Below are 142,732 nucleotides of genomic sequence, written 5' to 3' on the forward strand. Positions count from 1 at the left end.
CCAGCATTTGGGAGGCAGAGGCAGGGGGATTTCTAAGTTTGAGGCCAGCCTGGTCTACAAAGTGAGTTCCAGGACAGCCAGGGCTACACAGAGAAACCCTGTCTGGAAAAACCAAAAAAAAAAAAAAAACAAAAAAAACAAAAAAGATTCAGGGTTTCCCAGTACATCTTGGAGAGAAGGGCTGAGGAGGCCTCAGAGCAGGAGAAAGCTGCCCCTTAGTGAGACAGGGGAAATGCAAGATGGAGAAAGATCCAGGTGGTGGGTTCTGAGACAATTCTGGTGTTAAGAGTGGTTCAAGGGCTGAAGAGATGGATCAGAAGTTAAGAGCACTGACTGTTCTTCCAAAGGTCCTGAGTTCAAATCCCAGCAATAGCTCACAACCACCTGTAATGAGATCTGACTCCCTCTTCTGAAGACAGCTACAGTGTACTTATGTATAATAAATAAATAAATCTTTTTTTTTTTTTTAAAGAGTGGTTCAAAGTCTTTTAAGAACGGAGACAGATGCTGGGCTTAGTGGCACACACCTTTAATACCAGTGCTTGTGAAGTAGAGGCAGGTGGATCTCTGTGAGTTCGAGCCTACTCTATGTAGTGAGATCCAGGACAGCCAGGGCTACATTATGAAACCAGCAACAAAAGAACAGAGATGGCTCATGGGCTAGGGATGATTTGAGGCATTTACTGTGTTGGGCTGAAAGGAGGCTCATCAATGCAGAGCCAGAGGAGAGACTAGCCCTGGGCCCACAGTTTGCCCTGTAGGGTGCTTTTTTTTTTTTTTTTGGTTTTTTCGAGACAGGGTTTCTCTGTATAGCCCTGGCTGTCCTGGACCTCACTTTGTAGACCAGGCTGGCCTCGAACTCAGAAATCCGCCTGCCTCTGCCTCCCAAGTGCTGGGATTAAAGGCGTGCGCCACCACGCCCGGCTTGTAGGGTGCTTTTATAACACTAAAGGCCAAGCCCCTGTAATATTACAGCCCTGATTAGTCAGGACTGGTGTGATTTTGCCTATTTTTCCCTCTTCTCACCAATGTCCAGTGCCGAGGGACCGGGTCTCAAAAAGACAATTATGACAGTAGAATCCTTGATCCTAAGATAGTATTGTTTAGAGCTGGTGTGTTTGCCTAGCATACAAAGCAATGTATAAAGGGAAGTGGAACATGCCTGTAATTTCAGTACTCAGGTGGAGGGAGAAGGATCAGAAAATAAAGGTTGTCTTTGGCTACATAGGAAGTTGCAGGCCACTCTGAACTACATGAGACAATCTCAGAAAGAAAAAAAAAGAAGGAAGGAAGGGAGGGAGGGAGGCAGTACAGTGGAAGAGTGCTTTCCTAACACTTGGGTTAGGAAACCTTGGGTTCAAAGTTCAGCACCACCCATGCCTCCAACCACTCGAAAGAAGGAAAGAAAGAAAGAAAGAAAGAAAGAAAGAAAGAAAGAAAGAAAGAAAGAAAGAGAGAGAGAGAGAGAGGGAGAGAGAGAGAGAGAGAGAGAGAGAGAGAGAGAGAGAGAGAGAGAGAGAGAGAGAGAGAAAGAGAGAAAGAGAAGAGAAGAGAAGAGAAGAGAAGAGAAGAGAAGAGAAGAGAAGAGAAGAGAAGAGAAGAGAGGAAAGGCTGGGGATAGTTCAGTGGATAAGAGCACTTGCTGTGCATGAGGACCTGAGTTCAAATCCTCAGCACTCACGTAAAAAGCCAAGTGCACCTGTAACCGCAGTGTGCCACAGACAGCAAGAGAGAGAGAGGGCAACACCCCTGGGACTTGCTGGCTCCCAGCTTAGCCCCAGGTCCAGTAAGAGACCCTCTCTTGTAGGAATAGGCAGAGAATGAAAAAACAGGACCCAGCAATCTCTGCTCATGTATATTAGTGCACCCACACACAAAATTTATTTGCTCAGAAATGGGAAAGTCCATTTAAATAAAAAAGATTTACCTGTGTTTTGTCATTTTCAATGGCCTCTGGTTTATCCCACCTTCTCAGGACTTGCATCAAATCCTTCCCGATCTCCTTTGGAGCCATGCCTGCTCTGCATTTAAGTTCTACAGGGCTGCTACACTACAGTGGATCCCAGACTTGCTTCTGGTCTGTCTCTAGAACACTTTGAGTATTCAAGGTCTTCTGTGGCCTGTACTATAGGCCTCACCATCTAACTATATAACCACAGACTCATACCTCTCTGCCCAGGCCACACCAGTCTCCTTCTTGCCTTACAATTCCTGTCTCCCTGCCTTCCTTTCCTTTTACCCTGTGCAGCTCTTGCTTCAAGCCTGACTTCAACGTGAAGTTGCACCTGCTGCTTCATGCAGCATGAACTTGTCACTTCTCACATAGACCAGCGTCACTACCTTGGATTGCCCCTTTCTTCTTCAAGTGGATCAGCCTCCTAACTCCAGTCACAGGTAAACCATCCCCCAACAGACTGCCTATCTTGGCTGAAATGGGCTAAACATGGGTAATTTAGTGAATGATATGCAAAGTCCAGCATACTGAGAGGCACTGCCTTTGGTTAGTCCTGAGAGTAGAGCTTACTGTCTCAGAGAACGGGGCCTCTCACAGTGTAGCTAAAGACACCTGTATAGTGAGACCCATTGGAATACGGTTCAGGAACCGATAGGCAGGCACTGTGGGTGTTGGTGCCCACTGGCTATGTATGGCTTCTCTCCAGCACTGCTCTCCAGCCTTCTGTAGCCACCGTGGCAAACCCCAGGGAAGATCAAGTGTGTGTTTCCCACTGTTTTCATGGTGGACAGCCACATAGTTTCATTCTCACGAATGTCTTCTCTTTCCCATTACATTTCAAGCTTGACAAGGATTGGGTCTTATACATGGTCACCAACTGTTGAATAATGATCTAAGGCCTATCTATCTTTAATCTTTTCCTCTAAACACTTTTTCTATACAATGACACAAATCACCAAAAGTTAAGGGACCAGGTTTGGCATGGTGGCACATACCTTTAATTCCAGCACTCAAAGAGACAGAAGCAGGCAGATCTCTCTGAGTTTGAAGCCAGCCTGATCTACACAGCGAGTTTCAGGCCAGTCAGGGCCGCATAGTAAGACATTGACTGAAAAAGTGGGTGGGGTGGGGGGACCATGAGGACTCAGGCCCCGAGCTTGACATTCTCTGAGCTGATCAGTGTCACATAGCAGTTCTCAGAGGATAGACATAACCATCACCATCATGAGGCAGAGCTGCTGTGGTAGCCTTTGGGAGACCTTGGTCCACAGCCACAATAAAATAACAATACAGCCAATAGCTGGGTCTGTGGTAACGGCACTGAGGCTGCTCATATTACCTGTGGAAGGAGGGCGAAGGGTCACAGCTGACCTCACAGGAGAATTCAGTCAGCTCTCCCGCCTGCCCCAGTTGTATATAATTTTAGACATGCCAGTGTGTATAAGAGGTAGAAGCTGACTGGGGGCAGAGCACACCCGTGGTGTCTTGCCTGTGTTGCCTGCCCCTGCTTCTGTAATTAACCTTAGCAAGCTCACTCACCAAGCCGCACTGGGTGGATCCATCTTTGGTTTGTTGGAGAGAACAGACTCTACCTTTATGGCTCCCCAGCACCCCTTGTCTCTCTGTACTTTAGAGCAGTGTGGCCTTGCTCTGTACCCAGGAGTGTGTGGTGGCAGTGCAGAGAAATGCTGCATCCTAAGAAGTCACACCAGCTCTCTGGGACAAATAGCACAGCTCTGGAAGGGCCTAGAAGCAGCTCTGAGCACTGGAGGCTTTACTCTTCCTTCCTGGGTCTTTTTTTTTTTTTTTTAAATTATTATTTCCACTATTTGAGACTTTACATTTAAACAGGCGCACACATACACCCCAAGACAGACACACAGACATCTCTCTCTCTCTCTCTCTCTCTCTCTCTCTCTCTCTCTCTCTCTCTCTCTCTCTCTCACACACACACACACACACCTGGGGCTGGAGAGATGCGTTCTTACAGAAGACCTAGATTTGGTTCCTAGCACCTACATTGGGAAGGGGCCCATTCATTCAGACTGTAGTGGTGGATAGTACAACCCACCAGATGGGGCTCCAGAGAACAGGAGTCTTGGCTGTCAATAGCTCCATCACTATACCTCTTTGGGAATCAGCTTCTTGCAGGGTAAAAGAAAGGAATTAAACTCAAGCTGTGTGTTAAATGTTTTAAACTTATAACTCAGTAGCTATTCCCCACCCCCACTTATAGCAGCTAAAAGTATTTGGATCTTACTTTCCATGATTTAGATGATGAATTATTTTCTTTGTATGCTTTTGTAAAGTAGTATATTGTTGCCTCCCAAATAATCCCTGAACTGGAGGATCCCCTTCTGCCCCATCAGAACTCCACTGAAGCCTCCCTTACATTTATCTCATGATAATCCATTTTCCTAAGGTTAGTCTCTTTCAAAATGCTGAGTGAAGGAGCAAAGAAAGAAATCCCAGTTCGGTGGGTCACAGTTCATTGAGGTCTGCTGTAGGATGTCACGCTAGCGGACCCTCCAGCTTTGGGAACATGCAATCTGCAATCTGGATACCTTTTATTTAATTTCAAGAATTCCCTTTGCACGGCAAAAAAGGGTCTGAGGAAAGCAGAGCAGCGCAGATGAGCAGGACAGAAGCAGAGCGCTCACAAACGTGGTGCCATGAAATGCTGGCCACCCACCACGCTCCCTAGCTGGGAGAGAAACAGGATCCACAAGAGGAGTGGGAAAGCCATTTTTGACACAAACAAGGGTCCTGGGGCATGCCACCCCACCCCAGTGCCTGGCCATGCAAGATGCTGAAATGGAGACTGGCCCGCCAGGCTGCGGTGCTGGGAGCCATGGAGTGATGCACCAAAATGAAAGGGAGTCCTTTGGGCGCTTCCCAAGGCGCCTGCAGGGTCAGAGCATAGTAGGTCTGTGTCCATGTCCGTGAGCACAATCAGTTAACAGATAGCACCAACTGGGATGCCCAGGGCAGGAGAGAGCTCAGGCTCTAGCACCCACTTGCCCAGCCCTCCTGGGCAGAGTCTCATTCATTCCTTGGTGGCTACTCTGGCAGCCAGTCTTTCCTCACCCTGTGCCCTGGGAAACTGGAGTAAACCATCAGGGTGAGGTCTGACCCAGGGCACCAGTTGCCTCTGGAGGGCCTGGCCTTAGTTGTGCAGTGAGAAGCTGCTGCTGCACCTGACTGAATGATCAGAATTGAGAAATACAGGTTGGGGACCAGGATGCTAGGGCCCAGGCTCAAGTCACAGAAGAGCCTTCCCACGACCACGCCTAGACATTTTACAGCCCATCAAGTCCCTATTCCCAGTTACCCCAGGAGTTGGCCCCTGTTGCTTCTGAGAGGATTTGGGGGTCCAGGGAGGGAAGTGGGAGAGGAGAGAGACCAGAAAGGCCAGGTGAGATCGGTCTAAGACCGGCAGAGGTAGGCAGTGTGTGCGGTGGGGACACTGCACTGGGCTGGAGCCCTGGTGTGGCTTGGCCACACTGTTCTCATGTGGTCTTACTAAACAACTATCTCACCCGTGTCTCACTCTCCTCAGTTACCACATTAGGAAAACCCTACCCCACCTAACTCGAAGGGATAAGCTAAGGGTGTAAATAGATAACGGATAGAAAACACTTTTTAAAAAAGTATAAAGCGCTATTAGAGCGCGAGGCAGTGTTGTTATGAGGATGTTACCCTTAGCGCTTCCCTCAGCTTCCACACCGCAGATTTGCTCTCCTTTTCAGGATGTGTCCTCACCTTAGGATGGATCATATTTCCTTGTCTCAGAAGGGGTTGGAGACTCCCTGGTCGCTTTCCCTGATCAGAATCTGTAACCCAGGTGGCCAGTGGTGTGTCCGAGGTGTGTCCCAACGATTCCTGCTGCCTTGCTGTCCTGGGACCTTCCCTGGCCACTGGGTCCACCCTATGAGATGATCTGGACTGTCCACTAGAGTTGGACAGTACTGGGGTACCCAGGTCCACCCCTTGGAATACCCTGTCTGGAGTGCAATTCCTGTGCCGATTTCCAGCAGGAGGTGAGGAGAGGGCGGGGAGGTGCGCTGAGAACAGTGGGGCAGGAGGGTTGGTCCTCAAGAACCCTAACCCGCCCCAACTCCAGTCCATTCCTCCCCGCCCCCCAGCCCAACCCTAGTCTCTTTCTGGTGGCACCTGGAGTGGCCGCGGGGCCCCCAGGCCCGGGCCATTGTGCACGCGCAGGTGGTCCTTGAGTGACTCCTTGTAGCGGAAGCTCTTGCCACACTCGCCACATGTGTAGGGCCGCTCGCCTGTGTGGATCCGCTGGTGCTTTAGCAGGTTCTGCTTTCGGATGAAGCTCTTGCCGCAGAGCGCGCACTGGAAGGGCCGCTCGCCCGTGTGCAGCCGCTGGTGGTTCTGCAGGTGCTCCTTGCGGCTGTAGGTCTTCTCACACTCGGAGCATTTGTAGGGCCTCTCACCGCGGTGCGTCATCTGGTGGCGGATGAGGCCAGAGTGGCAGTTGAAGCTTTTCTCGCACTCCGCGCACTCGTAGGGTCGTTCCTTGGTGTGGCTGCGGTGATGAATGATGAGGCTCTTTCGCACGCCGAAGGTCTTGCCGCATTCCAGGCAAGAGTAGGGCTTGCTGCGCGCGCCGTGAGCAAGGAGGCTCCGCCGCAGGCCTCCCGGGCAGCAGCTACCGCAGCCACTGCCCGCACCGGCACCGGTATTATTGCCACTACCCGCACTAGTGCCGCCGCCGCCGCCGCTGCCACCACCACCGCCACCGCCTGCACTGCCTTCTCCGGTGGGCTGAGCCTCGCCTCCGGTACTACGCTCGCCTGGAAGCGCAGGGAAGCCATCCTCCAGCAGGCTACGGCTCCCGGGTCCGCCAGGGTTCTCCGGTACAGCCAAGGCGGGCAGGCTCTGCTGGTGAGGTTGGGTTTGGGGCTGCACAGATGGGGGTGGGTTCTTTACAAGCAGCAGGCTGTCACCTAGGGGCGGGGAGGAAGACAGAAGTGACACGCTGATAGCGCTCATCTTCAGGATGACCCCAGTGTCCCGGAGCGGGGCTAGATCATCCTGGCCTCATTTTCTTTAATATTAAGATGAGCCTAACCGCTCACCAATGCCCTGTGATTTGGGATCAGGGATAGGCAAGCCCTCCGGGTTGCTTCTGCTACCCAAAGTCACCTTCAGAGGTAGAGTGCTCAGGGGTCAAGAGCCCTAGCTCTTTCTGGGTTGGATTTCCAGCAACCACAATGCGACTCACAATAGACTAACTCCAGTTCTAGGGCATCTGATGTTCTCTTCTTCACCAGGCATGCACAAGGAGCACAGACATACATGCAGATAAAACACCAATATGTATATACATTTTAAACATTTTGTAAAGATAGACTGAACTGGGGTGTGGTGTTCACCATCACCATTATTCCCAGCACTCAGGAGGCAGAAGCAGGCAGAGCTCTGTGAGTTCGAGGCCATACTGAGACCTTGTCTCAAAAATAATTAAATAAATAAAAATAAATGTAAAAAAGTAAATGTCAGATTGCCCTGAAGTAATAAAACTTAGGTGTAGTCTGAGGGATAATGTTAATTTATCTTTGGAGACTCTATGGGAGGGAGAGAATTTGCACGTGGTGAAAACCCATTTAGAGGTTTACCAGAATGGAACACAGGGAGCTCGGGTCCAAACCTCAGAGGGATGTGCAGTTAGGGCATCAGGCCAAAGAAAGCAGGCTGGGTAACTGGGATGTTGCCCAAAGGGTCCTGGCCTCTAACAAAACCATGATGTCATTTCACAACATGCTCTCCAGGGAACTGCTTCTTCTCAGGCTATAGTGCCTTTCCCTTGCATCCCAGCATCTCTAGGCCATAAATCCCTAGGCCATAAATCTGAGTATCAGAGGGGAGTGTACAGTGCGCATGGAGGGATATATATGTGTGTGCAGTGGGCTGAGTCCAGGCTCTTTGTGTCAGAACAATGACCTCAATTCCCTTCTTCTTCTGCCTCTTCCTTGATTACTGTACCACTTTCTGGTTCTCCCTCCCCGAAGAGAAGCCTAACCCCTACTCAGAGGCAACCTGTGGAGGATGGTCAATAAGGTGAATTTTTATCCACCCCTTTCTCTCCTCAGTACTCCCATTTGGAAGCAGGGACAAATGGGGGCTACTTCTTTTTTATTTGTTTGTTTTTTGTTTTTTTTTTTTCCAAGACAGGATTTCTCTGTGTAGCCCTGGCTATCCTCTGTAGACCAGGCTGGCCTCGAACTCAGAAATTTGCCTGCCTCTGCCTCCCAAGTACTGGGATTAAAGGTGTGCGCCACCTCGCCTGGCTTGGGGGCTACTTTTTTTTTTTTTTAAAGATTTATTTATTTATTATATGTAAGTACACTGTAGCTGTCTTCAGACACCCCAGAAGAGGGCGCCAGATCTCGATACGGATGGTTGTGAGCCACCATGTGATTGCTGGGGTTTGAACTCTGGACCTTCTGAAGAGCAGTCCGGTGCTCTTACCCACTGAGCCATCTCACCAGCCCTTGGGGGCTACTTCTTATAGATAGAATCTCTTATAAGCATCACATGTCAATAATAATAATAATAAAAAAAGCCTAAGCCAAGAAATAGGAGGTGGGACACTGGCAGGAAGAGAGAGGATTCTGGGAAATAGTGAAAGAATAAAAAGGAAGAGATTCAAGCATGATGCTGAGAGAGACACTGAGGAAGATGTGAAGGAAGAAGCAGGTTGGGACTGAAGGAGAGGTAACTAAACATATGGAAGACATAGAATAGTTTGAATGGGTAAATAAGTTAGGAGCTAGTCAGGGTATGAGCCAAAGATTATGACCTAGACCATTTATTAATAAATAATTACTCTCAGAGTTGTCATTTTGGAAGCAGGGGCCAGGCAAAAAGAGAAACCGATTTTTTTCAGCTTCTCGGGTCACAACTGTCATGTTCTACCCCATCCTTGAGGCTCTGAAGCCAATTTTTAAATACTACCTTATACAGACCAGGCCCGCTCTCTCTTCTGGCCTAGTCAACTCTCACTACTATTTCTATAGGAGCAGCCAAAGAGCGAACACCAAATTCATTCACCTTGATTCCAGATGCTCGAATGCACCATCCTGGTTCCAAAGCACTTGTGGCCCGCGTACCAACTAGAATGTGGATGTTGGCTGCTGCTACACCAAGGCCTGTGACTTCACTCCTGTCCACATGCTCAACAGTTCCTGTGGCTGCTTCCCAGGGAACCCACCTCCTCTGAACAATCCTCCTCTGATAATTCTTGAATCTCAGCACAACCAGCAGTCCACTTTCTCCACTTCCCATCATGCTCTGCTTCCCTGCCGCTGTTTTCTTTGCCTGGCCCAATTCAGCACTCAAGGTCTAGCAGGATGATTATTCCACGGCAAACACCCTGGTGCTCCACAGTTCAGGTGCCTATTTCCTGGCTTAGGCTTTTTTTTATTGACATGTGATGCTTATAAGAGGTTCTCTCTATAAGAAGTAGCCCCCATTTGTCCCTGCTCCCAAATGGGAGTACCGAGGAGAGAAGGATGGATAAAAATTCGCCTTCTTCACCATCTTCCACAGGCTGCCTCTGAGTAGGTGTTAGGCTCCTCTTGGGGGAGGGAGAACCAGTAAGTGGTACAGTAACCAAGGAAGAGGCACAAGAAGAAGGGAATTGAGGTCATTGTTCTAACACAGAATCCCAATCCTTGCATGTTGCCTTTGAGAACTACACTTCTGGCCTAGGTGGCCTTCCTCACAGACTGGGCCCTGGCTCTTGTCTTTAGTGACTTCTGGTTTCACTCTGCAATTATCATATTGTTCCTTCTCTTCCTTGTCTTCTGTGTCTTCTCATGCTTGGGCATGAGAGGTTTTGCCTTCTGGCTACTGCTGTTAACTGATTCAGATACAAGCAAGTGATTGGCATCTGGTGATTTGGTGTGAGTAGTTTGCTGGAAGATTTCTGGAAGGTTTCTTAGCGCTGAGAGCAAAGTTTCTCCACCTTTCTAATGCTGTGACCCTTTAATATAGTACCTCCTCTGTGACCCCCAACCATAAAATTATTTGCATTGCTATGTCATAACTGTAATTTTACCACTGTATGACTTTTTGTTTTTGTTTTTTCGAGACAGGGTCTCTCTGTGTAGCCCTGGCTGTCCTGGAACTCACTTTGTAGACTAGGCTGGCCTCGAACTCAGAAATCCACCTGCCTCTGCCTCCCGATAGCTGGGATTAAAGGTGTGCGCCACCATGCCCGGCCACTGTATGACTTTTAAATATCTGTGATTTCCAATGTGTAGTATGTTGAAGTCTGATCTGTTGCTATGTACTGTAATGCTAGTTACTGGCCCTGGTTGCCCTGGGATGAGAGAATCCTTACATACACCAAGTGATGCTATGTGACTTTGCTCTTTAATATAAAAGTATTGGTTGAATAAAGGGGTCTACAACTTACAGCTGGGCAGAAGAGATGTAGTTTTGGTTCCTGGACTTGGGGTCTGAGGCAGGACCACAAGGGGAGGGAAGAGAGAAAGTGGAGAGAGGAGAAAATGCCATGGGGTAGGTGAGTCATGAAAACATGCCCATGAGGTCTGGCCAACTGGAGTTAAGAGCTGCCCAGATGGAACGTGGCAAGTTATAACTCAGGGTTATTGATGGGGAAGTAGATTTTAATAGCTTAAAGGGTGGATTTCTGCCCAGGCTAGTGCATTGCACTAAAGACTTTCTATAAATATGAAGGTTTTGTGTCTTATCTGGGAACAGAATGATCAAAGGTGGGGTAGAAACTCATGATTGAGATTAAATAATAACAACAGTAGTGAACATTCTAGAATTTTTGTTTTTTAAAAACACATAGAAATATTATAAGAATATGGTTTTGTTCCAATCCCAGATGTGGGATGACTGTCATTTGCCTGATGCTCTAGCAGAGGCCTGCTTGCACCAGCTGCAGATAGTTCCTACAATTGTGTAACATTTGAAATTCTGGGAACTTTTCAGAGGGTATATAAATGCTAGGACCCCAAGGTGAACGGTTGGTGGTTGTTCAGAGAGGTGGTTGCAGTTTCTTAGTCTTGCTCAAAGAAGAAACAGAAGGAAAGAATTTAAATTCAGAGATCTCTCTCTCCCCCTCTATCCTTCTTTCTCTCCTATTGATGGGGTAAAATGGGGGGTAGGGGTGGGAAAAGGAACTTGCAAAATAGTTAAGGCAAACGACATGTAATGGATCGAAAGTTAAGGATAAAAATAGGAAATTTGAGCCAGGCTGTAGTAGCGCACGCCTTTAATCCCAGCACTTGGGAAGCAGAGGCAGGCAGATTTCTGAGTTGGAGGCCAGCTTGGTCTACAAAGTGAGTTCCAGGACAGCCAGGGCTACACAGAGAAACCCTGTCTCAGACAACAAACAAACAAAAAAGGAAATTTGGTTTGAAATGTCATGGAGGAAATGGCATGGGATGAAGGAATGGGTTTTTATTTTTCAAGAGGCCAGCAAAAAGTTTACTGGGACCCCCTCACCTCTGGCTATGCTCCCAGAGGGGATTTTCTGTTTTTACTTTTTCTTCTTTTTTTTTTTTTTTTTTCCCCAAGACAGGGTTTCTCTGTATAGCTCTAGAACTCACACCGTAGACCAGGCTGGGCCTCAAACTCAGAAATCCACCTGCCTCTGCCTCCCGAGTGCTGGGATTAAAGACTGATATTGGTTCTAATATGTACCATGTTAATATAGTAGGTCAAGCTATAGCTAGAGATCTCTGATATCAAAATGCCCAGTGCTTCAATTGCAGGAAATATGATCATTTGCAAAGAGACTGTAACCCAACCAAAATCCTCAGATATCAAACAGCCAGTGCATTAACTACGAGAAATACAGTACTTTGTACAGGAAAAGTGAACAAGTCATTTCTAGAGACAATGGTTTTCCGAAATTTCAAATAGAAAGAATGCCCAGGCTTTCTGGGGAGTGTATATGATACAACACAGGCCACCACTGGATTCAGGAATGCAGATCCAAAACAAGATATGCAAGGTAATTCCTTATCATCGGGAAATGGCCTTGGGAACCTGGCATGAGGCCACTCAGTAAAAAGCATGAGCTTTTTGCCTCTTGTCAGTCAGGAAATAGCAAGCAGGAAGAAAACTTCAACTGAGTATTGGTGGTCATGCTCAAAGAAGAAACAAAAGGAAAGAAATTAGATTCTGTTCTCTCTCTCTCTCTCTCTCTCTCTCTCTCTCTCTCTCTCTCTCTCTCTCCTTTCCTTCCTAGCTAGTGATAGAGAATGAAAAAGATAGAGGGATAAAAGATGGGAAAAAGAAAAACCCACAAAGTAGCATAGACCAGCTACACTGTGCTCCATGAAACTTTGCCCAGAACACCCTAAAATACAAAATTAAAGTAAATTTAAAATGACAAGTCTAGAAATGGTTGGGGGCTATAGAAGTGGCTGCTATTATCATTTCTTTCAATGCCAGTAGTCAATCTTCTGGGTTTTCTGTACATTATCCTGGTTTGCCAACAGGCTACGAAGCAGACTGCACTAAATTCCACTCCAAACAAGGACTCACAGCTCTCCCACTGAAGGAAAACACGCCAGGTTCTAACAGAGGCACACACTACTTACTGGGCCCAGAGTCCAGTCCAAGCTCCCCTTCCATTGAGTCACGTGGGCCCCATGGGTACGGCTGCTCTTCCTGCTTGATCCAGGACAAAATGTCATGTGCTGAGATGAGAGACTCTGTTGTTAGGGGGAAAAGGCAATCTTAAGACTTCATTCACTTTCACTTAGCATCCACTATACATCGAACTCCAGAGAGACTACGGGGCCAGGCCATGCTAAAGGAAGCTCAGCTTTGAAGCCTGGAGGGCCACAGCTGGCTGGTTTGACCTGTAGTGCAGAGGCAGGGCCAGAGCCACTGACAAGCCCACAGCAAGAGCTTAGGACTCTATGAGGAGACTCTGCTTCCCATCTGCCTGGTCCCCTCAACCAACCACAGGCAATTTCTCATCCTCTCTCCTTGATATGGAGGGTAGGATGAGACCGTGGTGTCAGGATTTCTAGAAGGAATGCCACTGGACCGCTCACGTTTACAAACTCACACATAAATGCATCTCCAGCCCAGCTGGGTGCGTTTCCCTACACCTTAGAACCTCCCCAGACTTTTCATGGGAGATATCGCACAAATGCAGGTCCAGAAGGGGGATAAGGGATGGCCCTGTGACGACGAGCACTGACTGCTCTTGCAGAGGACCCAAGTTCAGTTTCCAGCACCCACACCAACAGCTCATAACCTCTGTACTCTAGCTCTAGGAAATCTGGCCTCTGTTGGCACACACATATACATTATTAAAAATAAAATAAGCCTTTTACAAAGAAAGTAAAGAAATTCCAGAAAATATAAGTTACTTGCTCTTTGACACACAAATACACATTGCATTTTGCAGCCTTTTGGTTTAAATTCTTCAACAAGCAGAATTAAGGTGATTTTTTTTTTATCCATTCCATTGACACATTAAATGCTAAGTTTAAAAATTCACTCTGAGGGACTGGAGAGGTAGCTCAGAGGTTAAAAGCACTGACTGCTCTTGCAGAGGTCCTGAGTTCAATCCCCAGCAACCACACGGTGGCTCACAACCATCTGTAATGGGATCTGATGCCCTCTTCTGCTGTGTCTGAAGACAGCGACAGTGTACTCATATACATAAAATAAATGAAATATTAAAAAAAAAATCACTGACATCTTTCTCACCTGAATTAGGATCTGTGGGAATATCTCTCTCTGCCAAATCCTGCTGGTCCCATACACACTGCTGTTCTTCCTGCTTAATCCGGGACAAAAGGTCCTGGGCAGAGATGGGGGAGTCTACTCATGGGAACAAAGAGAGCAAACATGTTAGAGAAGGAGGAATCCCACCAGTCCGTGTTATTTAGTGAATCTGATTTCAAGCAATCATTTGTTTTCCCTAAGAGTCAAGGATAACAATAAATTATTCCAATTAGCTAACGGCTCCAGCTATTCTGGCCATAATGAATGTGGCTGAAGGCTGGAGTATGTCACAGTGAACAGGATACAAAATACTTCTAGAGATTTAACCAACAGGATGAGGTCTCTGCTCCACAGAAGATGGCATGCTCATGAGGGAATTTCCCAGGAAAACAGCCCTTTCAGGGAAGCCTTTTATCAGTATCTGAATGGAACTTATCAAAGAGAAAACAGCTTTCTTTTCAAAGGCTACTAAACCTGTAACCGCACACTTGGGAGGTGGAGGCAGGAGGATTAGAAGTTCAGTGTCATCCCTGACTACATAGAAAATTTGAGGCTAGTCTTGGGTCCATTAGACTCTATATCAAACAATTTTTTTCTTTTCTTTTTATTTGTTTGTTTGTTTTTTTTTTTAAGATTTATTTATTTATTATATGTAAGTTCACTGTAGCTATCTTCAGACACTCCAGAAGAGGGCACCAGATCTCGGTTACGGATGGTTGTGAGCCACCATGTGGTTGCTGGGATTTGAACTCTGGACCTTCGGAAGAGCAGTCGGGTGCTCTTACCCACTGAGCCATCTCACCAGCCCTTCTTTTCTTTTTATTTTTTCTTTCTTTTATTTTAGTTCCCCCCCCTTTTTGTCATTTTCTTCTTTTCTTTTTAATCAAATCCAACTATCTATTACATTATCTATTGCCTTCTTATCTCTTGAAGGTTTCTAGAGATAGCAGTATTTGATATATTTAAGGAACCCATTTGGGACTGGAGAGATGGCTCAGCGGTTAAATGCCACTGCTCTTCTGAAGGTCCTGAGTTCAAATCCCAGAAACCACATGGTGGTTCACAACCATCCGTAATGAGATCTGATGCCCTCTTCTGGTGTGTCTGAAGACAGCTACAGTGTACTTACATATAACAATAAATAAATCTTAAAAAAAAAAAGAACCCATTTGACACCAGTGAAGGCCCGGCTCCTACCCTTTGGCTATTATCACTTGCCTGTGTATCTCAGACTTTCCTGGGGGAGGGACAAGGTAGGAGCTCTTACTAGTAATGGTAGCTAGTTTTAGTGTCAACTTGGGAACAATACCCAGGAATTTCATCAAACATAATTCTGGATTATTATGAAGGGATTTTTTATAAGTAAGATTAACATTTAAGTCAGTAGTTTAAATCAAACAGATGACCCACTCTGATGTGGATGGGTCTCCTCTAACCAGGTAAGGGTTGAATTGAAAAAGATGGCCAACCCCAGGGAAGAAGAGCTTGTCAGAAGATCATCTTGTGGATGGAGCTGCAGCACAGTCCTTTCCAGGTCCCTTCCCACTAGCCTACCTCCGAGTAAATTTTGGATCTGTCAGCCACTATAATGACGTCAGCCAGTTCGTTAAGTAAATCCCTGTACATAACCATGTTCATGATCACATGATGCACACACAAGCCAATGGTTCAATCTCTCTGGAGAGCTGGGCCTTGAGTACACCCCTGCCATAGCAGATCCTCATCTAAACAACCCAGCTGAGAGACCATCTAGGAGCAGCTCCCAGGAGTGATCATGTAAGCCGGGGAGCCTGGCTTGGAAGTGGCAGCTCATAAGTGCTTGTGCAGTGGATCTTTGTGGTCTGGGATCAGGTCTTACTGGCTTTTATATCCTAGTACCCATAGAGTCCAATAAAGTGCTTAAACTAACCAAGCTGCTTCTTATAAAGGACAGAGGGGCAATCCAAAATTTACTGGACAAAGGAGAGCGGAAAAAACCAGAAAGCTAAGCTGAATGTAGCTATAAACCCTCAATGCTAAACACCCCGTTTGTGCCTCCGTGGAAACCTGTCTCAGTCCAGGTCTGCATCCATCGCTCTTCCTTTGCTGGCATAGCCCTCTAACCTGACAACCTCCAGATACTACAGCCCATATCTCACCTCACTAATCCTTGGTCAAGTAGTTATCTGACTCACTCACCAGTGATGGATTCTGTGGGGATGGCTCTTTCTTCCAGGCCCCTCTGGCCCCGAACACACAGGGCTTCTTCTCGCTTTACCTGGGAGGAGATGTCCTGTGCAGGCACCAGAGTCTCTGTTCCTGGGGAGAGAGAACCACACTTCCTAGAATTTTTTTTTTTTTTTAGTATGGTGGTCACCAGGATGTTTTGAGGTCAGAACCATGTCTGTCAGCACTTCCAGGGAACAATACAAAAATCTTGGGTTCCTACTGGAGCCATGTGGGACCCTGTGGAGCAGGAAGTACCAGTAGCAGAGAAGTGACCAATATTAAGAAAAAGGGATAACAAAAAGGATATGATGGTTCATGCCTGCAATCCCAGCAGTCAAGAGGCTGAGGCAGGAGGATCATCACGCATTGGAAGTCAGTTTGACCTGGATAGTGAGTTCTAAGTTAGGTTGGGCTCAGAGTGAGACCTCACCTTGAAAAAGAAAGACGAGGCCAACAGCAATATGAAGTCTGGGACGCCAAAGGGAAGCTTTGGAAGCAGCAGTCACTCACCCTTGTTTTTTACCTCCTCTGTCAGACACAAACATACTGCTCTATGAAGCAATCAGGCTGGGCAAAGACTCAACCAAATCTTGATGTGTGAAGAAAATAGTATCCTTAAGCATAAAAGCCAGCAACACATATTTTTTTTTTCACAGAATTCTGCTTTGTGACCAACAGGACATTTTCTTCTGGAGCTTTTTGGGACAATGAAGTAGCTCTTGGTGGAAGCCTGCTCAGGCAACAGGAGACTGGGTAAGGACCCAAAGAGGGTGATTCTGGTTTCAATTCCACCACCAGCTCTCTCCACCTGCAACCTTGCCTCTCTGGGTTTCATCTAAAGCAGGTAGAGTGGTCCTGGTTCTGTTTTGTGACCCGTGATGGTTTGACAACTCAGGCAAACTCTTGTGGACACAGGGCCCAAAATGTAAAAAGCTGCCACACAATATGGGAATCTGTAACCACAGCTGCCAAAGAACACCCACAGTGCTTGATGAGGAGTGGGAGAGGCCACTGAAATGAAACATTCTTCTGGGGAAGTGCACGGGGCAGAGGCAGGTCTACCTGGCTGGAGCTGCCTGTAAGGGATGTGGGGAGTGCTGCTCATGAGTATGGGAGATTCTCATGATACACATGTTCTAGTGATAATGTCTGTGTGACTTTGTGGACCACGAAGTTAGCAATTTAAAGAGGGGATTTTATGACCAATTAGCTAGAGTAAAACCAAAGAAGGAGGAAGAACAGTGCTGAAAGTTTCCATGAAAATATAATCCATTCAAGCACTGGAGAGATGGCTCAGTGGGTAAGAGCACTGTCTGCTCTTCCAGAGGTCCTGCGTTCAATTCCCAGCAACCACATGGTGGCTCACAACCATCTGTAATGGGGTCTGATGCCCTCTTTGGGTGTAGACAGCAACAGTATACTCATATACATAAAATAAATAAATATGGGTGAGATTTGATAAGTCAGACAAGCAGAGGACACCAGTACAACATCACACCACATGTTGCCCAACACTGTTTACGAAGCAGAGGCACCAGGGTAGACACTAGTGTCTTCCATCCTAGTGACAGCTGCCAAATGTGATATTCTTAGGACCAACGGTTCCTTTATGAGTGAGGAGTGAGTAGGGAAGTATATGTGTGCCAAAGCTAGAACAGGGTATGAGGTGCAGCATGAGATGCAGATCACACGCAGGCAGTGAGCAAATGGCCAGGCAGAACCACGGCTGCTGCAGTCTTCCTTTCCACCTCCTCTGTTAGTCTCCCTGAGACTGGGTGTGGGGCCACTAGCTGTTCACGTACCCCATCAAGTCTGGGAGGTGTCCTGGCCTAAGCCCTTCCTTACTTCTTTATTTTTTGAGATAGGGTCTCACTATGTCACCCTGGCTGGCCTGGAATTCTCTACATAGACCAGGGCGGCCTCATATTCATGGAAATCCATTTGTCCGTATGCCTCTCGAGTGCTGGGATTAAAGGTGTGCACCCCAGCCTGCCTCTTCCCTAGCTTACCTGTAAATTCAGAGCTACCAAAGGCCAAGGCCTATGATATGGTTTTAGGCCCTAAAGGCATGCCCTGTAAGTGACCACACAACAGCTGTGGTATAAGTGCTTCCTGGGTCATTAAGACCTATTTTCTCCAGACCTACATAGTAGCAACTCCTTGTGTGTGTGCAGGGTGCCCAGCTCTCCTCTCCTGCCCCTCCCTGAACCATCCTTAGCGCAACAGCCATTACCTGTGTCTGCAGTCACTGGGATTTCTCTCTCTTCAGGGTGATGCTGCTCCCACACACAAGGCTCTTCCCTGGATTCTGCCTGGACTGGAGGGTCTGGCTTGGACACTGGGCCATCTGTGTCTGTGAATGAGATGGAGAGAAGGAGGGGAAAAGGGTTGTATGAGGTTGCAAGTGAATTCAGATCAAGGTGATAGAGCAGGACTCTCAGTTACCAATGTCCCACAGCATGGCAGCCATTATGTGCGGAAGGAATCTTGAAAGCCAACAGAAACCCAGGCCTCTTTCTGAGAGTCAAGAGCACAGAGTCCATGGTTGACCCTGAACTGTTAGGATACAACCCACAGAGGTATAAACTTGATATTTTACAGTATTTTAGAATAATGGTAGTGCCGCATAGACTACCGCAGTGACTGCTCAGCTGACACGCTTTAATATTCATCCTATCCTAAGTTCCCCATTACTTTCCATCAGACTCCTTTGCATCTTGAAGCTCTCAGCAGAGAACCCTCGCCAGTGGAGGGGAGTACCCTTACCCAGGGACATCAGGGTTTTGTAGTTCTCCTTCACCAGATTGCTGTAGAGCTCCTTCTGCCATTCGTCCAAGTTCTTCCATTCGTCCTCAGAGAAGTAGACAGCAATGTCGACGAAGGTCACGGGGACCTGGACCAACAAGGGTTTTAGTCAGCAGCCTGCTGCTGTTCCTCACCCCGCTCTCCAAAGAGCCAGCCTAGCTCAGAGCTCAGCCTCTGTTCTCAGCATCCTGATCTGTACATCCTAGGTCTCATCCCTTCATTTCTATGGACTTCAGGGATCCCGACAGCTGGCCTAAGCAAGCTCCCTAAGTATCCAACAGCAGTGGTGTCAGTATCGCCTGTTGACTTTTTGTTGTCTTCTTTTCTTCTGTAAACATTGTTTATTTGTTGTGTGTTGTATGTACGTGTGTAGAGACACCCATGCAATGGCACACACATGGAGGTCAGAGGACAAGTAGCAGAGCTCGTTCTCAATTTCTACTAGGATCCAGGTCATCAATGGTGAGGGCCCTCTCTTCCCTTTTCTGTCCTTTGCTGTTTTGAACTAGACACTGAGGGCAAAGCCATAGTCAGTGTGTTTCTTTGGGGGCTCAGGGTAGCAGGGATATGAGTGACACCAAGTATGGGAATCAGAGAGCCAAATACAGTAAAACTGTGTGTGACAAACCTGTATTTCAGGTCAGATCACCTGTGCGTACACAGTTATGTTTTTTTCAAGATTTAATCATTTTTATTTTATGTATATGAATGCTTTGTCTGCATTATGTCTGTGTACCATTGGGCTTTCAGTGCTGACAAAGGCCAGAAGAAGGGTTAGGACCCTCTAGAAATGGAGTTGCAGTGGATGGGAGCCTCAATTTGGATATTGGGAATCAAACCAGGGCCCCGGAGAAGAGCATCCAGTGCTCTTAACCACTGAGTCATTTCTCCAGCCCCCAAAGTTAAATTTTGTCACTAGAATATCTTCAATCCACACTGAACACATGGAGCACGTGTCTCAGCTCCAGAAGCCTGTCCTGTCTTTATGAGGAAGTCCTGCTGCAGTTGTGGCTACCCACAGTCACTGCTAGTCAAGGTATTCTGAGCTGCAGTAGAGAGCTGCTGTTTCATTCTGACCAGAGCTTTGTCCATACTCATTTCAGCCCTCACCAGCACCACCTCATGTTGGACCAAGCTGTTTCACTTCCATTAACTAGTCCCTGAACTTCCCTCTCTGACCACGCACGCTTCCTTCCTAGCCCTCTCATATCCCTATTGAATCAGTGGCTCACTCTTGCTCTGAAATCCAGTGTCTCAAATCTCACCCAGGTCCTACTCTACTTGGCATATTCGGGGCTAACGTGGGCCCAAGTGGTACGTTTATGTGAATGATAAAGAGCCAGACTGCCAGTCCACAAGCCAGGTGAATAGAATATCAAGGGTACCCTGTGCAGGTGTGAGATGCAAGCTGTGTGCAGAGCCTACTGACTGACTGTTCCCAGTCCATCATTAGAATTAAAACTAGAATTCCTACCAGGCTTGGACAAATCCTCAATCTAAGAAAACATGCAATCCCTTTCCTTCCTTCCTTCCTTCCTTCCTTCCTTCCTCTTTCTTTCTTTCTTTCTTTCTTTCTTTCTTTCTTTCTTTCTTTCTTTCTTTCTTTCTTTTTTTTTCGAGACAGGGTTTCTCTGTGTAGCCCTGGCTGTCCTGGAACTCACTCTGTAGACCAGGCTGGCCTCGAACTCAGAAATCCGCCTGCCTCTGCCTCCCGAGTGCTGGGATTAAAGGCGTGCGCCACCACGCCCGGCTCTTTCTTTCTTTCTTTCTGTTGTTTTTCGAGCAATCCCCTTTCTTCATTTTATGTCCCTGTTGCTAGATGAAACCACAATTCTCCAATCAATATCTGCCACAAATTCATACCAGCTGTCCCATGGCTGCTTTGGAAGCCTTTTGTTGACTTCTTTTTGACACATTGCCGTGCTCTGCAGGAAGCTCATTGCAAACTTCACTTCCCAGACCCTGTCTGGCCTCCCTCCATCTTCTCCTGCTCCTCTCTGACTTCAGGTGGGTATAATGGAGTTTTGTCCTTCTCTTCTTGCTAAGCCAAACCTCCACCTCCCATCTGCAAACTTGATCCGAATGATGTTGACTCTTTCACATCTTCAGTTTCTCCCTCTCCCTGGCTGTTTCTCCCGAGGGTCATTTCAATGGCCCTCACTCACTTTATTCACTCAGACTGGAAAGATTGCTTAATGGGTTAGGGCCACCAAGCATGACGACTTGAATTAAAGTCCCAGAAGCCACATGGTGGAAGAAGAGGACTGATTCTTGCCCTCCACTTGTGCTATGACACACTGGTGCAAGCGCACTGGCACACACACACAAATATAAAATGTAAAGTAAAACCCTTCACTCAATTCTATCTCAGTTCACTTGGGACATCCAAAGAAAAGCCTGTTTTTCCTTTTTCAAAATCTATATACATTTTAGCTTCCTAAAATCTAACATCTAGCTGGCTGTTTATGGTGCACACCTTTAACCTCAGCACTTGAGAGGCAGGGACAGGAGGATCTCTGAGTTTGAGGACAGCCTGGTCTACAGAACTCAAGCCAAACCATATCCTGGAAAAATAATCAATGATTTGCTGCTAAAATCTCCCTGGTAGGCAGAATACCTTTCTAGAATTTTCTTGTTTAATTCCTGTGACTATATTGCCTGCTAAACAGTTGGCTCACATGGGAACTGCTGAACTGACCACTAATTCCCTTTGCTGTTTCTTTGCCTTAAGGTTGGCAATTTCATTGTTTTTATTGCAGCTGTTACCTCTTTGGGGATGACTTAAACTTTCCTTGCTTCCTTCAAAGTTCCATAGCCTTCTTAGCCATTTCTTTAAATCAGCTATAAGTAGCTAAAACTAAGTATATCCAAGGTGTGTTCACCATCTTCTGAAGTATGGTAGCTTCTTCATCTTATTCTACCATTTCTTTAGAGAGTCAACTCTTTCTCCTTCTCCTCCTCCTCTTACTTCTCCTCATCCTCTTCTTTTTAGTTTTCAGAGACAGGATTTCTCTATGCAGCTTTGGCTGTCCTGGAACTTGCTCTGTAGACCAAGCTGGCCTCACTTGAACTCAGACATTCACTTGCCTCTGCCTCCCAAGTGCTGGGATTAAAGGTGTGCACAACCACCACCTGTCTCAGAGTAATTTCTATACAGTTGGAAACAGAATCACTTTTTAGAAGTATCATGGTGACAGAATACAGAAATCTAAGACATGGTCTGAGATAAACAGGAGCCTGAATGAAGACTAGCTGCAGACTACCCATGAATGAGTTAGGAATTCATTAGTAGACACAATAGGCCTAAAGGATCAGAGAGAATATCCTTCCTAGACCTAATAGAAAAAGAGAATGTGAGATGGCTCAGTGGGTAAGAGCACCCGACTGCTCTTCCGAAAGTCCAGAGTTCAAATCCCAGCAACCACATGGTGGCTCACAACCATCCATAATGAGATCTGACTCCCTCTTCTGGAGTGTCTGAAGACAGCTACAGTGTACTTACATATAATAAATAAATCTTTAAAACAAGCAAACAAACTTCTTAAAAAAAAAAAAGAAAGAAAGAAAAGAAAAAGAGAATGCAGCCAGGAGTGGTGGTTCATGCCTTTAATCCCAGCACTCGGGAGGCAGAGGCAGGCAATGAGTTCGAGGCCAGCCTGGTCTACAAAGTGAGTTCTAGGACAGCCAGAGAAACCCTGACTCAAAAAGACAAAAAAAGAAAGAAAGAAAAAGAAAAAGAGAATGCATCTTGAACACCCAAGCTCATGCAATGAGCCTCATACTCATGCTATGGTGAACCTCATTCAAGAACATTCTCTTGGCACTTAGAGTTGTGGTTCTAGAACACACACATGAGTTCCTTTTGTGCATACATGTGTTCATGTTTGTGTGAGCAGGTTCACATATGTGTATGGGTATGTGTGTACTTGTGTACACACCTCTTTCGAGACAGACTCAATGGCTTGGAGCTCCTTAATTAGGCTAGACTGGCTGGCTGACCACGGAGCTCAAAGGAATCCTTTTGTTTCTACATCCCTAGAATGTGATTACAAGCACACAATGACACACCCGGCTATTTTACATAGGTTCTGGGAATTGAACTCAGGTTCTTACGCTTGCACAGCAAGCATATTACAGACTGAGCTATCTCCTTAGCCTGTAAATACTTTTACAGTCCCTTCAAGTAGAAGAGCCTAATTCTCCACCTCTTGAATGCAGGCAGAATTTGATAACTTACATCTAGCAAATGAAATGATATTGTATGGCACAGAATATACAAGACCCATCCCATCCTATCTCTTTGAATCCCTCAATCTAGGAAACATAGAGGTGGCTTCCATGTTATAAGTAGGTTCAAGCAGTCTTGGGGACGTCCAAAAGTCTTGGGGAGGGAGCTGTAGTCAATGTTCAAATGACAGCATCACCAATCAAAAGCCACACTGGAACCTCTCAGGATTGACTGAACAGAACCACCCAAACTGTTTCTAATTCCTCACTCACAGAAACTATCAGATGATAAATTTACTAGGCTTCCATTTTGAGGTCATTTACTGCCCAGCAACAAATAACTAACAATGACTACATAGTGTTTTCCCATAAACAAAATCAATGACTTTTCAAAACTCCACAAAGCAATTACAATGTCATCTACATATTATAAATGACAACACTGAAGCTCAAAGGGACTAGCTAAAAATTTGCTAAACTACTTATACTTCTTTAAGAAGACACCGATGAGCCTCAGAGACAACAAAAAATATATTTGCCCAATAATAGGAAAGCCAGAAGGTGGCACAGTCAAGATACAAACCCACATCCTGGGGGCTGGAGAGGTGGCTCAGCACTTAAGAGGACAGACTGCTTTTTCAGAGGACCTGGGTTCAATTCTCAGTACCCACAGGGCAGCTCACAACTATAGTTTCAAGATCTAACAGTCTTAGACATACATGAAGGCAAAAGCACATAAAAATAAATAAATAAATAAATAAAATTAAAAAAAAAATAATAAAGTCTTTAAAAAACAAACCCAAGCCGGGCGGTGGTGGCGCACGCCTTTAATCCCAGCACTTGGGAGGCAGAGGCAGATGGATTTCTGAGTTCGAGGCCAGCCTGGTCTACAAAGTGAGATCCAGGACAGCCAGGGCTACACAGAGAAACCCTGTCTCGAAAAAACCAAAAACAACAACAACAACAACAACAAACCCAACTCTCCTGACCCCATGTCTTATAACAATTCCATTATCATGCAGTGGCGACCTGAGACTCCTACCACTTTATTCAACATACAGACCAAGTGGCAGAGCTAGGTAAGGATATTACACTCAGTCAAGGCACAGGGTACACACGAGAGCAAAGGGAAGCAGGAGAATCAAGGGAAATGCCGATCATGCTGCCAGAGCAACATATCCCATATCACAGCTGAGGCAGGATCCACTTTGGGGCTATTACAACCTAATGCCTTACAGCCTAGATACACAGAAGTCTTGTGGCTCTTCTGGTACTGTCAATAGACTGAATGTCCCAGAGGACACAGAGACACACTAAAACATGGTCCCTTCCTAGAAGTTCAGAGCTCTCCAGTCAGAGATTAAGTAAGCGTGTTTCACATGCCAACTCTAAGTCCATTGCTGTTAGAAACACAAGGCACAGCCATGAACCAATTTACATTTTGATTAGGAAAAGCCAACCAAAAGAAAACAAAAAGTAAATATGCAAGACTCAGGAGGAACTTGGTACTGTTCCTTGTTTGTTCATTTGGATAGGGTATTGCTGTGTAGCCCAGCCTGGCTTTGAACTCAATACATTACCCATGTTGGCTGCAAACACAAAATCTTCCTGCTTTGCAAGTGTTGATATTACAGGAGTGTGGTACCACACAAAGCTTGGGGCTCGATTGTTTAGTATAAGGTGACCATGGGAGGGCACACTGATGAAGTAACAGCTAAGCAAACCCCTTATGGAAATGGGGGCTTGACAAGAGAAGCAGGCAGATAACCAGAGAAGGAACTTCCTGGGGGAGTGTCCCTGTGATGGGAGCATCTGGTGATGCAGGAGGCTAGACAGCTGGCAGGTACCGGGCAAAAGGGAATGTGATAAAGCATGAGGTCAAGAAGGTGGCACACTTGGACATTTATTTGGAACAAGATGGGAAGCCAGGAGCTGGTGCGATGGTTCAGTGTGTATAGTCACCTACCACCAACACTGACAAGACTGAGTTCCATCCCTGGGACCCACATGGCAGAAGGTCAGAGTCAATTCCCACGGGTTGTCCTCTGACCTCCACCAATATGCTGTGACACATATCCCTCCTCCCTCTAAATAAAATCTAATTTTAAAAGTTTTACAAAAGAAAAAATGAATTAAAAAAAAGTTTAACAAAAGAGAAGCCATTTGGGAGATTTAGACGGTTTAGTATGACGCTTTTTTTTTTTTCTTTTTTTTTAAGACAGGGTCACATATATCTCTCTGGGGTCACCTTGAATTTGCCATGTAGCCTAGGGTAATCTTCAAATTCAGATTCTCCACCTCCCCTTCCAAGTGCGGTGATTAAAGGCATGTGCTACCACGCCAACTTTTATGAGGAGCTAGGGATCAGTTCCTACATGTCAGGCGGGCACTCTACCAACTGAGCCACATCCCGAGGCCATAAATGAGGTGTTTGAATCGGGTCACTGTGACTATTATTTTAGGAATATACTGTAGAGTGGGGCCTACCCAAGGATGAAGAACAGGAGACCAGTTAAGAGACTGAAACAATAATCAGGTAAGATGAGAATGGCTGGAAGCCAGTGATGGAACTGGTCAGACTGTGGAGGTGCACCAGAGGTAGGATGTGAGAGGCAGTGGCTGGGTAGGATCCCAGGACTTGAGTCTGAGTGACTGAAAGAATGGAGCTGTCATCAGAAGAACAAGCTTCAGAGAAATGACCCAGGGTAGTGACAATTTTGGAATTTTGGTTTCTTTAAAAAACACAAAAATTATTTATATAAGAATATGTGCCGGGCGTGGTGGCGCACGCCTTTAATCCCAGCACTCGGGAGGCAGAGGCAGGCGGATTTCTGAGTTCGAGGCCAGCCTGGTCTACAAAGTGAGTGCCAGGACAGCCAGGGCTATACAGAGAAACCCTGTCTCGAAAAAACAAAAAAAAAACAAACAAACAAAAAAAAAAAAGAATATGTTCTCATTTTAATCCTGGGTGTGGGGAGATGGGGCAGCTGACTGTGATTTGCCTCATGCTCTGGCAGAGGCATGGTTTTGCCAGCTGTAGATAGTTTCTGTGATTGTGTTTGGAATTCTGGGGACTTTTAATAGGGTATATGGATGCTAGGTCCCCGAGAAGTGGTAGGTTGTTGGTTGTGGATTAATTGTTGTTGTTTGCAGTTTGTGAAGTAGTCATGCCCAAGAAGATATTAGATATCCTGATGGCAATGATCAGACTTGCCCCAAGGAACTTGATGCCCTGAATCAGCAGGAAGTAGTCTAACAATAACTTCATCACCCCCTTCCTATCCCTTGACTTTATTCGGAGATCTCTTTCCTTTCTTCTCTATGCTTCTTTCTCTCTTATCTAGTTGGGGGACGGGGGATTGAAAGAGTGGAAGAAATGGGGTAAAAGAAAGAAGAGCCCACCAAGTGGCAAAAGACAAGCTACAAGCCAGTGTTCAGGCTAGTCAAGTAAAATTCAGGATGGTGAGTTAGCAGGAAGAATTGTGAATCTGACATCCAAGAAGAAAACTGGGTGGGACACAGGCTAGGGTGCATTTGGGAGCGACAGACTGCAGCTACAGCCATGGGTCTGGATGGAGTCAGGAGTGAAAGGTGCAGATGAGCACAGATGCTGAGGCTGAGCCAGGACCACTCTGCAAAGACTCAGAGAATCAAAAGAGGAAGCCAAGCCAGCAGAGCAGACCAAGGACCAGCGAGCAGCCAATAAGAGAGGGAAAGAATCAAGAGAGGCAGCATCTAGAAACCACGTGAAAGGTGCTCCAAGGAAGGAGTGGCCACCTGCTACTGCTGATGGAATTAAAAGGATGAAGGTCACACAGTGTGGACACAATGAGGACCTTAACAGGACCAACAGTACAGAAAAATGGGGAGACAAAGTCCGATGGAGTTGGCTCCAGTGAGAGTTATCCAGTTACCACTGTACTGGAATACTAAGAACAGATGAACCTGTTCAATGAGAACAGAGGATCAGGACAGCCCAGTTCCTCCACATCAAGTACACGGAAGAGTAAGAAATGAAGGAAGAGCCTACAGGTTTCAAAAAGTTCCAGGCTGGCAAGTCAGCTTAGCAGGTAAAAATGTATGCCTCACAAGCTTGGTGACTTAAGTTTAACCCTAGAATCTACAGTACAAAGAGAGACCCAAGTCCTGAAAACTGTTATCCAACCGTGTATGACTTTTAAAATTTTTGATTCAAACAAACAATCAAAAAATGGAGAAAAGGAATCAATTGAAAATCTGAACATCGGCTGGGCGGTGGTGGTGCAAGCCTTTAATCCCAGCACTCGGGAGGCAGAGGCAGGCAGATTTCTGAGTTCGAGGCCAACCTGGTCTACAAAGTGAGTTCCAGGACAGCCAGGGCTACACAGAGAAACCCTGTCTCAAAAAAAAAAAAAAAAATCTGAACATCATGGTGGAGGAGACAGAGGCAGGGCAATGTGGTACTTGTTATACTTTAAAACTAGTCCTTACATTTTTACAGTGAAAATTGAAATATTGAAGAGAAAGATGATGATGATAATGATACACTGAAATATTTACAGACGATGGGGATGATGATGATGATGATGAGGTCTGAACTGGTAGCTGTGGCTGACCAGAACTCACTATGTAGACCAGACTGATCTCAAGCTCAGAGATTTGCCTGCCTCTGCCCCACAATGGCTGAGATAAATTGCATGAACCACCACAGCCAGTATGAATAAAATTACTGATGTCTAGGATTCAAAATAAAGACAAGAATTGGGAAATGGGTAGAAAAAACAGATCAGGCAAGCATTTTTTGTTGAAGCTCATGACAGGCACTCAGGACCATATTATAATATTTTACTTCAAGGCAGTTTTCCTGTTAGGATGGTGAGAATGAGAATGAGGTGGAGGGAGATGTGAGGTCCAGTACAGTGTTCACACTGATGGTGAGCATGATCTAGGGCGGAGGAGACAGCTGAGGAAGAGGAAGGGCACAATCAGGGAGGCAGACTCTGTGTGTGCCCAAGACAGCAGACCAAGGAACACACTTCTATACTTCGATTTATGGAAGCATCTCTTTTGCTTGCTACCTTTATTTGTGCACATAAGCATATAAGAGGACAACTTGCAGGAGTCAGTTCTGGATGCTGGGAATCGAATACAGGTCTTCTACAAGAGAGACTACGGCTCCTAGCCAGTAAGCCATTTCTCCAGCCTGGTTTTTGTTGTATTGAAACAAAGTCTCATTCTATAGACTTTGGCTGGCCTTGAACTCACTGTGTAGCTCAAACTGCCCTTGAACACTAGGGCCTCAGCTCCTTCAGTGCTTAGATTCCAGGTGTGAGACTCCATACCCAGCCCCCAAAGCCTCCATTCTCTCAGAGAAATAGACATAGGGCCATCAACTCAACAATGTAGCATTGATACACTAGGAAAAGGGTGGAAACAGGACTAGATCAAAAGTCTAAATCCTGGAAGGGCCCAACTGAGGTCAGTGATCAGAACTTGAAAATGATTCTAGGCTGCTTGGTTTGGATTTTTTTCTCCAGATACAGTTCAGACAAGCACATGCATTGTCAAGTGAATAAAACCAAGCATTAAGAACCACAGTGCCGGGCGTGGTGGCGCACGCCCGTAATCCCAGCACTCGGGAGGCAGAGGCAGGCGGATTTCTGAGTTGGGGGCCAGCCTGGTCTACAGAGTGAGTTCCAGGACAGCCAGGGCTACACAGAGAAACCCTGTCTTGAAAAACAAAAAAAAAAAAAAAAAAAAAAAAGAACCACAGTTGTGTAGACAGACAGACAGACCTGGAGGGTAGCAAGATCAAAGACTCCAAGAGAAGCACATAGGGTCTTTGTGGGGCCAGCTCTGCTGGGATACAACAGGCAGGACCAAGTTAAGGGCCTAAGACAGGCTTTACAAAGCCACTGAGACAACAAGGAACTAGTGAAGTCTGCAGTGCTCAACGAGATGAAATCAAGGATTTGTTCATCTGTGTCAGTCCTCACCTAGCTCTGCCCCTGTCTCACCACATACCTTGGGGGCCTCCCCCTTGCTGCCAGGGGGCAGCCGCAGGACCCAGAAGTTCCTGTTGCGAAGCAGGTTCTCCAGGTTCTCCAGGCGACGCTGCAGCAGGCCATACTCCTGTAGCAGGGTCCCCAGCACGGCCCACTTGCTCTCCATGTGGTTACCAAACTCCACAGCTGTTTTCTCGCAGTCAGCCAGCTTCTTCTCCGCTGTGCCTGTGCGTCCCTCCAAGTTCAGCAGCTGGCTAGCCTGGGCATCCACCTTCCTCTCTACAGCCTGAATGGCAGCCACCACGGTCCAGAGCGAGATCTCTGCTGTGGGCAACTGGGGCTCACGCATCATGCGGTCAGGAAAGACAGGGGCCCTATCTGGAAAGGGCGGGAACTGAAAAGGCATTGGTCTCCTGGCATCCATGTCCCATTCTTGAGCCTGTGTGCAAGGGAAGAAAGTGACAGCTCAAGATGAGAACATGTGTGTGAGAGAAGGTGGCCTGAAAATGGAATAAGCAGTCAAGTACTACGCAGTGTCTCTTCTTCTACCAAGCCTCTGCCTCTAGCTAGGCTCATTAATGACCTCAGTGGTAGCTGGAACAGTCACCCCCTCTCCCCACATCCAACTAACCACTCTTCCATTCCCTTCTTAGGAGAGCCAGGCTGGTCACTAGTTCACCTGCCTCAGCCTCTGGAAAGTCTAGGTCATGCCCCCCTGCCTAACATAGATAGGCCAGACCCTCTCTCTGAAGAGAACAGCTGCTTGCCTCACAGACGACACTGAATGGCAAACTTCCCATTTGGCTCTCACTCTTTGTTTCAAGGTAGGAATTTCCGTGTAAGTTGACTGGAGTTAATCTTCTGAGCAATCTCTCTTGCAGGTTGGGGCAAGAATGATTATCTCTGCTTTAAAGATGATGAAATTGAGGAACAAAGAAGCAGCTGGCCATTCTCTAGCACCGCCCTGCCCTGCCAACTGGCAGGGCTCTAAGTGCCACAGATAACACAAACACTTTGCAAACATGCAATCACTGCCATGTCTACTAGGCCTACCAGAGCACCTAGGCTGGATGGTACACCCGGCACTGTTAAATTCCACACACTGCTACTTTTTCATAACTGTGCAAACTGGAAATAGGTTTACTAGACAGACAATAGCACTTTTTAGACAGGAAGAGGGACATTCTTTACCCCTGTGAGGGCTACAACAAAAACCTCGTGGCTCCCTTCCCTGCTTCCTGACGAGGGGGTTCCCCATGGCCCAGAGCCTGCCTCTTTCTCTTCCACTAGATATACGCTGGGTACTGAGCTCTACAACGGGAGAAAGAAAAGTGGAGGTTGGTCAGGGTGTGCGGGATGACAACACAGACCAGAAGAAATGTCCCTTTCTCTTGGTTCTCACTGCTTCTGGTGAAGGGGCCCTCCAGTTGGGAAAAGTGGAATCCTATTGCTTCGAAGTGAGTCGGACTGACTGGCTTTTGACAATCATATGAACTATTTTCCTCAAACTCTGAGAAGCTGTGATAGCCAGAAGACTATCCCACAGCACCTGAGAATTCCTCTCTGACATGGGAGTGAGAGCAACAGGGTCCTAGGAATGCCAGCCCCTGCTGGGTCCTGGTGGCTGAATGGCTGTCAGTGCCATCCATTGGGCTTATGGAGGCTTCACTGGGGCCTTGTCCAGAGAAGGGGATAAGACTGACAATGGAAGTGTAGGAAGTCTGAGGCTAGTTGCATTTCCGCAGGTTTGAAGACCTACAGTTAGTTGGTCATTTTGCTCAAAAACAACTAAAGGTCTTCATACTGACTTGTCAAGTCTTAAGTCCTGACTGAGAATCAAATGGGAACACAGGGGTGGCTTCTTCAGAGTCCAGTCCCCAGGTAACTCAGTCTCCCTTCTGAGACAATGATGTTAAGCCACGTTAACCCTTCTTGTGCTGTATACCCAAGGCCGTGCCAGCTAAGTCCTAGGCACCCTGAGATCTCCTACGGAGCCTAAAGAAACAACTGGAGCCTTCTCTCTCACCCCCAGGACCCCAAGACAACGCTCGGGGATGCGGTTTGGGCGTAGTCAGTTGTCTTAGGCTGCTCTGGCGATTCCAATATGCAGGCAAGTTTGCCAACCCAAGATGACAAAGTCCCCTCCCAGTCCCTTCCCTGGCTCATCCGTTCTACAGAGGAAAAGTGGGCTGCTCTTTATAGTCGGAAAAAGACAGCAATAAAACAGCTTTAAACCCTTTTATTAAACTGGCTACAGTGTAAACATGGTTAAACTGTTCCTTCTGTGGGCCGGGAATAGGCCTGCCGCAAACCCAGGCGGGTCGGACGCCAAGAGGAACCCGAGTCCCTGCTCAGTGAAGCGGCCACTACCGCGCTAGGTCCCCGGCAACACAGCCCCGGCTTCCGCATCCTGCGGGCCCCGGGTCCCGGCCGCACCGGCCCGGACAGCGGCACCGTGGCAGCGCGGCAGGGCCTGGCGCTCGGGGCCTGCACCAGGCCCGCTCCGCCGTTCGCCCGGGGCCCCGGCAGCCGCGAGGCTCCCCGAGGCCCGGCCCCGCCCCGCCCCCACGGCAGCGGCGCGGCCATGGCGCCCGCGGGCGCTGCACCCACCTGCATGGGCGGCATTCCCTCGGCCATTTCCGCGCGTAGCGCCGGCTCCTGGTGGCAGACCTCCTCCGGGGGCAGAGCCTGGGCCCAGCTCCAGCTCCCGCTGTCCAGCCCCAAACCCTGGATGCCCAGCTGCTGAGGCTGCGGCCGTGTTGACACAAACTGCATCCTGGGAGTGCTGTTCCCCGCTCGGGCCGGCCAGGGAGAAGAAGAACGTTTTCCAGGCGCCTTCCCCCTTGCCGGGGCCGGACAGCTCCATCTACAGCCCGTAGGAGCAAACAGTCCCCTTCGGTGGCGCTCCCCGCCCTTCGCAGCCGGCGCGCCAGCCAATGGCCTCGGAGCTCCTGCCCGCCTGCAGGGCTGGCCGGGGGCCACTCCAGGCTGGGGGCCACCGCCTCCCCCAAAGAAATCTGACGGCGACCGCCGGCCTCTAGGTCTGGCTGGGGTGGTCGATCTTCACGTCCCAAGCTATGCTGGGGCCTGGACAGTGGGGCTTGCTTTCTGTTACTTCTAGGAATTCATTGGACATCCCAGGAGAAAATGGTGCCTCACCCTTGTAAAAATTTTACCCAGATATTTTCTGAACACCTACTATGTGTCAGCTTTTGCTTAGGCATAAGGTGTTTTTTTTTTTTTTTTTTTTTTTGCGGTTTGCATACTCTTCTTCGGTTTAAATTGCAACATTGCCACTGGCTGTGATTTTTTTTTTTTTTTAACATTTACTGTCTCTGAACCTCCTATGTTGTATATAAACAGGGTGGGGTGTTATGTTTGTCTTATTTTAATGTTGAAAAATTAGGAACTAATGCCTAGCACATAGTAGGCTCCCAGATACTACTAACCCTTTTGCTAGATGTGGTGTGCACACTTTTTATTCCTAGCACTTGAGAGGTAGAGGTAGGTGGAGTTTAGGGCCAGCCTGGTCTCCATAGTTAGTTCCAGGCCAGTCTTAAAAAAAAAAAAAAAAAAAAGGGTAGTTATCTGTAGCATATTATCCACTTTGTCTTCCTAAATGACCAGTCCTTATCTTGTCTGGACTGAGCTCTCTAAGGCTTATCACCTTGTGGAAAGTCAGAAAGTCAGACCTGGTGAAAGCCATGAGATCTACTACACTTAAAATTGAGAACAATATGAAGCTACGGGGAAGGGTGGGGTGCCAGAGGGGCTATCTTCAGAAGGACAGTTATCGAGTGCTTTGTTAGGTGTGCTTCCAGGATATATAAATGAGTATTTCATAGACTCATATTATCCTCTATGAAGGTTATGCTCCAGAAGTCAGTGATTTTTTTCCCCTGTTTCCTGGTTACAGGTTGTGCATGCATGTGAGTGCATATATCTCATGTCCACTATTAGTAGAGGAACCGAATAAGCCCAGCCTGGGAAGCTCCAGGCAAATGCTTTTCTACTGGCAACCCACATCTGAGAAGACATTTTCTGACCTATGGGATATCAACTCTATATTCTCTTTTCTAGAGATGAGAAACAGAGGACTAAGTTAGTCCCAAGTGTTTAAGCTATGTCCTCAGGATAAAATGAATACTATGTCCCTTCTTAAGTATGTAGTGAGTCATATCAATGTTCCTTTTTACACAGAAAGACATCAACACAGTGTGTCTAATCCAGTTTCCTCGCAGGTGGACTTTCACACAGTCATTCACACCGTTACTGTGTAGCAGAGACTCGGCTTAGGTTGGGGGTCTAGTTCACAGTATTATATGAACAAAAAAAAAACTCAACTTAAATGGGGCAATGGTGGCACATGCCTTTAATCCCAGCACTTGGGAGGCAGAGTCACGGGGATTTCTGAGTTCAAGGCCAGCCTGGTCTACAAAGTAAGTTCCAGGACAGTCAGGGTATACAGAGAAACCCTGTCTTGAAAAAAAAAAACAAAAACAAAAGCAAAAACAACAACAACAATAACAAACATTTCAACTTAAGCAGGCTCAAATGCACATTTTCACCATATTAGCATTATTTTATAACCACTAAGCCTACTAACTACAGGGCACAGAAACCTATACAAGCAGAAGGGTATGGGGTGGCTAAGGTATACTTCTGGAAGAAAAAAAAGGGTATAATATGGGTGCTGCTGGTGCTACATTGGTTATGGTCCCTATATCAGGTGCTCCAATGACCAAGGGACTGAGGAGGCTGAGATACTCCAATCACTGGCTATGAGCTCCCTGAGGAGCAAAATGGACAACTAGTTAAACTATCATAGCTAATGTACACTCTTTACAAGAGATAGATTCAGGCCTGGCCCTTGACCTGTCGGGTGGCATTGACTGTTTTCCATTGTCTCTCCTAAAAATTCTACAGCTTGTGCTCTGGACAGTGTATTTGAAATGATGGATGCAGGAGAGGACAAGAGAGGGGTCTCATACATTTCAGAACATTTATCTACCTTTTCTCAAATCTCTCTAAACCTCCCATATTATATATAAATAGGGGTATGTTAGTCTACTTTAGTATTGAAAACTTATAAATTAATGTCTGGCATATAGTAGGCACTCAGGAAAGGCAGTTACTCTCACCCCTTTGCCAATGTGGGGGTGCATGCCTTTGTTCCCAGCACTCTGCATACAGAGACAGGTGGAGATTTATTTGATAAAATAAATGTCTAGGCTTACTCTTAGCTAAGTAAAGAGGATAACATGTCTATCTTGATATTGCCCCGCCTAACTTAACCAGTAGGCTCTTCACACGTGATCTTACATGCCTATAATCTCAGCACTCTGGAAGCTGAGGCAGGAAGATCAAGAGCTCAAGGCTAGCCTTGAGGCCGTGTCAAAAAACAACACCAAACTCAAATTAGCAATCCAAAAAAGGCTATGCACTACCAATGTGGCCAGTGGGATTAAGAAACAAGGGCCACTTTCTTCTGCTGGAATGTGTGTGGCTGGAATCACATCATGGCTTCTCACTATGGAGTCAAAGACCCTTTATTATTCTCCCATCCCCACTCTCTGCTTCAGGAAAGCAGGCTAACTCAGGCAATTTCAGTTCAATAACTAACTTTCTTGTTCCGCCATCTTCTAATTCTCATGGATACTCGGCAATCACTGGAAAGAACTTGAAAAAAATCCATTCTCTGTCATAGCAATGAAACCATTCTAGAATGGGCCCTGGCTTTTACATCTCTCCTAAGGCCCCCAGGTCATTCTCTTGTTCTGCCAAGAACAAACTAGTGCAATAGTCATTTGTACATCTCCTTGTCCTTACCTCACAAGACCATAATCCTAAATCCTATAGGCCAGTAACATAAGGATGGTTTAATTATCCTTGATAACTGTTTATCCTGTTTATCACTGACGTTGATTAGTAAGTATTGGAATTCTTGTGCTATTTTTAATTTTTAAGTTATAAACTAGTAGCCAAGAACTAATTGGCTAACTAGCTCATGAACATACTTAATTTTGAATTGTTTGGTTTAGTCAAAACCAAGTCTCCAGCCAGGCTTGGTGGCGCACGACTTTAATCCCAGCACTCAGGAGGCAGAGGCAGGCGGATTTCTGAGTTCGAAGCCAGCCTGGTCTACAGAGTGAGTTCCAGGACAGCCAAGGCTACACAGAGAAACCATGTCTTGAAACAAACAAACAAACAAACAAACAAACAAACCAAGTCTCCAGGAATGTACCTGCCACCTTTCTGACCTGTTATTCTCCATACATTCACTTATATTTATGAATGATATATGAGGTATATAATGTATAGTAAGGGCCTATAATCCCAGCACTTGGGAAGTGAAGACAGGAAGATCAGGAGTTCAAGGTCATCCTTCGCTATATGTCAAGTTCAAGACCATGCAGGACTAATGAGACTGTCTTTTAAAAAGTTTTCTTGCTGGGTGGTGGTGGTGGAAACATCAGTCAAGAGGGTGTCCGAATTTGAAGCCAGACTAGTCTACACAGTGAGTTTCAGGATAGCCAGGGCTACTGAAGAGAAAAGTTGTTTTGAAAAACAAAACAAAACAAAACCAACCAACTAAAAAAGTTTGCTTGCAAAAGTTGTAACCCTGGAGCTATTGTTACAGGCAGTTGTGAGCTCCCAACACGACTGCTAAGCAAAACTCAGGTCCTCTACAAGAGCAACAAGTGCCTTCAACTACTAAAGAGATGTATCCAGCCCCATTAATTTAGGACAATTTCAAGATTTTACTATAGATACTGCTTTGCTAATAAGCACACACCCACATAGTTCATTGATGTTTCAATAAGCCCTTTATTTGGAATGTAACTTGACTAACTTGAGGACCTAGGAATGCTCTGTTCTTGAGGCTGTTCTGATGAGGCTGCATTATCTGCCTTCCTTGATGGTCTTAGACATGATATGGAGGGACATTTAATTGATCAAGGTGACTAAAGCCATCATATGTCTATGACTGTGGTCAATTCTTTAAAAGAAAAGGCTTGGGATGTAGCTAAATTGGTAGAGTTTGCCTAACATGTACAAAGCACTGGGTTTGATCCCTAGTACTCCATAAAACCAAGGAGAGGCAGAAGGGTCAGAAGTTCGAAGTAATCTAGGCTATATACCATGTTTGCAGTCAACCTGGGATCCATGAAACCCTGTCTCAAGAAAAGCAAAAAAAAAAAAAAAAGGAGGTGGTGTCAGGTGGGGAAACACATCTGTAATTCCATCACTAAGGAAGCAGTGACAAAATTGTGAGTTTGAGGCAACCTTGGTTACACAAGTAAGACTCTGTTTTCAATAAACAAACAAACAAAAATGGGAGCAGGGTCAGAAAAGAATATCAGTTCTCCATCCCTTGACTTGAAGTGACAAGTGACTTCTTTTACGAGATAAGCAGCATCTTCCGAGTTCTTTGAACAAGGGTACTAAGCTTTGGCCTTATGATAGTGCTTGTGACATAGAAGAAACCTTGGTAGACATTAAACAGAATCTGCACTTTCTGGCAGCACTAAAATACTGTCTTGTCTCCATTCCTGAACAGCAAGTCCACAGGCCCTGGTGCAGAGGCCCGAGGAATTTTACTGCTGACTGCAGCTGACTGAAGTAAGATGTGCATGGGAAGAGGAGCTGGGCTAGAATTCCCAAACAGAATCTAAATTAAGAAAACTTAGAAATATTTAAAAGGATATTTTAAAAAATTATTTGTTTTACCCACAGAACTAACTAACCTGGGCTCAGAGATTGAACTGATAGTCAGGAAGCCTGCATGGGTCCAACCTAGGCCCTCTGCATATGTTAGTTGTGTTCCTGGTCTTCTTGTGGGACTCCTAACAATAGAAACAGGGGCTGTCTTCTCACTCTTTGACTGGGTTCTTCTTCCAGTCTTAATACAAGAGGTGGGGTTTAGTTGTACTGTAACTTGATATGCCATGTTATTCGTGGGAGGCCTGCCCTTTTCTGAAGAGAAATGGAAGAGTAAATGGGGGAAGGGGGAGAGCAGGAAGGCTACTGGCAGGATAGGAGGTAGGAGGAACTGCGTTTAGAATGTAATATAAAAGAGATTTTTTTAAAAAAATTTTTTGTTTTAAACTAGATATTGTGGTACACAGCTTTAATTCCAGCACTTGGGAGACAGAAGCATTCAGATTTCTGTGTGTTCAAGGCCAACCTGCTCCACAGAATGAGTTCCAGGACTATTAGAGCTACTTAGTAGACCTTGTCTTGAAAAAACAAACAAACAAAAATAACCAAAAAAAATTTTTAATTCAGTAGCTTAGACCACTTGCTGCTCTTACAGAGGACCCAGGTTCAATTTCCAGCACCCACGTGGTGACTCAGCCATTCATAATTCCAATTCTACAGGATCTAAAACCCTCTCAGACCTCTGCAGGCACCAGGCATGTATATGGTGTACATACATACATGTAAGCAAGATACTGACACATAAAATCTAAAAAACTTAAAAGAGAAGTAGGAGAAGAAAGAAAAATCAAGAGATAATCAGAACTATATGGGGTTGTGGCAACAGAAACTTATGGGGGCTGGTAGGTGTAGAAAGAAATCGGTAAGAGATCATTCTAAATATATGCAAAGATGCTAGCAGCCATGTATTTCTGTGAAACAGTTGGGTTTTTTTAATAAAGATTTTGTTTGTATGTGTATGGGTGATTTGTCTACATGTATGTATGTGTACCACATGCATGCCTAGTGGCCGTGGAGGCTGGAGGAGAGCACCTGACCCCTTAAATATCCATGTGGGTGCTGGGAACTGAATACAGGTTCTGACAAGAGCAGCAAGTGTTCTTAGCACTGAGCCATCTCTTTGGCTCCTCATTTCCTCCCACTTTTAAAAACAAGGTTTTCCTATGTAGGCTCGATTGGCCTTTAATTCTCTGCCATCCTCCTGTCCCAGCTTCTCAAGTACCAAAGTCACAGGTGTGAGCCATCACACTTGGCCAAACCTTGGTTCTCAACACTTGCCACTTCCAGTTCAGCCTGGCTGTGCGATTACCTTTCACACTGGTTCTTTAAACTGTGCTACAGGTTTTTAAGCTCTAATACCTCTGAGATGCCTCATACACAAAACTTACCTTTCAGAAGGTAAAATAATATTACTTGAGACTTGAATCTAGGTCTGGCATCAGAAGCCCTGTTCTTAGCCATTAATACTGCACTAATGCATTAACTTCCTTCTCCTGCCGTAACCCCGCCCCACAATCAATCTGAGCTGTGTGTGTGTTCACTTTCATGTGGAGACCAGAGGACTTTGGGAGTTACTGCTCAGGAGCTACTGACTTCAATCTTTGAGACAGGGTCTCTCACTGACCTGTGGCTTACCAATTGGGCTAGGCTGACAGGCCAGCAAGAGCCTCCCCAGTGCTGAGATTCAGGCCTAGGGCATCAGTCCTGGCTTTTTTTTTTTTTTTTTTTTTTTTTGAAACAGGTTCTACAGATTAGACTCGGGTGCTCATGCTTGCATGGCAAGCACTTGACTGAGTTATCACTCCAGTCCCTAATTTTGAACTCCCAAATATATTGTTTACAGAAGCCTGAAACTTGAAAAAAGAACAGCCTGTTGTATATACCCCATATGATAAGAGACTGACTCTTTGCTACAAGAACCAGAATGAAGAGTCAAAAATATCAATTCAAACAGACATGTATGTACATAAAAACATCAGATCATCTGAAATGTCTCCTTGCTACTCAGGCAACCGCAGAGGCTGCTTTGTTGTCCAAGAAGCTGAAGCATATGAGGAGGGAAGGAATGCCCTGTCTCTCTCAAGAATTATGACATAAACTTGGGTCTTCCATCCCATTGAAATAAAGAAACTTAGGTACTTTTTTTTTCAGGGAGACTTTTTGGGACTGAAATAGACTTTGCTATCGTTTCATAAGCCACAGAGCCTGGCTAAGTATCGTCTCAAGAGAAGCCTAGTGGAGTCCCTACCAGAAACTTTATAGTTTATTAATGAGGGAAGTAATGCAGAATGTGGCTCTCTCTAGAGTTCATGACTAAGGTGTTTCTATTATCAAATACCCAGTAGGAAGGGATCAATTATATTTCATCTTTCTAAACAATTAACCAACTTACATTTATTTTCATATATGTGGCTGAACCTGAGGCTCATCCAATGTCCACAATCCAAAAAAAAAAAAAAAATCTATCGAGCAGTAAACCTGGTTGGTGCCAACTCCTGAATACACTCTGAGGAAGTTTTTGTGCCACCATATAGGGGGCAGATGAATAGGACTCTTTTGGGGTTTCTTCTCTACAGGGACTGGTCATGAGTACCAGGCTACAGGTGCCTCTTAATTACAGGATTAAATGTATAGTTTCTCTCAAGGCACCAGGTGGCAAAGAGATTCTATTTGCTGAAAACTTTTATTAGATGGTAGAGTTTCCAATGAACCACTTCTGAATCTTTGACAAATGGGGCCTACTTGATAGAAGATTGGCTGAAGTCCTTGCTCTTAGCCAGACTAGAGATTAGGATCCCACATGTTTATGCTGTTTGTTTTTGGGCTAGCCCTGCATATTCCCTTTTATTTGGTTTTATGGCTTTTGTTTTTGCTTTTCAAGACAGGTTTCTCTGTGTATCCCTGGCTGTCCTGGAACTCCCTCTATACACCAGGCTGGGCTTAAGCTCAGAGATCCTCCTGCTTCTGCCTCCTCTGAGTGCTGGCATTAAAGGTGTGCAGCACCATCACCCAGCTGCTCTTATGGCTCTCGTTCAGTTGTTATTTGAACTATAATTCACTTTTGGCCAGTTTAGATCCCCGCTGACTATGGCTCCTTACAGATTAGACATTAGGATGCATCTGCAGCAGTCATGCACACAGGCCTCCAACTATTAACTATGTATATTTGGTAAGTCTGTTGGGTTCAGATGAATTTTAGATGTTATCTAGCTCTACATCACAGGTTCAGTAGGCATCTCTTCCTCAGCTCTAGCAAATGCTTCCCTCACCCTGTGGATGATGCTTTGACTCTTTTTCAGGTGCAGATCTCACATTCAAGTCTTTAAGGGTCATTAAAGAACCTGGAAACCTGATTTGGGGGATTTGGCAATTGATCTCAATATACTATGGGTCTACCATCATCTGGTATCATCCATGGGACTTCCACTGCTTACAGGCTGAAAGTTATGACAGCAGACTAGGTCTCACACTTACTTCTTGTGTCTCCCAGGATCCTTGGTGTTATTAATATCACAAAACAGTTTTATGTGTGTGATTATCCTGAGGACCAACATCTTTAGACAGAACTTTGCCAGGAGCACATTCATGAGGCAAACACCATCTCATACTGTGGTTACATTAGCTATACAGATTGAAGGTTGAGCCCAGTAATAAGGGGAAAGCATCCCCTTTCTATCCAGAAAGTGTCACGTCTAAGCAGTGCCAGATCTCATTCTAGACATCACAGCAGACTCTGAGGTAAACAGGGGGTGTGGGAACAAAAGCTTTCTGTCCCAAATGTTGGCTTCTACATTCTCTGTCTACTTCTGGACCCACTAAGAGCAGAACAACAAGGCAAGCTAATTTCCACCAAGTTTCTACATAAGTTTCTGCTTTGGTTTTCCTGTCTCATTTGGATTTGTCTGGTCAGAAGCCAAAGGAAGGACAGGATTTTGGCAGAGAACTGTATCACAAGATTTTTCTTTCTAAGATTTCTAGAGGCTTACCTTTTCTTTCAACAGCCTCATTTTGGTGATAAAAACGTGAGAGTTGAAAAGAGAAGATACACATCTGGCTGCAACTTAGGGATGGAACTAGGTTCAGAGGCTCTCTGATGACTAAGCAAGCCCAAGAAAAGAACATAAGGTAGCCATGACCCTTCAAAGTACAACAGGTGGCTGGGCATGACAGCATGCTTTTAATCGTAGCACTCTAGATGCAGGGATAGGCAGATCTCTGAGTTCCAGGCCAGCCAGGACCCCACAGTGAAACCCTGTCTGAAAAAAATAGCACAACAGGTAAGATAGATACGATACTTAGCTCTTGGTAGCCGAGAGAGGTCTCTTGTCTGTTCACTGCCGGTGAGGCAGGGGCAGACAAGGTAGAAATTCTTTCCTTAAGAGCATTACACTACCAATGAACAAAAGCCCTGAGTTCAGTGGTACTTTCTGAAGTGCTTGATGCCTTGACAAAGTGCTGTGATCTTTGCTGCTGAGGACCATAAAGAAAATGGGGTTCGGAAATGTGGTGCATCCAGAACATGAGGCAGAGGCAGGCAGATCCCTGTAAGTTCAATGCCAGCCTGGTCTACAAAGCAAAGTTCCAGGCCAGGATACACAGTGAGGCCCAATCTCAAAGGAAAGAAAAAGAGAATCAAACACCAGAAATGGAAAAACAAGATCACTGGCTTGGAAAAGATAAGGAATGAGTTGATATAGTTTTTTAGGCCATGTGATGATTGATCCCTGTTGTGCCTGAGATCTCTGGGCTCTTTCTCTCCTAAACTTGGAGAGAAAACTCTCTTCGTAATTTCCTAACCAGAGTTGTGGTGAAGTTCTCTACTCTTTTAACAACGGCCACAAGAGTCTGAATATTTCAAAATAAGCTAGTAAACGCTAGGAACTGTCCCCTTAAATAAGCTATCCAAGTCGGAGTTCTTGTTCACCAACATTAAACAAGACGCGTTAGCAGACAGAATCTAGGCCTAGGAATGCAGCCTCAGTCATCACGTTTCAGGGAAAGGTGACTACACTGATATGAGCAGAACTCAGCTGGCTTCAGACACATGGCAACATAACAAGTGGCTAAAGCACATTCTCCCAACAATCACTGAGCAATTAGAGAAAGGCTCTGAGCATCCTCATGCCTCCTGATGGCTTCAAGGTTTGGGGCTCTTCCCATACACCTGTCTCTACCTAGAGGCAGTCTGCTCTCACTCTGCCTCTCTGACAGGATGATCAGAAGCCATATCTTGCTTTGTAACTCTGCTTTTGTGGTATCTGACAAGTCAGGGGTGCTGGATTCTCTCCCAGTTTTCAAAATACGGTATTCTTGTACTGCTGTGGATTTCCAAAGCACAAGCATGTCTCTAGTTGAGTGTGGATCTCAAATTCCTTTATGTAACAGATATAATTACTATAGGTTTCGGAACTTGTGGGCTCTCTCCTGGACTTTCTGCTCTACTGTGAACATAAATAACCAACAAGCCTCAGATCTATAAAACCACCCCTCCACTCCCTTCCCCATACCACTGACTAGACTCTAGACCTTCAGTGCTAACACCTAGGCCAGAGGTTTCCAGGGCAGTTAAGAGTGGACCAGGTGGGTCTGGTGGCTGTACGGAAGGGTCCCTATCACCCGCACAGCCTCCACTGTGACCGGTCCGTAGGTGGTCCTTGAGCGTCTGCTTGTAGCGGAAGCTCCTTCCGCACACTGCACAGGGGTAGGGCCGCTCGCCTGTGTGGATGCGCTGGTGCTTCATGAGGTGGTGCTTGCGGATGAAGCTCTTGCCGCAGTGCGGACACTGGAAAGGCCGCTCACCTGTGTGCAGCCTCCGGTGGTTTAGCAAGTGTTCCTTACGCATGAAGCTCTTGCTACAGTCTGTGCACGGGTAGGGACGCTCGCCTGTGTGGATCATCTGGTGACGAATCAACGCAGAGTGGCCATTGAAGTCAATGCCACACTGAGGACAGGAGAAGGGGCGCTCCTGGGCATGTCCCCTCTGATGAAGCAGGAGACTGATCTTAAGGCTGAAGCTACGACCACACTGTGGGCAACGGAAGGGCCTCTCAGTAGCATGAGCTCGCCGATGGCTGGTGAGTCGAGCCTGGTCAGCGAAGCGCTTGGGACAATCAGGACAGAGGAAAGGGCGCTCAGTGCTGTTGTGTACTCGAAGGTGGTATGTGAGTCGTGAGGGGTGAGTGAATGTCCGGGCGCAGTGAGGGCAGGTGGGAGGTGTTTCATTGGCATGATCCTGGGAGGTGCTACCAACATCTGCTTGTGGGGTGAAGTGCTTAGGACACTGGGCACAGGTTAAGGGGTGTTCAGCAGCATGGCCACACTGATGTGTCATTAACATGTCTTGACTGAGACTCTTGCCACAATGGTGGCATGAGAAAACCTGCTCTCCAACTGGAGGTGGGAGTGGGTAACTTCCTAACTGAGTAAAAGTCACTTGTCCCTCTGAAGCTTCAGGCAGGTCAGTGGCCGTTCGTGCAAAAGGTGCCATGGGTGTACACTGCTGGCTTTTGAAAGCTATATCTGAAAATGCATCCTTGGCTGCTGCTGGTGGTGGAGCAGAGAAGGCTACTGGAACTTCAGGACACAAGGAAGCTCTAGCAAGGTCTTCAGCTTTAATGACAAGTTCTTCATCTGAAAGAAGGGACTCAGAGTTACATCTGTCAACAGCCATCTCACCATTACCTCTCACATTCCTGTCTGGCTCTTGCAGGTGGCTTTAAGTATCTAACTGTTCAGATAAGCTTGGAAGGGCTCTCATTACTAATAAGGCACCGTAGGCTGTGTGACAAATCATGACAAACATAAGACTGTACGTTGATGCTCCATTTTGGGAAGGGGTAGCTTTGGCAGCAATCCTCCCCACATTATTCTCTTTATGTTTCACCTCTATTCAACAACCTTCTCTGTTGCTCTTGTGTCAGGGCCTAAAATCAACTTTTTACTCCTAGTCTGCATTCTATGAGATAAACCCTTCCGTGAAGTAGGCTGACTATCTTCCCAGAAATAAGAACATATTGCCACCTCTGCATCTTTGGTCATTCTGTTCTCCTTTTTCCAGGGTGTTCCTCATCTCCCTCCCTGACTTCCTAAATCATAGTCAAATCAAATTAGTCAATATTTTAGGCCCATTCTGTCCTCACACTCTTTTACTGGGGTCAGGGAAGGGGTGAGATGGGGTTTTGCAACTCAGTTTAGCCTCCAACTTACTGTATAGCTGAGTCTAGCCTTGAACTCCTCAAGTACTAAAACTACAGGTTGGATTTTCACAACCTTGGTTATACATTATCTAAATACTTAAACTGACACATGTTTTTCCAAACCTCAAATGTCTGAAGTCATCTGTGTAACGTACTCCGGCACCTAAAAACAGACATGCCTAGATTGGTATGTATGTCTGTGGTGTAAAAGTTCTAAAGAGCAGAAACTGGTATTTCTCAGCTGCACTTCACAGAATCTAAGAAACAGAGGCACAGAACATACTAAAAACAAACAAACACCCCCAAGATTCTATTAAGCTATATAAACAATTGAATCCCTTTTGATCTTCAGATTTTCTTTTGTAAAAGGAATTATCTTGAAGATAAATGTAAGCAGTGAATTAATCTGGTGGCTTTATTTCTTAACCAGCTAATTCCCCAATAGCCACACAAAGAGGCTAAGATTTATTAAAATTGCCTTGAGCCAAATACTGAACAATCACTACTCCATTCTATACCTCCAAGCTACTCAGGCTTCCTCCCAGATTATATTCCTATCTTACTTGAAAAATTCCATCCTTACTTGATTCCACTCTCTTTCTCCTGATGGTTTTCTCCACTTTCCTCGTGGCTCCTTCCCTTTTCTCTCTCTACACCCCTCCTAGAACCAGAAGCCCCACCCATTCTCTCTCTAATGCTCTGTATTGGCTTGGTGGCTTTTATTGGCAAGGCAGAGAATGAATGAGGAGCAATGTCTATACAAACTTGACACAGGTGCTTCTACGAATAAACATAACAGCTATGTTTGGATTGAAACAAGAAATGAGGGCAGAGAAATCAGCATTTGAATAACACAAGGGTAAACTTTAAATAGTGTACAAAAAAACATTATGTCTACACTTTTTTATAAATTACATTATTTATCCTGTGGGAGGGGAACATGTGCATCCCATACTGCAAATGTGGAGGTCAGATGACAACTTGTAGGAGTTGGTTCTCTCCTTCCACCATATGAGTCTTGGAAAATCAAACTTAGATGGTCAAGCTTGGCAGCAGGTGCCTTTATCACTACTAACGCCACCTCATTGGTCAAGACTTTCTTCTATAAGTCAAGAGGTAAATCACAGTTGACCCTAAATCTCATTATAGAAGGAAACATTTGTTTCTTTGCCTAGTGTTATTTTACCTTTTTTTTTTGAGGGAGGGCTCATAATATTTCCATTTGCCCTCTTCTAACACTTTTATTTCTATTGCTTGTTTCTCTCTACACCACTCCCCATTTTTGTGCTATTCTATTTTGAACAGTTGATGACTGAGGCTATACTTCCTGTATAACCCTGATTGGCCTCAAACTTTCAAGGTAATCCTGCTTCTGCCTCCTCAGTACTGGGATTACAGGCCATCATCACACCTGGCTCTGCTCTATTTATCCATTTGAAGTGATCTTCAAATGCTCTGTTTTTCTAGCTCCCATATTCTTTATTCATTTATATACACTTATTATTCTTTCCCTGGCAATCTTGTTTTTCTTTTTTAAATATAGTGCTAGAGGTTGAACACAGGGCTTTGTGTCTGCAACCACACTTTCTTCACTGATATACCCAGCCCCAACAGTTCTAATTTAGAGTAAGCTTTCTAGGCTGGTGGGATGACTCAGTGGGTATGCACTTGCCATCAAGCCTGGCAACCTGTGTTTAATTTCTAGGACCCATATAGTAGAAGAAGAGAACCAACTCCCACAAGCTGTTCTCTGATCTGTGTATGTGCCTCCCCACACACTAATAAATTAATGTTTCTTTTTTATTTTTAAATGTGTTTTCCTACTTAAAGTTTATCCTGGTGGCCTTTTGGTTTCACTCCTAATTTGTCTAACCATATCTTTCTTTTCTTCCTCTCTGTTCCTTGTCATTCTAGCACCATTTTAGCTGCATTCTTTAGTTTCTTCTTGTATAAGCTGGATCTGAGTATCTCTGTTTTCTCTGTTACTCACCAGCATAGGTACCTTTGTACAGCTCACTCTCTTTAGACTCCTGGGAGACTCCAACCTGAGGTTCTTCCTCTTGTTTAATCCAAGACAGAATATCTGAGGTTGAAAGGCCAGGCTCTATTTGTGAAGAAAAAGAGAGAGTGGTCTTCAGGGACTTGAATTAGATGGTGAAATTGTGCTGAGAGCTGGTTCAATGGTTAAGGCACTCGTCGAACATGCAGAGAACCTAGTTTCCATTCCTAGTAAACAACCATCTTTAATTGCAGTTCCAACAGCCTCTTCTGACCTTCTTGGGCATGTAGTACACATACATACATGCAGGCAAAACATTCATACACATAAAATAATAAATACATCTCTTTAAAGGTAATATAACCATGTTCATTTGTTGAACATAACATTATTGATTCTTTAAAATTTTCTTCTTCTTTTCTTTTTTTGTGTTTGTTATGTAGCTCTAGCTGGTCCTGAATTCACAGAGATTCACCCGCCTTTGTTCCTGCAGTGCTGGGATTAAAGGCATGCACCCCCACATCTGTTTACTGCTACTTCTTTATTTTACTTTTTCCTTTAGAGATATGATCTCATGTAACTCAAATTGGCCTCAGACTTGTTATGTGGCCAAGGATGACACTGAATTCCTAATCCCCTTGTCCCTGCTCTACCTGTATTGCTGAGAAGACAAGCTTGTGCTATCATGCCTGTGAAACATGATTATAAAAATCATATTTCTGGCTGGGCATGGTGGCGCACACCTTTAATCCCAGTACTTGGGAGGCAGGGGCAGGTGGATTTCTGAATTCAAGGCCAGCCTGGTCTACAGAGTGAGTTCCAGCATAGCCAGGGCTAAAAAAAAACGTATTTCTGGGGCTGGAGAGATGGCTCAGTTGGTTAAAAGCACAGACTGCTCTTCCAGAGGTCCAGAGTTCAATTCTTAGCAACCACAGGGTGGCTCACAACCATCTGTAATGGGATCCGATGCCCTCTTCTGGTGTGTGTGCCTGAAGACAGCCACAGTGTACTCGTATAAATAAAATAAATAAATCTTAAAAAAATTATATTTCTGATAAAATAAAATTTCATTCATTTAGGACCTTCTCTTTTACACCCATCAGCACCAATACACTTTTATTTATCTGTGTGAGAATGTGTACCTTAGAGCAAAACCTGTAGGGGTTGAATCTCTGATTTCACTGTGTGGAGGAGGAGGAGGAAGAAGAGAGGAAAGGAAAGATGAACACATACATACACACACACACACACACACACACACGGCAGAGTTCTTTCAAAAAGAATCCTTAAGTCCTAAAGAGGATTTACATCTCTCCCAAGGTTCTGAAAACAGTGACCTGTGCCACCTAACAAGTAAATATAAGGATCAATATAATGGTACATGCCTATTGGTCCTTAGGAAGGCTGCTAATTGCAAATCAGTTATTATTGTTTTTAGATCTTTTCAGTGGACAAGGCTACAAAAATACACCATTTAGAAAAAGAAAATCATCATGATTTCATTTTAATATTTTGGATTCATATTTAAGATTTCCAGGTGTGATCATTAGCCTTGTCAGTTTGACAAAACTTAGGAAAAGTCTTAATGAGGCAATGTCTACATTTTTTAGCCAGTGGTCATGTTGAACTGTATAAAGTGAATTAATTATTGAACTGTATAAAGTGAATTAATTAATCAAGCTGAGCATAAGAAAGCAATCATGTGAGTCTGCATGCCTTCCTTCTTTCCTTCCTTTCTACTCTTGACTATGGTGATGTGACCAGCCACTTCATGCTCTATGCTGCACCCTCTCCACAATGATGGAAACTGGCTGAAACTGAAGTTAAAAATCAATGCTTTCTCCCCTACCTTGTGTTTTGTCAGGACATCTTACCATAGCAATAAAAATGACACTAGAACAAGTGGTTAGTAGTCTTCTCCACTGAAAGGAACCAAGGTTCCCTCCCTATGTTAGGAGATGGAAAATGGAGTACAGCCAAAACCATTCCTCCTGAGAAGGAACTGTTGGCATCTATAAGGATCTGGACAGTTGTTTTTTATACACACAACAGTTTCCCTAAATGACAAGAATATCTTACTACACCTTAACTGCTAAGAGTCTGTTTTATTCTGGCGACCTGTTTTCCTTTTGGGAATCTGGAATTTGAATACTTGTGTGATAACTCACCCTCGGCACTGAGTGTCTAATGAGGCTCTGTGACAGCATTTGGTATGTGCTGTCGCATTCACTGCTGTGGGAGTAAATGTGCCTTGTGAGATTTCACAGGGAAGGGACTCTGGCTTCCTCCATGGATCTTTTGATGATGTTGCTTCATATCCATTTGCTTTAATAAATCTTAGCTGTAAGTATGGCTGTATACTGAGTCCCGTGAGTTTGTTTTCTTTAATGTTACATATTGATCGGTTCAAGCTACATAAATCATATTCTCAAGTGTGGGTAAATATCTAGGCTGATAAACACCAATGCAAGCTAAAACTATAAACAATAAAAACAATATTAAGAAAAGCAAGCCGGGCCTGGCGTGGTGGCGCACGCCTTTAATCCCAGCACTCAGGATTTCTGAGTTCGAGGCCAGCCTGGTCTACAAAGTGAGTTCTAGGACAGCCTAGGCTATACAGAGAAACCCTGTCTCGAAAAACAAACAAACAAACAAACAAACAAACAAACACAACAACAAAAAAAAGAAAATCAAGAACATTGATCATTTTCAGCAAAAAAAAGTACTAAAGTAAATATATACAAAAAAGGAAAATATATTCATTAAAAGAACAAAAGGGAGGGGCTATCACTCGGTGGTGCAGTAAGTACTTCACGAGCTTGTATGAGGGACTGATGCGTGAAGGACAGAGTGATTTCAGAGCTCCCTCGAGTATTTAAATGTCCGCTCAAAGTGTAAATACTTTAGTATAGAATAGCTCTAAGCCTTGCTTTCTTTGTGTTGAGTCCCCTTCTCTAACCAAGAAAAGGAGCTTAAAAGAGTATATAACCAGGGCTAAAGAGATGGTTCGATGGCAGCAGGGCCGGAGAAATGAATGGTTCAGTGGTCCAGAGTTCAATCCCATCAACCACATGGTAGCTCACAACCATCTGTGGTGGGATCCATTGCCTTCTTCTGCTGTGTCTGAAGACAGATACAGTGTCTTCATATAAATATATCTTTTTTAAAAAGTATATAAACCCTTTCATTTATTTACCTTCACTGGGGTCTGCAGGAATCTCACTTGCTTCTGGCCTTGGCTGGTCATCTGTACTGTGTTCTCCTTCTGGTTGAATCTGAGATAAAACATCAGGTTGATTCATGGCATAATCTAGAAGAGGAAAAGTGGAAAGTAGGCATGACAAAGAGATAAATGAGTATGACAACAACTGCCATCAAGGCAGCTGAATGTTTGAGGTCCACAGTCAGGGGTATTAATTTCTTTTAGATCCTGTATCACTGCTTCCCATCTATCCACTTCCAACTATTTACAACAGCTACTCAAGGAAGCAGGTAAAAGAAATGTAATGTATAGGAAATGAACATAATAAGTTAGTTCTGTCCTTCTTCAGCTTGAAACCAGATTCTGCAGTGTATGAGAATATTGAGAATGAGGACACTGGGGGAAAAAAGAAAAGTGTTTGATTCCTCATGGGACTGTGGCACCTCATTCAAAAGGTGCTCACTCAGCCTCACCCATGGAGATGAGAGACTCGTAGTTGCCCTTCATGATATTCTTGTAAAGTTCCTTTTGCCATTCTTCTAATTTTTCCCACTCTGGGGTGGAAAAGTAGATGGAGACGTCATCGAAGGCCACAGGCACCTAAAATAACAATCACAGTTAGCTAGTCCCTCCCAGGCACCCAGGCACCCAATAACAATCACACAGTTAGCTAGTCCCTCCCAGGCACCCAGTCACCCAGTAACAATCACACAGTTAGCTAGTCCCTCCCAGGCACCCAGTCACCCAGTAACAATCACACAGTTAGCTAGTCCCTCCCAGGCACCCAGTCACCCAATAACAATCACACAGTTAGCTAGTCCCTCCCAGGCACCAAGTCACCCAATAAAGCCCTTCCTCCATTCATTAGCTGTTTTACTTCATTCTTACAACCTAAAGGGAGGTCAATAAGTATTCTAGGGCCAGTGAGATGGCTCAGTGGGTAAAAGCACTTGCCACCCAGCCTTGTAACGTAAGAGAAGTGCCTTCTCCTAGTACCTTTACACATGTGCTGTGGTGCACCACACACATACACACACACACACACACACAAAACAGATATAATTTTAAAAATATATTCTAAGCCAGGCATGCAGCATCCACCTTTAATCCCAGAATTTGGGAGGCAGAGACAGGAGGATCTCTGAGTTCAAGGCCATCTTGGTCTACAGAGTGAGTTCCAGGACATCAGGACTACAGAGAAAACCTGTCTTCACAAAACACAAAAACTTTAAATAGCTTATGCTGTTCTTTGAGTCTTTAAATACTATTTTTATTAATTGAGAATTTTATACAATCTATTTTAATCATATTTATCCCCCAACTCCTCACAGATCCATCCCTACCATCCTACATGCACAACTTGTATGTTTGCTCTCCCCATCCCCCTCTCTCAAAGCCATTACTTCTAATTTGTGTTGCTCAAATATTCTTGGGTGTGGAGCCTACTTGGAAGCATGGTTGACCTACCAAGAGTCATTCTCTTTCTTTTAATGTTTCACTTGTTAATAACAAAACCCTAAAGCCCTGATGCAAACACAAAATAATATGAACCAGAAACCTTTCTGAAGCACATTTGGCTGGGTTTTTTGGTTTTGTTTTTTTCCCCTTTGGATTTTTGATACAGGGTTTCTCTGTATAGCCCTGGCTGTCCTGGAAATCACTCTGTAGACAAGGCCTCGAACTCAGAAATCCTCCTGCCTCTACCTCTCAAATGCTGGAATTAAAGGTATGAGCCACCACTGCCCAGTTGGCTATTTTATAAACAGTGTAAAAGCATCTCAGTGCTACACATTAAAACTTCAGGCTGTACTATCATGTCACCTGTTTTGATCTGCCATTCCTCAAAAACATCATTCTTTAAAATATCTGATTTCTGGGGCTGGTGAGATGGCTCAGTGGTTAAGAGTGCCGACTGCTCTTCCAAAGGTCCAGAGTTCAAATCCCAGCAACCACATGGTAACCACATGGTGGCTCACAACCATCCATAATGAAATCTGATGCCCTATTCTGGAGTGTCTGAAGACAGCTACAGTGTAACTTACATATAATAAATAAATAAAATTTAAAAAAAATCTGATTTCTCTAGTTTTGTGCTTTCTCTAATTCTTCTAATCTTTTGCCAAGGAGATTTCCCCTTGATGCAGTTTCTCCTGCATATGGAAGACAAGGACATTCCTGTTGTGGGAAATATTTAAAAAATGAATCTGCCAACTCTCAGTGGGGCCAGGCCATGCTCAACAACTCTCTAGAGCTAGCCCCAGGTGATCTCACTCGCTCTGTCTCCCTACCCGCCAACTCACCAGCCCTGCAAGGCCACATGGCTCCCACCGGGCATCTCTCAGATGGGTCTGAGTTCCTCTTGCTTTCACGCAACACTCCATGCACCCCTGGTTACCCATCTCAACACCTAATTACCCGGTAGAATCAAGACTCTTAATGCTTAATTAGCCAATCAGATTTATATATCAATAATAACACAATTTATAAGATGCCAAAACAATAATTTCAGAGCCAAATGATGATAGAACTTTAACCCAATTATTCTAACCTTTTGATACTACCACGCCAGCCTCCATTCTGGTTCTCTCTCCTCTTAAGACCTCTCTCTGTGTGTCTCAACTCCTTGCTCCGCCTCCCTTCTGTCCAATCACAAGCCTCCCCTCCCACTGCCCTAATGTGACTGGACAGGGAAAGTCCTGAAACACATTCCATGCCTCATGACTAAAAGCCAATAAGACTATTTTAGAATAGCATAAATTGAACTAAAATTAAACTATAATCTATGTATCCCAAGTCTTTTTGAAGCTTTGCATATTCTTTCTTGCTGTTGCTTTTACAAACATCAATTTTATTCCATATTTGTTTTGTCTTTTAGTAACTACGTAAAATCTTCCTTTTCCTTTTCCTAAGAGTTATGTGGTTCAAAATGTCGTCTTAATCATAACCGTCACCTTTTGATGTCTGATACCACTTAGTTTTATGAACACATACCCACATAGTAACTGCACTTTGCTTGCATACTCTTGGCCTAGGGTGTAGGTTCAGTCGGTAGAATATTTACCTAGCATGTATAAAACGTCGGTTTCAATCCCAGAACTACATAAAACAGTTATGGTGGTACAGTCTTGTAATTCCAGCACTAAGGACGTAGAAGCAGAAAGTTCAAGCTCATTCCTATCTAATAACTTGGAGGTCAGCCTGTTGCATGTGAATATCTCAAAACAAACAAACAAACAAACAAACAACCACATATCTTTTTTAGGTAGGGGAGGAACAGGGCTTTTCATGTAGCCCTTGTGTCCCAGAACTCACTCTGTAGACCAGGCTAGCCTTGAACTCAGAGATTCACCTGCCTCTGCCTCCTGAATGCTGGATTAAAGGTGTGCGCCACCCCTGCTCAGCTTCACATTTTCTTTAATACATCTCGTCACTTGACAATACAACTTCATGTTTTACATAATTGTTGTACTTGGTCAACCCATGTACAAAAGCAAGTTTCTTCAGTGGGTGAAGATGCAGTGGAAGGACTCCCATTAGGTTTTTGCCTCTGTTCTTATTTACTAGATCTAGAAATAGAAAAGCTTTGATGTCAGCACCAGTCCCCACGGCCACTGAAATTCTTGCCATTTTCAAGAGCATGCAGAAGGAGCTCAGTAAGTACCTTTCAAGACTATCTGGGATTATTTTTGTAACGGTGTCTAGCTATATAGTTTAGGCTGGCGTCTAATTCTCCATCCTCATTCATTATCCTCTCTAATACTAAGATCCCAGGCATTTGCTATTCACTTGCCTAGGATTTTGATTTTTGAGTACATTTGCCTAATCTTTTCCTTTGCATGTCTTCCAAAGACCTACCCCTCTATCTTACTTTCTGCTTTCTACTCAGAATTCTCGTAGGGAAAAGAAGATTCAGGATGAGCCATTTGCTAACTTTATAGTCTTAAATGCAATGTTTTGTCTTTTTTTATTTTTCCTTCCCCAAAACAGGGTCTCACTATGTAGCTCTGGCTGTCCTGGAACTCACTATATAGACCAGACTGACCTTGAACTCATAGAGATCTGCCTGCCTCTGCCTCCCAAGTTCTGGGATTATAAGAGTGCACCATAACACCTGGCTTTGAATTTTTTAAAAGATTTATATTTATTTATGTGTATGTGTACATGAATACACGTGCCTTTGGAGGCCAGAAGAGGGTGCGAGATCCAGAAGCAGAATTCACAGGTGGTTGTGAGTCACACTGTGTGGGTGCTAGGAACTGATTTTACCTTGGGTCCTCTGAGAAGCAGCCAGTGCTCTTTTTTTTTTTTTTTTTTTTAATTATTCTGCTTCTATTTCTTTTTTTTTTAACTTTTTTTTTTTAGATTTATTTATTTACTATATGTAAGTACACTGTAGCTGTCTTCAGACACTCCAGAAGAGGGAGTCAGATCTTGTTAAGGGATGGTTGTGAGCCACCATGTGGTTGCTGGGATTTGAACTCCGGACCTTTGGAAGAACAGTCGGTTACCCACTGAGCTTCTCACCAGCCTGCAGCCAGTGCTCTTAAGCACAGAGTCATCTCACCAGCCCTCTAGTTCTTTTTTATGTGTCTTTCACTTTTTCCTTGAGGCTCTACAGTTTGTATTCATGAAAAGATTTTCTCTCCTAGTCCACTACAAGTCACTGCAATTTGTCTTCAGCTTGACTACCTGTTTCTTCTCGGATGGCATTCATTCAGCAAGTAAAGAAAGCAAGCATTCTGTGCTTTTCTTTGAACTATGGTATCTGTTTTTCTTTTGGTATCTTTATGATTTCTGGTTACATGTTCTCAGTTTGGCTTCTTATATTTTATTATCCCTGTTTCCTCCTCTTCCACTGTTTCCTTCAATATTTGGTTTGAGTTCAGCAGTTCATTCTCTAACTAAAAAAAAGATGTCACCTAAATCCACAAACCACCTATTTGCTGTTTTGGATCAGAATTTTCTTTTTCTTTTTTTTTTTTTTTTTCCATTTTCCATGCATTTTCCATTTTCTGTATTTCAATGTTTGCAACTTGTTGATGTTTAACTAACACTCTGAAGTTCCTCTCTGGCTAACTTTTTTTTTTTTTTTTTTTTTGGTTTTTCGAGACAGGGTTTCTCTGTGTAGCCCAGCTGTCCTGGAACTCCCTCTGTAGACCAGGCTGGCCTCGAACTCAGAGATCCGCCTGCCTCTGCCTCCTAAGTGCTGGGATTAAAGGCGTGCGCCACCACGCCCGGCTCTGGCTAACTCTTATGCCATTTTTAAAATCAACAATTTTTCTTCACATTGATCTTTCTCAGATTGCTTCCATACATCATGCTCCATTTTCATTTTCTCTAAATGACTAATCTGTTCTCAAATTCTAGTTTTGTTTTTCCTTTTGGGGGCAGGGTGGAGAGGAAGTCCTGAGTGATAGGAACCAGACTCTTAACATCTTTAGTTGCATGCCTAGCCTTTAACGCCTGAATCATCTCTCCGCCCTCAAATTTGTTCTCATTTGTAAAATTAAGTGCCACAATTTCTGATGAACTTCTTCTGTAGCACTTACTTTACATACTAATTCATGATCTGTTTTTACTTTCAGGAATGCAGGCTTTACTGTACTGCTAAGGCTGCTCTCAGACTCCTGAACTCAGGTGCACAGAACTGCCCTAAGCTACCTTTCCACTAAGAGGGCTGCATAGTATTCCTTAGCTGACTTGAGACCTTCATTATTTGACTATCCAGTTCATCCTGAATCTTATTCTTCTCTCTTTCCAGTTCATGTTGAGATCTTGCTACCTCCATTTTTTTGTATCTAGTTTGATTTTTTTTTTTTTAAAGTTCATGAGTCAATGGAATTCTTGTCCAATTTTATATGGTTTACTGGCTGACTTAAAGGATATTTTGTCTGACATTGCTAACTTTTGTTTCTTGTGATACCTGGTGTTAACCCTAGGGCTTTATATGTGCCACACAAATGCTGTACCGCTGAGCTACACTCCAATACTGTTTTGTAGCGTTTTTCTCCCAAGCAGTTAGCCTATAATTTAGCTGACACTTTTAGACATTAGAGAACAAACTCATTATTCTCATGGTCTTTGAAGGACTGTTTGGATTGTTTTTTACAGATGGAATATTTGTAGCCCAGTCTAATCTAGAACTTGCTTTGTAGCCAAGGATGGGCTTAAGACGATGTTCCTGTCTCTACCTCCCAAGTGTTAGATTCTAGGCCTGTGCCACCAAGCCCAGCCTCTTTGGGGGATTTTCTATTTGAACAGCAGAATTCTTTTTCAGCTCTTAATTCTGACACTTCAGCCTCTGGACATTCTACTTTCTAGAAGACTTAACAAGTTATTCCACTCTATTTTATTATTTATTTACTTAGTAATTGAGACAGAATCTCATACAGCCCAGACTGGCTTTAAACTCATGCCCCTAACCCCACCCCCAACTTCACCTCTCAAGTGCTAGAATGACAGGTAGATGTCACCATGCCCAGACCACTGGACTTTTTACTGTCTTTGGATTTGGTTTGGTTTTGTTGTATTACAAACCCACTGCTGACCTCAGGCTCTTACATGTGCTAGGTGAGGTACTCCACTTCTGAACTACATTGAGTCACTGGTGTCAAGATTCTGGCCGGGCGTGGTGGCACATGCCTTTAATCCCAGCATTTGGGAGGCAGAGGCAGGCAGATTTCTGAGTTGGAGGCCAGCCTGGTCTACAAAGTGAGTTCCAGGACAGCCAGGGCTATACAGAGAAACCCTGTCTCGAAAAAAAACAAACAAAAAAAAAAGCTTCCTTATTCAATAATGTTCCATTTGTTTTATTTATTATTTCAGATAAGGTCTCATTATATAGCCTGGCTGGCCTGGAACTCACTGTATATCTTAAGTTGGCCTGAAATTCATGATCCTCGTGTCTCAGCCTCCTGAGTATTGAGATTACAGGTCTATGTCACCATTCTTGACTTCATTAAGTAAATACTGGTATCTATTTAGCTGCCAAGTATTATCTGACATAATAGAAAAGATGTTGGAAGATGAAGAATTGACCTCTAGAGCTCTGCGCTTTGAGACTGTAGCCTCCCCCAGCCTTGAGTAGGCTGGTTCTGACCTTGCTGCCACTGTGAGTGAGACCACCTGGGATGGAGCCTTCAGACCTAGAAGGTTTTATTGTTCTGTCACCTGCCGCTGCACTGCTGCTCTGCTCCAAGACGCTGCTACCTGCTGAGAGGCTGAACCTGTCTTCCTGAGATACTCCTGAGATAGCTGACAACCTGTGGACTTGGCGACCTAGTGCAACAGCTCTGGCGGATAAGTGCTAACAACTTGGCAACAAAGCATCAAGAAGCAGGGGATACTTTGGGGCCTTGATCAGAAATCTGTCTTCTCTCACCTTTCCCCCCTTACAGCTCCGGCCTCCCACCCAGTTCGTGTGGCGGCAGGCGGCTACAGAGACCATTACTTACAGGCACCCAAAGTGTTCTTAATATCCACTACATACAAAGTTCTCCCTAAGCACCAAAACTAAAGTATGATTTCTGTTTTTAAAAAGGCATATGATCATACATAGTTGGTAACAGAGACAGGACATTTTACAAGCAGATTTCTAATAGAGGTGGGATGACTCTAAAAAAGATGGAATTTGGGTTTAGTCTCTGAGTTTGAGGATGGTCTATATAGTGAATTGCAGGCCTGCCAAGGATATATAATAAAATCCTGTTTCAATAAACCAAACAGAGAGAGTGAATGAAACAATGTCTCAAAATCTCTTAAGGAAGAAGTATTTTCACAGAAATCATAGAACTAGCTAAAAGAAGAATCTCATGTTAAATTATTATTCCTCTGCATTTTTGTTGTTTCCTTGTGTTTTGCTGTTTTGGATTTTGTAGATATGGTTTTGCCATTCTTGTACTCACAGCAATCCTTCTGCCTCAATCTCCTAAGCACTGGGATTACAGGTATATAATACTGTATTTGGCACTCCCACATTAAATTAAAGAGATTTCCTATATGAAGTATGCCTCCTATGCGCTTTTTCTTAATAAATTTGAGGATGTACTCCAGGAAACAAATGGGTAAAGATGTACACTGGTGCTAGAACACACTGCATGCCATAAAGGAATGAGTAGAGGTAGTCCTAGTACAAGACACGTACAGTAGGTCAAGAAAGCAATGAACCCAGATTAGATTTAAGATCTGAAGAGAAGCCAGAATATGAATCCAGGTCAGAAAAGGACACCAAGAAGTCCTAGAGAAAAGAGTAACAAATACACAACACTTTCAGACTTGAGAATACAGTAAACGTATTTAGTAGAAAAAGAACATCTCTACTAGAAGACATAAGAGCTATGACTTGGAGCCCTTAGAGAAACAGCTGCAAGGGGAAGAGGTAGCCCAGTAGTTAAGAGCACTGGCTGCTCTTCCAGAGGATCTAAGTTTGATTCCCAGCAACTATATAGCAGCTTGCAGTTATTTGTAACTCCAGTTCCAGGGGATCTAATGCCTTCTTCTGGTCCCCAACAGTCACCAAGCACAGTGAACAAACATATATACAGGCAAAACAACTGTACCCAAAATAATGATGATGATGATATTAGAAACAACTGCAATCTTAACACTGGTATTCTTAAACCTTTTAGTCTCTGCATCTTTTTAACCTCTTAAAATGTTCACAGACTTAAGACTAAGAAAATGGAGCAGCGTGTGAAGTGCTGATGTTTGTGACAAGCCTGACACTCTGAGATGGATTCCTGGAACAAGATGAAAGTGCACTGAGAGAAACAATGAGACTCTGCCTTAAAAACAAGGTGGAAGGAGAGAACTGACACCTGAGAAAGTCGTGTCCTGACCTCTACTCATGGGCTATGGCAAGCATGTGCCCCATGTGACAAAATGTAATTTTCAAAAAATACACTCATTAAAAATAAAGAAAGAAAGGAAGGAAGGAAGGAAGGAAGGAAGGGAGGGAGGGAGGGAGGGAGGGAGGGAGGGAGGGAGAAGACATTCATTAAAAGCAGGGCCTAGTACAATTGAGTTAAACACTCTACCAACAGAACCATATCTTTCAGTCCAAATTTTCAGTATGCTTTGATTAGAACTAAACACATTTTAATTTCATAATGAAATACCTGAAAGGAATTGTATTTTTTTAATATATGCTTTTGGAATTTAAGACAGTTAAATGTTATGTATTTCTCTAGGTATTTCACTAACTTAACTGCTAAATTAAAACTAAATTAGGGCCGGGCGTGGTGGCGCACGCCTTTAATCCCAGCACTTGGGAGGCAGAGGCAGGCGGATTTCTGAGTTCGAGGCCAGCCTGGTCTACAGAGTGAGTTCCAGGACAGCCAGGACTACACAGAGAAACCCTGTCTCGAAAAACCAAAAAAAAAAAAAAGAAAAAAAAAAAAAAACTAAATTAACTGCTATTCTATTAATAAAAACTAAATTTAAGTGATTACCAAAGGACATCTGAAGGGCCCAAAATATGCAAATAAAATACACAGTAGGAAGTACTATATCAAGACCCAGTTCTGCCTGCTTCTGCCTCTCAAATGTTAGGATTAAAAGGCATAAGCCTTTTCACTCTTTTTTTTTTTTTTTTTTTTTTTGAGGTAGTCTCAGTTAGCACAGGCTAGCTTTACACTTGCTGTATAGATAAGTCATTATAGATAATGACCTTAAACTCCTGATCTTCTCTCCATCTCTTGAGTGTTGGAATTGCATGTATGTGTTATCATATTCAGCGTTATATAGTGCCACAGCTTCATGCATGCTAGGCAATCTCTGGCAATTGAACAATATTTCTATCCAGTGTGTGTGTGTGTGTTTGGTATTTCTGTGTAGCTATGATTGGCCTGTTACTTATTAGTAGATCAGGCTGTCCTTGATCGTGCATAAAATTTTCTGCCTGAGCCTCCTGAATGCTGGGATTACAGGTATGTGTTTACCATGCCTGACTCTGGTTAAACTTCAAGCCTTCATTTCTTTGTACTTAATGAGACTCTAGCTAATACTCATGAAGAGAAGAATTTGAAATTTCCTTTGCTATGACACCTTGGATAACTCTGTATGATTTACTAAAGCTAGTAATGGTTATGTTCCCATCTCATACACCATACAATGTTAGGATTTTATAACAATAAAACACCATACTATAAGTAAAAACAACATGAATAATATATATTATATAAATTAATCATGTAAAAGGTATATATCTCTATATAGTGTACATATGTTTATAATATATACATCTGCTGCAGCATTAATAAATTCTCTCTGGAAAGATAAGGAGAAAAACAACGCTGGCTTCTGAGGAGTCCTAGAGTATATTCTAAGCTTCTACTCTCATCTTAAACAACTTTTTCTAAGTGCATATTATTCACCTGCATGTATGTGTTCCATATGCACACCTTGTACCTGTGGAAACCACAACAGACCCCCTAACTGGTTGTAAGCTTCCGTGTAAATGCTGGGAATAGAACCTGGGTCCTCTAGAAATGCAGCCAGTGTTCTCCAGCCCCTTACTTTTAATAGTTCTATACTTACACCTAAGAAAAAAAAGAAAGAAAGAAAAACAAAGAAACTCTAGTCCTATTATTCTTTTTCTGTTTACTCTACAACCATGGTATTCTGTCTTCTATCTCTATCTTGCCACTCGAACAAGTTAGGTTAAGATCTCCTCTGACAGCCATGTTGCCAGTCATGTTCACTGTCCTTATCTTTCTAGACCTTCCAGTGTGGTAACTGGCAAATCATAACTCTACTGGAAATGCTGTTTTCCACCTTAGCTCTGTGGCACCTCCTACTTTGCTGTTTGTTTTCCTACTGCCTCACCAGTGTATCCTGCTGAGGTTCCTCTGCTCACTCCTCCTTCTACCTCTGAAGCTTGAGCGCTTGTTATCCATGCTCACTAGAGCCATCTCCTCCATCTCATAACTAACAATACAATCTCCATGTCAGTGGCTCTTCACCCTTCCTTGAACTTCCTGAACCTAACACTGCCAAGGGTTCATTCCTTCTACCTCATGAAGTATTATGACGAAGCAAGACAGTGCAGAGGTTCCTCCATTTTATATTTTTACTGAAGTCATTCTAGGTTTAACTAGAATCTGATCTCCTTCCATAGAAAATGACCCAACTTTACTCTAGGAACCAAAGGTAAAAATGTCCTAGCTCACTATCCTAGCTTTCCTTAAAACTGCCTGATTGTAGAGAACCCCCTCCACTTAGCTTCTGTTAAAACTGCTTGCTACAAACTGGGTACTTCTGCAAAGCTCTCCTGGAGCTGCTGAGCCAAGATGCCAGGATGTAGTTTCTGCCTTTAAGAACATCCTGCCTGTGTTCTGGACAGTGGTTAGGGTGGGGTTAGGGGGTTCTTAGTGAGACCTTCTCAGGCATACATTTGGAAACAGAACACTAGAAAGCACCTATCTTTACCTTTATTAAATTATTTAAATGTGTTTTATGTGTTAATAGGTTTTTTTTCTTCAGGAAAATATGTAGAACAAGCAAAAATGTATTCAAGAAATAGTTGTAGACTCCAGGTATGGTGTCTATGCCTGCAATCCCATTACTTGAGAGGCTGAGGCAAGATTCTAAGTTGTGGACAGGTGTGGGCTACATATCAAAATCTTATGCCCCATAGATAGATAGATAGATAGATAGATAGATAGATAGATAGATAGATAGATAGATAGATATACACATATGGGGGAAAGAGAGAGAGAGAGAGAGAGAGAGAGAGAGAGAGAGAGAGAGCGAGCGAGCAAGCAAGCTTTGGGTTTCTTTTTTTTTCTTTTTCTTTTGTATTCCTGGCTGTCCCAGAACCACTATGTAGACCACGGTGTCCTTTAACGCACAAAGATCCTTCTCTGCTTCCAGAGTGCTAGGAATAAAGGCATGCCTACACCCAAAAAAATGTTTAAAAGAATTTTTAAAAGTCTGTGCCTATGAAAAAAATTATGAGTGAACAAGTATGTGTGGAAACTAGGCATATTACTGTCAAACAGTGATCATCCAAACTTCCTGTTTTCTAAACTAGTCCCTTCAGAAGACAGAGCACTAGCATCTCAGCATGCCTGTTCTATGACATCCTAGACTCACAGATGAACCTGCTTCTTGTAATAACCACTGACTCTAATCCCATACATAGTCTTCCCTCCAACTTTTCTCCAAAATTGTCAACAAAATTCAAATTGACTGACTTAAATGATATTGGACTCCCTTTTTCCACTGAGATTGTGACAGTTTAACAATGAGAGAAGTGACTCATACGCACGTAAAAGTGAAAGAAATTAAGGGGAAAAAATTCATTTGCCAGAGAGCCAACTCTGAATTAGAAAGAGTTTTCTCACTGGGAGTTTGACACTGTGAATGTGTACTGAGCCACTGGTGTCCCATGCCTGCAATGCTACCACGTGGGAGGTAGAGGCAGAAAATCAGCAGTTCAAGGCCAACCTGGGTTACAGTACTAACTCAAAATCAAAATAAATAAATAATAAAGAAAGATATCATTAACACAGTATAGTTCTCAAAGACAAACACAAAACCCCTTCACAGTTCCACTAACCTAAGAAATTTTAAGAGGAAATAGAAATATCTCAGTCACTGACTACTTCTTACTGCACGTGTCTGAGTGGGTCGTACAGCTGTAACCCAGAAGGAGGGTATTACCTTTGGGACATCTCCTTTAATACCTGGGGGCAGCCGCAGGATCCAGAAGTTCCTGTTTCTCAACAAGTTCTCCAAGTTCTCCAACCGCCGCTGAAGCAGCCCATACTCCTGCAGCAAGGTCCCCAGCACGGCCCACTTGCCATCCAGCTGGTTCCCAAGCTCTGCCACTGTCTTTTCACAGCTTGCTAGTTTCTTCTCTGCTGTCCCTGTCCTGCCTTCTAGGTGGAGGAGTCGCCGGCTGTGGACCTCCACTTTCCTCTCTATGGCCTGCACAGCAGCCACCACTGTCCACAGGGAAATGGCTGCCGTCTGCAGATGTGCCTCATTTGCTGCTGGAGGTGTAGGAAGAGGAAGGGGCTGCAGGGATGTAAGGCATTCCGAGTCCCATTCAGAAGTCTATGTGCAATGGAGAGATGGGGCAAGACATTGAGAATTAGAAGGAATCCACACTCTAAACTACAACCAAATAAGAACTACTTAACTCCCAGGCAGTGGTGGCACACACCTCTAACCCAGTATTTCTGAGGCAGAGGCAGGTGGAACTCAGTGAGTTCCAGGTCATCTGCTCTACGGAGCAAGTTCCAGGGCAGCCAGGGCTACACAAAGAAACTGTTGGTGGCGGGGGTGGGGTGGGGGTGGGGGACCACACACACACAAAACAAAATAGCTTTAGTGCATTTACAGTGCCTGTGTCCACCCTTGTTGCTCTGCCTGTTGATATCAAAAGCCAAGGAACTGTTTTGATGGTTCAAGGATGGGTTAGGAAGTGAATAATAGCTTCTTAAGGCTAGCCTGGTCCATCTGTTCTAATACAAGGCCCAGAAGTTGAAGTTGCTTATTGCCTTCTCTATCTCTGGAAAAGGCAAATGTACACAAGAATTCTCTGGTTTCACTGACCTCAGTGCTCTCTTACAAATCTCCTACACATTGATACGCTAGCCCTGTCTATCATTCAGTTTACACACTACAACTGTACCAAAATTTAACAAGCTAAGGGTGTCTAGACTAAAGAAAATATGACAACTACTTTCAAGTATTCAAGGGTTATGAAATAGAAGATAAAACAGGGTTGTTTAATCTTATACTCCAAGGACAGACTAGAAAAATACATGGAAAATTTCAGACTGGTAACAATGTTTGAATTAGATTCTTTCCAAGAAAGTCACAGGCTGTTTGTTCACTGTTGAATGTACTTTGAAACAAAGAGTATCATAAAAGCAAGAAATCTGTACAACAAATAGGATGTTAGTCTAAGCCTAATTCTCTGAACCTGATAAACCACTCTGGCCAGAGCCTTCCATTTTCACGTCATGCACTACCTTATTCTCATTTCATCTGGTCTCCAACCTGTTAATTATAACTGTAGCCCTATGATGAGTCCATGTGCTCCTGGCCTACCACCTGTACATGGCTTTGCTTTCTTCTCTGCTTGACCACTTCAGCCACTTTCAACCCCATGTCACTCCAGTCTCTAAGTCTCATTTGCTCAGCTGACTTTCTAATTTGAATGAGCTGAACTATGCACATTTTGTTTGTTTCTACAATCAGGTAGACCTAAAAAGAAAATTACACAACCACGTGAGATGCTGTCAGCATACACCAATGGTAAGTGCTCAAGTGGGGGCACTTGACGCTACCTAGTTAGTACCTTCCAGGCTTCTACAAACTCTCAAACTAATGTGAAACAATAACTAGAGAAGACCTGAGCAATCAGCCAGTGAGGCGGCTTAGCAGATAAAGGCACTTGCAGCAAACAAAGCCTGATTATCTGAGCTCAATCTCTGGGATCCAAATGTCAGAAGAAGAGCATCAAGTCCCCCAAGTTGTCCTCTGCACTGAGGAAACTGAGTTAGAAGAACTGCTGTTAAGTTTCAGTCCAGTCTGGCTATAGAGTGAGTACCAAGGCAGCAAGGACTACGGATAGCAAGACCTTAACCCCAAGTCCTGATCTGCACCCCCCTCCCCCAAATCTAGTTAAAATACATATTTTCATTCGGTGAGTGTGAAAAGGAGATGGTGTGCTTTAAGTGCATTCTTAGGTCATGGATGCTGCATCTACTGATTCAGGGAGCACACAGGGAGGGCAGAAACTTATCCAGATAGCACCCTTACTCTCCAGAGATGACGTGATATCTTACTGTAAGTAAACTGAAATAGGCCAGGTGGTAGTAGCACACACTGTTATTCCCAGCACTAGGAGGGCAGAGACAGGTGGAACTCTGTAAGTTCAAGGTCAGCCTGGTCTACTGAGAGAGTTCCAGGACAGTCAGGGATACATAGAAAAACCCTGTCTTCAGAAAAAATAGAAAAAGGAAATTAAAATAATTAGACCTAAACTCTTTTACCCCTCCCCACATCAAACCTATTAGAAAATGCTTTCTTTCTTTTTCAAAGAAAGATGTTTCATTTTATTTAAAGCAAGTCTCTCCATTTGAGCTCTGAATACCAGCCCTCCTAACTTACAAAGTACATTAAAAAGCAAAACAAAAACAAAACAAAAGACAACTGGTGCGATGGCACATGCATTTGATTCTAGCACTTACAGAGGCAGAAATACTTCTGTGAGTTCAAGCCAGCCTGATCTACACATTGGTCAGTTAGGGTTACATAGGTGAGACTCTGTCTCAAAAAGACCCAGTAGAAGTAGTAGTAGTGGTAATGGTGGTGTTGGTAGCAGCAGCAAAAAATTGTCAACAGTAATAAAAAGTTGTCAATGAAGTGCTCAACAGAAATGAGGCACCCACACCAGTGCCCAAATCCCAAGGCTCAGTGACCATTGTAGAAAAAGGGCAGCAAGACTCTGAGACCCGGGTTGTACTGGAGCCAAAGAGTTTCTTCTGGACATGGAAGGACTGCTGCACTCATGAACTCTTATCAGCTGTGGCCGCCTGCATGAAATCAAGCAAGTCAACACTATAGCATTGAAAGGGACAGGGGCATGAGCTCCCACTCATAACTGCAGAGTTACAGACAACTGAGAGCTTCTGGGGAAGGGAAAACCCAAGTTTTAAGGGTGTGGCCCCTTGTAAATCAACCACACTCCAGTGGATGGCCTACACCAAGGAGTATATGAGAAGTACCTCATGGGTCATTTTTTTAAAAAGGACACAAAACTGGGGACACTATGAGGGAGGGAGGAGTGAATCTGAGAGGAGTTAGGAACAGTAGGGTGAAATGATCAAAATGCATTCTATTAAATTTTCAAAGAATAAAAATATTTTTAAATCATTTAGATTAATTTATGTGTATCTGTATCCTGCCTTCCTGTAAATATGTGACAACATCTACATGCCCGGTGCCCTCGAGAGTCAGAAGAGGGCGTCAGATACTTTGGAACTAAAGTTACAGGTTGCTGTTAGCCACCATGTGAATGTTAGGAACCAAACCCAGGGCCCTCTGCAAGAGCAACTGGTACTTTTAACTGCTGAGCTATCTCCTCATAACCCCTAAAAAGATTTCTTAAAATTAAAATTAAAAATATAAGTATTTCCAAATTCTTCTTCATAAAACAGACTTGCCCTGGTCAGTACCATAGCCACTGAGTCCATGTGATTATTGAGGACTTTAAATGTGCTCAGTTCAATTGAGATGTGTTGTGTATAAAATCTCATTAGTAGTTTTATAATATTACTATTAAAATATTTTTATACTTTGGGCTAAATAACATTTCACTGAATTCACTGAAATTAATTCCCTCTTTCTTTTTACCTTTTAAAAAAAATTTTTCTTTCTTTCTTTCTTTCTTTTTTTAAAGACACACACTCTGGCTATTTGGCCAAGCATATACTAAAATTTCTGATTCTCCTATTTTAAACTCCTCTGTGAACCACCATGTTACCATCATGGTTTAACCTCCTAAACATGACTACTAGAGAACTAAAAGTATGTGACAGTTTTCGGCATATACCTATAGCATACACCATGGGCTCTACCATCTTTTTTAAGGGTTGGGGGGAAATTAAACTTGAAGGGTATTCCCCTCTACTCCGTTCCCCGCCCCTCCCCGCTGCTCCCCTGGTTTCTTCTTTCTTTTTTACTTCCTATCTACTCCTCTGCAGACCTGCCTGACTTCTGACTTATTTAAAAAGTCTCTTTGGGCTGACCAAAGGCTTCTTAGGTGGCAAACAAAAGCAATACTTTCCAGTCGGAACGTTCTGTTAAACGACCATCCCCTCTTCCTTAATGGCTGTGTGCAGGGACTGTGCCGGTTGTCCTGGTAGCCCTGGCATCTCTCTGGTGCATGCACGGCTGGGCCCACTGCAGGCCTGCAGCAAACAAGCACACGCACGACTGCACGACTGGCTAAGCCTGCGCTCGGTCGGCCTTCCAAGGTCCCCGCGGCGCCGCAGCCTGCCCGCCCGCCCGGGCGCGGGAGGCTGTCCGTCCTCACGCAGTCCATAAGGACACACCTTGGCTTTTACCTTCCCCGCCTCGCAGGTGACTGTCCTGCCGCACCTAGCAACGACAGCGCTCGCGGCTGTACAGAATGGCTGGTGGATTGCAAAACCCCCTCGAGCCCACTTCCCCGGTCCGCGGGCTGACGCGGAGCACCGCGGCGCGTGTAGGTTAGAAACTGCAGACCCTGGTCCCGCGGCGTCGCCCGGCGCTGCGGTCCGCGGTGGCCCTTCGGGGCAAGCGACAGCCGCAGACCCACGCGGGCCACAAGGCCCGCGGCCGTCCCCAGCTCCCTCGCCTCCCCCCCGAGGCCCGGGTGACAGAGACGCCCGTGCATCAGCGCCCTTACCGGAGCGGCGGTCGCCTCAGCCATGGCCCTCCGCTGCCCGGTCCTGTCCCGGGAGTCGCCACCACACGCAGGCCCGGCTGCTCAGTGCTCTCGGCAGACGGCGAGAAGCGGTCTCGCGTTGCTCGCTCTGACAGGACTCGCGCGGCAATCGGGCTTCCGGGGGCGCTGGGACGCAGAGGAGCTGAGTAGCCAGCAGCCTACGCCGCACCGGCTGCAGCCGCCCCTCAGCTGGCGCTTTGTGGGCAGTGAGTACTGCAGGCGCTCTGCCGGCCTAGACGCGCCCCCCTCCGGTCGGTCCTCCCGGGACAGCGCGCCCCCTGGCGGCCCCCGCATCCGGAGCGCCTTCCCAGAGGTCAGCTTCTGAGAAAGAGACCCAACCTATTGGGGTTTCCCATCCATCTGAAGAGACCCAGAAAATGCTAGATAGTTTAAGAGCCAGGGAGCGGTGTCCAGGCTGGACGATAGTGTAATCTGCTACCAGAGTGAGCTAGGTGGGAATGATGGAGTTGTATCGTTCGTAGAAATTACAAATATGACTTGTATTGGCACCAGAGATTCGGATTATTTTGATTATTGCCTCTCTTGGGCTTGGATGAGAAGTAGAATTTTTATAAAGATTTGTTTCTTTTAATTTTATATGTATAAATGTTTCTCTACACTTGGATGTCTAGTGCCTATGGAGGCCGGAATAGGATGCAGGATAACCTGGAACTGGAGCTACACACACAGTTGTGAGCCAAACCCAGATCCTCTGCCGAGCTCACTCACCAGCACTGACAAGTGGACTATTTGAGCCAACAGAAATAAAGCTTGTGGTTAGATTTGCTGGATCTGGACTAAGGACCAACAAAAGACAGAGTTGTGTGTTTAACAACTTGTGTGGCAGAAAGATAATCACACAGCCATAACTTTCCAGTATTTCTCTTCTTTCAAACATGTATGAACCAAAGTCTTCTCAAACATTTATTTCAGTAAATGAAATGAATCCATTCAATGCCCTCAACAGTAAAGTGTCTATAGTAACCCACAGTATAGGGATCTTCCTGCTGGGCCACTACCACTTGAGTGTACTGTGATTCTTAGAGTGTACATACAAAGCAATATCTTGTGTATACTTTGAGTCTACTTGAGCATGAACTGTGGTCATAGTTGGGAGTTAAAATTACCATTCTCTAAACTAGAACATCACTATAATGAAATGAACTAGAAAAAGAAGAAGGAAGAGGAGGAGAAAGAAGGAGAGAGACAGAGATAGAAATATTGACCTCAGAAAAATAATTAGTGATTTTATTATTAAAAGACATAATTTTTAAATGTGGCCTTCGGCCTGGCAGTGGTGATGCCCATCTTCAGTCCCAGCACTTGGGAGGCAGAGGCAGGTGAATCTGTATAAGTTTGAAGCCAGCTTGGTCTACAAAGTGAGTTCCAGGACAGCCAGGGCTACACAGAGAAACCCTGTCTCAAAAAAAAAAAAAGCCTTAGGAGGCAAGAATAAAGCCTGATATGATGGCACTTGCTTTTAATCCATGCACTAGGAAGCAGAGACAGGAAACTTTCTGTAAGTTTAAAGCCAGCCTGGACTCCACAGCAAGTTCCGGGTCATTCGGAGCTCTACAGTGGAACCCTGTTTTAAGGGGGTGGGGGACTAATTTCCAAACTCTCGGTTTCCCTCCCAGTTGTCAGATGCTCCCGTGGCTATGAAACATGAACATTTGTATGACTAGACAATCCTTAATCCTTTAACTTTCTGAGGCATGTAGCCCAGGTAGTGAAGGATGACTGTGACCTCCTGATCTTCCTGCCTCTACCTCCCAAAGGTTGGATAAGCAAGACACATTCAACTGAGCTCCACCAAGCATCAGGGCTAGCTCTGTTCAAAATAATGATGCCATCATCAAGCCGTTAAATGTTTTATCCTCTAAAACAGTGGTGTAGAGAGAATATCTTGTGTATTGTATGAATACATCACCTGTCAATTAAAAAGCCTATGGCCTTAAATAGGAGGTAGAACATCCAGGAGGCAGAAAGGATTTTGGGTATGAGATTTGTCCAGGACGACGTGATAAGGGATGCTTCTTCTGGTCTCCACCTCCTGCATTCACATGATGCACAGAAACTTACAAAACCTCACACACATAAATAAAAAATAAATCTGAAAACAAACAAATAGGACTGGAGAGGTGGCTCAGTGGTTAACAGCACTTGTTGCTTTTGCAGAGGACTTGGGTTCTATTCCCAACACCTACAAGATAGCAACAACCATCTGTAGCTCCAGTTCCAGAGGACCTGACATCCTTTTCTGGCCTCCAGGGACACTTCATACACATGAATACAGACATATAGGCAGGAAAACCAAGACCCATAAAATAAAAATGAGTATATCTTTTAAAGAGAGCCTTAAATATATCCTCATGTTACAACATATAATTGTAGTCCGGGGTTGACACCTCAGAAAAGTGAAAGCATATGCTTACCCAGAGACCTCCAGTGGTTGTTTGTATTGGCTTTTGTGCCAGCTAGAAAGTTGAAACAGCCAAAATGTCCCACAGAGGAGAATGGTTGCTTAAACTGGCAAGTTTATTTTTGCTTTTTTGTTTTTTTTTTTGTTTTTTGAGACAGAATTTCTCTGTATAGCCCTGGTTGTCCTGGAACTCACTCAGTAGACCAGTCTGGCCTTGGACTCAGAAAACCACCAGCTTCTGCCTCCTAAGTGCCTTTAAGCCCAGCACCCAGAAAGCAGAGGCAGGTGAATCTCTATGACTTTAAGACCAGCCTGGTCTGGATTGTGAGCTCCAGGCCAGTCAAAGCTAAAGATAGTGACTGTCTTGGGGTTGGGGCAGGAGAGAGCTGCAACATAATCTAATTGTCCCTGTAAGTATATTCTTTTTCTTTAACTAATACTTTGATGCCTGCCCATGTTGCTAGAATAAGACTCATTTTCTACTTGAGGAGTGGATTAAAGAGAAATCTGGGGGAAATTATACCTCGCTGCTTCTCAAACTCATTACTTCATCCTTGTACGATTAAGGCCACTTTTAATGGTAACAATTTAAAAGTAATCTCAGTCTAGCCTGAAGGTTTTATTCCCGTTTGGGGATTTATACTTAATTTTCTCAGAAGTATGAATAATAGTCAACTACTTGACATCAGAGAGAAGGGAATTCTTGACAGAGAGCAGGAACAATATAAGGTCAATTGTGGAAAAAGTTTTTAGGGACTGGAGGAGACATGGCTCAGTGGTTAAGAGCACAAACTCCTCTTGCAAACAGAGTTCAGTTCCCAGCAGCAAAGCTGCCTGTAACTTCAGGTGCTCCTCTGACCTCCTCAGCATAGCTGTAGCCATTTTGTTCCATGCTTGCCAGCTATTTCATATTGTTGCTGTAACATGTCTGCCAGTCGCTGACACAGAGAAGTGACTTGGCTTAGAGCAAGGACATCCTGACCACATACCCTGTTTTGTTCTCTTTGAATGGGCTGTATGAGGTTTGCAAATCTTAAGAAATTCCACAAAGCTTTATGTAGGACCCATCAAATCAAAGGTCAATAAGAACTGTTATGTCTAAAATAGCTTGAATCAGAGCTAACCACTGGTCAGCCCTTCCTGCACCTTCGTATGAGATCATTGTGGTTTTTGTCACTAACACTGAAGAATGCTACTAATAAGCCAAAAACTTATGACTATAATAATCATGTTCTCTTATCTTGATGTTCTGAAGTTCCTCTGTTAACCATCCTCCACCACCCCCTAACCTTACTCAGGACCAATCAACTTAAAGGATTATTATAGCTGATAATACTTTGCCTAGTAAGCCAACTGCTTCCCCCCTTACCCTTTAAGCTTTTGAACCTGGTTTTTCCGATAAAAAGTCTACCCTGAGAGTAGACTATTACCACAATTTGGTTTTTCCTTCTTGTGGTCCTGGATGTCCAGTATTATGGTGTGCATTCAATTAACTATTCTTGCTTAACTGAAATTGGTGTACAAAAGGTTTATGTGGCAATTTCCTGAACAGTATGCAGACATACTTGCAGGCAGTAAACAAACCCTACCCACAAAATTCTTAAAAATAAAGAAAAACAAACAAACAAGAACACCCCCCGCAAGACTGTTTGGCATGGTAGTACAGGCCTTTAATCACAGTACTAGGGAGGCAGAGGCAGGTGGATCGCTGAATTTAAGGCCAGTCTGGGATACATGGTTAAGAACAGCCAGAGTTACATAGTGAGCCCCTGCCTCAAGAAGGAAGAGGAAATCAGTTTTACTATAATTTAAATTCATTTTGATGGTGGGTTTTGGGTGGGGTGTGTGCTGGAGGGTAATGACATGTGGGAGTCAGAGAACGCATTGTAGAATGGTTTTCCTTTTTTCATCTCTACACTGATCTCTGGAATGAAATTGAGGTTGTCAGGCTATAGCAGCAAGTGTTTTGTCTACAGAGCTAACTCATCGGTCCCCAGTATGATATTTTCTAAGAGAAACCATTCAATTAGTAATATATATGTGTTCATGTTTCTCTGTGTAGCCCTGGCTGTCCTGGAACTCACTCTGTAGACCAGGCTGGCCTCGAACTCAGAAATCCGCCTACCTCTGCCTCCCAAGTGCTATGATTATAGGCGTGCGCTACCACTGCCCTGCTTTTTCTATTTACTCTCTGCCAATGCCTTTTCTTTATGATACTTGAGCCATACCCATAACACACCTGGAAACAATTTGAAGTTAATTGTCCAGGGATATTAGCTGTTTTCCATTTTTGCTTCTCCCTTTCTTATTTTTCTGTCAGTGTCTTTCTTTCTGGGTTTCCATTTCTCCCACGTCCCTTCTGTAGCTTTCTCTACCACTTTATGTATTTTCTTTAGAATCTAAGGCTTAGATGCTATGTGTGCTCCGTCTTCACTCCTAGGGTACACCTGTGACCTGCTGCAGAAGCCTGTTGCATGAGGGTTAACCTTATTTCCTAGGGCTTCCCCAGTCACGGGAGGGAACTCCACGCATGCGCAGGTCAGTGGCGTGCTCTCTATATGGATGGACAGGATTTGTGGGAAAATACACACCTCTGGCCCTGGCCAGGTGTATTCCTTAGTGGCAACCTGTTCCGAGGGGAGGCCCTTTTTCTGGTCCTTTTCTTGCCAGTCTTGGTCCCCATCTTGACTCCAGAGCCCACTGCAAAGATGGACCCTGTGCACCCAGTGCTTGTCTGGAGGTCTGGGCCTTCTCTCCACTCTCTTGTGTTCTTTGTCACTGTAGGGAAGAGTGGGCTGCGGCCACGCGAGGCTCTGATGCTGAGCCGTGCTGCTCCTCCTGCCCGCAGGAGGCGCTGTGAGACAGGGTGACGGCTGCGCTCCCCGGCGACCGGGCCGGGCGGTGGGGTTGGGGCGAGTGGGAGCGGCGACCTGGGGTCGGAGCGAGTGCACGCTTTGTCGCCCGGGAACGTGGGCGTCGCCGGGGCCAAGGCTCAGGCTAGGCGCGTCCGCGCTGGCCATGACCGGACCCGCTCGGGTAAGGGCCCGGCGCGGACAGGGCTGGGGCGGGACCGCGGGCTGCGGCGGCGGCGGGACCCCCAACAAAGCCGCGTCCGCGCGGTCGCCTGCGCCCCGTCAGCAGCGGCTCCTGCATAGCCTTTTCTCACCAGCAGAGTAATCGCCCGCGGGGGATGGGTTTCCTCGGGTTTGCAGTGATATCATGCGGGTTTACGGTGTCATAATTTAGCCGCACGCAGACCGTGCTCATTGCGTTCCCCTCATTGAGTGTATGAGGGAAGGACCTCACGCCAGGAGGGTAGAAACGGACAGTAAAATCTGCAAGGAGCACGCGCTGTTGGATTATTTCTTGTTTTGTTGAAATCAGGGTTTAAAGGGTATGGCTGGTTTTTATTATGCTGTTCTTATTGCTCTACTAAGCATTCTTGATTATTAAATAAGGCTTAGATAAAACACCTTGTACATTCTCAACAGATGTACAGGTTTTCGGGATTGAGTATGTAAAAGACAGGTAGCACGTTCATCATTTCTAAGCAGAATTTTGAGTAAGTGGAAGATGGCCATACCTATAGATGGAAAAATAAGCATAAACTAATCTTTCAATTAATACATAAAATCCTTTTCATTTTCATGAAATGACAGATATTTGTGAATTTATTCAAGATTAGATAATAGGGCTCAGTTGCCTTCCTAATCCAGAGGTTGTGTTGTCCAACCCTCAATGGATACCTAAAACGGAGTATAGTAGGAGCTCTACTGTAATACTTTACATTTTACTCAAGCACATCCCGGTATACTATTGCTGTGGGGACCCTTGCAGTTTAAATTATGTTGGCAAAACTTGTGTGATGTTGTTGTAGCCTTCACAATTTAAGAGGTTGAAGTTTCATTCTTACTACAAATTTTAGTGACTTTAGCATGGATTTTTTTTTAAGGTAGGAAAGTGGGAAATGTTCACTTTACTCCTAAAGGAAACATTTGGAAGCTGGACCTGGTGCTGGGGAAGCAGAAGCAGGAGGATTGCTGCAAGACTTGGGCCAGTCAGTCCTGGGGAGTGAGACCTTGTTTCAAAAGCCAAAACCAATTACAACACAGCTTTTCTTTGATATCTTTATCTGAATCATCAGAATACATACTCTTGCATTTTGGTGGCATTATTAAGAAAAGTAAGAGTGTGTGAGCACATACTTTGTTTTAGAAGAGTAGATACTGTGCTGTGCTGTCTTACCGGTAACCACTAGATGCCAGTAGCATACCTCCTGAAATTGTTCCGACCAAACCTGTCTCCAGGCTTTGGCTGATGTCCTGTGGACTAATTGTCCTGACTGAGAACCACTAACCTAGTGTTTCTCACAGAAGAAACTGCATGTAAGCAGATACAGAATTTTGTTTTGTTTTTCCTTAATACATCAGAAACTAGTGAGTTTTATTTTGGTTTTTGGTTTTTGAGACAGGATTTCTCTACATAGCCCTGGCTGTCCTGGAACTCATTTTGTAGACCAGGCTGGCCTAGAATCCGGAGATCAGTCTGCTGCTGCCTCCAGGGAGGTGGGAATAAAGGAAGGCATTTGTTATCACACCCGGGACAAAATGGTTGTTTTAAAGTAAGTGTTATAACACAAACAACTTGCATTAACTTAAAACATTGGCTTTCTGATCAATAGACTTTTTAAAATTCAACTTTAAATACCAAATTGACTTTAACAAAAAGATGAGTATAAAGTTTTAAAAAATTGAAATAATACATACTTTAATAGCCATAGAAAACAAAGACACGCTGATAACGAATGAAGCTAAACTCATTAAAATAGCAGCATGATGTGGGATTACAGTAATATAAAGAGTATTTTCAACTAATAGATATATAATTTGCATAGTTGTCATTTTGAGCATCAGGAAGTATCTATGTTTCCAGTCAGCCATGATATGTTTCCAGTCAGCCATGATAAACACAAATACTAAACAGTTTTGAGCTAGGGATATATCTCAAGGGTAGAGAAGTTGCCCAGCATGTGCAAGGTCCTGGATTTAATCTCACATACAGAAACTAACTCACTCTCACACACACACATATTAATAGTCAGGGTGTTCATATCCTTTGATTTAGTAACACTCAAGTTTAGACTCTATTCTACAACAGTAAAAGTGATAATACATAAAGAATCACACCAGAGAAGAAGAAGAAGAAGAAGAAGAAGAAGAAGAAGAAGGAAAAAAAGAAAAGAAAAGAAAAGAAAAAAAGCCTTTAATCCCAGCACTTGGGAAGCAGAAGCAGGCGGATTTCTGAGTTCGAGGCCAGCCTGGTCTACAAAGTGAGTTCCAGGACAGCCAGGGCTACACAGAGAAACCCTGTCTGGAAAAACCAAAAAGAAGAAGAAGAAGAAGAAGAAGAAGAAGAAGAAGAAGAAGAAGAAGAAGAAGAAGAAGAAGAAGCAGCAGCAGCACCACCACTACCACCACCACCACACCAGAGCATTGTTTGTAATGACTGATGACGGTAGCCAAGCACAGTGGCATGTGCATTTTAATCCCAGCTCTGGAGAGACTGAGGGAGGTAGATCTCTGTGAGATCTGGGCCAGTCCTGGTCTACATAGCCTGTGAAAACCTGCCTTAAAATAAATAAATAACATTTACAGAGAGAAAAGAAGCAGTATGTATATGGCCCATTAGAGGGCTCTGTCTCCTTGTGGAATATAATGCAATAATTCAATTTACCACAGTGTAAGTTTACTCCCTTGTACCAATCTGAATAAATGACCAGGACATTAAGTGAATGAAGTTTCGCACTAATTTGGTTTCATTTTTGTAGTGAATATTCCACCCATACATACAGATATTCAGTTTGAGACGCATAGAAGATGGGTGTAGTGGTGATAGCAGGGCCTCAGCTTAGATTTAGGGGAAACAGATTGCTTTATTATTTAATTAAATCTTTTTCTTTATTTTTATTTTATGCATATAGATGTTTGTCTGCATGTGTGTCTGTATGTCATGTCTGTGCAATGCCTCTGGAGAGCAGGAAAAAGGGGCACTAGGTTCTCTAGGACTAGAGTCAGTGATGGCTGTGAGCTACCATCTGAGAGTTGGGCATGCTGAGCCATCTCTCCAGCCCACAAATCACTTTTGCAGAAGAGTCTGCTGAGTTAAAAACAGCTGCCCACCCTGTGAGTCTCAAATTACTGATGAGAGTGAACAATGAGATGGTCTTTCGTAGCCGTCATGATGGTATCTGTATGATGTCTTTCACTTCAGTTCCCACTGACTTTTGAAGATGTAGCCATTTACTTCTCTGAGCAAGAGTGGCAACACTTAGAGGCCTGGCAGAAGGAACTTTACAAGCAAGTCATGAGAACCAATTACGAGACTCTCATCTCTCTAGGTAAGGAGCTTTCCACTTCTGTGGTGATTCTCGCAACTGGATCTTCTCAGAGCCCCTTGGTCACTTGATATGCCTGTTAGGTAGCAAGGTTGCTTAGATATAACCCAGAAAGGCTTTTTCATCTCTTTGTTGTTGTTGTTGTTGTTGTTAATACTAATGTATACATTACTGGTTTGTCCTTAGAGGTGGGCCTTACAGGGAAGTATTTAAGACAGCATGTAGTATCATAGTCAGAGGTAGCAAGGATGAATGTTAAAACTTTTCCCATCACACTTTACTCTGAGATTGCCTGATTTTTCCACTGAGAAGCACACCTGCCTGTGCCCATAAAGTACCTGTGTGTCTTAACCTAGAAAGTGGCTTCTTTGCAGCTTTCCAGTGGGGTTAAAGATTGCAAGAAACGAACGGTCTTGCCTGGAGTGTGATTCTGCAAGAGTGTACCTTGAGGTGTTTGAGAGTACCTGACTCTGGTTAGGATAATGGATTTTTTTCCCTTCTTTCTTCTCCTTTTTCCTTCTCCTCCTCCTCCTCCTTCTTACTCCTCTTCCTTCTTGTCCTCCTCCTCTTCTTCTTCCTCCTCCTCCTTCATCCCTCCTCTTCTTGTGTGTGATTCTGTTGATGACACTTAGGTCGTTGCATGTGCCACCCAAGGGCTGTCTCACTGACATACACTTACAGCCCCTTTAAAGTTCTTGTTTGTTGAATTTTTTGTTGCTGTTTTATTGGTTTTTTGAGACGAGGTCTCACTGTATAACTGAAGCTGTCCTGGAACTCACTATATAGACCAACCTGGCTTTGATCTCACAAAGATCTGCTTGTCTTGAGTGCTGTGGTTAAAGGTATGGACCAACCAGCCGGTTGGGTGGTGGTGCCCTCTGGTAGAATATACTGATGAGGCAGAGGTAGGAGGCTTATGACTTTGAGACTAGCCTGTGCTACACTTCTACACATTTGTGGAGCACAGTGGTGCACACTTTTTAGTCCTAGAACTTGGGAGCCAGAGGCAAGTGGATCCCTTGAGTTTTAGGCCAGCCTGGTCTACATAGAGAATTCCAGGACATGTATGGCTACAAAGAGACCCTGCCTGAAAAAGGGTGTTCACCCTTACACCTGGCTAGTTTTTCTTAGCCATCAAATGAATTTTTAAAATGAATCTGGAGCTGGAGAGATGACTCAGTAGGTGAGAGGTCAAGCACTTGCCTTGCCAGCATGAAATCCTGAGTTTGCACACCCAGAGTACACATAAGATATGTGTGCAGCGGCTCACATCTGTTATGTAATAACCATTGATGGGCAAGGTCAAAGGTCAAGACAGGTGGGTCTCTGGAAGAGACTGACCTCCATGGCAAAGACCTCATGGCAATGACAGATCCTGTCACAAAATTTAAAAGATGGACGGTGTCCTGAGAACCAATACCTGCAGCTGTTCCTTGACTTCCATATGTATGACACGTAATCCCTCCCAGCACACACATGAAAAAGCATGCATAAAAATGAGCCTGTTAGGAGAAGCGTAAAATGAATGGCTCCTGTTTGATTCTAGGTTTTTTTTTTTTTTTTTTTTTTTAATTTATGTGAATGAACCACATGTGTGCTTGGAACCCAGGGAGGCAAGAAGAGAGTGTTATATCCCCTGAGCCACCGGATGGATACTGGGGATTAATCTGTCATCCTCTGGAAAATTTTTAAAATGATATGCTTTATAACACTCAAGCCAAATTACCCTGTCTGACTCTTCTGTACAGATAATGGACTGCCCAAACCAGAACTAATATCCTGGATTGAACTTGGGAGAGAGCTCTTCAGCAGCTGGGGAGAAAAAAAGAAACCAGACAAAGAAGTTCACTGCTCTATAGATGATGTGCGTGTTCATCTAGCCATTGAGGGACAGTTACTTGAGAGTGAGTATGAAGAACCCATCGTCCTAGTGGAGGATGTGATGCAGACCTGCAGTCTCTGCACTGGGAGAAGATACAGGGCCAGGGGAGGAGCTCAGTTATCCTCATTGGCACAGTGAGTGCCAGTCCAGCCTGAACTGTATGAGATCCTGTCTCAGAGACACACACACACACAAAGAGAGAGAGACACACACACACACCCAAAGAGAGAGAGACACACACAAAGAGAGAGACAGAGACAGAGAGGAAACCATAGTTTTAACCTAAACACATCACATTCAGATTTATTTCTTTTTTTCCCCTCTGTTGCGGTAAATCTCCAACCCAAACATGCCCCGGCAATGAAAACACAACTCAATTAATATGAATACATGCTGTGTGCCTAGACTGGGCAGATCTACCACTACACTACCATCTTCTCCATCTGGAACCCCTTAGAACTTGCAGCTCTAGGCCATGTGCTTCTGCTCAGCTTTTCCTCTTCCTCCTCCTGTGTCTGTTCTCTCTCTCCCATTTTCTCCTTCTCTCTCCCCACCTTCTGCTCCACCTTCCCTTTTTTCTGCCCAATCAACAGCTCTTCTTTATTTTACAAATTAAGGTGGGAAGCAGGTTTACAGGGAATCACCTGAGTGCTGACTCATTCCTCAGTCACTGCCATTTACAGGAGAACGGAATTAACTTCAAATATAATTAGCCCCAGGGCTATCCACAACATCCCTCCTCCCCTCTTTTCTTCCCGTTTGTCTGAACTGAGGCTTGATGCTGCATATATTTTAGGGAGGGGCTGTAAACCATAGTGGTTAGTGTGAGAACTCTGAAGCCTGAATCTGATCTCTTCTTTTGTAGGGGACAGTCAGTTTCTTTTCTACTGTTGTGATAAAAAAAAAAAAAAAAAACCATGACCAAGACAGCATTTGGGGTGGGGGAAGGTGCTTATGGTTGCAGGTTAGTTAGAGTCCATGACCATCATGTCAAGGACGTAGTATGTATCAGGCAAGCAAGAACTCACATCTCAGTCCACAAGGAGAGGCAGAGAGATCCAGCTGGGAATGGCATGGGCTTTTGAAATCTCAAAATTCACCTCAGTGACACATGTCTTCCAATAAAGTCACACTTCCTAATCCTTGCCAAACAGTTCTACCAACTGGGGACTAAGTATTTAAACATATGAGTCTATGAGGCCATTTTCATTCAAAGCACCATAGTGACTTTAGGCAGAATATTTAAACTCTTGGTGTATAAAATGCAGCAAATATAAGAACCTGGAACATCATGTTAGGAAGGAATAATGTATGCAGTGCGAAGGAGACATTGATGGACGCTGTTCTTTGTAATGAATGAGAAAGAACAAACCTGGGTTTGGCTTTCCCTACCTTTGTGACCAAAGCAGACTTCGAGCTATCAAAAGAGAAGTCACATACTACCAATATACATGGCTCAATGTAGTCATTCCTATTCCAAAAATGAGGAATGGGGACATAGCAAGAAAGAGAGGACCAGAGCAAGACCCATATCCAGCAGGGCAAATAGTGAACCTGCTGCTCTGAAAGACCCACAACGTGAGGACTCCCTCACGTTCTGACTCAGGAGAGGCGACACCCCAAAATCACCCACAAGAAACGATCTTGCTGCAACTGCAAAAGGATTTTTATTCGAGAGCGTTCTCGGGCCCATGGTCATACACCACGCAGGGGTAGAGGACCATGGCGCGCTGAGTAGCTGAGTAAGGGGGTATTTAAAGGAAGAAACCACAATTCATGGAGGTGGGGAGGGCGTTGTTGGAAAATACCAAAAATACCAGTTAAGAGTCACAAGGAAGTATAAAGTCACAAGTGTCAGGTTATCTCTCAAGACAGTTTCTAAGAGCCCCTAACAATCTAAGAGCCCCTAAAGATAGCACATTTGCATTGCAGGTTCCAGTAATGGTCAGGGTGTCATTCTTTGAATTGAACCCAGGAAGCAGGTGGGTGGAGGAAGGAATGTCGCTATCTGTTTTATGACCAGTACCTGGAGCACTAAGCCACAAAGGCTACACTCCCAAGCCTGGGCCCAAAAGCCTCGAATTTTGTTTTTACTTTGCTATACTTTTTTAATACTTCTTCATTCCCCCCCTTTTTTTTTTTAATAGTTCTAATCTTAGAACTAGACACTATCTTCTCCCTGACATAGTTGATCCTTTAGGGCATGGTACTGTTATCTCAAAACTAAAAGCCACACTGCATTAATTCTTGTTTTAATAAAGGTGACTTGCCTATTTAACACACATGGACCTATAATTAAAAGCAGAAGAAAAATCAAAAGGGGTCTCATAAAGGTAGATAGTAGGGTGGTCAAGAGTACAAGATAAGGGCCTTTCCACCCGAGTCTCAAGGTTTTCTGCATGGAGACGTCTAGCAGGTCTTCTGGAGCAGGCCTTCTGGAGCTGCTTTTTCACTCGCTGTCTCACTCACTGGAGCACCTTGAGCCTAGAGAACAAAGGCTGGGAAAGCAGCATGTCAGCACTATGTACAGAGGCTATTTTTACCAGTGGAGGGGGCCCCCTATAGAGTAATTCATAAGGGGGTCAGTCTAAACTGTCCAGGGGTGTTTTTAACCCTGAAGAGCAAAGGGTAGGAGAGCTATCCAATCATTAGTGCCAGTCTCCGCTGTCAATTTGGTTCTATTTATTCTCTCTACCTGTCCTGAGCTTTGGGGCCTGCATGCACAATGTAACTTTTAACTAATCTCTAATATCTTGGCCAGTCCCTGATTTACCTGGGCAACAAAGGCAGGTCCATTACCTTGGGAAGATTTTTTTTAGGATCTTCAGTCCTGGTAGGAAAGGCTTTTATCCATCTTGAAACGGTGTCTATAAACACTAACAAGTACTTGTTGCAATATCTAGCTGGCTTAATTTCTGTAAATTCTACCTAGTCATAGCACAGGCCTTGCAGCTTTTGGCTATTTCTTCTGCCAAGTCAGAGAGTCCTGTAACATAGTAGTCAAAGGACCTAACCACACCTTTTAATTTCTTGGCCCCCAGGCGAGTCAAATACTGTCCATAACTTGATAGTGCTCAGGGGTGTATCTAAAGCTGGTCTCTCTGATGTCATAATAATCTTTAGGCTCCTTGACTGCCAGGATCATTGCTCCTTGAGTCACCTGTTTGGCAGTTAGATCTGCTATCTGATTTTCTTTAGCCACAGCATCTTAGGTCTTTTTCTGCAGATGTCAACAGCCCTCTTTGTCTGTATATTGCTCCGTACAGTGGCAAAAGCATACCTGCTGTCAGTGTAGACTTTTCTTTTGCCATTTATGGACCTTGTCTCAAAGTCACAAGTTCAGCTTTCTGGGCCGACGTCCCTTCAGGGAGGCTGCTGGCCTAGATCACTTGCTTTCTGTCCACCACCATACTGCTGTCCCCGCCTTCTGCTTACCTTTAACCTTGAGGCTGCTGTCATCAGTGTACCAGCTTGAACCCTCAGGCCAAGGCTGATCTGATCCTTCAGATCATTTCAGCGCAGTGGTGAGTAGGTGCAGTCTCACACAGTGGGACAGCAGGTGGAATGAAGCGAAGGTCACTCGTTCAGTCAACAAAAAGTTCTGATGTGTCACAGGAGCGTTGGTAGTCATCTATCAGTCAGGGGGCTTTCAGATAATGCTTTCAAGAGCGTGGGATGCCATTACAGCTAGTTGCTGTCCCAGAGTGAGCTTGTCAGCATCCTTGACAAGCAGATTATGGCAGTAATAGCTTACAGGCAAGAAAACCACCCGCTGGCAACAGGGTGTAACTTCTTGGTTAGGTAAGCCACTGGCCTTTTTTAAAGTCCCAAAGTCTGAGAAAGGACTCCTCTGGTGACCCCTGGTCTCTCTTCCACATAAAGAGTGAAAGGCTTGGTTAGGTCAGGCAAAGGCTGGCCATCAGTAGGGCCTGTTTTATTTTTCTAAAGGCTTTCAGGTGATCTGGGATCCACACAAACACTTCCCCTTCCTTGGTTAGGAGGTACAATGGGAAGCTAAGGTCGCCAACCCAGGTGTCTAGAGTCTGTAGAAGCCAGCAAGTACCCAAGAATTTTCTTACTTGCCTTGGCATAGTTAGCCACTACTTCCCTTCTCGAAGGGTGTATCTCAAGTAAGTAACTTCAGTCTGACACAGCTGAGTCTTTTTAGCTGAGGCTCGGTCTTCAGTTGCCCAGGTTTCCTGTCTAGATCCTGTCTTTTTCTTTCTCTCCTATCACTGTGGCCAAGATTCTAGTCAAATTTCTCTCTTGTCTACGATCCCTCCTGTTTTCTCTTTCTTCTGCCTCCCGTCTCTCTCTCTCACACACACTTTCTCTGCCTCTTTCACTAGATCGCCTAACTGTCTCCCTCTTTTCTCTGAAGCTTCTTTCTGATATCGGGAGCCAACTGCCTTATGAAGGCCGGCCAGGCCACTGAGGCCTTCTGGGCTTCCTAGGTAAGATCAAAGGGAGTGAACTGCCTGAAGGCTTCCATAAGCCTTTCAAGGAACATTGAGGGAGGTTCGATCGGCCCCTGCATTACCTCTTACCTTAGCCAAATTAGTGGGCCCATCTTGAGGCACCTTGGAGACCAGAGCCTGGCGTTAGATTTTCAAGCTCTCCTTACCTTCAGCCATGTTGCAGTCACAACTGGGGCGAGTCAAAAGGAATCCCATGTTGATCTCATTTTGTAGCTGTGTAAACCGCTGTTGGCTTCCGGGCCATTTTTCTAGCTTCTAACAGAATTCTCTCTCGCTCTTCGGTTGTTAAGAGCATCTGCAACAGCTGTTGATAATCATTTCAAGTAGGCTGATGAGAAAACATAAGGAACTCTACCAACCCTGTGAGGCGTTGGGGATCCTGAGAAAGGGGGTGGTTAGTTTTTCAGTTATAAATACCAACAGAGGAAAATGACCAGTACTGAAGGGTTTAAAGTTTGGGCGGGTCCACCAGAGTCCGCCCGGACTCTGTGCTCTGCAGTTCCATGTACCCGCAGCGGTCTGCCTCTCGACACCCCGAGGGGTTTAGGGTTCCCTCGGCAGCTGGGGTTGAGGCTGTGGATAAGGGGAAGGTTGTGGACTAGGCCACTCAGGAGGCTTCATAGATTTTGGAGGAGCCGAATTGGCTGGTGGCTGCGATTTGGGAAAACCTTTAATTTCTCTTGTAACATAAGAGTACAACCACAATTTTGAGAAGCAAAACCCAATTTTAACAGTGAAAACAATCTATTTTTTCTTTAAAAATGAACTTCAAAAACATTACTTGCTACAAATTTTGGCTGCCTGTTCCTGCACACAAACACAAGAAGGTGTAGTCGCCAATATTTCAAAAGACACTACCCTAAATCTTATCTTTTATAAATCGGATTTCTAGGATAAGAATTACATAGAATATTACTCAATTTAGGCGTATCTTTAGAGACCTGTTCCCATGGATTGTCTCATGCTGCATGTTGTAGTTCTAAATTACTCTAACCCAGAGTTACCAGTTTTAAGTCAACTTTTTGTTACCAGTGTTACAAATTTTTAATCATAACTAATAACTTATGAGCCACTAATCTATAACCAAGACATATAAAAACATATTTATACTTTTGAAACTATTTAGAAACAAAAATGAAATGGCCGCATACATTTGCTCATTTAAACCAAACAAAATTCTTAACTTTTCTAGCTGTAATTTCAAGAGAGGAGCACCTTGTCACCTGATGAATCTAATTATCACAAGCACAGAGATTTTTGTAGAACTTGAGAAGCTGCTGGTCCTTATAAGAGCAGCGTTTATAATCAGCTCCTAGCAGGGCTTCTCTAGCCACACTAGATTCCTAACTACAGGTGCAGGGCCCCAAAGACCAATTAATACTGTTTATTTTATTTTATTTTTTACCAAATTATCCCCAGATAGTCGGAGAGTACTGCTTTTCTCAAAACCCATTTTCTCACATCTCAGGTGTAAACTATCTCTAGTCAGGGTATAAAGCACCTATGAGAATTACCTTTGCTTTTCTAGATTTTCACATAGCTCTAAACACATACACAAAAACACATAAAACAGAAACCAACAGATCCAGACACATTCGACCCTTTCTTGTCCTCTACAAGCAGGCAAGAGAATTAGACGATTTTGGAGGGGGAAGCTTCCGCTTCAACAGAACTCGGTCCCTCTGACCGATCCGGAGACGGCCAGGCGTCCCTGGCTCTCCTTACCTCCCAGGGCGTCCCCCAGGGCCACAGCCTGTGGTCCTCCTAGCACGTCTGCCGACCACAGTCCTCCGGTCTTTACGGCCCAAAAGGACAGCTGCAAATACCGACCGCGCGCGCATTTCAGACCCCATCACCCCATCGTCTACAAACACCAGCATCCATTTCTACCTAGACGGCCAAAACCAGAGAAGCACACTTGTTCCTCACTCTGCCAGGTGTAAAACCAAGGCACGAGGTGGGACTCGAACCCACGATCTCGCAACTCGAAAACCAAGACACAAATTTCACTCTGCCAGGTGTAAAACCAAGGCACGAGGTGGGACTCGAACCCACGATCTCGCAACCCGAAAACCAAGACACAAATTTTACTCTGCCAGGTGTAAAACCAAGGCACGAGGTGGGACTCGAACCCACGATCTCGCAACCCAAAAACCAAGACACAAATTTAATAAACTCAGATGGATCCGAACTCAGACTTCGCCATGCTTCAGAAACATAGGACAAGACATAAATAACCCAACACAACAAGCACATGTTCCAATGTTCGTTTCAGAAAACAGACACTCAAAACAGAGACACCGGCCGGCACACACACACAAGAGGGGATCCCCATACCTCCAAGTCGGTTCTCGGGTGTGAGGGGTGGTCGCGTTTCCCGGCCAACACACCAAATGAAAGACCCACAACGTGAGGACTCCCTCACGTTCTGACTCAGGAGAGGCGACACCCCAAAATCACCCACAAGAAACGATCTTGCTGCAACTGCAAAAGGATTTTTATTCGAGAGCGTTCTCGGGCCCATGGTCATACACCACGCAGGGGTAGAGGACCATGGCGCGCTGAGTAGCTGAGTAAGGGGGTATTTAAAGGAAGAAACCACAATTCATGGAGGTGGGGAGGGCGTTGTTGGAAAATACCAAAAATACCAGTTAAGAGTCACAAGGAAGTATAAAGTCACAAGTGTCAGGTTATCTCTCAAGACAGTTTCTAAGAGCCCCTAACAATCTAAGAGCCCCTAAAGATAGCACATTTGCATTGCAGGTTCCAGTAATGGTCAGGGTGTCATTCTTTGAATTGAACCCAGGAAGCAGGTGGGTGGAGGAAGGAATGTCGCTATCTGTTTTATGACCAGTACCTGGAGCACTAAGCCACAAAGGCTACACTCCCAAGCCTGGGCCCAAAAGCCTCGAATTTTGTTTTTACTTTGCTATACTTTTTTAATACTTCTTCAGCTCCATGTCTGTCACTAGGGTTATGCTGTAATCGTCTGGGCTCCATTGGCCTCGGGCAGCTCCATTTCTCTATTTCTGTCCCAATACTACATATGAACTCTTTTCTTGGACCAGCTCCAGTTTGTTCCTGCAATCTTCCTGAGTCCTGGCATCTCTGACACTCCTGGGACTGCAATACAACCTAGGCTTTTCCTTCCTAGCTTCACACCACGACCTCTGAGAGACTCTTTGCAGGAAATCTGGCCATGCCACACGTTGCCTGGCCTCAATTTCTTTCTAGTACTGTGGTGCAAGCCTTCATGATCCCTTTACTCTTGTATCATTCATGCTTATAAAACCAGTACCACATGAATAACACTGCCAAGCTCTGTTGCCAACTTAAGATGTAGCCTGGCTCCTCAAGATCACATTTACAACAGCCTCCGTGTGCTGACTGCATTCCTGTTGGCATCCCCAGCAGAATGGCCTGCTACGCTCTGGTCATTCTGTGTCATTCTGTGGCTTCACTTGACTGAGATGCCATACTCTTAACACATTCCTTCCACCAGCCAGATTGAATGGTGTAAGAACCACGTGGGCAGGTTGACTCCAGCCGTGATCCCAATCCTCTGCTCCAGTTACTTTTCTCACTGCGACCAAATCTGTGACAAGAAGCAATTAAGAAATGGAGGGTTCATTTTGAATCATTGTTTGCAGAGATACAGTCCATCCTGTGGGGAAGATCGTGAGGGCAGGAATGTTGGGTGGCTAATCACACTGTACTTACAGTCGGTCAGGAACCAGAAACCGATGAGTGCTTGTGCTCCGTGCTCCCCTCCCCCACCCCACTTTCATTTTTATTCAGTCTGGGACCCCAGCCCGTACAATCATGCCATCCACATTCAGGGTGATTCTTCCTTAGAATTTGTTATATTTATAGATTATGGTATTTGTTAGGGTTCTGTTAGGGTATTTCTGCTACCGTCACATTGTGACTCCAAGAGGAATGTTTTTTATAAAATGAAACGTTTGATATTCCCGCAGTTGTAATTCTGTTTAGCAGTTATGAAGGATAAAATACAGCCAGAACCACATTAATTTAATCACAACCCTCCTTATGCATTTTTGTTTTCCTGTTTTTATTTTATTTTTAATTTATTTTGTTAGGCCAAGCAAGGTAGTGAATGCTTTTAATTCTAGCCCTTGGGAAGCAGAGACAGGCAGATCTCTCGAATTTGAATCTAGTTGGGGCTACATAGCAAGTTCAAAGCCAGCCTGGGCTACATAGAGAAACCCTGTCAAAAACAAACCAAAACAAAAAAACCGCCAAACCAAAACACTAATAATTTATTTTAGTATTTATGTGTATTGTGCGTATGCCTGGGTGAATTTATGTTCTGTGTGCATTCAGTGCCCATAAAGACCAGAGATGGAATTGAATCCCCTGGAATTAGAGCCATCATGTGGGTGCTAAAAACAGGACCCGGATCCTCTACAAGAGTAGTCTTACACCACCTATTTGTCTCTTCTATTCCGTTTTCCTGTTTTTATAGGATAAAGAGCTCTAAACCAGATGCAATTAGCATAGCAAGGTTTCCATGATGGGCAAGTGGGACTCATACTGCCAAGTCCGTTTCCCGCCCTTAGACCCGGCCTTTGAGATTGACATTTTCATCTTTTCACTTTCATTATAAGATAGACCTGCTCAGTTTAGTTAGAGCAAATGGTTACCGAACTCATCTTGGTCAGAAAGTAGAAGCACACATTGTGGTTTTGTAGTTATTGGAAGCAGGATGCTCTGACCACCACAGGCTCGCGGGTTTAAGAATCACTTAATTCTGATGATTTGCAGACATGCCATAGATAAAAGATGTACTGAATTTTTGTTTTCACTTTCAGGTAGCCAGCGAGCTGTGAAGTCAGGAGAAGTCACATGCCACTCCCAGTTAAATCCTCTGGAGAGTCGGCATTCCTTTGGACTTGTTGTAGGAGAAAGGGAAGATGTTTCCCTCAGACGTGATCAAGGCATCAGTCTTGTAAACCCACAAACACGATGTGGTGAGGCTGTTGTTTCAGTGGTGCCTAGCTCCAGTGAGGCTGCCCAAAGAAAAGTACTCTCAAGTCACAGAACTCTGGCTCTCCCTGGCTTGCAGAGAGTTTCCTCTTGGCAGAGTACCCAGAACTCTTGTCCAGTCTGTAGGGAAAACTCTTGGGAGAAGAATCACTTAGTGAAGCAACAGAAGGGCCACTCAAAGAGCCGGTCATATAGGGTCTGGAAGAAATTCAGCAGACAGGCTGATGCTAAACAGCCTCGGAGCATCTCATGTCCCGGATGTGGGAAGAGCTTCCGCCTGAAGCAGTACTTGGTGAGACATCTAGATATCCACACAAGGAAGAGACCACCCCAGTGCCCTAAGTGCAAAATGTGCTTCCATCGTGAACATACCCTTTTCAGCCACCACCTCAAGGACAGTTCTTCCCAGCACCCAACATGTGACTCGAGCTTCCTGACAGATAGCAGTGTTAACCTGTGCCAGCAGATTCAAGAGAAGCCAGCCTTCTGGAGAGAAGACACCAATGTGCCCTCAAGACAGAAGCTAGGTCCCAGTCTGGACTGTGAGGACTGCTGCCACATGGGTAGCAAGCTGAAGGGCCTGCAGTGTGGCTGCATCCTACGTGAGGACAGACCCCACTCACACACAGAGTGTGGCAATTGCTTCCTCTCACCATCTAAGCAGGCAGGTCTCTGCAGGGCACACACAGGAGAAAAAGCCTTTCAGTGTCCAGAAAGCAGCAAGCGCCTCTGCCTGAGAGGCCTACAGAATGTCCATCAACATGGGCATAGTGGAGAAAGACCAGTCTTGTGTAGAAAGTGTGGTCAAGGATTCACCAAGCGTTGCGGACTCACAGAACACACCCGAATCCTCAGCGGGGAGAAATCTTTCTGGTGTGCCCAATGTGGAAGGAACTTCAGCCAAAAGGGACAGCTGCTGAGGCACCAGCGGCTTCACTTAGAGGAAAAACCCTTCCAATGCACAATGTGTGAGTTGCGCTTCCATCTGAAGAGCAGGTTGAGGGCCCACCAACTACAACATGGTGGAGAAAGGCCATTCTCCTGCAGTGAGTGTGGCCGAGCCTTCACTCATCAGTGCAAGCTCCGTGAGCATCTGAGAGTGCACAGTGGAGAGAGGCCCTTTCAGTGTCCCGAGTGCCACAAGAGCTTCCGCCTGAAGGGCATCCTGAAGGCCCACCAGCGCATCCACAGCAAGGAGAGGCCATTCTCCTGCGGGGAATGTGGCAAGGGCTTTATAAGACAGTCTAAGCTCACAGAGCACTTCCGCGTCCACAGTGGAGAGAGGCCCTTCCAGTGTCCGGAGTGTGACAGGCGCTTTCGCTTAAAGGGGCAGCTGCTTAGCCATCAGCGCCTACACACAGGAGAGAGACCCTTCCAGTGCCCGGAGTGTGGCAAGAGCTACCGTGTGAAGGCTGACATGAAGGCGCACCAGCTGCTGCATGGCGGGCAGATGCCGTTCTCCTGCCAGTGTGGAAAGGGCTTTGCCAAGCAGTCTAAACTCGTGGAACACATGAGGACACATACAGGAGAGAAGCCTTTTCAGTGTCCCAAGTGCGACAAGAGCTTCCGATTGAAAGCTCAGCTCCTCAGCCACCAGGGCCTGCACACAGGCGAGAGACCTTTCCACTGCCCTGAATGTGATAAAAACTTCCGGGAAAGGGGTCACCTGCTCAGGCACCAGCGCATCCACAGGCCTGAGCGGCCCTTTGCCTGCGGCGACTGTGGGAAGGGCTTCATTTATAAGTCCAAACTGGCTGAGCACATCCGAGTACACACAAAGTCCTGCCAGGTGCCACGTGAGCCTGACATTAAGAAAAGGCTTAGCCAACTGTTTGCAATGATAGAGGCTGACTGGAGTTGAGGTGGGTGGGACGGCAGCTCTGGGAGCAAAGCTTAATTGCCAGGGCAGCCTGAAGAACGGTGGCTGAGCCTACTGGGAAGCAGGTTTTAAGAACAGAGGGGCTCTACTTATCCAAAATTATAAATTCAAAATGAGGAACTATGAAGAATTTTCTCTTTTGGAATACCGCCAATTATATCCTCTCCCCTGGTAAAAAGAGGTTTTTGTTCTTCCCACCACTTTGAGTGCATTTCACCCAAAACCAGTTAGTTCAAAAGTCCCAGCTTAAACCAGAAGGAAATTCCTCCAGAGCGCTTGTCAAAGCTACAAAAGGCAGAGGGAGGGGGTCTAGTTAATATCAGCTCTACTCTTTTGTTCTTTCCAGATTATAATTCGGTTAAATACAGTGAATTTTATTTCTGTGGCGATACGTGTTTGGGTTTGCTTTTGTTTCATTTATTTTGAAACACATAAGATAAATTCTCAGAATTTCAGGTGACTGTTGAAATTTCTCCTCGGGACTCTTGATGATTAATGTGTAGCATGGTCTTAAGAAAATGCTGATAATATGAGTTGAGGAAACAAAAAACCAAGGTTGAGAGGTCTGGCTCCAGATCAGGGGCTGAGTCAGTGGATAGAGATTTCAGAGCTCTGGTGTGGCAATGCTATTTGAAGCAGAAGTAAGGTTCTTAAGAATAAATGAATATTTAGGCAACTGACTAAAGAACAGATAGAGTGGATTGGAGAGATGGCTTCACTGACTGCTCTTCTGAAGCTCCTGAGTTCAATTCCCAGCAAATACATGATGGCTCCCAACCATCTGTACAACTACAGTATACTCATATACATAAAATAAAGAAATAAATCTTTAAAAAAAAAAAGAATAGGCAGAGCATAAACCAGGTATCACAATATGCAAATTATTTATAGTCTCACATCTAGTAGAACTATAGAGATCTGGATCAACTCACAGATATCCACTGCCTCTGTCCCCCAAGTACTGGAACTAAAGGCGTGGCCAGGACACAAATCTCACTGAGACTTTCGGAAGGTCTCCTTCCAGGGCAGGAATTCTTGCACTACACTCAATTGGAAATCTAGAAACCATGTCATGTTCTTTGGTAAGAAATACCTCAAACCAAACCTAACTCTACTTGACAGAGCCAAATCCCAACCTTTTAAGAAGATTATACTCCTTAAGTTTCTTTGTTATTAAATGCCAGCATATTCTAAGTATTTGGTACTGTTACTCAAAAGCAAATGCTATTGGAATTTGTAGAAGTGAAACATTGAAATGTAAATAACCAGTGTTGGTCCTTTCTTTCTACCTTGTTTCTACAGAATCTCCTTTTGTTGTCTCTGGGCTGTGCACTCCAAATGAGTAGGCCTGTGAGCTCTAGGGGGATTGACCTGTCTCTGCCTCATCCCTCACAGGGGAAATGCTAGGATTGCAGACAATAGATAGGTTACTATGGTGTCCAGCTTTTTACTTTTAAATTATTTGTTTAATTATATGTAGGTATGTAGATCTACTTAACTGAGAGTCTTGCACTAGGAGGCCAGAGTCATGGACTTCCTCTATATGCAGTTAAGGTAGTGAGTTACCCTCTGTGTGAGTGCTAGAACTGGAATTCAGCTCCTCCACAAGAGCATCACACACTGGACAAGAGCTCTACCTCTGAGCCAAATCCCCAACTTGCATTACATACCCTTAACCATTGAGCCATCTCTCTAACTGCTTGCTCTGGTCAACCCAGCTCGCTCCAGTAAGTCCTACCTACTCCTGGCTCTGGCCCAAAGATTTTTTAATATACATAAGTACACTGTAGCTGTCTTCAGACACGCCAGAAGAGGGAGTCAGATCTCATTACAGGTGGTTGTGAGCCACCATGTGGTCGTGGGATTTGAACTCAGGACCTTCGGAAGAGCAGTCAGTGCTCTTAACCACTGAGCCATCTAGCCAGCCCTATTATTAAACATATATAATATTGTACCCTGAAAACTACTTGGCATACAGGTTTTTTAATAGATACCAAATGAGCAAAATGAAGTGGTAGAGTCTAAACTCAGTGTCATGCAGTCCGACTCCAGAGTGAACTTACCATTTCATATTTTTTTTTGTTTTTAATATGAAAGTATGCTATGTTTCATCTATATTTCAATGCTTCATTTCTACAACTTCCAATAGTGCTTGTCCTTTTAGTAACAGTACCAAATAGTTAGAATACTCTGGTATTAATAACAATGAAACTTAAGGAGCATAATCCTTAAGTTGAAAACCATTATAGGCCAGTACCTTTGGCATAAAAAGGAAATTACTGAGCCAACTATTTATTTCTATGAACTTAGAAACAGCTTATCAAGAGCAACTCTCTGGTAAAAACCGATCAGGTTGCCAGCCCTGTGTTACAGTTAAGTAGCTGGGCAAACCTAAATGGGAATCTTGTCCTACAACATCAAAGACAGTCAGTATTTAGCTACAGGGAACTGCAGTTACAGTGGCATCTATTGAAACATTCTATTCTAAACCATGAACACAGACTCTGAGTATGAAGAAAGAGAACACAGTAGGCAGGCGCACACAGCTTCTAAGCAGCTAGTTCTGAAGGTGTGTCCAGAGCGCATTTCAGTTTGCAATTACAATTCTAAGAGGCCAAGAAAAGCTAACTTCCATGATATGTTACAAGTGTAAGATAAAAAAAAAAAAAAAAAAAAAAAAAAAAGAGCCGGGCGCACGCCTTTAATCCCAGCACTCGGGAGGCAGAGGCAGGAGGATTTCTGAGTTCGAGGCCAGCCTGGTCTACAAAGTGAGTGCCAGGACAGCCAGGGCTACACAGAGAAACCCTGTCTCGAAAAACCAAAAAAAAAAAAAAAAAAAAAAGTGGGGGCAGGCCTAGCGGCCCATCCTTTAATCCCAGTTCTCTGAGGGCAGAGGCTTGCTGATTTCTAGGAGTCCAAGGCCAGCCAGAGTTATATTGTGCGACCTTGTCTAAAAACAAACAAAAACCCAAAACCCAAACAAACAAAACCTGGGTTTGGGGAGAGGGCTCAGTGGTTAAGACCATTTACTGCTCTTGCAAAGGACCTGAGTTCAGTTTATAACAGCCATGTCAGATGGCTCACGAGACCTATAACTACAGCTCTAATGGACCCAGTGTCCTTTTCTGACCTTTGCAGGCACCCACACTCACATGCACACACCCAACACCCACCTAACACATACTTTAAAAATAAAAGTGGAGAGTTAAGAGAGGTCGGTCAGCTATTCTTCCAGAAGACCTCAGTTTGATTTGCCGCACCCACATAATGGGACACACCCACCTGTAACTCCAGTTATGGGAGGAGTTCTAACCCTTTCTTCTGGCATCCTCATGCACCAGGCATGTAAGTAGTGCATAGACATACATGAAAGTAAAACTACTATGCACGTAAAACAAAATAAAAAAAAAAAATGAGGGGCTAAAGCTGGGTCTGGTGACACATACCTTTAATCTCAGCACTTGGAGGCAGAAGCAGGTAGATCCCTAAGTTCCAGGCCAGCCTGATCTACAGAGTGAGTTTCAGGACAGTCAAGGCTACATAGAGACATCCTGTCTTGAAAATCAAAACCAAACAACCAAAAACAACAACAAAACCAAAAAGCAAAATCAAACAAAACCAAAACCAAACAAAACCCCATAAAACAAACAAACAAAACAAACACACGTGAGAGGCTAGAGCACCCACATTTTAGCTCCAGAAAATCTGATGCCCTCTTCTGACCTCTGAATACATCAGGCATGTATATACACATAAGCACTCTTACACATAAAATAATAAAAGTTAAAAGAAATGGAGCTATTTTTGTTTTATGTTGGACGAGAGGTCATAGGTTTGTGTGTATCTGGTTTTGTTTGTTTTGAGACGAGACATTACTCTCTTGTCCAGTTTAGCTTTGAATTTCTGGGCTAAAATGATCTCCTGCTTTAGCCTCCAAAGTAGTTGAAACTACAGAAAAGAATTATATCAGAATAATAAAAAAGGTAGAACCATCACTGAGTTCTACAGAGAATACAAGAGACTGCAGTCATCTCTTGTGGTTTAACCTAGATAGAATCAATCATAAACCTCGGGAGTCCAGAGCATGTAGGCTGTGTGCCTGTCTAGTCTTAATTTAGTTTTCAAAACATATAATCTGAACTTCTGGCTGTGGTCATGCATGCAGGAATTGTCACAGATACACTAGTAGATAGACAATATAAATGATAGGGACTCTCTCCCAGTGGACTACTTCTCTAGAGAGAGATCTTCAGGAGTAAAGGAAAACACACATTCAAATTGGCCTAGGAACCTAGCCTAATAAGTGCCAAAACGACAACCCAGGGGAGTAGTCATAAATACAGCTCATTTTCTCCTCCTGTATACATCAGAAAATATTGCAGGACTCTCTAAGACTTATTTATTTAGCCTCATTTGTCTTCTATGTCTTATCAGATGTTAATCCACAGGTGCTAACCCTAATGCCAGTACAGCTTTCTTTTCTGACATGCAAACCTAGTTCTTTTCCAAAACATTCACGGTTATTTCTAGATCTAAACCACTAGATTGGTTATCTCTCTCTCTCTCTCTTTCCAGAAAAATCATAATATAAGGCAACGTTCAGACAAGAATCTGACTTAGTTATAGACTTAGTCATGGAGTCCTTCTAATTTTTCTTTTCTTTCTTTTTTCCTTCCTTTCTTTTTTTTTTTTGCGACAGGATATCACTAAAAGTCATGGGTCTCTGCCTCCACAGACATGGAGTCAGCCCACCCAGCTCCGAAACAACTATCTATTTCATATACCTCTCCCAACCTAGTATCTAGGAAAGAAACTCAAACTTTTATATGCTCAGCAGAAAAAAACAAGAAGCCAAAGAACATGGGAACAGAGGCGGGATCTCTGATCTCACTTTTCCCCAAAAGTTCTGTCCTCTTTAGTTTCCCGCACAAGGACAGACTCAGACGGATGAGCCTACACCTGCACCCCACCATTTCCCTGAGTTTCTTACACGTGTTCTTCCTGCCAAGCTTGGCCAAAGGGAGCTGGCAGTCCCAACCAATCCCTCCCCTCGGAGTGCTCAAGCCCCGCCTCCCTGTGCAGGGCTGGTTGCCTTTGTTCTCCCCCGCACTCTTTCCGGACCTGGGCGCTCCAAGCAAACCGAGTGGCAGCCCGTGATTGGTGGTCGCGGCACAGCCAATCAGAAGGGGGCACCTCACGCTAGGGCTCGGAGTTTTAAACGCGGAGCAGAGGGGCGCGCCCGCGCGGAGGGTTCAGGCAGCGGGGCGGGGCCGGTGTGGGCGGGGCGCCACGGCTCTCGCCCTGATTCGTGCGGGGATTGGACGGGCCGCGGCTTCCTTACCTCCAACCAATCACCGGCCTGAACTTCCTGGAGGCTTTGGTGCGCTCCGGCGTCGCTCGGGTGGTCGGCGAGTGCTCCGCGGTGACCGGTGTCTGCAGGCCCAGCTCTGCACCGGAAATCATGAAGCTCCGGAAAGCTTGGCTGTTGGTCCTGCTCTTGGCGCTGACACAGCTGCTGGCTGCTGCGAGCGCCGGAGATGCGCACGAAGGTAAGCGGGAGGGCGGGCCGGAGGAGCAGCTCGCGTGGGCTGCAAACCTTGCTGGGGCCTGACAGGGTGCTTCACTCACACCCCTGCGGAATTATTGACCCGGGAGCAACGAACTTAATGGAGTTTCAGTGTAGGGCCGAATCTAGGGGTGTGGGCCTCTTTAGTTCCTACCTGAGACTAGGACACGGAGGGACGTGCCCAGTGCCTGGTTCGCAACTTGTCTCTTTACCCTCACTACTGAGATTTGCCCCTTTGGTGAGTAAAATTTTCTGGAGAGTACTCTCGTTTCCAAAACCGGTTTTAGGAACGAGACGGAGGCGGGATGGCCGCTAGTAGGACCTGGAAGGGGCAGTCGCAGATACTGGGCATCTATATCAAGAAGTAGAAATAACTCAGGCTTTGTTTTCGTCTTTTATGGAAACTGGAGCTGCCATATACAAGCATTTTTTAATTCAGCGCCTTTTTTGCCACTCGCTGCACTGTTTTGAGAGTCGAGGCTGGTGATGCATGTATTCTAGTAGGAACAGTATGTGTAACTCATAGACATTATGCCCGCACCCTTTCTTCGAAATCCTCTACCGAAAATATAAGAACTTTGAAAATAGGAAGTGCTAGTTAACGTTGTTCCTAGAGAACGGGTCTGATCGACACCTTTCCTTAACCCTTCTAATCACTAACTTGTTGCCTACTAGGTTTAGACTAATATAAATAAAGCCCATTTTTAAAGTTTAGTGTGTAGGGGGAATGTGAACTTTATACTCCTAGGTTGAGTAAGATTCCTGTGGATCATTGATTTATGAGTCTTTGCCCAGGTAGGTAAGAGTAGAAATGAAGAGACTGCTGAAAGGGGCCAACTATCTGTCCTACCTACGAGGATATCTTGGCACTTTTGTCTACACTGACTGAGGGCTCATTTCTTATAGAGACCCAAAATAAATTAAAACAGAAAGAGGGCAGAGTCATCATTTTAATCAAATTTTTCACTTTTTAAAACAGAATAGACACATGAGTTTGAGAACCAGTGTAGTTTGGTATATGCTTTAAGAACGTGTTAAAAACTACACAGTTGTGAGACAGTGGTCAGTTTTAGGGTGATGTATGTTTGTTTGTTCAAGATGGGGTCTCATTATGTAGCTTGGAGCTCATCATGTAGACCAGGCTGGCCTTGAGCCTCTGGGCAGGGGTTCAAATGCCAGGAAGTGTGAAAAGTGTGACTTCTTGAGAGTCCTGGGTGAGTGGATTTCAAAGGTTGTTTAGACTAGCCAGTGGTATATCTTTTGGGTCACTGGTGCTGTCTCTGGGGGAGTGTTTGCTCTTGGTGAACCCAAGAATCCCTGGGGTGTCTGGGCCAAAGACAACCCTCTTAGGCTAGGTTCTCAGGTTTGGTAGGGCTGGCAGTGTGGTTTAGTGATATATCAGTTACCTACCATGTGCAAGGTATTGCACTGCAAAGGGAGGGAGAATGCAGTTTCACTCATTGTGCTTGGTCCATACTTAGTATCATCTGTCCTGATTGAGCACTAGTTAACGTTCTTGTTGTTGTTGTTGTTCACTATTTACTGTTTGAGTTTGGCCTAATGATTGTTTGTTCAGCCAATACTAGCTCCTCGGCAAGGTGGAGTGTGGCCTTGCTGAAGAAGTGGGGACATCCTTACAGAAAGTACCAGTGCCTGGCCTGGTCAGGGATGCAGTGTCATCATCAGGGTTGTTCAGTGGTTGTAGACAGGATGTGCGATGTTTCATTTGGTTTATGCCAAAAGAGATCGCACCCTTTCAGAAGGTACTCGAAAGTTTTGGATATGCTTTTCTAAGCTGGAATGTTTTGACTTTAAAAGTGAAGTCTAATCAGGGGAACGCAGATAGAGTTAAAAAAACAAAAAACAAAAAAAACTAGTGGATGGAGATGTAAATCAGCGGGGAGAGCAGTTATCTCAAATGTGCAAGACCCTAAGTTTGATCTCTATCACAACAAATCAATCCTGAGGGCTGGTGAAATGGCTCCGTGGTTTATGTTCTGTCCCACCAGAGGACCTGAGTTGGATTCCTAACAACCAACATTAGCTAGCTAGCTTACAACTACCTGTAACTCTAGCTCCAGGACAGAGCCTCTGGGAAGCTGCACTCATATGCACCTACTTACACATAATTTTTAAAATAAAACTTTAAAAACAGAAATAAACACTTAGAAATAAAATCTCACATTAAAATTTTAAAAATTTAATCTGAGATAACCAAGCATGCATGGTGTCAGGTTTTTGCTTTTTTATTCTGATTTTTTTTTTCTTTTTATTTGTTTAGGGTTTGTTCGTGTTTCTATTGTTGTTTTTTGTTTGTTTGTTTTGAGGTAGGAGTTCTCTGTGTAGCCCTGTCTTGGAACTCACTCTGTAGACCAGGCTGGTCTTGAACTCAGAGATCCACCAGCCTCTGCCTCTTGAGTGCTGGGATTAAAGGTGTGCCCACCACCACCAGGCTGGGTTACTTTCACTGTATGCATAAGTCTTCCTGTAACTGGGTGGACTGTCAGGATTCCCTTCCTCTCCTAGCCATGTTCCCTAGCTTGAAGAGGGGATAAGATTTCATAGTGCTTTCTCTCTCGGCCCTGACTAGAACAGATGAATGTGGTTGACCATAAACCCTACCTAACCTCTCCAGCCTCCTAAATGCACAGATGAGGTGGCCACCGGGCAGAAGTTGCAATGCATCCTTGCATCCAGCAGATCATTTAGGGAGTGGGAAGTATTCAGTTTGTCTCCTAGAAAGCCACCGTGATTAGTGGGCTACTTGTGTGACATACGTGAAGTCCTGGCCTTGGCCAGTAGGTGCTTCCTCGTAGGTTGTAGTAGGCAAAGCTCTTGAAGTACCAGCAGCCTTGAGCTTGGTGAATTTAGTGTTAAATATTGAGGGTCCCAAAGACTTGGTTGCTGTGAATACCAGTACATATGGTGTGGATTGTCAGTCATGATTGAGAGTGGATTCAGCCTGATGAATTCAGATGGAGTGTAAGGGACTAAGCTTATATCACCAGCCCTCCTGGAACAGCAGCCGCTTGGCTTTAATCAATATCAACAAACTGTGTGTTATGACTTAATTCTGGTTCTTTCAAAAAAGTATGTCAGTAGACGAGGCACCGTTTTTTGAGTGCCACAGAGCAGAGGATTGTTGTGTTTTGTGTGGTGTGTATGTCCTCCCGTATCCTCAGTTCCTGAACATTCTGGAAGGATGGGAACAAAACCCTGCTGAGGAAGCTTGTCCTCTGTTCCCTAGGGAGTTGTCCAGAAAACACGTATCATGGAACCATGCAATAAATAGGTACCGTCGTACTGTCAAATGTCAAACTCAGTCAGGGACCCGCATCTTCTCTGCTCTGTTCCTGCTGAGTACCCGAGAACCTGTCCCCTTAATTCCTCTCTGTCCGGAACACCTGTTTTGATGGTGCCCAGAAGGAGGGAACGGTGGGCAAGAGAAGCACACGCCAGCTTGGTTTTTACTCTGAAAGTGGGCATATTAGAGCTATTTCTCTTACTTTCACATCAGAAGAATGTAGGCCTCAGTTGAGGAAAGGATGAATGAGGCAGGAAAAGGCTGTGGAGTGGGGGAAGTGAGTGAGATATGAGTAGTAGAGATGAGGCAGAGCTAGGATTTTTGTAATGATTTTGCAGATTGATAAAGTCCGTTAATAATGATCAAAGCTAACCCGATAACCCCAGAACTTCAGCGTTGTGGAAGAGCAGTGTGAGGGACATGTGGGTGAAACTCAGGGGGTCTCTGTGTACCCACAGTTATAGAGCCAGTATTGAGTTACTTCATACATTCCACAAGTCTCAGGGGTTCCAGGATCCTGGGAGCAGGTTTCAGGCCTTGAGTGCACTCAGTCCCAGACAGTAACCGGCAGTGTTGTTAACTGAGCTCCTGAGAAAAGAATTGGCCCTTTGACACACTCTGGCTCCGGGTGAAAGGAATAGTGTGCTTGCTGCACATAGATCTGCTTGCTGCCATGACAGTCCATGGAGAAACTCCTCAGGGAGGCCCAGAGTTTCATGCAGTTTAGAAAGAACAATTTAAAAGTTAACACAGTAACACTCTCTTGCATTCTGGGGTGTGTGTGTGTGTGGGGGGGGGGGATTGCTTCCAACAAAGTATAATTTTTGTGTGTATTTGATGCAGGTTGGTTCCCTAAGTCAGTTGTTTTTTGGTTTTGGTTTTGTTTTTTTTCGAGACAGGGTTTCTCTGTGTAGCCTTGGCTGTCCTGGAACTCACTTTGTAGACCAGGCTGGCCTCGAACTCAGAAATCCGCCTGCCTCTGCCTCCCGAGTGCTGGGATTAAAGGCGTGCGCCATCACACCCGGCTGGTTCCCTAAGTCTGTAAAGTTGTCATTGTTTCATAGTCTTTTCCTCTCAGAGTATTACTCAAGGCTGGCTTTCTAAGAAAAGCATGCTTCCCTTCCAGCTGTCTCCTGAAGGAGCAGCCCTGTGGGATATTTTTAAAGAATATGAAGTGGAATGACACAGCTTTTTCAGAAGGAGAATTTATGTACGTACCAGAGGGTAAATCTTGATATCTGCACATTTGGAGGGAACAGGCAGGTAAAGTGTCACTGGGAAAGGTTTATTGAGGTTCTAGAAAACAGCAGGAAAATGGTCTTTGATTCCATGGCATGGCCACGATGCTACATCTGTGTTCCTACTTGGAATGTAAAGTAGCCATATAGTTTACAGAGGTGGACCGGGATCTGTAGGGTAAGGATATCCGGCCACCATGACTCGTTTTAAGAGTTTGGGCCTCTGGTATAGTTGTAGAGGAGAACGTCATGGGTTTCTTAACCAGCGTGGGTCTCTTCTGCTCAGATACTTCAGATACAGAAAATGCCACTGAGGAGGAGGAAGAGGAGGAGGAGGAAGAGGAAGAGGATGACGATGACTTGGAAGTTAAGGAAGAAAATGGTGTTTGGGTCTTAAATGATGGGAACTTTGATAACTTTGTGGCTGACAAAGATACAGTGCTACTGGAGTTCTATGCACCATGGTAAGCCCCGCACCTTAGCTCTTACAGCCTCCTCAGGCCGTGCAGGCCCCAGGGGAAATGAAGATCTGACTGCAAGAGCTCCAGCTCTTCCATTTTTTCCTACTACTTTATTTTATTATTACTTTTTGTTTTTTTTGAGATGGGGCTGCTATTATTATTATAAATAATAATTATTATTATTATTGCATTTTTTGATTATTTTGTGTGTGTGCTATAGCATGCTTGTGGACGTAAGAAAAACTTGCAGGAGTCATTTTTCTACCATTGTGGATCCAGGGGCTAGAACTGGGGTCTACAGTCTTGGTGGCAAGTGACTTTTACCTGCTGTGCCACCTCACCAGCTCTAGGACTTCAACTTGATGTCAGGGTGTTGGAAACTGGAGACTGTCCTCCCGGCTGGCATTAGGTAGCCTTTAGTCAGCCCTCACCATAGAATGGTAATCATATTTCTGAACAGGCTGGCAGAGGCAGCTCCAGGTGCAGGCTGCTGACCAGGGGGTGATTTTCTTGTCTTACTTTTGTTCTCCTGTACAGAGCTCTGGGGAAGCAGATACAGATTCTTTTCCTGTTTTACCCCTCATGCTTTCGTGCATGGAAACTGTTCAATTCCTCCCACTTCTCTTGGGCTGTTTTGCATTTCATAGTCCCTTCTGTTCTTTTCTCTTCCTTCTGTGCTCTCTCTGTTTAACTTCTGAGGTAGTCTTGCATTATTTATCTAATATGTGATTTGAAACCATTACTTTCTATAAGATAAGTGATCCTTTTAGCAGTTTTGAGGTTTTATTTGTATTTTATATATCAGGTACTTTATATATATATTTTTTAATTGCAATAGCAATTTGTGTATGATATCTAAACTATAAGTCTTTCTATAAAGCCTCCGTTTTTTGAACGTTTTGTTGGATTTCAATCTCTTGGATACAGGTAATTCTTTTTCTTCTCCCTTAAATTTCTCAGGTGTGGACACTGCAAGCAGTTTGCTCCAGAATATGAGAAAATTGCCAGTACTTTGAAGGATAATGATCCTCCCATTCCTGTTGCGAAGATCGATGCAACCTCAGCATCCATGCTAGCCAGCAAATTTGATGTGAGTGGCTACCCCACCATCAAGATCCTGAAGAAGGGACAGGCCGTTGACTATGATGGCTCCAGGACCCAGGAAGGTGAGCTCCAGGATGTGAGCTGTTGGGGAATGGTACCTAAGGAAAAGCACTCAAGGTTGACCTCTGGCCTCCATACACCGGTATATATACATTTAAAAGAAAACAGGCATTCTCTCACACATACAGATGGTCGCCTTTAGCGGAGGACAAGCCTTAACAACTTAAGTCCTTGGCGTGCATGTCTACTCACCCTCGTTTGAATACATAGCCATACTTAAAAAAACTATGAAGGAAGAACAAGATAATAGGCACCCAGCCTTCACACCGGGCTTTCTGGCCTGCTTTGGAACCTTTTGAGCTGCATGTCTAGGAGCTAGAGTAGACACCTCATCCCCAGGCCGTCCCCTCTGAGTGAATTTTAATAAATGGTTGTTTCCTGGTAAACTGGCTCAGGGCTTCTGGGTATGGGTGTGGGCAGGAGCAGGCAGTTTGTATAGTGAACTTGTGAAGATTGGGCCCCTTAGCTTTTGGTGATATTTGTAGTAAAGAGAAAAATTTATAGTTCCTTGTCCTAAGAATCACTTGTTTATTTTTTTATTTTTATTTATTTCTTGTGCTGGGGAGCAAACTAGAGTAACTTACATGATGAGCAAACATTCTACCACTTGTGCTACTCCTAAACTTTGGCCCATTTATCTATCTTTTCATTTATATTAATTATTTTTGCTTGTTTAGTTTTTTACTTTTGAGACAGGGCCTTACTATGTAGCCCTGCCTGTCCTGGGACTCGATTTGTAGATTAGGCTAGCCTCGAACTCATACAGAGATCCCCTGCTTCTGCCTCCTGAGTGCAGGGATTAAAGGTGTGTGCTACTAGCCTGGCTAGTCTCTTTATTTTTAAGGATGATTTTCCACTCCAGTTACTGACTCCATTTCTGAAGTGAAGCCACAAAACTATTACATGTTTTAATCTGCGTGGGTGGTGATTATGGGCATGCTATGGTGTGTATATGAAGACCAAGGACAACTTATAGGGGGTTGGTTTTCCTGCCATGTGGGTCCTGAGGATTGATCTCCTGTCTTCAGGCTTGGTGACAAGTGCCTCAAGCCACTGTGTAATCCTACCAGCCCCTAGGCACACTTCCCACTGTGCCATCCTACCAGCCCCTAGACACTCTTCCCACTGAGCCATCCTACCAGCCCCTAGACACTCTTCCCACTGAGCCATCTTACCAGCCCCTAGGCACACTTCCCAGGTGATTCTGTTGCACCCTAGCTGTAGGAGTTTCTGCTGTTTGAAATTTTCTAGATTTTTGCCCACATTTCATGATGCCGTGACCTGGTGTGGTCGCGCATGTAAATAGTTTACACATGTTGCAGGAATGTTGCAAGATTGATTAATATGTATCTGACATAGTTACTGTTCTGGTCTTATGAAGAGACTCTATGACCATGGCAACTCTTAGAAAAGACATTTAATTGGTAAGGTCCTTGCTTAGGGTTTCAGAGGTGGTGGGGAGCATGGTGAGAGGCAGCACACATTGGAGCAGTTGCTGAGAGGTCCGTCCTGGTCATACATTGAGTCTCATGTTTTTCTGTTGTTTTATTTTTTAGAAATTGTTGCCAAAGTCAGAGAAGTTTCCCAGCCTGATTGGACACCTCCACCTGAAGTCACTCTTTCATTGACTAAAGATAACTTTGACGATGTCGTAAATAATGCAGACATCATTTTGGTGGAGTTCTATGCCCCGTGGTATGTTAACAGTCAGGTCCATGATATTATGATAATGAGTGTTGAGAACTCTGCTAAGCATTGGTGAAGGGTTGCAATGCACAGCCAGCAAGGTTAATACAGAGCAAGGTTAAGGCAGCAGCTGGGGCTAAGGGGAATCATGGGAGGGCTGTACATGGAAGGAAGCAGCAAGTCCTCACTTTAAACTTCACTCTGTGTGTGTGTGTGTGTGTGTGTGTGTGTGTGTGTGTGTGTGTGTGTGTGTGTGCGTGCGCGCGAGCGTGTGTCACAGCATGGGTGGTAGTAAGAGAACAGCTTTGTGGAATACTTGCTCTCTTTCCATTTTTGTTCTGGGGAGTTGAACTCATGTTGTCAATCTTTGTTTTGTTTTGTTTTTTGAGACAGGGTTTCTCTGTGTAGCCCTGGCTGTCCTGGAACTCACTCTGTAGACCAGGCTGGCCTCAAACTCAGAAATCCGTCTGCCTCTGCCTCCCGAGTGCTGGGATTAAAGGCATGCGTCACCAAGCCCGGCTTTCATGTTGTCAATCTTGTGTGACAAGCACTTTCACCTGCTGAACCATCTTGCCAGCCTGTTTTTTGATTTCTTAAGAACTTTCTCGAGCCGGGCGTGGTGGCGCACGCCTTTAATCCCAGCACTCGGGAGGCAGAGGCAGGCGGATTTCTGAGTTCGAGGCCAGCCTGGTCTACAAAGTGAGTGCCAGGACAGCCAGGGCTACACAGAGAAATCCTGTCTCGAAAAAAATCAAAAAAAAAAAAAAAAAAGAACTTTCTCTGGAACCATAAGGCCACACAAATTGTGTAGTGCAAGCTGGCCTCAAACTCCCAGAGATCCATCTGCCTCTGCCTCCCAAATCCTGGGCTTGCCCCAACTACTCTTTTGCCCAGTGTTCACATCCACAATTCATAATTTAATCTTTATTCTAGTGACTTTATTCTTGGTCTTGTTATGTAGCCTAGGTGGGCCTACAAACTTGGAGCAGTCTCCTGCTTCAACCTCTCGAGTCCTGGAATTCAGGCATGTGTTACCACCCCTGGATGAAAAAAGACTTGTAGGGAGATGAATGTAACTGTGGGAGTCGACTTCCCAGGAAATAGTCTGAGGCAGCATCTTGGTGAATTCTTCATTCCTTGCCATGGGTTCTGACTTTTGAGCCGACTTAGCATTTGCCTGGGTGAGTCACTAGAATAAAGACTAAATTGCTTGCTCTATACAATTTGTGTGGCCTTATGGTTCCAGAGAAAGTTCCAGGAAAGACAGAATTACACAGAGAACCCCTGTCTCCAAAAAATAAATAAATAAAAAATAAAATAAAAGTGCCCTCAAGTGTCTGCATGGATGAGGCCCTGAGTGTCAGCAAGGAAAAGAAGTTTGTTGTGTTAGAATCAGCAGGCAGAGGCTGTGGCTGATACATAGCAAGGAGCTAGTCTGCCCTGGCTCAGGCAGGGCCTGTGTGAACCCAGACCTGTGGCTTTCTGGATTTTGCAGAAAAACCACTATATCTGTTCACTGTTGGGTGTACAGATGAAATGACAACACAAAGGGATGCCCAAAAGGAAAACTGGAGGAGAAGGAAGGAAATAACATAGTGTACTGGGGTGCAGATAAGCCAGTGGCACCTTTTGTGACCCAGCTTGAGTGCTAAAGAGATGCCAGTCCTTACATTGCTATAGAGGAGGCCTGACATGGTCGGTGAGACATGACATTGTACTAGTGGGTCACCTACCCATTCTGGTTTATGACTGTTACTATTATTTGCTGTGAGGAAAGAGAATAACAGAGACAGCTCATAAAAGGAGGAGTTTGTGTGGCCTTATGAATCCAGAGAGATAATAGACCATATAATGGCAGAGTGCAGGCCTGGCAGCAGGGGTAGGAAGCTGAGGGCCCACCAGAGTGAAGCAGAGAGAACAAACTAGAAAATGGTGAGAATCTTTTAACTCTGAAAGCCCACTTCTATTGACATACATCCTCCAACAAGGTTACAGCCTCTAAGCTTCTCCAAACAGCATCACCAAGTAGGGATCAAGCATTCAAATAGGAGACAGGAGACAGACATTTCATTCCAACCTCCACAGTGACCACTCAGGAGTTGTGTGTAGCAAACTGTGGACCTAGCAAGCTCATTAAGCACCTTATAAGCTCATGGTACCTAAGAAGAGAGTTACCCTTTACTTGCAGATGGTTGACATGTTGTAGGATGTACCCTTTAATTAAGGACCTGAAGGAGACAGTGTTTATGTTAACTGGGAGGGCCTGAGAACCTGAGAGCAGATAAAAGTCATCGGCGTCTCATGCTGTAGATCGTTTGTTTGCTTGTTTGTTGTTTGTTTGGTGGTTTGTGTGCCACCAAAGTTTAAATAAACCTGGGTGCCAGTCAGATAGGCATGCGTTCTTCTGCTACTGTGGCCCCTGCACAGTCTGTTAATCACAGTCCTAGTTGCAAGTGCTTCTTGCTCCTGGTTATCCCCTGCTCTGGTTTGTAGGCTAAGAATTTGTTTCACTCTTGTCCTCTGTCTTTGTTTACATTGTTGCCTCTCGCAGCCCCTGAATCCAGCTAATCTGTTGCCATTGTCTATACTTGATGTTAGATAAGGCCAAAAAAGCATAAGCTGTCACCTTGTCAATAAGCCACTCCTGATTTATATTGTTGACAGCCCCTAGATCCTAAGAAGATCTTCTCCCTTCATAGGACGGTGGCTCTCTTGCTTTTTTCCTTGTCTTTCTACCAGTTTGCTGTGCTCCTGTCTATACACACAGGCCTCTTGGATGTGAATGCCAACAACAAGAGTCTCATGTTCTAACAATTTAGTGTGCCTGTGGGGCCTGTCTTGTCATTCTCACCTAGGAGACATTCCAAGATTTGGTGGGTGTAACTGAGTTCCTTGGGCCCATGGGATTGGCCTCTCACTTAGCTAATACATAAATCCATGCTGGGACAAATTCCTGATGGAATTGCCTTCCTTTTGGCAGGTGTGGACACTGCAAGAAACTTGCCCCTGAGTATGAGAAAGCTGCCAAGGAGCTCAGCAAGCGCTCTCCCCCAATTCCCTTAGCCAAAGTGGACGCCACCGAACAGACAGACCTGGCTAAGAGGTTTGATGTCTCTGGCTACCCGACTTTGAAAATTTTCCGCAAAGGAAGGCCTTTTGACTACAATGGCCCACGAGAGAAATATGGTATGGCTGCTACCTTCCTCGTAGTGTGTGGAAAGGGACTGTCCCTTGCACAGCTGGGAGCTAGAGGATGTGGTCAGCTGCAAGGGTCTTCCTCAGACATGTGCTCTGCTCCTAGGGATTGTTGACTACATGATTGAGCAGTCTGGGCCTCCCTCAAAGGAGATTCTGACCCTGAAGCAGGTCCAGGAGTTCCTGAAGGATGGAGATGATGTAGTCATCATTGGGCTCTTTCAGGGAGATGGTGACCCGGCCTACTTGCAGTATCAGGATGCTGGTGAGTATGTAAGCCATACTCCTGAGGCTTTGGGGGAAGTAGGCTGTTTTACATAAAATTAGCATAATGATTAGGTTTTGGGCTAGTATTCATGAGGTCCTAGACTCAAACCTTAGCCCCACCAAAACAGCAAATGCTCTTCCATAAGAGTCTATCAGTGAGCCGGGCGTGGTGGTGCATGCCTTTAATCCCAGCACTCGGGAGGCAGAGGTAGGCGGATTTCTGAGTTCGAGGCCAGCCTGGTCTGCAAAGTGAGTTCCAGGACAGCCAGGGCTACACAGAGAAACCCTGCCTCGAAAAACCAAAAAAAAAAAAAAAAGAGTCTATCAGTGTAGCAAATGCTTGATGGAGGAACCAAGGGAGTACCTGTGGGAATTAGCTTTCCAGCCTTGTGTTGAGGCTGTGGGTCAGGTCCTTGTGGCTGTCATACATAGTTGGTGCAGTGTATAATCACATGCTAAATGTGAAAGACCAGCTGCACTGTCTCCCCACCCCACACAATCACATTAATTTAGGTTGTTTGCCTTCCTCCTCTCCTAGAAAGAACAGCTCTGACTTGGGCCTGGATTCAGGTCCTGGCCCTTGCTAGTTAACTAACACTGCTCACACGCTGGCTCCATCAGGCCAATGTTTGTGGGTTTTAGGATCCTCAGTGCCACCTTTTCCTCATTTCCCCCTTCACACAGCACAAGTGTAGTCTACTTCATCACCAAGTTTCCTTTCAGCATGTCACTTGTCACCTTGTGCTGATCTCTCCGCGGCATAGCAATGCTTGTACCTACTTTCAGTTCAGGCTGGTGATTTGTTGTTTGTTTTGAGAGAGGACCTCTGTGTAGCCCTGGTTTTACTCTGTAGACCACACTGGCCTCAAACTCACAGAGATCTGCCAGCTCTGCCTCTTAGGTGCTAGGATTAAAGATGTGAGCTGTAGCCGGGTGTGGTGGCGCATGCCTTTAATCCCAGCACTCGGGAGGCAGAGGCAGGCGGATTTCTGAGACCAACAACCCCCCTCCCAATAAATAAATAAATTAATTAATTAATTAAATTAAATTAAAACTTGGCTCCTTTGTGTGCTTAAGCTCTGCATATTGTCCATTCAGAATTCACAGCATTCATACCCTTCAGGCACTTGCTTGGCCAATGCGGGTCATAAAACTGTTATTGAATCAGTTTAATATATTCTGTTCATTTGTCAGCTAACAACCTGAGAGAAGACTACAAGTTTCACCACACTTTCAGCCCTGAGATAGCCAAGTTCCTGAAAGTCTCCCTCGGGAAGTTGGTGCTGATGCACCCTGAGAAGTTCCAGTCCAAGTATGAGCCCAGGTTCCACGTGATGGACGTTCAGGTGAGTGAGGGCTCTTCAGAGGTGTGAAGTGTCCTCTGCTATGTCAGTTCCTGGGTATTGTACATGCAGAGCACCTGGACTTTGAAATGTGGAGAATTTTCTTTGCCCACAGGGTGTGGCATACCTGTCTTAGACACTGTTCTATTGCTATGAAGAGACATCATGACCAAAGCAACTCTCAAAAAGGAACGTATTTAATGGGGGCCTGCATGTGGTTTTAGAGGTTTAGTCCATTGACATCCTGGTGTGGAGCGAGGTAAGAGGCAGCAAGCATTGGAGCGGTTGCTGCGAGGCCCATCCTGGTGCATAGGCAGAGAAACTGGGCTTGGCATACAAGAGCTTTCGAAATCTTAAAAGCCAAACCTCTTTTTCTTTTCTTTTTTTTGTTTTTTTTTTTTTTTTTTTTGTTTTTTTCAAGACAGGGTTTCTTTGTATAGCCCTGGCTGTCCTGGAACTCACTTTGTAGACCAGGCTGGCCTGGAACTCACTTTGTAGACCAGGCTGGCCTGGAACTCACTTTGTAGACCAGGCTGGCCTGGAACTCAGAAATCCGCCTGCCTCTGCCTCCTGAGTGCTGGGATTAAAGGCGTGAGCCACCACGCCCGGCCAAACCTCTTTTTCTAATTCTGTGGAAGAGTTCCACTCCTTTGTATTCAAACCTCCTTTCCCAGCCTTTGCTTCTCACCCCACTCTTAAGCTTCAGGGCACAGGACAGGAGCCTAATCAGTGAGTGTTGTATTTTTCCCTGATGATGCTGGTCCATTGTGCTGAGGCTCCTGGTGTTGGAGCTCTGGGTCTTTATGGGACCCTGTGGGGCAAGTGGACCTGCCACCCTGGGAAATCTCAGAATTGAGAATGGTGGGTATGGGGCCGGCTCCCTGTCAAGTTCTACCTGTCCTGGAATACATAACTATGACACCCCATTAAGAGGGCCTTGATAGTCATGTAGGGACAAGACCTGGAGACCTACCTTCCCCATGCAAATAGAGCATCCCTAACATCTCAGACTGAACCAGTGGGAAGCATCTACCCCTGATCCCACCCTCCTCCACATGGAATAAAGTGCTTGAGTTACTTCAACAAGAACCATCTGAGAGTGACTGTTTTTATTGAGTTTTAAGTGTGAGCTCTAGTGACCTCCAGTCTCTAAAACCTGAGTTCTGTTTTCTTAGACACTCACTCTGACACATATTTTAGGTGCCATGCAAACTTGGGTTTCCTTGATACTGATGAAACATCTCACTGAAGAACCATATGGGCCATCATTAGAGGAGTCCATTGTGGAGCCTAGTTGAGTACAGCTGTTTGTGTGAATGCTATGCCCTCAGCACACAGCCCCCAGAGAAAAAAAGTGGGCTCGGTGTGACAGCTCACCAACCACGTGTTTCGCCTGAGTCTAAATTCTAATCTGAGGCTTCCCTGCTCTCTAGGACAATCTGAAGGTTCAAGGGTGGCTGTGTGTGGCCAGCTGCAGCGCCTCACCTGGCCATTTATTAGCTGCTATTGTATCTCACCTTGTCATCTGTAAAAGGGATTTCTGGGCTCTTGTGGACCTCAGTTAACTGACTATGGAAAAGCCTGCATGGTTCAGTCCATGTGTATAGATACTGTTTAAGACCTTTAAGCTTTTTCTCATTGGGTTTGGAGTTCCAGTCAGAAGAAATGGTGTGATTGGATGGGGTGAGTGAGCTCACACAAACATCTGTGTGACTCTGACGGCATGTTAGCTAGAGCTCCCTTTTCATTGTGCTTGCTCTTGATCTTTGAAACAGGGCTCCACAGAGGCATCAGCCATTAAGGACTATGTGGTGAAACATGCCTTGCCCCTGGTGGGCCATCGAAAGACTTCTAATGATGCTAAGCGGTACAGCAAACGCCCCCTGGTGGTTGTATACTACAGTGTGGACTTCAGCTTTGATTACAGAGCTGGTGAGAGACCCTACCAACACCTTTATAGGGTGGGGGCTACCATTTTTAGACATCTTGTTCTAGAACCCTTAAAGTTAGTGGTATGGGCATATTTTTGCCTCTAGCATCGGATTTCGAGTTCTGAGCCATAAAGTACCCTTTTCCTTCCTGATTTAGTAAAAGCGGAGTTAAGAGTCAGACCTAGGCCTAAAGAGTTGGCTCAACAGGTGAAAACAGTGCCAATCCTGAGGACCTACATGGTAGACAGAGAACCATTTCCTACAAGTTGTTCCCTGACCGCCACACATATACTCATACAATATAAATAGTATATTATCCTATGCATACTATAATAAAAATTAAAACAAACAACAAAGAAAATAGACGATAAAAAAAAAGTCAAGCCGGGCGTGGTGGCGCACGCCTTTAATCCCAGCACTCGGGAGGCAGAGGCAGGCGGATTTCTGAGTTCGAGGCCAGCCTGGTCTACAAAGTGAGTTCCAGGACAGCCAGAGCTATACAGAGAAACCCTGTCTCAAAAAAAAAAAAAAAAAAAAAAGTCAAGCCTACTACCTTCATAGAGATGATGTAGCAGATCTGGTGCTGAACTGGCTTCTCAGACAGAGCTGTGTTGCCAGTACCCAGCTCTCCTGGGGCTTAGTTGGAGTTCTAGCCTTAAGCCAGCTGCTTACACAGTGTTGCTATACCAGAAATCCTTTCCTATCTGGTCGAGGTACTTCTGGGTCTGGGCCTTGTCGGAGAGCGTCAGTGTCAGAATCTTGAATCTCACAGTCCAGGGCAGGACAGTTCTATGCTCAGCCACTTAGTTCACAGCCTGTGTCTGTTTCAGCTACTCAGTTTTGGCGTAACAAAGTCCTAGAGGTGGCCAAGGACTTCCCTGAGTATACCTTCGCCATTGCTGATGAGGAAGACTATGCCACGGAGGTGAAGGACCTGGGGCTCAGTGAAAGTGGAGAGGATGTCAATGCAGCCATCCTAGATGAGAGTGGGAAGAAGTTTGCCATGGAGCCAGAGGAGTTTGATTCAGACACTCTCCGGGAATTTGTCACAGCTTTTAAAAAAGGTAAGTTGGGCCACACATGTTTGTGCCTCACAAAGATGGGTGACACTCCGGAGCTTCCGAGCCAGCAAAGCACTCTTATCAACAATGAATAAATGATAAAAAAAAAAGGGGGGGGGGCTGGAGAGATGGCTCAGCGGTTAAGAGCACCAATTGCTCTTCCAGAGGTCCTGAGTTCAATTCCCGGCAACCACATGGTGGCTCACAGCCATCTGTAGTGGGATCCCATGCACTCTTCTGGTGTGTCTGAAAACAGCTATAGTGTACTCATATAAATAAAATAAATAAATCTTTAAAAAAAAAAAAAAAAGAGCCGGGCGTGGTGTCACACGCCTTTAATCCCAGCACTCGGGAGGCAGAGGCAGGCGGATTTCTGAGTTCGAGGCCAGCCTGGTCTACAAAGTGAGTTCCAGGACAGCCAGAGCTACACAGAGAAACCCTGTCTCGAAAAACCAAAAAAAAAAAAAAAAAAAAAGCCGGGCGTGGTGGTGCACGCCTTTAATCCCAGCACTCGGGAGGCAGAGGCAGGCGGATTTCTGAGTTCGAGGCCAGCCTGGTCTACAAAGTGAGTGCCAGGACAGTCAGGGCTACACAGAGAAACCCTGTCTCGAAAAACCAAAAAAAAAAAAAAAAAGGAAAAAAAAAAAGAATAAGGTAGCACATGATAGAGGAAGCCACCTAATCTCCTCTCCATAGCCCACAGAAAAGACCTGGTAGGTCCCCTGTTACTCTCTGCCCCTCCTCACTCCTAAGTCCTCTCCAACCCATTTTCTGACTTAGTTACCTGAAAAAGTGCCGATGTACCCCCCCCCAACACTGAGGTACCAAGACAACTTAAATGTTACTTCAAACACTAGGAGGTTTACGTTTTCCTCATTTTGGCAAGTTTTCTAGTATTTACTTTGAAAGCAAAAGCCGGGTGAGGGCCCATTCAGTAGCATCAGTCTAAAGAAGCCACAGTTTGTGGTTAGGCAAGGATTCCGGGAGGCATCTCCAGATGCATCCCAGAGTCAGGTGCAGCTGAAACCTCTGTGACTTGAGAACTTGACCTGGAACCTCTCTTGTTGCCGACCACTCGCACTCAAGAGTCTTACTCTAGGCGCTTCCTCTCCTGTCCCTTGGGGTTGGGAAAATGGAGACAGACTCTCGGTTCTTTGTTTTTGCTTTTTGAGACAGGGCCTCACTGTATCTCATGTTAGCCTCAATCTTGTGATTCTCCTGCCTCAGCCTCTCAGAATGCTGTTATTGTAGTTGTGTGTCACTGTGCCTCATAATTCCTCTTTCATTTGTTTTTAGTTTTGTTGGTAGGTTTTGGTTTTATTTTTAGGAAAAAGGGCAAGCATGACTTAGAACCTTTTCAAACAGTCTTTTGAACCTGAGGAACCCTTGCTATGAGACTCCAAGCATAGTCTTTATTGTCCTGACTGAGCAAAGCACCTAATTCTCGTTGCTGGCCATTTGGTACATACCAGGGCCCTTACCCATTTTGGGTACTTGGTTTTGTCATCACAAAGTTGATGTTTTCCCCACGGGGTTTTCAGACTCCGTCCTAGTGTGCTCAATAGTTCTCCTGCATTGGTCAGTGTCTCTGTTAGACTGAATTTTGTAGGGACTGGGAGAGTGAAGATAATTTTACTATAGAATATTGCCTGTTGTTGGGGAAGGTTTTAAAGGGGCTACGTCCCCACCTGTGAGTGGGGCTAATAACCCCTGGTAGTTCAGGTTGCCTCAGTGCCTGGTTCAGATAGAGTAGCAGGATCCATGGTGTTTTAAGTACTGACACCTCCTCTTTTTGTGTTTGGCAGGAAAACTAAAGCCAGTCATCAAATCACAGCCAGTACCCAAGAACAACAAGGGACCAGTCAAGGTGGTGGTGGGAAAGACCTTCGATGCCATTGTGATGGACCCCAAAAAGGATGTCCTCATTGAATTCTATGCACCCTGGTGTGGGCACTGCAAGCAGCTAGAGCCTATCTACACCAGCCTAGGCAAGAAATACAAGGGCCAGAAGGACCTGGTTATCGCCAAGATGGATGCTACTGCCAACGACATCACCAACGACCAATATAAGGTGGAGGGCTTCCCTACCATCTATTTTGCTCCCAGTGGGGACAAAAAGAACCCAATTAAGTTTGAGGGCGGCAACAGAGATCTGGAGCATTTGAGCAAGTTTATAGATGAACATGCCACAAAGAGGAGCAGGACCAAGGAAGAGCTTTAAAGGCCTGGCTGTGTGCAGAAGGTGGAGGCACCAGGCACTAGTGGACAGCACCAAGCACGTGAGCCATCAGTGAAATGGCAGGATCTTGACTTTTTTTTTTATATTTTGTTAATGCCACCTCATGATCTGAATACTGAGTAGCCACGAGTGACTTGATGATAGTTTAGATCAGATTTTTATGGAGGATACATCTATTTTTATCATTTTGGGTCTTCTCTTTTTTTTTTTTTTTTTTTAAACTATTTACTTCAGTATTTCTTCAGACAAATACGTTTTGGATCTTCTGTTTAAGAATCTTTTTTTTTTTTTAATTTAAACTTTAAAAGTCTTTGCCAAATCATGTTGTTTGCCTTTTATTTTCTTGTTCAAACAACTTTTAGCTTAAAAGTAGATAACTGTTGGTATGTTTGTTTTTTATTTCTTCCTGCTGATGACACCAAGTTGAGGACTCACTCTCCCCTGACAGTTGGCCAGGATGTTGTTTCAGCCTGATGTTAGAGCCATGTCCTTGTCCAGGTTGAACAGTATCAGATGCTGGATGGACATAGCCATTCCAGCATCTGACACACCGTGACGACAGGTGGTAATGGAGTGTGGCCATTACTGGTTCCTCAAACCAGTCCTGCTGCTAAAATAAAATGATCTCAGACAGCCTTAGAAACTTCGGGGTGGTAGAACAGTTGTTGTAGGCTGCTAATAATTGGGAGGGTCGGGGGCATGGGGTAAAATAACCTCAATATCTGATAGACAGCTGGGTGTGGTGGCTTACACCTTTAATCCCAGCACAGAGGCAGGTGGGTGTGAGTTCAAGGCCATCCTTGAACTGGTCTACAGAGTGAGTTCTAGGACAGCCAGGCTTACACAGAAAAACCTGCCTCAAAAAACAAAACAAAAGAGCTGACTTCTAAGAGATAACAACTAAGCATGACAAAATGTCAAATGTTCTGAATTACACCGCATGATCAGGCAAACACTGCATGATAGTTCAGGCTGCTCTTCCAGAGGTCCTGAGTTCAAATCCTAGCAACCACATGGTGGCTCACAACCATCTGTAATGAGATCCAATGGCCTCTTCTGGTGTGTCTGAAGACAGCTACAGTATACTTACATATAACAAATACATACATACATACATACATACATACATAGGCAGAGTTGAGGCTTCTCAGCAGGGAGGGTCAGCCTCTGATGGGCTAACTATGCTGCAGAGTTTTTTTTTTTTTTTAAAGATTTATTTATTTATTATATGTAAGTACACTGTAGCTGTCTTCAGACACTCTAGAAGAGGGAGTCAGATCTCTGTTACAGATGGTTGTGAGCCACCATGTGGTTGCTGGGATTTGAACTCTGGACCTTCGGAAGAGCAGTCGGGTGTTCTTACCCAGTGAGCCATCTCACCAGCCCCGCAGAGTTTCTTTATTATTACTCAAAAGGCACTTTTAGCAAGTCAGTTTCCACATACCAAAATCCCTTACCTGATCGAGGAGTTGTCTGAAATTACCTAAGGAATTCTCAGGCATGCAAGACTTCCTGGTTTGCCAGGAGTGTCTCAGGACCAAGTTACACAAGGGTGTGTTAAATCATTCAGGAAAAGCAACTTCATAAACCTAAGGCAACAATGACTATAAAAGGTTACTTCAAAACCTAGGTGCCATCCTCTGGAATCCATGCCAGATACAATGGCTCTGCCAAAATTCTACTGTAACAAAATAAAAGATGAAGCAGAAGCAGTCATACTGAGGTTGGACATAGCAACCCACCAGGAGGAAAAGAGTCCCTAGAGCAGGGACAAGAGTCAGAGACCCACTTGTTCTACTCAGGAGTCCCATAAAAAAGACAAAGCTAGTGGGTATAATATATACACAGAGGACCTGGTGCAGGCCCGTGTAGGTCCTGTGCCTGCTGTCTCAGTCTCTAGCTCATATGTGCCTTGCTTAGTTGATTTCAGAGGCCCTTGTTCTGGTGATTCCCTCTGAGCTCTGAGGGGATGCATTTGATGAGGACTTCTCACTTAAAGATGCTATTGTCTGGCTGTGGGTCTCTTTATCTGTTCCAATCTACTGACAGAGGAAGCCTCTCTGGTGATGATGGATAAGGCACTGATCTTTAAGTATAGCAGAATATCATTAGGACTCATTGATTTTTTTTTTTTTTTTTTTTAAGACCAGTAGTATTTCCTTGGCACCGTTTGCATCATTTTTAGTCTCTTGAGTAGCAGGCAGGAGCAGCTGGGGCTGGTGCCCTCTGGTGTTAGAGCTCTGGTGTAGTCCCCAGTAGCACATCTGCTAAGTTCACCCCTTCTAGAGTTCTCAGGTGACCAGGCAGTTGGGAATTCTTAGACCTTGGCAGCATTTCCTCTTGCAGTTTCTGAGTTGCAGGCTTGTTATAGGGATGTCTCAGATCTTGACAGTAGCCAGTGTTAACTCCTGGTCTTGGGTATCCATGATTCTTAGCTCTAAAAACTTGACAACTTTCTGGAACTCCAGTCACCAAGGCCTTTCTGCTCTGAGTCAAACTAAGAACAGTCAGTGCTCTTAACCGCTGAGCCCTCTCTCTAGCCCCAAATGTTCAAGGCTTTATGGTTTCAAGTATAGCAGTTAGCTAGATACTCCTGCTTTCTTTCTTTGGTAGTCTTGGCCAAGGTGAACGCAGATCCTTTATTTCCAATCATCTTCATTACTAATAAGAACCCTCAGATTAGAGCCGGGCATGGTGGCGCACGCCTTTAATCCCAGCACTTGGGAGGCAGAGGCAGGCGGATTTCTGAGTTCGAGGCCAGCTTGGTCTACAAAGTGAGCGCCAGGACAGCCAGAGCTATAAAGAGAAACCCTGTCTCGAAAAACAAAAAAAAAAAAAAAACAACCCCTCAGATTATATACTACACATCACACAGTAAATATATATAGCTGTATATACGTGGGCTGAAGCATGGCTGCAAAGGGTAACAGAGGATGGAGCTTTGAGGAGGCCCCAAAACCAAAGCTGGGAAACGAGAAGAATGCAATATATGTGTGTTCTAAAGAATCTAAAAGTATCTTTTGTTCACCTGAAGTAATGGTTGTCTTCAAGGCTTATTACTGTCTCCCTCTGCTAACCTAGGCCTAGAACTGGAAGCTTCTAGCTTCCATACAATCTAATCTAGGCCTAGAATGTTTTCAGCCTTGGAGACTTACTGCTGAATAAGCTTACCCTTTCTTGTTCTTTGTGAACTCTGGCTGACTGGTTCAAGTCAGCTGTTCTGGCTGAAACAGCAGACTGATTCAATCTGGCTTCCCTCTCTCGGCCTCTCCTGAATTGCTCTGCTTGACTTCAAACTAACTCTACGTATTTGTTCTATTCTGGTTCCTTCACATTCTCTGACTTGTTCTCTGCAACCTGTCTCTGTATGACTGCCAGTAAAACTGCCCTCCAGCCCCACTCCTCAACTGCTCCCTTAAGTAGCTTCCCTTTCCTCAACTTGTGAGAGTTGGGCATAGCCTATTCTGTCAAATAGTTCTCTGACACGTCACTTTGTCTGCCACTCATTTAGACATCACTTTCAAACATGGGTGAATCCTTCTACAAACTAACTTTACCTTCATTGTTTGAGATTAAAGGTGCATATACAGCCGGGTGTGGTGGCGCACACCTTTAATCCCAGCACTTGGGAGGCAGAGGCAGGCAGATTTCTGAGTTCGAGGCCAGCCTGGTCTACAAAGTGAGTTCCAGGACAGCCAGGGCTACACAGAAAAACCCTGTCTCGAAAAACAAAAAAAAAATAAATAAATAAAAAATAAAGGTGCATATACTATGGGTGTGTCTGCATTCCAGTCAGAAGCATCAAAGGTATATGCTAAGGTAAATACCACAATCTCGGGGGTTCACAGTGTGATCAAATACCCGGTAATGATAACTGGAGCAGCCCTGGTGGCTGCAAGTCAGGCCACTGCGTGTTGGAGGTTTGTGGGCGAGCTGCAGAAGTGAAAGAGCAGTACCCACCGAGTCCTTCTCAAGGTAAAGGAACAGGCTGGGGACAGCATGGCCCAGGCAGCTGAGCTGAAGACTGGAGAGACACCAGTTTGAGTATGCCATGTCAAAGTCAACACCAGAAACAGATTTATTTTTTTTATTTTATGTGTGTGGGTGCTTTGCCTGCGTGCATATCTGTGTGCCATGTGTATGCCTGGCATCAACAGAGGCCTCCTCTAGGGCATGGGGCAATTTTAAGCTTGTCATGTGGGTGCTGAGGATCAAAGCCAGGACCTCTGGAAGGGCAGTTAACTCAGAGCACTGAACTGTGATACATCTCTCAAGCCCTGGGTGGTGTTTCTTGGCACACACCACAAACACAGATTTGCTGGGGCTATCGGCATCACCGTGCTAGGTATTTTCATTTGTATGGGGTCCAGGTAGAAGAGTTAAACTCTTCCCTTAGTCTGGTGTGTCTGGTAAGTTCTTGGGCCTGGTTTCCCTGATATGACACGGGCTATCTTATATAGGCGCACAGTCATTTCTTCAAAATGAAGTCCCAAGGACATCAGATAAAAGTACTTGCTGACAAACCTGGCATCAACCTGAGATTGGCCCCGGGACCTACGTGGTGGAAGTAGAGAACTGACTCTTGTAAGTTGTCCTTTGACTTCCACAGGTATGCCATGCCTCATGTGTGCCCCCACCCCACCCCACCCCGTACATTCATACATTAAATGATAAAAATGGCTTCCATGGGGTCCTGGAGAGATGCTCAGTGGTTAAGAGCACTGACTGTTCTTCCAGAGGTCCTGATTTCAAGTCCCAGCAACCACATGGTGGTTCACAAACATCTGTAATGGAATCTTATGCCCTCTGCTGGCACTCAAGTGTACATGCAGATAGAGTAGTTATATATAAAATAAAGAAATCTTTAATTAAAAAGAAAAATAGCTTCCATAAAGTCATAGAGAGGCACAGTTTGAAAAATCACTGTTTCATACAATAGAGTTACTCAGAGCAGGACACAAGCTGATAACAACACTCCCAGAGCCAAAGGTCAGATGGGGAGGGCATTTTCACTACTAGCATGCCATTTCCTATTGAGAGCTGGAGCTGAGGAAGACAGTTTTGTTTTAAACATTGGAGAGATGGCTTAGCTGTTAAAAGAGCTTGTTGCTTTCCCAGAGGACCCAGGTTCTGTTCCCAGCATCCACATGGTGGTTCACAACCATCCATACCCCAGTTTCAGGGGGTCCAATGACTTCAGTAGGTACCAGGCACAGACATGAATGTGGTACACACATACACACACACACACTTTTTTTTTTAAAGATTTTTTTTTTTTTACATAGGTGTATACATGTGTTTATGTGCACATTAGTGTAGGTGTCCATTGAGACCAGAAGAGGGAGAAGAGGGTGCTGAGCTCACTGGAGCTAGTATAGGTGATTGTGAGTCATCTGATGTGGTTTCTAGGATCTGAACTTGGGTCTTCTGGAAGAGCAGCAAATGCTCTTAACCACTGAACGATCTCATTGGTCTAAGAAAGGCATTTTATTTTATTTATTTATTTTTATTTATTTTTTTTTTTTTTGGTTTTTCGAGACAGGGTTTCTCTGTGTAGCCCTGGCTGTCCTGGCACTCACTTTGTAGACCAGGCTGGCCTCGAACTCAGAAATCCGCCTGCCTCTGCCTCCCGAGTGCTGGGATTAAAGGCGTGCGCCACCACGCCCGGCTAAGAAAGGCATTTTAAAAGTACAAATCCTAATTTCTAAGGCATCTTCATACATCCACTAGAAATCTGAAGTTTGACTTCCTCTTAAAAGTTTGTGGAGAACTACTAATGATTCTCGGCAGGGAAGTAACACAACCAGGAGGAGATGTTAGTGAGAGAAACAATGTAGGACACTTAGCAAAAGCCAGAGCTGGTGTTGGAGAAGGATTAAGTGAGCTGGTAGAGAGGGTCTGGGGTAATTACCTCCCAAGCTGAAGCCAGAAAGGAGAGAGATGAATGTAGCTCAGGGCTTGTCTGGCCAGAGGCAAGCTAGAATTTGAGCGCAGGTCTCATTTGTACTGTTGTACCTTCCTTGTAGAAAAATCCCACCTAGGAGCCAGAGAGCTTGGCTTCCTGCAACTAAGTAGCACCCATCAGAGCTAAAGGGCAGGACCTCCGGAACTCCAAAGAACAACAGATGTTGAAGGTAGATACATATGATCGCAGATAGGAGTGGACCAATCAAAGGGATGTAGGGTGAGCGCTGGAGACCATATTTGACTGAAAGCAAGTACCTGTTAGAGACCTACCCAATCTGCCAGCAAACCTCCCAGCTAGGTGATAGAACTTTTCAAAGAAAATTTGAGATGAAATTCACCAGTGATTAAAAATTGACATTAAGGGTCGGGTGTGGTGGCACACACCTTTAGTTCTTGCTCTCAGGAGGCAAAGGTAGACAGATCTTTGTGAGTTTGAGGTCAGCCTGGTCTATAAAGTGAGCCCAGGACAGCCAGGGCTCTGTTACACAGAGAAATCCTGTCTCCAAAAAAAAAAAAACAAAAACAAAACAAAACAAACAAACAAAAAAAAAACCAAAAAACCAACAATTGAAAATAGATAAAAAATTAAAAAATATTTATTACTGTTGTTGTAGGGGTGTATGGTATGTGTGTGAGTGCATACATGCTACAACACCCCATGGAGGCGACAGGTAACATTTCAGGAGTCTCCTTTCTTTTGTTGGATTGTTGAGCTCAAGTCTTTGTGCTTTCACTTTTGCCTGCTAAGCCATCTCACCAGCCCCAAAAGAAGAATTTTTAAGCATACAACTCAGGGACATTTAGTCAGTAAATTTTCAGTGCTATACAACTGCCATTTCTGCCACCAATGTTCATTGTAGGCGCCAGTGGCCATGGGTTACTGGGTTCCTGAAAGGAAAGCTGGGGATGAATGGGAAGGACAGCGAGAGAAATAACGAGCCAAGGCAAAGTTCTCTGATCAAGGTTCAAATTTTAATGTACGGCACTGAACATATATGGGGAAACGCAAGGATCCATCCCTTTGTTTTGGCTGAGTTGTGTTGCTGGTTTCAGCTGGATTGAGTTGCAAAGTAGGCGCTTCAGCAGCTCAGCTGGCGGGCAGGCAGGTGTTTCTCAGTTCTCTGGCAGAAGATGTAGCAAGGCCAGACTCCTGGCTCCAGTGTCTGGAGGCTTGTTAAGCCAACTCAAGGCTGGGGGAAGGGCACAGTTCATTCTACTTTGCTTATGCTGGACATTTCATAGAAATGTACATAATTCCATTCAACACGTGGCCTTTTTGTGGCAGGTTTCTTTCATTAGCATAATGTTTCCAAACTCCACCCACAAAATAGTGTGTAAGAACCAGCCATGACAGACTACTTTTAGCCCTCTACAAAATAAATCCATTCTTTTGTAAACTGTTGCAGGAAATATTTAAAAAGTGAACTAGCTCATTCCCATGCTAGTGCCAGCACCTGCGTGTTGTCCCTGGAGCCACTAGTTCTTTCTTAGCCATAAACCCATGTACTCGTTTTTTTTCACATTTCAGTAACTAAATGGAGCCGCCAACCTCGAGGTGCATATCACAGTACCCAGTTACCTGGTAAAATCTTAAAGCGTGTAGTTACCCAATCAGATTTATGTATAAATAAAATCACAATTTACCAAATGCCAATACAATAATTTCAGAGCCAATTGAAAATGATAAAAGCTGCCCACCTAGATTAGACAAATTATCCCAATATTCTAACCTTTATGATATAGTAACAACCTGTGGCTGTTCTTAGCCAAGCTGATTCACAACCAACATCATCTTCCTTCATCTCTCCTCTGACCTGTTCCCTGTCTCAGCAACTCTTAGCTCCGCCTCCCTTTTCCCTGTCCAATCACAGACCTCCTCTACACTAATGTAATTGGACAGGGAAAATGCTGGGACAGTAAGCCGTTTTAGCCATGGTAGTTTATCACAGCAACAGAAAAATAACGAATACATTCCTCAACTTCATTTATACATTCATTCCTTCAACCTGTTTACTGAGTACCTGTCTGTAACATATAATCTGCAATTCTGCTTTCCCAGGGTCCTAAGACGGCTGTTTGCACCATGAGGAAGATATTTCATCAGGAATAAATTGGATCTGACATTCTAATGCCCTCAGGTTCTAGTACGGCTCTTCTATTAAAAACACTGATACTGGTGGGGGGATGGTTTACCTAAGCTTGGACTTAGGGAAATGGGGTTGAAGCGACCCCACAGTTCCAGTGTGTCCTCCCTATGTGACCCTGGCTGTCACGGACATCTCTTTGCAGACAAGGCTGGCCTCAAACTCAGACATCTGCCTGCCTCTGTTCCCAAGTGCTGTGCTTAAATGCACACACCACAACCACTGTCCAGCTGAGACTGCTCCATTTTAAAGTATTACCTTTTTTTGAAATGAGACGTTATCTTGGGGATTTCATGGGGCAACAGGTGAAAGATCCTGCACTCAGAGAAGCTGATTTCCAAGGCTGGAGAAGTTCTTTTTGAAGGACTGTAGTTGTATTAGTTAGGGTTTTACTGCTGTGAACAGACACTATGACCAAGGCAAGTCTTATAAAAAAACAACATTTAATTGGGGCTGGCTTACAGGTTCAGAGGTTCAGTCCATTATCATCAAGGTGGGAGCATGGCAGTATCCAGGCAGGCATGGCACAGGAGGAGCTGAGAGTTCTATGTCTTCATCCAAAGGCTGCTAGTGGAAGACTGACTTCCAGGCAACTAGGGTGAGGATTTTATACCCACACCCACAGTGACACACCCATTCCAACCAGGTCACACCTATTCCAACAAGGCCACACCTTCAGATGGTGCCACTCCCTGGTCCAGGGATATACAAACCATCACATTCCACTCCCTGGTCCCCATAGACTTGTTCAAAAACATGAGTCTGTGGGGGCCATACTTAAACATAGCATAATGCAAAATGCATTTAGTGCAACTTTCAAAGTCCTCATAGTCTATAGCAGTTGCAACAATGTTAAAAGTCCAAAGTTCAAGGTCTCTTCTGAGATTCATTCAACTTAATTAACTGTAATCCCCAAAGCAAGGCAGGAAACCAGTTGGGCAAACTCCAAACTCTGCATCTCCATGGCTGATGTCAAAGTGGTCTTCAGATCTCCACTCCTTTTTCATCTTTTTTGACTGCAACAAACTGCTTCCTCCTGGGCTGGTTCCACTCCCTGTTAGCAGCTTTCCTCAGCATGTATCCCATGGCTCTGGCATCTTTAACATCTTTGAGTCTCCAAGGCAATTTCAATGTTTCAGCTTCTTCTTTCAGTGTCTGGGATTCCACTTGATCTTTTGGACTCCTCCTAAGGGCTGGCATCACTTCTCCATCTCTGTCCTCTGTAGCACTCTATGCTCAGGTTGATCCACTCCATTACGGCTGCTGTTCTTGGTGATCATCCCATGGTACTGACATCTCCAATACACTGGGGTGTTCCACTCCAGCTAGGCTTCACCAATAGCCTCTCATAGGCTCTCTTCAGGGTGCCAAGCCTCAAATCCTTTGCATGACCCCTTCAATCCTGGGCCATCAACTACAGCTGAGGCTTCACCTTCTCCAATGGGCTTCCCTGGCCTCTCACAGTGCTAAGCCTCAGCTTCTCTCCATGATCCCTTCATTCCTTCACAAGCAGTACCACCTGAGTGACTCTTACACATTACCAAGTCCAGCCACAGCATGAGGTACAACCTTGGGTATCTCTGGAACACAGCTTCTTTGTGCTCCCAGAAAACAATTTCCAGAAGATTTCACCTCAACGATGCTGGTCTCTTCTTAATCACCGCTAATTCCTTAGCTCCAGCTAACCAGCATCAATTTTCCCAGTAGTTCCTTCCATTCTTAACTCTAGAGTCAGAGGCACATGGCTGAAGCTGCCGAGTTCTGCTGCTTACAGGAACTAGAACATGATCCCCTTGTATTATTACATTATCACTAGCTTTATGTTTTCTAAATCCTTCACTGCCTAAGCTTGGCTATCCTGGTTCTTGCTCTGTAGATTGACCTGGAATGTAGAGATCAGCATGCTTGTCTCATGGGATTAAAGGTGTGTACCACCATGCCTGGATCTAATTTAGCTGGGTAGAATCTTGCCCCAAGGTCCCACTCCCTTAATCTTTATCTCCTAGAACACAAGATTTTGCTCCATTTCACTTCCTGGTACTCCTTTAATACTCAAACCATATATTTTATAGTTTTCCTTTCTAAGCTTGCTATGCTTGTTCAAACTTTCCTTCATAAGACTTAACCAGAGAACAAAGTCTCTGCTGGGCTTTTTTTGAAACTTCTTTTGTCAATGCAATTAATCCAAGTCTCTTCACCTTAGCCTCAGGCAAACTTTTCAGACAAGGGCAAAAAGTAACCACATTCTTCACCAAAATACCACAAAACCAGTCTTTATGCCACATTCTGAAATTCTTCTCCTTTGAAATCTCTTGGGCCAGGTCAACACAGTTCAAATTACTCCCAGCAACAAAGTCTTCCATATTCCTACTAGGATGACCCATTAAGCCCCATTTAAAGCATTCCACTGCTTTCCAAATCCAAAGTCCCAAAATCCACATTCTTTCAAATAAAAGCATGGTCAGGCCTATCACAGCGATACCCCACTCCTGGTACCAACTTCTGTATTAGTTAGGGTTTTACTGCTGTGAACAGACACTATGACCAAGGCAAGTCTTATAAAAAAACAACATTTAATTGGGGCTGGCTTACAGGTTCAGAGGTTCAGTCCATTATCATCAAGGTGGGAGCATGGCAGTATCCAGGCAGGCATGGCGCAGGAGGAGCTGAGAGTTCTATGTCTTCATCCAAAGGCTGCTAGTGGAAGACTGACTTCCAGGCAACTAGGGTGAGGATTTTATACCCACACCCACAGTGACACACCCATTCCAACCAGGTCACACCTATTCCAACAAGGCCACACCTTCAGATGGTGCCACTCCCTGGTCCAGGGATATACAAACCATCACAGTAGTAGAGAAAAATGCTCTTTTTTCTTTGACTCCCTACTTTCTCTGTTAACACACTGACTTTGCAAGTGAAAAATAGTATTGGGCAAAGGAAGGAGAGACCGTGACTGTATCTCCCTGGAATTTAGATGCCGGTAAGGAGAGGGTGCTACAGATTAGACACAAGGGAGGAAGATGGGTAGAGCAGGCTTTGCTACCCCTGCCAGGGAAAGCCCAGCAAAGAATAGGCTGCTCTTTCCTGCTACTACATGGATCTTAAGTATACTAATATAGTATAATAATATATAATATAGTTATATAATACATAATATAGTTATATTGTTGTATATAATAATTGTTGGCATCAGGACCTCCCAAACCTATGACATCACATAGGCGACAGTGCGACAAGACAATGGCCACCATATTCCCAGAATTCATTGGGCTCAGCTCCCACCTTTACAGTCATTTTCCATAGACGCCCCTCCTCTCTTTCCCACTTTTCTTTTTGTTGCCACCTTCCCTGCCTCACTCTCTCTTCTGCTCTTTCTGCCACTACCTTGTCTCTCTCTCCCAATAAAATCTCTCCCACATGGAACTGTCTTGGCCTAGTGTGCTGTTGAGATGTGACCCACCATTCTAACACATCAATAATATATAATAATAGTATAATACTAAAGCTATTTGTATTATTATTTTGAAAAGAAATTCTCACTAAATAACCCTGGATGGCCTGAAAGTCTCTATGCTGGCCTCAAACTCACAGAGATCTGCCTGCCCCTCTCTCTCTCACAGATGTTGGACAAATGGAAACTGCCACCATGCCCTACCTGAATGAATCATTTTTATAAACTCATTTATATTTTCCCTGTCAATTTTGTTGAGTTTTTAGGTAGGATGGAGGTTCAAGAGATGCAGAGACCATTTTTCAGGCAAAAAGTGTATTAGCGCCTGCTTGGAAGCAGCAGGTTCGATTAAGCAAACAGGTAGCACTGATGCAGAGCACCAAGGGTCTTAGAAAGTCTCAGGAGGGTCAGCGGAGAGCAGAGCCTGGGAGGGAAGTAAAGATGAAGGATGTTGTGTCTCCAGGAAATGGGTTAAGTTTGCTGACATCACCTAATAGACTAAGAGACACTTTTCCATTTCTTCGGGCTGAGGCAGGTGTTTGAAGAGTCCCAGGGGACATTTCTGGGAAAAGGGCATCTGTAACAACAGAACCTAGTTGGTAAGTTATATGACAGGAGTCACTACCCTTCTTTAGGGTGTTGCTATCTGGAATGACTGATGCAATCTGACAGTTTTCAGCCTGTTTCATTACAACCCTACCTCGCTTCAGAATATCCTTTCTCTCTCTCTCCCCCCCCCCCCCCCCCGGGCCTGGTGGGGCTGCTTGCCTGTTTGCCTGTTTTGTTTGGGTTTGGTCACTTGGGGCTTGGGGAAGAGCGGGTAGTGGGTAGCAGACTACCCACGTGGGAAAATGGTTAGTTTTAGGGCACAGTTTTGCAGAAGGGCTTAGGGGTAAAAAGCGCGAGGGTATGCACAGTGAAGCTTCCTCCCTATCGGAAGACGGATCGTGGCCGACCCACAGCACCCGGACAAAGGAGGCCCATCAGCAGCTACTGAGCATTTCATAGGCCAGGAGAAACGCCCGAGTGACGAAATGATACATTTGCAAGTCTTTCCCAAGATGCTCAGCAAATATCAGCGGTTTCGAGTTTTGATGGCTGATAGTCATCAAAGGTATTAATGACCAGTTACTTCCAGAGTTTTATATATAAACACAATATTTATATTGCGATGTGATTTACACATGCAACAGAAAAATCACCATAAGTGAAAAGTGATGAGTGGTTCGGGCTTTAATTAGTCCAGCGTGATCCTACAAGCTTCGGCTGGTCCGAAGGTAGTGAGTTATCTCAATTGATTGTTCACAGTCAGTTACAGATTGAACTCCTGTTCTACACTTTCCCCCCTTCTCACTACTGCACTTGACTAGTCTTTTTTGAAATTTATATCTTCCCCAAATAATTTTTCTACTCTTAGAAATTGTACAAGTTAAATGGCAATATGTTTATGGTATCATTGAGGATACAGAAAAATACTCGATTGTTCCCCTCTAAGACAAATAAACAAGTAATAAATAAAAAGGGTTTGTTGAAATCAATCACAGGTCAAGACTAATAAACAGTTATATAATAGCGATGACTGACAAAGACATTACATGGCCTAAGTAAAGGAAAGAGACTGGGTAACTATGAATAGCTTCCTGCCCACTGTTTTCTTTTCTTTTCTTTTTTTCTTTTCTTTTTTTCTTTTCTTTTTTTTTTTTCTTTTTGGTTTTTCGATACAGGGTTTCTCTGTGTAGCCCTGGCTGTCCTGGAACTCACTTTGTAGACCAGGCTGGCCTCGAACTCAGAAATCCGCCTGCTTCTGCCTCCCAAGTGCTGGGATTAAAGGCGTGCGCCACCACCGCCCGGCTTTCTTTTCATTTTTTTTATTGGTACTTTTTAAGGCAAGGTTATTTAATTTCTACAATGTTTGAAACGTAAAGAGCAAAATGAAAAGCTTTGCAGACATTTAAGAGTTTTAAAGTAATATCAGCAGGGTCAAAGACTAATATTTAATAAGACTTAATAAACAAGATTAAGAGATATTTAAAGTTGAAAATAGTGTCATGTTTTAAAATAGAACTGTAAAAATACATGTCTCAGAAAGGAAGCATTTTTGGAGGAAGGTAATCAACTCCAAGAGTTTGAAAATATAGAAAAATGTGAAAGAAGGCTAAGTTTCTTGTGGGAATGCCAAGGGGAGCCTCAGAGACATTTGCAAGAGACACTTGCACACCTGAGTCGCACCCAGAGGCCTTTGACAACCGTGAGAAAGCTGGAAGCAAGGCTCTGTATAATAAGATTGTGGAATTGTCTCTGCTGAGGTAGAGAAAGAAAAGTATGGAGACATTAGAAGGGAGAGGAGCCCCTCACCCTTTGCTTGCTATTGAAGTCTCTTGCTCACAGACAAAGATTTCAGCACAATTAACAATTGTTCCAGGCTGGCCGTGGTGGCACACGCCTATAATCCCAGCACTCGGGAGGCAGAGGCAGGCGGATTTCTGAGTTCGAGGCCAGCCTGGTCTACAAAGTGAGTTCCAGGACAGCCAGGGCTACACAGAGAAACCCTGACTCAAACAAACAAACAAACAAAACAAAACAAACAACAATTGTTCCAGGCCCTTGTCCCTCCCAGTTGTAAACATGCAATTTTCTAGGGAATCTTATCAGAAACCTCCTTTACAGGGAAAAGACTAAATGCTGGTCTTTAACAGATTATAATTTTATTGGTAGAACTACCTTATAATCTTATTAATCAAAAGGTAGAGAAAAGAAAAAGGTTTCTTAGCACACTTTTTTTTTTTTTTGCCAGTCAGTCTCGCACTTTATTGCCGTTGTCATCTCAGGCCTTGACTGCATACTTGCGCTCTTTCCGCTGCTGCTTCTTGGTCTTCAGCTTCTCCTCGTGCTTGGTGAGCCGGCGGCGCATGGCTCTAGTCTTCTTGGGTCGCAGGTCCAGGAGCTTGTATTTCTTGCCCTTGTAGAACTTCCTGAGGTTTTCTTTTTGAGTCTGGTTAATAACAGCGAGGACTCGGGTGATGGATTTGCGAACGACTTGTATCTTTTGAAGAGCTTGGACGCGGCGCCGCCTGTCACTTCGGCGACCCGAAGCTGGGACAATTCCACCTTCAGATAGTCCAGTTGTTTCAACAGCTCCTCCTTCTTCTTGCCGCGCAGGTCCCGAGCCTTACTCTTGGCCATTTCGGCGTTGTTCCTTAGCAAACTTTTTAAGTATAACTCTAGAGAACTCCAAATGGGCGGTATAAGGCTAATGCTAAGAGGATTGAGACCCTCCCTTTAGAAGCCCTTATCTACACTTAAGTATGCCTTTTTTTGTTTGTTTCGTTTTTAAATGAGCATCTCTCTCTAACACTTGTGCTTAACGTTTGTATTAAAATCCCAGCACTCGGGAGGCAGAGGCAGGCTGATTTCTGAGTTCAAGGCCAGCCTGGTCTACAAAGTAAGCTCCAGGACAGCCAGGGCTACACAGAAAAACCCTGTCTCGAAAAACCAAAAAAAAAAAAAAGATCCTTAATAAAACCTCCAGTTGTTCCTTTCCAACTTGGGCCCGGCAGAATGGCTCCCGTAAAGAAGGGTAGCGAGAAGACGAAGAAGGGCCGTTCTGCTATCAATGAGGTGGTGACCCGAGAATACACCATCAACATTCACAAGCGCATCCATGGAGTGGGCTTCAAGAAGCGTGCTCCTCGGGCACACAAAGAAATTCGGAAGTTTTTATGAAGGAAATGGGGACACCAGATGTGCGCATTGACACCAGGCTCAATAAAGCCGTCTGGGCCAAGGGAATAAGGAACGTCCCTTATCGCACCGGAGTACGTTTGTCCAGAAAACGTAATGAGGATGAGTGCTACGCCCCGGTCGAGTCAACTGGACAAGCCGAGAGGCTTAAAAGTCACTCATGAGGCAAAAGAGTTTCAAAGAAGCTCTCCTCCTGGAGTCTAGCGTTCCCTACCCATACAGTAATTTTTCATTCCCGCGTTCCATTCCCGAGTTAGTCTAGTGTATGGATCCACGTGCTCTCTTTCAGTATTTTCCTATTATAAGTGCTTTTTAAAATTGAATTCTGACATGGCTTAAGCCTTCCACCAGTGTTCCAACAGTCCTAGAAATGTCCTTGAGCAAGATCATGGGCTTAGAATTCAGCAAGATTGTAAAAGCTAAGTCACTCCCTTACACAGGAATTTACCATCACTAAGGAAGAAGGAAGTTTCAGACCAAAGGAGAAACCAGAATAGATACTATACCAGAGTTACACCCATACACACACACACACACACACACACACACACACACACACACACACACACACACACACACACATACACACGTATTTACGATGGCCTAAGGGGAAGGTGGACTATACAAGAGACTAAAATAGGAACTATGGCAAGGACTCAAAGCTCTTGACCCTGGCTTCTAAGATTAGTGGAGCTTCTAATCTTAGGTGGAGCCCTTGTTGATCCCAGCTGTTATCAATGAATTCTATCCCAGGTGGTTCCCTTTAGACCTTTTGTGTTTGCATTCCTCTGTTTTATGTAAGATTTCGGTTACCTCAATTGTACCTTGCGAATATGTCACCCAACTTCCTTATTGTCCTCTGCATAAAAACTCTGATGCTCGAGTTGCAAAATTACATTCAGATTCTACACACGAACTCTCCTGTGTGTGTCTGTTTGTCACTCATTCATCCACGCTTTGCCCACCCGAATCGAGAGACCCCGTTCCACGCAGACACAGGGACCCAGAGGGTCTGCGGCAGATGAGGATTCACCAAAAAAGCTCTACGTGCTGGTAACCTATGTGCCTGTTACCACATTCAAAAATCTACAGACGGTCAATGTGGCTGAGAACTAACCTGCTGAATGCCAAATAAAGTTGCAGATCTGCCTTCAAAAAACAAAAACAAAAAACACAACAAAACCCCAAACACCCCCAAAACCCTCCAGTTGTCATTCATACTGACTTAACCTGAAATTTATTTCTTCATTGAAGTCACAAATCTAAGTTTGACTTGAATTGCAGATCTAGGGAACTCTTGTACAGTCTGAAATAATACAGTCTAGGGGTCTTGGTCAGGTCCATTTTCTCTGCCAATTAAAAGCAGGAAAATCTGAAATGCAACAGGTAGCCCCTGAGAAATCTGAAGCATCTCAGACAGAATCAGTGGGTGAAGGAAGGAGTTTACTGGGGTGAAGAAGCTGATACTCAGTGAAAAGGACCCTTTGCAAAATGGGACTCAGAAAGCTGACAATCCAGGCTCTTCTTGAGGCCTGAAAGTTTTAAAGTCTCTGAAGGATCTTTCTCCCCTACTAGAGGGTCGAAGATAATAAGATGGTTTTGTGTTTGATATGTCCTGATCTGGCTGGCCTTGAGCTTGGTGAGCCAGTCCATCAGCAGGGACCCTGCCTGTCAGTAAAGAAAACTGCCCGACTTTTACTTCAAGTCAGGAGGTTGAGCAAGAAGCTGGCCACCTTGGAAATTTGCTCCCTTTATTACCTAGCCACGGCCTCTCTCCCTGTCTGCCTGCCTACCAGGGAGTCTGTTTAACTTCTACTCTCCTCAGTCTGTTCAAAATGAGGTCATGGAACTGTATGTTTGCATATTGCTGACAGTGGGACTGCCACACAAGTGTATTTAACCAAAGTAGCTCGGAGAGCTCCAAGGCTCTCCTCTAGAATCATGGCACCTGGAGACTGGATTAGAGAAGGAGAAAATAGAGTCAATCTAGACACACACACACACACACACACACACGTGCGCGCACACACACACATGCACACCCACGTGCATGCACCTGACAACCTGACTTCCATCCCCATCCTTCCACATTCACATGGAAGAAGGAGAACTTCTGTAAGTTGTGTACACACATACATACTAAGTACAAGAAAAAACAATGTGAAAGATAAGTGTCTTTTGGACTTCCCACATGTTTCTTCCTCTTTCCTATGCTTGAAAGCATACATGCACCTTGACAAAGTAAGAGATTGCAGAGTTAAACAGACTTCCTAGTGGGCAGGCAGATAGGGTAAGGGCATGACTGGGTAATAAAGGTCGTGAGTTTCCAAGGTGGCTGGCTTTTCTCTCATCCTCTTAAGACAAAAGCCTGAGCCGGGCGTGGTGGCGCACGCCTTTAATCCCAGCACTCGGGAGGCAGAGGCAGGCGGATTTCTGAGTTCGGGGCCAGCCTGGTCTACAAAGTGAGTTCCAGGACAGCCAGGGCTACACAGAGAAACCCTGTCTCAAAAAACCAAAAAAAAAAAAAAAAAAAAAAAAAAAGACAAAAGCCTGACAACCTAAAGCAAAGGGGGCCTTTCAAGCACTTGTCTTCCACCAGCAGCATTCCTGAGGGAGCATCATATTTTTTATTTTATTTTATTATTTATTTATTTATTTATTTATTTATTTTGTTTTTTGAGACAGGCTTTCTCTATATAGCCCTGGCTGTCCTGGAACTCACTTTGTAGACCAGGCTAGGCTTGAACTCAGAAATCGGCCTGCCTCTGCCTCCCAGTTGCCGGGATTAAAGGCGTGCGCCACCACGCCCAGCGCATCATATCTTTCTTAATAAACCCCTTTCTTCAACTATTTATTTTGTCTGCTGCTATCTGAGGTGTTTTAGATACTCTGATTCTACCTGTGGGACCAAAGATTTTTCCTGCCCTTTAATTCTCTAACTGGTGGAGACCCTTAGATTATGTCAAAAGGAAAGCCGGCTGGTGACTGTATGACCACAAACAACTAATAAATGACAGTGAGTGTGAGAAAATAACTGTGCCAGCTAAAGTCAGAAAAATCTTTACAACGGTTTTGTTCTTTATCAGGTATGGACTACCTTCATGTTACTTCTATATCCTAATATTATTTGCAATCTAGTGAGGTTAGTTGGACAAATGAGAAACTATGATTCAGAGAGACCACACTGGTAGCTCATGATCTGTAACAACTTCTTCTTCAGTAGCACTTTTTCCTGCTGGTGTGCGTGTGTGTGTGTGTGTGTGTGTGTGTGTGTGTGTGTGATGTTAGAGGGGTCAAATTAAGAACAATGAAATTTTCAGGTGTTGGTGTTAGGATAAAGTGGCGAAACAGTATCTTTGGCGGTCCAAGTCCAAGGTGTGTTGCTAAGAAATCGTAAGAGATCATGCTATACAACAGATCTAACACAACAGGATAATTGGAGGAAGAGGGACAGTGAAAGGCTGTCTCCATGTGGGAACATGAGAGAGTGTGGGGTGGGGGGAAACAGACAAAGACAAAGAGAGACACTTGGGATGGGGGAGACCTCATAGGAAAAATACGTATCTTCTAGGACAGTAGAAACTCCTTGTGCTTTGCAGGTAGCAGGTGGTGCCTTATGCTGCTGCCACTGAGTAGGTGGAAGGAGAGTTGGCAAAGTGCCTAATTTATAACAGTTGGGAGAGCATAATCCCTTTAGACTTGATAGCAAATTAGATAATGATGTCTGTAAAACAGTGAGTGGCCATTGCAATAATATTATTCAGTCTCCCCAGAATATAATCCGCTAACTCTGGAAAGTAAAGAGTTTTGTGTTGATTTAATTGATTGATTGTCTTTGCTAAGTAGGAAAGCGCTATGCAGACCAGACCTGGAATTCAGAGATCAGTCTGCTTCTGCACCCCAAAGGCTGGATTAAAGGCATGTGGCACCATATCCAGACTAAGATAGGGGCAACTGATAAAATACAAGGTGTATACTTTTTTTTTTTTTTTTTAGTGTGTCTTATGCCACTTTAGCAGAATACTCTAGATTAGATAATTTATGTGAATATAACATATATATGCATCTGATATGTGTTTTCTGTGTTCTCACAGAGCAGCTGCTGGAAAGATAAAAGGTAGATGGATTCTGTGTGCGGGAGTGGTGAAATGAAGAGAACCTTCTGCTTCCAGCTCTTTTAATAGAGTCATTCGCAATTCAAGGAGACAGAGGTCTCAAAATCTAAGCACCCAGGACTCCTCCCAATACACAACAGTCTCACACTGGTGATTAGGATTCCAGTGCACAAAGATAAAGGTTCCCATTCAGATCACAGCACTAGCTGAATCTGAGTTTCAGGTAATAATAGTATGTTTAGTATAATTATGTTCCTAATGTTGCATAGTAGATATCCTGCTATTGTCGCATGCAAAGTAGCTTGAAACAAGAATTCTGATTTCCAAAAGCCAATCATCTCAGAACAGAAGCAGAATTTTCTTTCAGGATCACAATCTTACCATTTTTAAAAGAAAAGCTTGGAGAAGCCAAGGTCATGAACCAGAGTCCAAGAAATAAATAAGGACACTAGAGTTTCCCCACTACTTAGAAAGGAGAATCATTTCTAGGTTAACAGCCTTGCACGTTTCCTCCTTCATCTTTTTAACTTTGCTTCAAAATAGACTTACGAAAAGGACACACTGACTTCCTATGTGGAGTGAGAGCAAACCCGTATGCATATAGCTTTGCAACCTGCAGATCTTGCTTTTTCCTCTACAGTTTGCTCTGTTCTGCCCTCTCTTTGACACTGGGGACAGGGAGGTGAATGAATATGGATGGGTCACTTCAACACATAAACCTAAGGCTCTCAGTAAACAGAAGGATCTGACACAAATAAAGGGATTTCCCTTCTTTACGTGGTAGGTGATGTGCTTATAATTAGTCAATTACGCTGGTAGATTGTGATGTTATAATCATTTCTTAAAGTGATTAAAAAATATTTAGTTGTCCACCCTCAAGAGGGAATGTTAATAGCTCATTCAACAAAAGGCTGGTCAAGTGAAGCAGTGGGAGCGGAGAAGGAACAAAGAAATCTGTAACTGGTTGTGATCAATTAGTTGTAAACACCACTACTCTCGGACCAACCGAAAGTCAAACTCATACTTGTAGATATATAAGGTTTACAATATTCACCCTTTACAAGTCATGGTGGATTATGAGCTGAAACTGTTAAAAATATGTTTGTGTATTCCAAATATATACCTCATACGTAATAATAAAACAACAGAAAAGTATTTAATTTAGAAGAAAAATCTATTTACAATTCAATGACCTTACAGGGCTTCCGGATAACGTCTGATTCAAAGCATGCTGGGTAATCGGTATGCAAAATAGCTCCCCCCGCCCCCTCCCCCCCCCCCCCCGCCCCCGCTACAATTGCAGGAATCCTGAGAGTATTAAAAGCGGTGAATTAAGAAAGTAAGTTTTAGAGCCGGGCGTGGTGGCGCACGCCTTTAATCCCAAAGTGAGTTCCAGGACAGCCAAGGCTACACAGAGAAACCCTGTCTCGAAAAACCAAAAAAAAAAAAGAATATCTGCCAAGCATGTGAAACCTTAAAGGAAATTAAAGTTAAGAAACTTTGCTCCATCCAGGAGTGAGGGAACTCTACCGGGGGAGAAAAAGTACGAATTTTCTTGCCGTTTTTCTTGCCGTTTCCTTCAGAAGCCATCAATGTTTAACAAACAATAAAAAATAAACAGCAATGAAAACCAGACAATGCTATATGAAGCACAAAAGTTGACATTTTACTAAAATAACTGATATGATATTCATAGCATTCTCTGGAATAGCAGTGCTGCTCTATAGAGAACTACTATTCTAAAGAGAAGTCAGGAGCTAGCAAATGGCTCAGCAATCAGAGGACAGGTACTGTAGTGGAACAGCCAGAGTGCAAACACCAAGCTACCAATGGTGGAATGAAAAAATAACTTCCTTCCAGTTCTCTAACTATACACTGATATAGGCTGAAAGATAGACATAGAAATAACACACACACACACACACACACACACACACACACACACACACACACTACTTAATTAAAAAAAGGAATTCAAGTAAGTTAGTATTCACATAAAAATTAAGGAAAGGGCCAGCAGAGATGGCTGAGTAGGTAAGAACACTGACTGTTCTACCAGAGGTCCTGAATCAATTCCCAGCAACCACATGGTGGCTCACAACCATCTGTAATGGGATCTGATGCCCTCTTCTGGTGTGTCTGAAGACAGCTACAGTGTACTCATATAAATAAATATTAAAAAAAAATTAAAGAAAGGAGGAAATAAGGATTTTGTGGACATGTTTTTAATCCCAGTCCTAGACACTGATGTACATACAGACTCAGTAGGAGAAGGAAAAAAAATGTGTTTATAATGCACTTATTTCCTTATTTCTCTTGACTTTCTGCTTTTTCCATTCCAATTTTCTTAAATTTCCATGTTCACTGTTGTTGGGGGTTCAGCCTCCACACAGGATAGGAGTTCTCAACTGGAAGCAGGAATATCTGGAAGATGCATAATAAATATAAAGACTGCTTTTTGAAATAAACTGACAGGCAATTTTTCAAGGCTTAGAGTTTCTCTCCCTCTCTTCTCTCTTCTCTCTCTCTCTCCCCATACATACCTCATATTCTCGCCTCACTAACTCTTCACATGCTCTTCTCATGTTCTCTACGTTCACCTCACATGCTTTCTCACTTGCTCAATAGCCATTCTCTTGCCCCAGTCTTTCATTGATACTCCAAGAGCAGATAAAACAAAACAAAACAAAACCCCAAAACATTGTATAATCATTGCCAAATTAAATTCAAAAGAATAACCACATCCCACAAAGAATTAATTAAAATTATTCCCTAAAGTTTCAAGCTTTTCCTATTTCCAGGCTTTTGGCCAAAATAATAATAATTGCAAACTTATCATTAATTAAACTTTCACTTTTGACTTATACTTCAGAGCTCAGAGCTCCGAGCTTGAAGTTTCCTGTGAAGCTCTACTGATAAATGACCATGGCAAAGCTGCCAGGCAGTGGCCAGAAAGAATCAAGTTAACCCTTAACTCAGTAGTTCTGCTAGATTTGTGCTTCTGTACATTGCACACAATGATGCTCCGAAGCGTCCCAGTGTTTCGATTTAGTTTTACTAGTATATAATTTTATGTATTCTGTACTTTCTTATCCAGGAACCACTTTCAAATGTTGTGCAAAGCTTATTTCATAACTTCAATAGCTTTTTTTTTTTTCTTCTTGGGGTCCCAATGTTGGCTCTGAATCATTTTCTAATAATTTCTTCACACTTTCTTTGAAAGTCAAACATTGATATGGAACTACTATAGTGCAGTTATTGCATTGTTTCCAAGATAAGAACACACATCATGCAACTGGGTCATTAGGACTGTGCTCTGCTGGGCCCCTATGTCCCAATTTTCAATTGTTAGAGAACCATTTCATCGAGGAACCTCTAGTTTAATAGAATTAACCGGAGCAGAAGGAGAAAGAAATAGGAAACTCAGATATAGTAATTATGCACACCAAGGCCAAATGAAAAGCAGTCCTGCACAAACGAAATAGAAATAGGCAATGTCCAGAATAAGGTCAAGTAATAGAGAAAAAACTATTTTTTAGAAGAGCTGCCATAAGACACTGAGATGTCGCCACCGCGACCTACTGATGGCACTCCCTGTCATGGTATGCTGTACCCATCACATTGTTAGATTTTTTTTTCCTTTTTTGGCATTCGACATCTCTACTTTGCTGTGTTTCTAACATTAGGTTCATTTTTTCATTTTAAAGAATATTAAAAATAATTTTCTTATTGGTTCCTAGCGGATTTCATGTAATACTACCCTTAACCAGTAATTTCCGGGGGAGGGGAAGCTGAGGAGAACTGGATCATAGTACTACTAGGACTGGCACAACGTGGGGGTTCGGGGTTCCGGGTTCCGGGTCGGCGGCGAGTGTCGGTTCCCGGCGCGCCCGGCAGGTGTCGCCGTGTCACGGGAGTCCGGTGCGAGGCAGGGAGGGAGGGAGGGAGGGAGGGAGGGAGGGAGGGAGTGAGTGAAGAGTGTTGTTCGGGCGTAGTAGGGAGCGTAGTTAGTTGTTGTTGTTGTGTTTGTGAGTGCGGGCTTGCGTTGTGAGTGCGGTGTGTGTGAGGTGAGGCTGCGCTGGTGGTGTGTGGGCTGTGGTGAGGTAGGAGTGTGGGGGCGTGTCGGGTGTTGTGTCGTCATCGTTGGTAGGGTTGAAGTAGGGCCTAGCGGCCGGCGTCCGCTGCCGGTAGTGGTGGCGCACGCCGGTAGGATTTGCTGAAGGAGGCAGAGGCAGGAGGATCACGAGTTCGAGGCCAGCCTGGGCTACACATTTTTTTCACCCTCCGCTCCTCGCCCTTTCCTCAACACACTTTTCACACCCACCCCCCTGCGCTCCTCCTCTTCTTTGCACTCTTCTTCACACCCGAGGCCCACCCGCGGCCCCGGCACCACCACAACTGCACACGCCCACACCACACTTGGATGCCTCACACCCTTGCCAGCTCACGCGCTCTCAACAGCCTCTGTCCACAATACCGACCCACACCCACACCCACACCCACACCCACACCCACACCCACGCCCACGCCCACACCACCCCACCCCACCGGGACCTTCATGCTCTTCCTGACCTTCATGCCCCTTCACTCCCTTCTCCTTCGCCTCGCCTTGCTTCCCTTTGCTCCACGAACAAATACACGGAACACACACACACACACACACACACACACACACATACACACACATACAAGCAGAGCACGGTGTGCCTTCTCCTCGCAAAACACGCTCGCACTGGACTCCTTGGACAGCTCCCTTGCGCCTACTCTGGGCAAAAGCTCCACCAGGGAGGGCAGCGTCCCGACCACACCAATACTCTCTTTGGCCCTGCCCTTCGCCCCCCTTGCCACAACACAACCACTCCTTTTGCCTCGCCCTTGCCGTTGGCCTTGGCCTTTGCTTCATTTGGGCTTCCATGTGTTCCATTCCAACACATGCCTCGCCTCCTCCCTTTTGTCTTTTAGCAAACTCTTTTCAGACCCTTGCCCCAGTTCTTCTCCAACACATTTTTTGTTCTTACAGGAAGGAAGAAAGGAAGGAAGGAAGGAAGGAAGCTAACACTATCATTTGCAGGCCTACTACCAGGCAAAGGTCTTTTATTTTTGCCTTGGCTGCCTTGCCTTGAACCATTGTCACATCAGCTACAGGTAGTTGGTAGAATGGCCAAGCCTGTTTACCAAAGAGCAAGACTAATAGGAGGAACAACAATATGAACTAACCAGTACCACCCCCCACCCCCAGAGCTGTGTTGCATATGTAACAGAGGATGGCCTAGTCGGCCATCAATGAGAGGAGAGGCCCTTGGTCTTGCAAAGATCATATGCCCCAGTAGAGGGGTATGCCTGGGCCAGGAAGCAGGAGTGGGTGGGTTGGGGAGCAGGGCGGGGGCAGGGTATAGGGGACTTTGGGGATAGCATTTGAAATGTCAATGAAGTGAATATCTAGTAATAATAATAAAAAAGCAAGACTAGCAAAAGGGAGCCTGAGTCCTGTTGAAGCAGATTCCTCTATTGCCTCGCTGGGATCCTTACTCTGCGACCCCCGGTGCTTGCAGAGACTCTCCCAACCCACCATGCCCCACCCTCGCACCCCTCGATCCCAATCTCAACCCATCCACTACTCCACCACTCCACCGGAGACCGCCCAGAACTCCCACCTCGGTGGGCCCAGTCAACTCTGTCCTTACAGTCTGCCAAGGCCAGCATGGACCCCACAGCGTTAACTGAGGAAGGCTGAGTGAGGAATTGGCAGGGTTGGGGGTGGGGTGGGGCCTACTCTCCACTTTACTCTAAGGGAATAAAGTTTCACATATTGGGGCAGGGGAGGCACTCCCTGTGATCGAGAGAGGGTTGCTGAACCCTGGAAAATGTAAAGAGTAAAGGGGCTGGGGGGGGGGAAATCACAAACACAGACACCAACACACACACACACACACACACACACACAAACACACACACACACAGAGTGTAGAAAGCAAGAAACTCCAACAGCTTCACACATACACATAAGTTCGTACATTCACACAGACAGCACCGACAGACAGATAGACAGGCAGACATATCAGTTGGATGGAGCGAGCTCCAATAAGCAGGCTCCAACCGTTTTACCCACACCCACATCTCCATAGCCACATCTCCACATGTGCACATTTGGTGGATGGAAACGTGCTGGTGCCAAGAACATTGTTTTTGTTGTTTTGTTTCTTGTTTTTCTCTCACCCTTTTTATACCACCCAAGACAGCACTCTCTGTGTGTAAGAAGATTACCTCGTAGCCACAGGTCACATATTCTCTAAAAGTCATCACCCCAGAAACATATTCTTCCAAAACCAGATTAAAATCATCCCACAAAAGGAAACTACAGGAGTCTTGATGACATATTTTTGTTTTGACATTCACGCCTAAGAAACATTTGCCATCCTTCTTTCTCTCCACAAGTTGGACTTAACTCTCGTCTTAACTGATGAACAAAGTTTAAGGCAATCATCGAGCCTAGGTTAGCAAGTGTTTTTTGTTTGTTTGTTTTTTTTTTTTTCTATGCTTCTTGACTGGTGACACTTTGTATTTAGCAGGAGACCGATCATCATGTGTTGTACACCTTTCGTTTCCTTTCCTTTTGTTTTGTTTCGTTTGGAAGTGTTGTTGTTCAGGTAATCTGGGCAATCGCCTACCCTCTATTCTGACACTCCTCCTAATAGAACGATTTGCTGTTTATTCCTAGCCGTGTGTCTCTTTGAGGTGCACACCGAGCACTTAACGGCCACAGGCTTAGATCACAAGATCCAGGAAGTCAGGCCCAAGGTTGAACGGATGCTCTCTGTGAGCAGGAACTTGTCCCAGGCCTAATTTTCTTGCTCCTACGAGTACATGCTTGGAAGGCACGGAAGCTCATGTGCTCCTTCTCTCAAGGATGCAGCTCTCTTGCTGTTCTATGAGGAAGGGGAACATTCTAGTCTTGATCCCGAAGTAGACTTTCTGTCGACTACCCTAAGTCTCCCCAAACCCCCGCCCCCCATTATTTAAATCCAACTAACTTCCTGAAAGGACTTAGACCAAATCAAGGAATTGCATCTGATCATGAATTCATCTCAACAGCATTATCTCAAGAGGATTCCTCCTCAGGTTGATCCGCAAGACTCTGGCCCATCAGAGCAGGGGTTGGGTTGGGTTGGGTTGGGTGTGGTGTGGTGGGGTGGGGTGGGGTGGGGTGGGGTGGGGTGGTGGGCATCACCCAGGAGGGCAATCACAGGAGGTTGCAGGCAATGAGTGTCTTGCCTTGCCCAATCCCAGCACACCAGGGCCATGAGGGATCTAGCAAAGAGAGGCAGGAGAAGACAGGCCCCTCAGGAGTAAGAAGCCATGCTGGGCCAAAGGTCCTGGGGCCCTGCTTCTCCAGGATACACCCAGCAGAGCCGAGCACAAGTCTGGGCCGGTGGACCGGTGGGGCGATTCCAGGAGGCTCACTTGCCCACTGTAGTTCTTCCTGCGAGGCTAGCACGGGAGGGAAGTCCCAGTCCGCGTGGGCGTGGGGTCCCGAGTGTGGGGAACTGTGTGGGTCCAAGTGGAGGGGCTGGCTCCTGGCCCCGGGGACTGACTGTGGTCAGGGTGGTCTCGTGGCCCAAGGCCCAGGCCTTCCAGAAAGGGAAGAAAGAAAAGCAGAGCTGTGGGTGTTGGAGGAGCACCAGGTGGGAGCACGGGGTGCTCCCGCTGAGCCTCCGGGCTCGCTTGAGGAGTGGAGGGAGAAGTGTGAGCGAGGCCTCGAGGTCCGGGAGGACGGAGGTCCGGTGGAGACGAAGGCCAGCGAGCGTTGGGAGTTTGCGGTTTTGGTGTTGCTCGGTCGCCAGCGAGGAGAGGCCAAGGTGTCCGAGCAAGGCGTCTTTGTGCCTTGCGGTGCGGGGTGGTGCGGGTGCTTGTTGTGAGCGTTGTCCGAGAGAGTTGTGATCGGGCGGCAAGAGTCGTCGGTCGGTCGGCACGTGGGGGTTCGGGGTTCCGGGTTCCGGGTCGGCGGCGAGTGTCGGTTCCCGGCGCGCCCGGCAGGTGTCGCCGTGTCCCGGGAGTCCGGTGCGAGGCAGGGAGGGAGGGAGGGAGGGAGGGAGGGAGGGAGGGAGTGAAGAGTGTTGTTCGGGCGTAGTAGGGAGCGTAGTTAGTTGTTGTTGTTGTGTTTGTGTGTGCGGGCTTGCGTTGTGAGTGCGGTGTGTGTGAGGTGAGGCTGCGCTGGTGGTGTGTGGGCTGTGGTGAGGTAGGAGTGTGGGGGCGTGTCGGGTGTTGTGTCGTCATCGTTGGTAGGGTTGAAGTAGGGCCTAGCGGCCGGCGTCCGCTGCCGGTAGTGGTGGCGCACGCCGGTAGGATTTGCTGAAGGAGGCAGAGGCAGGAGGATCACGAGTTCGAGGCCAGCCTGGGCTACATATTTTTTTCACCCTCCGCTCCTCGCCCTTTCCTCAACACACTTTTCACACCCACCCCCCTGCGCTCCTCCTCTTCTTTGCACTCTTCTTCACACCCGAGGCCCACCCGCGGCCCCGGCACCACCACAACTGCACACGCCCACACCACACTTGGATGCCTCACACCCTTGCCAGCTCACGCGCTCTCAACAGCCTCTGTCCACAATACCGACCCACACCCACACCCACACCCACACCCACACCCACGCCCACACCACCCCACCCCACCGGGACCTTCATGCTCTTCCTGACCTTCATGCCCCTTCACTCCCTTCTCCTTCGCCTCGCCTTGCTTCCCTTTGCTCCACGAACAAATACACGGAACACACACACACACACACACACACACACACACACACACACACACACATACACACACATACAAGCAGAGCACGGTGTGCCTTCTCCTCGCAAAACACGCTCGCACTGGACTCCTTGGACAGCTCCCTTGCGCCTACTCTGGGCAAAAGCTCCACCAGGGAGGGCAGCGTCCCGACCACACCAATACTCTCTTTGGCCCTGCCCTTCGCCCCCCTTGCCACAACACAACCACTCCTTTTGCCTCGCCCTTGCCGTTGGCCTTGGCCTTTGCTTCATTTGGGCTTCCATGTGTTCCATTCCAACACATGCCTCGCCTCCTCCCTTTTGTCTTTTAGCAAACTCTTTTCAGACCCTTGCCCCAGTTCTTCTCCAACACATTTTTTGTTCTTACAGGAAGGAAGAAAGGAAGGAAGGAAGGAAGGAAGCTAACACTATCATTTGCAGGCCTACTACCAGGCAAAGGTCTTTTATTTTTGCCTTGGCTGCCTTGCCTTGAACCATTGTCACATCAGCTACAGGTAGTTGGTAGAATGGCCAAGCCTGTTTACCAAAGAGCAAGACTAATAGGAGGAACAACAATATGAACTAACCAGTACCACCCCCCACCCCCAGAGCTGTGTTGCATATGTAACAGAGGATGGCCTAGTCGGCCATCAATGAGAGGAGAGGCCCTTGGTCTTGCAAAGATCATATGCCCCAGTAGAGGGGTATGCCTGGGCCAGGAAGCAGGAGTGGGTGGGTTGGGGAGCAGGGCGGGGGCAGGGTATAGGGGACTTTGGGGATAGCATTTGAAATGTCAATGAAGTGAATATCTAGTAATAATAATAAAAAAGCAAGACTAGCAAAAGGGAGCCTGAGTCCTGTTGAAGCAGATTCCTCTATTGCCTCGCTGGGATCCTTACTCTGCGACCCCCGGTGCTTGCAGAGACTCTCCCAACCCACCATGCCCCACCCTCGCACCCCTCGATCCCAATCTCAACCCATCCACTACTCCACCACTCCACCGGAGACCGCCCAGAACTCCCACCTCGGTGGGCCCAGTCAACTCTGTCCTTACAGTCTGCCAAGGCCAGCATGGACCCCACAGCGTTAACTGAGGAAGGCTGAGTGAGGAATTGGCAGGGTTGGGGGTGGGGTGGGGCCTACTCTCCACTTTACTCTAAGGGAATAAAGTTTCACATATTGGGGCAGGGGAGGCACTCCCTGTGATCGAGAGAGGGTTGCTGAACCCTGGAAAATGTAAAGAGTAAAGGGGCTGGGGGGGGGGAAATCACAAACACAGACACCAACACACACACACACACACACACAAACACACACACACACAGAGTGTAGAAAGCAAGAAACTCCAACAGCTTCACACATACACATAAGTTCGTACATTCACACAGACAGCACCGACAGACAGATAGACAGGCAGACATATCAGTTGGATGGAGCGAGCTCCAATAAGCAGGCTCCAACCGTTTTACCCACACCCACATCTCCATAGCCACATCTCCACATGTGCACATTTGGTGGATGGAAACGTGCTGGCGCCAAGAACATTGTTTTTGTTGTTTTGTTTCTTGTTTTTCTCTCAGCCTTTTTATACCACCCAAGACAGCACTCTCTGTGTGTAAGAAGATTACCTCGTAGCCACAGGTCACATATTCTCTAAAAGTCATCACCCCAGAAACATATTCTTCCAAAACCAGATTAAAATCATCCCACAAAAGGAAACTACAGGAGTCTTGATGACATATTTTTGTTTTGACATTCACGCCTAAGAAACATTTGCCATCCTTCTTTCTCTCCACAAGTTGGACTTAACTCTCGTCTTAACTGATGAACAAAGTTTAAGGCAATCATCGAGCCTAGGTTAGCAAGTGTTTTTTGTTTGTTTTTTTTTTTTTTTTTCTATGCTTCTTGACTGGTGACACTTTGTATTTAGCAGGAGACCGATCATCATGTGTTGTACACCTTTCGTTTCCTTTCCTTTTGTTTTGTTTCGTTTGGAAGTGTTGTTGTTCAGGTAATCTGGGCAATCGCCTACCCTCTATTCTGACACTCCTCCTAATAGAACGATTTGCTGTTTATTCCTAGCCGTGTGTCTCTTTGAGGTGCACACCGAGCACTTAACGGCCACAGGCTTAGATCACAAGATCCAGGAAGTCAGGCCCAAGGTTGAACGGATGCTCTCTGTGAGCAGGAACTTGTCCCAGGCCTAATTTTCTTGCTCCTACGAGTACATGCTTGGAAGGCACGGAAGCTCATGTGCTCCTTCTCTCAAGGATGCAGCTCTCTTGCTGTTCTATGAGGAAGGGGAACATTCTAGTCTTGATCCCGAAGTAGACTTTCTGTCGACTACCCTAAGTCTCCCCAAACCCCCGCCCCCCATTATTTAAATCCAACTAACTTCCTGAAAGGACTTAGACCAAATCAAGGAATTGCATCTGATCATGAATTCATCTCAACAGCATTATCTCAAGAGGATTCCTCCTCAGGTTGATCCGCAAGACTCTGGCCCATCAGAGCAGGGGTTGGGTTGGGTTG

At 44.9% G+C, this 142,732-nt stretch overlaps 4 protein-coding genes and 2 pseudogenes across 5 annotated transcripts; 3 read left to right on the forward strand and 3 right to left on the reverse strand.

Annotated features, from left to right (window-relative positions):
- Nucleotides 1-2,916: 2,916 nt before the first annotated feature.
- Nucleotides 2,917-31,821, reverse strand: Znf282 (zinc finger protein 282). The gene is made up of 8 exons (XM_021164618.3): nt 31,543-31,821; nt 28,952-29,371; nt 18,683-18,809; nt 18,150-18,269; nt 15,887-16,006; nt 13,691-13,804; nt 12,565-12,678; nt 2,917-6,924 (listed from the first exon to the last, which is right to left on the reverse strand). The coding sequence occupies exons 1-8, from the start codon at nt 31,705-31,707 to the stop codon at nt 6,107-6,109; spliced, it is 1,998 nt and encodes a 665-aa protein (XP_021020277.1). The 5' UTR covers nt 31,708-31,821; the 3' UTR covers nt 2,917-6,106.
- Nucleotides 31,822-37,196: 5,375 nt separating this feature from the next.
- On the reverse strand, nt 37,197-66,727 carry Znf398 (zinc finger protein 398). 2 transcript variants are annotated; one of them, XM_021164622.3, is made up of 6 exons: nt 66,459-66,727; nt 61,715-62,110; nt 49,525-49,651; nt 49,046-49,159; nt 45,841-45,954; nt 37,197-43,284 (listed from the first exon to the last, which is right to left on the reverse strand). In XM_021164622.3, exons 1-6 carry the CDS (start codon nt 66,480-66,482, stop codon nt 42,128-42,130), a joined length of 1,932 nt encoding a protein of 643 aa, XP_021020281.1. In that variant the 5' UTR covers nt 66,483-66,727; the 3' UTR covers nt 37,197-42,127. The 2 variants fall into 2 exon arrangements, with proteins under 2 accessions (XP_021020281.1, XP_029334795.1); XM_029478935.2 differs by lacking the exon at nt 61,715-62,110.
- Nucleotides 66,728-71,873: 5,146 nt separating this feature from the next.
- On the forward strand, nt 71,874-88,915 carry Znf786 (zinc finger protein 786). The gene is made up of 4 exons (XM_021164617.2): nt 71,874-71,955; nt 75,190-75,316; nt 77,062-77,217; nt 86,506-88,915. Exons 1-4 carry the CDS (start codon nt 71,938-71,940, stop codon nt 88,539-88,541), a joined length of 2,337 nt encoding a protein of 778 aa, XP_021020276.1. The 5' UTR covers nt 71,874-71,937; the 3' UTR covers nt 88,542-88,915.
- Nucleotides 88,916-93,818: 4,903 nt separating this feature from the next.
- Pdia4 (protein disulfide isomerase family A member 4) lies at nt 93,819-112,657 on the forward strand. Its single transcript, XM_085840640.1, has 10 exons — nt 93,819-94,108; nt 98,954-99,131; nt 100,089-100,294; nt 101,849-101,987; nt 104,959-105,164; nt 105,280-105,438; nt 106,635-106,786; nt 108,559-108,715; nt 109,545-109,778; nt 111,581-112,657. The coding sequence occupies exons 1-10, from the start codon at nt 94,021-94,023 to the stop codon at nt 111,994-111,996; spliced, it is 1,935 nt and encodes a 644-aa protein (XP_085696766.1). The 5' UTR covers nt 93,819-94,020; the 3' UTR covers nt 111,997-112,657.
- A 13,746-nt stretch (nt 112,658-126,403) lies between these two features.
- Nucleotides 126,404-126,768, reverse strand: LOC110297055 (large ribosomal subunit protein uL29 pseudogene; annotated as a pseudogene).
- A 348-nt stretch (nt 126,769-127,116) lies between these two features.
- Nucleotides 127,117-128,436, forward strand: LOC110296934 (large ribosomal subunit protein eL31-like; annotated as a pseudogene).
- Nucleotides 128,437-142,732: the final 14,296 nt, after the last annotated feature.

Source organism: Mus caroli, unplaced genomic scaffold (assembly GCF_978045245.1).
Source record: "Mus caroli unplaced genomic scaffold, Mus_caroli_1 scaffold_7, whole genome shotgun sequence".
NCBI lineage: Eukaryota > Metazoa > Chordata > Mammalia > Rodentia > Muridae > Mus > Mus caroli.

What these genes read in the sequence shown, in the direction of transcription:
- Znf282 (XM_021164618.3), bottom strand. Translation starts at nt 31,707, where the DNA reads ATGCAGTTTGTGTCAACACGGCCGCAGCCTCAGCAGCTGGGCATCCAG. An exon ending in CCCAGTGACTGCAGACACAG is followed by an intron (nt 16,007 to 18,149) that starts GTAATGGCTGTT and finishes CTCTCTCCCCAG; the next exon opens with GAACAGAGACTCTGGTGCCT. An exon ending in CCCCACAGAATCCATCACTG is followed by an intron (nt 13,805 to 15,886) that starts GTGAGTGAGTCA and finishes TCCCATGAGTAG; the next exon opens with ACTCCCCCATCTCTGCCCAG.
- Znf398 (XM_021164622.3), bottom strand. Translation starts at nt 66,482, where the DNA reads ATGGCTGAGGCGACCGCCGCTCCG. An exon ending in CTGAGGCGACCGCCGCTCCG is followed by an intron (nt 62,111 to 66,458) that starts GTAAGGGCGCTG and finishes CATTGCACATAG; the next exon opens with ACTTCTGAATGGGACTCGGA. An exon ending in CGAGTCTCTCATCTCCATGG is followed by an intron (nt 49,160 to 49,524) that starts GTGAGGCTGAGT and finishes TTCCTCTTCTAG; the next exon opens with ATTATGCCATGAATCAACCT.
- Znf786 (XM_021164617.2), top strand. An exon ending in CGAGACTCTCATCTCTCTAG is followed by an intron (nt 75,317 to 77,061) that starts GTAAGGAGCTTT and finishes TCTTCTGTACAG; the next exon opens with ATAATGGACTGCCCAAACCA. An exon ending in TGAGGGACAGTTACTTGAGA is followed by an intron (nt 77,218 to 86,505) that starts GTGAGTATGAAG and finishes TTTCACTTTCAG; the next exon opens with GTAGCCAGCGAGCTGTGAAG.
- Pdia4 (XM_085840640.1), top strand. Translation starts at nt 94,021, where the DNA reads ATGAAGCTCCGGAAAGCTTGGCTGTTGGTCCTGCTCTTGGCGCTGACA. An exon ending in TCCACGTGATGGACGTTCAG is followed by an intron (nt 106,787 to 108,558) that starts GTGAGTGAGGGC and finishes TCTTTGAAACAG; the next exon opens with GGCTCCACAGAGGCATCAGC. An exon ending in CAGCTTTGATTACAGAGCTG is followed by an intron (nt 108,716 to 109,544) that starts GTGAGAGACCCT and finishes TGTCTGTTTCAG; the next exon opens with CTACTCAGTTTTGGCGTAAC.